The following is a 137,406-nucleotide window of genomic DNA, read 5'->3' as shown; positions in this document are numbered from 1 at the left end:
AAGACCTGTGGAAAACATGCCTTAAAACGAATATCATTCTGATTGCTAAATATCAAATCCAGCGCTTTTTCTTGCCCTATGTCATTCCCCCCAAAGGAATAATCAAAATATCAGGAGCGGGGAGAAATTGATTCAAACGACCCAACTCGTTGCATCATACATGCTAGGGGGAGTACAACTGGGGGGATCTGTAGTGGAGAAGGATCTGGGGGTCTTGGTAGATCATAAGCTCAATAATAACATGCAATGCCAAGCTGCGGTTTCCAAAGCGAGCAAAGTCCTTTCTTGTATTAAGAGAGGTATGGACTCCAGAGACAGAGATATAATTTTGCCCCTGTACAAATCATTAGTAAGACCTCATCTGGAATATGCAGTTCAGTTTTGGGCACCAGTTCTCAAAAAGGATATCGGAGAACTGGAGAAAGTGCAGAGAAGGGCAACCAAACTGATAAGAGGCATGGAGAAGCTCAGCTATGAGGAAAGATTAGAGGAACTGAATTTATTCACTCTTGAGAAGAGGAGAATTAGGGGGGATATGATCAACATGTACAAATATATAAGAGGTCCATACAGTGGACTTGGTGTTGAGTTATTCACTTTACGGTCAACACTGAGGACAAGGGGGCACTCTTTACGTCTAGAGTAAAAGAGATTTCCCCTCCAAATACGGAAAGGTTTTTTCACAGTCAGGCCCCATACACACGAGAGGATTTATCCGCAGATACGGTCCAGCGGACCGTATCCGCGGATAAATCCTCTCGAGGATTTCAGAAGATTTCTATGCGATGGCGTGTACACACCATCGTATTGAAATCCGCGCTGAAATCCTCTGCCGATGACGTGTCGCGCCGTCGCCGCTATTATGACGCGGCGACGGGCGCGACGCTGTCATATAAGGAATTCCACGCATGTGTCAAATCAATACGACGCGTGCGGGGAATCCCTTTGGGCGGATGGATCCGGTAAGTCTGTACAGACGAGCGGATCCATCCGTTGGAATGGATTCCAGCAGATGGATTTGTTGAGCATGTCAGCAAATATCCATCTGCTGGAAATCCATCCCAGGGGAGATTTATCTGCGGATAAATATCCGACAGAGTGTACACACCATAGGATCTATCCGCAGAAACCCATTTGATGGGATTTATCTGCGGATAGATTCTATGGTGTGTATGGGGCCTAAGAGCTGTGAAAATGTGGAACAGACTCCCTCCAGAGGTGGTTCTGGCCAGCTCAGTAGATTGCTTTAAGAAAGGCCTGGATACTTTCCTAAATGTACATAAAATAACTGAGTACTAAGATTTGTAGGTAAAGTTGATCCAGGGTAAATCCGATTGCCTCTCGGGGGATCAGGAAGGAATTTTTTCCCCTGCTGTAGCAAATTGGATCATGCTCTGCTGGGGTTTTTTGCCTTCCTCTGGATCAACTGTGGGTATGAAGTTGGGTGTATGGGATTGTACTGTGTTTTTTATTTTGTTTGTTTATTTTTTTGTGGTTGAACTGGATGGACTTGTGTCTTTTTTCAACCTGACTAACTATGTAACTATGTAACTATGTAACTCAAAAAATAAATCTGCCCACACAACACCTCTCCTTCCACTCCAAAAATTTTTAAATCTGGTTGGATCCAAACCTAAATTTTCAGAGTATACTCTGACGGCTGCCCTGCGCAATGCCCAAAAAACGAAGGAGTGGCCAAGGATCCAAATAACCTGGGTATTACCTGAAATGATTCAAAGGATAGAATTAGGTCTGGCATATAACTTATAACTGTTATGCCCTGTACACATGATTGGATTTCTGATGGAATCAAATCCGATGGATTTTTTCGTCGGATATCTGATGAAGCTGACTTTTATCAGTCTTGCATACACACTATCAGACTAAATTCCGACCGTGCCAAAACGCGGTGACATAAAACACTACGGCGAGCCGAAAAAAATGAAGTTCAATACTTCCGAGCATGCTTCGACTTGATTCTGAGCATGCATGGATTTTTCTCCGATGGAGTTCCACACAGACGATCGGAATTTCCTATCGTTTTTTTATCCATAGGAAAAATTTAAAACATGTTCTATTTTTTAAGACCGATGGAGCCCACACAAGATCGGTTTGTCTTATGAAAACCGTCCATCGGTCTTTAGACTTCCATCTCTCTACTGACTTTATGATAGCTGAGTCTAGCCCAATTCTAGATGCCCCGGTAGCTGCCTCAATCCAAAAGGAATGATATCATAGAAAGACATTTTTTCTTAAACGTTAATAAATTGAAACCTGGTAAGTGGCAAACCATCTATATGTATAAACAAAAAGGCCCTAAATGAGGCCTGATATGTAAATAGTTCACCAATAGGTTAACGGGACAGATGTAGGAGCCACTAACCCACTTCCTTTACCCAACTGATCTATTTTAGAATGTTTAGTAAAACTTTCACAACCTCAAATCACACTTACCTGTTTTACTATGCGGAACGAACTCCGAAACCCTAAGTGCCGCAAAAAGAATTATTAAAAAGACTGCCTTAACATTACCGCTTCAAAATCAGAAAAACACACTCGAGCTGTCGATTCACAAAGCATTTTCAAATACCTTTCTTATAACCCTTCAGGGCTTGCTTAACCAAGAAAAAACTTAAACAAGAAGGTAAGTTCTGTCATTTTTAAAAAAGAAGGAGATTCCGGACATAACTTTATTCACATAAGACCATGAATAATTCTGTAGAAATAAATGATTTAAAAATAAGAGTATCAATTTCTCAGAAAAAGCACTACGTTTCTCGCTTAAGGAGTCCAGAAAGGCCAACCATAGAAACCAGGCTGACCGATATCCCACCATGGTAGCCAGTGCCACTGGATTTGTAATTATATGCGCAATCAGACTTAGATCAAATCCCAAAGATGGAATGGGCACTCCACTCCCACTGCATCCGCTCTTGGCAGAAAAACGGTCCATCTGTAATCGAGATAATGAATCCGCCAAATCATTATTTTTCCCCGCCCTGCCATTTTTAGCCTTGATCCATATGTTCAAGATTAAACACTTACAGATTAATTAGTGAAGAAAAATAATGACAGACAGAGACTTGGATTACAAGCAATTGATAGCGTATACTACCCTGCTATTATCTGTACTGACCATAATTCTTCTGTTCCTAAACGCAGAGTTTTATGACTTTCAAACAAAACTTCCTTTTCTAATAAATAAATATAACAATATTTTAATTTTTTGTATTTTTGACTCTGGCAATATGAATGCCATTCTCGCTCTATATATTGTTATTTAAAAAGAATTGCTCAAATGTGCATCCTCACAAGGTGACACTGTGGATGCACCGGTATAAATGTGCCAACGTCCCGATACTTAAAAATGGACACCAATTACGCTAAGTAATTGGACTTTAAACGGCACATGGGTAGTTCATGCAAAAATCTAGGGGTTTTATTATAGAATTCTATAAAAATACAATGATACAATCAGAAATGTTTTGTGTAGTAATTATCAGTACACGGCCCAGAATAATGCTTAAATATCACTTCCAAAAACTATAGTAACATTAGTACACTCAAATGAGAGAAATACACAACCAACAAACAATAATGGTTGAACAATATAAATATGGAGTGAATAGCCTTAAACATGAGTCCGGTATGCAGAAGGATTTTCTTGCTCTGCTCTACATGTTTCGCGTATCATAACGCTTCTTCAGGAGCATGATAGTACACAGGTCGTATTGAGTAGTATAACACAAACCTGGATACCAGCACACTGGCAATATATCTAAACCAGATAGCCAGTTAGGGTTGTAGAAATCATAATAATAAACAGCAAAGTAATAAACGGAGCACAGTCTGCTGGTAAGCAGGAAAATAGGTTCTTTCCAGGTGTAGTTGACTAGAGACGCCAAGATAGGAGATCCTGTAGGGCAGTGGTCATCAACCCTGCCCTACAGGGCCCACTAACAGGCCAGGTTTTATGTATTACCATGGGGAGATGCAGTCTAGAAAACTGCAATCACTGAGCAGCAAATGATATCACCTGTGATGTATTTCAGTTATCTTGCAAACCTGGTCTGTTAGTGGGCCCTGTAGGACAGGGTTGATGACCACTGCTGTAGGGAACCTCTCCTGTCAGCAGCTCACAGGAGAGTTTCCCTTCGGGTTCGTCACCATGCCAACCAGCTAGGTGTTAAGAACCTGGTTACGTTACCATCACTGGGCATTACTGTGGACAGATTGTCCCTGCCCAAGTGTCCTTATTTTATAAGTCAGCAGCTGTAGTATTTGTAGCTACCGACTTTAAAAAAAACTAATTGGCGGACCTCTGCTTTAAGTTACTCCTTGTCTCACTAACTTTGTGTCTTTTATCCAAATCCTGAGCAAGCCTGGATACTAAACTAGTTAAGTTAGTTAACAATTGCACAGAGGTTAACTCACCAGCTCCTAGATTCACAGGTACGTTTTCAGCCTGTTGCTGTGGATGGGCACAGACCACAGGAATGCTGTGACCCCCTCACTGGTCCTCTTGTGCCGTGGGTGCCGCAGCAAGCAGGGGTCTGGATGTATCAGTGATCACTCTGCTGCTTATGCCGGCATCTTTAGGCATTGCTGGTTGCCTAGGAAACTCTTCTTCTGGTCTTCGGCCAGATGACCGCTGAGATGCAGCTCCGCCTCTGGCTCCTCCTCCCATGGCTTGGCGTCTTTGAGGCTGCGACTGCCCAGTTCTTCCCTCCGCTGACCTGTGAGGCGGGGACAAAGAGTGTCTTTTGCGCAGGACATGCCTCCTCTTTGCCCTTCAGCTACCCCAGAGATGATGCTGTCTTTCTCCCTGAGCTCCGAATCTGCTTGCCAAGGGTCTTTCTCTTCTTCCTCTTGACGCGCTGAGATGAGCCCTTCTCCCTCTCTGGTCCACGATCTTCCCTCGGCGGCAGTGACTTTTGGAGCTTCTTGACCCGAAGATCTTGGACCAGAGCTCACAGGCTAGACATATATACACTAAATTTTTTAAACATGGGAGGGTAATTAATATTATATACTGGCTGCCAAGTTGATAACCAAATAAGGGATGTGTGACGAACTCCAGGAAAATTCAAAGTGTTCTTTGAGCCGTTCAACCAATGATGCTGGTGTGGTGATGTTCAACGCTGTCGATTTGAACATATTTACTCAAAGGCTCTCCCAAAATCCTGTAAGAGTTTAAAAATATTCGGAGTAGAAATGAGGGGGGAAGTGATAAACATTAGCAGGTCACCTGCAAAGAAGACACATTTATGTGTACATTGGCCACATCTCACCCCATGAATGTCAGGGTGAATCCTAATTGCAATTACCAGGGTTTTGATTGCAATGGCAAAAATTATAGGGGAGAGAGGGCACCCTTGTCTAATTCCTTTTGAGACTGGAAAAGGGTCCGAGCAACAGCTTTGAACCCTGACCTGGGCTCTCGGATGATCATATAAAGCTCTTAAAATGTACACAAACCTTGGGCCAAACCCCCATCTATTGAGGACCTCAAAAAGATATGGCCAGTCAACTGTATCAAAAGCTTTCTTCTGCAAGTCCACTGATAGCAAGAACCCCTCCTGATGTGAACACCGTCCCACTTAGACTATAGAAGGAATAACATATCTATGGGTCTACGTATCTGGGCCTTGCCCCCCCTGGAATAAATCCCACCTGGTCTTTTTGAATGTAGCTTACTATAAATGTAGAAAGTCTATTGGCAAAAATTTTAGTTACTATTGGATCATTGTCCTTACCTGGTTTGGGGATGGCCGAGACAAAAGCCAGGTTCGCTTTGTTGTCCAGGCATGACCCCCCACGGAGGGAATTAAAATACCTTGTTAAGGATGGAGTAATAATAGGAGCAAAAACTTTGTAGTACCCAGCAGAGAACCCATCTGGTCCTGGGGCCGAGCCCTTCTTAAAGTTTCTAATTACTTCCAGAATTTCCGAATCCGCTATGGGTTGATCTAGGGCTACTCTGTCTATTTTCCAGCTTGGGGAGTGGAATCTCATCTAAAAAAATCAGTAAGATTTGAAAGACGGGGTCCTTCCTCCCCTTGTATAGATTAGCATAAAAGTCATGAAATGTGGCCATAATCCGTTGAGGATTTTGTGCAACAATAAGACCCCACATCTCTCCTACAGGCTTACAAGCATGAAATCGGTGAAAAAAAATCACCGATTACATGCCGACAGCCGCGATTGCGGCTTTGTTTACTTCCGGGTACCGGGCGTGACATCATAACGTCGCGCCCGGTCCTCCGACGGTCATAGAGATGACTGTGACCGTCTGGTCACCAGTCATCTCTACGGTACACCAACAAGCGCTGGCCGATTCGCTCTCCGGGCTCCCGATGGCACGGGAGAGCCCGGAGAAGCACCGGATGGCGGCGGGAGGGGGGGACGTCCCCTCCCGCTGCCTAGAAGAATGATCGAGCGGCGGAACCGCCGCTTTGATCGTTCTTCTGGTGCACAGAATCGCCGGCTGAAGACGGCGATATCTGAATGATGCCTGTAGCTGCAGGCATCATTCAGATATCACCGCACAAAGTCCAGGACGTCATTTGACGTCCTACGGGTCTCAAGTGGTTAATATTATGAAAGATATTATTCATACCCAACATTTCACGCTTCAAAATTGCGACCGCTCGTGGAATGCCGACAAACTTTTACCCTTTAAAATCTTCATAGGCGACGTTTAAAAAAATCTACAGGTTGCATGTTTTGAGTTACAGAGGAGGTCTAGGGCTAGAATTATTGCTCTCGCTCTACCAATCGCGGCGATACCGCACATGTGTGGTTTGAACACCATTTACATATGCGGGCGCTGCTCACGTATGTGTTCGCTTCTGCATGCAAGCTCGTCGGGACAGAGTGCGTTTTCTGACTCCTAACTTTTTTAGCTGGCTCCTAGATTCCAAGCAAATTTGTCAAACCCTGCCTTAATATGAGCAGAGAGGGAATCTATCATTGAGTGGAAAAAAATGGTCTTGTCCGCGGTTTGGAGCATATTATGAGACAAATGTGTATGTGGTTCCTTCCAGCGATCCTGCTAAGAGAGGCCACCCTAATGGGAGTTGGGTGAAGCCATGGATCAACAAGGAGTTGACATGCATCACTAAATAATAGAAGCCTACCTTCTTCCAGGAGAATTTGGTCGATAACTAAATATGAGAAGAGAGGATGTGTACCTGCTCTGGCAGCAAAATTGTATTGCCTCCATAGTGCCTGAAAGAAGATAAAGAAGGTAAGAAGAGACAGAAAATCAGGAATAGAAGATATGTAGCAAGAAAGAACCTGGGAAGGTCATGGGAAAAACCTCCCGCTGACCTTCGCGGTTTCAAATGAATGGGAATAGTTTTACCGGCCCCCACACTAAAAGGTAACAACACAAAAGTCTGCCTGGATGGCAGAACAGCATCTGTCTTCAGGTGAACCAACATTCGGTGCCTAAAGGCTGACACTCAGCTATAAAAGGAGAAATCCGCTGTAAAAAAAAAATCCATATGAATAAGCCTTTAAGGCCCCCCACTAGGGGAGAATCCCCCATCCGTGGACACCCGGGGGAGCCATGCACCCCCCTTCTCCATATCCACGAGCAGAGGACCCAGCAAGAACCACGGATCTGCACAAAAAATACAATTGTTACATTTAAGGAACTTAAATCCCAATTAATCGCTATATATGATAAAGTTGCATACAGCTGTCTGTAATTCAAGGACTACCAGGGGGGCAAAGTAGGGGCGAGACCCCTTTCCTAAGCACAAATCCCCAGTCCTCCTGGACATTAAGAGGGCCAGATTAACATGAGGCTAATGAGATAAAACCAAACATAATAATAAGTTGAACCAGACACAAACCAGTCAGTGTAAATAGTAACGTATTATCTAATTAACTAAAAAAAAAAAAAAAAAACAAGTGTGGGAACTGTTAGTTCAAAGGTGAACAAATAGTCTACCAAATGAGGGGTAAGAAACACTAAGTGGTGTAATCAAAAGCCAACGCCTGTAGGATAGGAGAAAGGAAGACATGATTCTGGAAGTTCAAAGCGGATGAGACTCCTTGGACCTTTTTGGTTGTTGTTTCCGCCACATCGAAGCGATTGGACTTGGAAGAGGGCATGTCCCGGGAGACGAGGCTGAAATGAACTAGTACAAAAACATAATTACCCACTAATTCAGGGTACTTTGTCACAGTAAGTGGGCTTAGCACTATATAACCATATTGTGTGACCAAACCCCAGTATTTTTTATGTTCAGGTATTTTTAACTAGCCTTGCAGGATAAATGTCATTCTTGAATGTGTGTGCTATCATCTGTTTTGTATTGAGATGAACTAGTAGACACTCGACATTATGGAATGTTGAGAATCCATGTGTCTTGCCTTTATATACCAAGGATCTGCGAAAGAAAAACGACCACGGATATTTGATGGACTTTTGGGTTAAAACTTCAAGAAGAGGTTTCAAAGATCTCCTCCATTGTATGGTGGGAGGGGATAGATCCGCAAAGACTTGGGTAGGGTGATCTTAGATAGCTGAGTCAAATTTATAACTTCCTCTTTCACTCCGTAATAGTGGGTTTAAACACTATTAGCCGGATTCAGGTAGACTTACAACGGTGTATCAGTAGATACGCCGTCTTAATTCCGAATGAGCGCCGTCGTATATTTAAGTGTATTCTGGAAACCAAATACGCTTAAATTTGGCCAAAATAGGACCGACGTAAGTCTCCTACGCCGTCGTATCTTGGCTGCATATTTACGCTGGCCGATAGGGGCGTGTACGTGGATTTACATGTCGAATATGTAAATGAGCAAGATACGCCTATTCACGAACGTACTTGCGCCCATCGCTGTAATCTACGTTGTTTACGTAAGGCGTTTTTCCAGCGTAAAGTTAAACCACCAAAAAGCTGGTCTAAGTCGTTTAGGATATGGACGTCGGATTTTACGTAAGTCTTACGTGAATGGGGCAGGGCGTAGGTGACGTTAACGTCGAAAGCACTGAGTATTTGCGACGTGATTCTGAGCATGCGCGCGCATGCCCCGTATGAACTGCCTTCATTTACATGGGGTCATGGTTAATTTAAATGAAGCCCGCCCACTACATGCCTACTTTGATTTAGGCGGGGTTACGCCGGGCCATTTGCGCTATGCCGACGTAACTTAGGGAGCAAGTGCTTTGTGAATACTGGCCTTGCCTCACTATGTTACGTCAGCGTAGTGCAAATGGGATGCGCTACGCCGAACTAAAGATACGCCCGTCTCTCTGAATCTGGCTATATGTCTCCAGATGAGCCATCTGAGTGAGGGGGATGGAGTGCTCTATGGGCTCTGTTCAATTCTAGGTGGTGCTCCAGGATATCAGGAATGATATCTTTTATAAAGATAAAAACTGCCTCTTGAACCTCTGTAATAGTTTTTTTACAGGAGCCCTCTTATACGGAAATTGTAACGCCTAGAACGGTTTTCAAGATCGTCAATTTTGGAGAGTGCTGTTTCTATTTGGTCCTGCAGTTCCTGAATGCGGGAAGTATCCTGGCAATTGTCTGATCCGTTTTATGTTCAATGACCTCAATCCTGGTTCCCAGGTTTTGGAGGTATGTTTGTATAGTGGATGTAATTTGAGATGCAGTTTGGGCAAGGCCCCTGGTGAGCCCCAGAGAAGAGAGAAGAGGTGGGGAAGTGTAGCTATCTGTTGCTGCGGGGCTGGGAAGGCCTGAATTGTGGCTAGGCCTAGTAGGCCGGAATGGTGGCGAGGCCAAGCAGGCCAGGGTCGGATGGGTCTTACCTGGCTTTTCTAGCCCCAGGGAGAGGACCGGGAGTCAGACCGCCCGCAGTCATAGGGTGGTATAGGCCGGAAAGTCAGAGAGGCCGTGAGACTGTGTAGGCCAGTCCGGGATGGGACTCTCCCGATCTCTCTCAGTCGCTCTCGGGTGGATGAGGACTTTCATTGGCAGGTTTGCTGCTAGGGGGGGGATGGTTCGGGGATACAGCTGCTAGCTGAATTGGTGATGGAAAGACCGCAGTGGGACGGAGCTCTGAGTTCAGGTGTCTATCTCGGATACTCTGTGCATGTGCAGTCTTGATTACATTTTTAAATAAAATTATTTTGTTTACATTTTAAAAAGACAACCCCTAGAACATATGGGTCAGGCATAAGGCCCACAGGCGAAATCCAAACCACCAGGCCAGTTCAGCGGTGGCACCCCCCCCCCCCCCCCCAAGTTCTATGCCAGTTGGAAAGGAGGGTTGCCCACCTCTGGGATCATCCACATAAACTTTATTGCAAACTGTTCAGACAGAACGCCATGACACATGTAAGCAGTCTCCAATAAAGTTTCTTGTGGATGATACCAGCGGTGTGCATTGCAACCTCCTTTTCAGACTATACAATATTGTACACATTCGGCTAGTATTAGTAAATAGAGATGGCGTGGCGGTTCGCCCGCCGGTCGGTTCGCGGCGAAGTTTGCTCGTTCGCGGTTCGCCAAACAGGCGGTCATCTGCCGATATTCGCGCCCATCCGCAATTTTACATTGAGAAGAACTTTGACCCATGACACATCCATCAGGTGGTACAGGACAGCCAATTGAGACATTTCAGCACATGGACATACCCCCTACCTTATAAATAGACCTGATCTGGTGGCCATTTTACATCAGTGTAGGGAGATGTTGCTGTGTGGAGCAGCGACAGGCTGTATTGAAACAAATTGCTAGCTAAAGGGTTCACAAAAGTCCTTTTAAGGACTGGTAAATGTGTACTATTGTTTGGTGTGCAGTATATAGGGGTGTAATACACTTATAATATACTTTCTAACATAGAAAGCATATTATAGTGGATTTTTATTGTGCACTGTGCAGCATTGTGACTGGTGTATTTGGGTACTGCAGATTTATTTTTTTCTGTTTTGCTGCTTTACCTCTTGCTACACACAGTGACAAACAATACTGGAAAAAAAGTTTTATAACTGGTGTGATACATTCTGCTTTTTGTCAGTGTAGGAAGAGGTTGCTGTGTGGAGCAGGGAAAGACTGTAGTGACACAAATCGTTAGCTAACAGGTCCACAAAAGTCCTTTTAAGGACTGGTATAGGTGAACTATTGTTTGGTGTGCAGTATATAGGGGTGTAATACACTTATAATATACTTTCTAATATAGAAAGCATATTATAGTGGATTTGTATTGTGCAGCATTGTGACTGGTGGTGTATTTGGGTATTGCAGAATTTTTTTTTCTGTTTTGCTGCGTTACCTCTGCTACACACAGTGACAATATTTACTCAAAAAAAGTTTTATAACTAGTGCGATAAACCAGTGGCCCCCCAAAACGACAGATTGAAGCGGGGTCTTATATACCTTCTTCCACATATACTGCGCTTCTCTAGAGACTTTTGTCACAGGGTCATTTAAAAAATGACAGGCAGAGGAAGAGGCAGACCCTTCCGCAGGGGTGGTAGGGGTAAGGCAGGAGCACCAGGCCGGAGCCAAAGTGGGAAGTGGCACAAGGTGCGTTCGATTACGACAAACGACCCACCAGACTTGATTGAGTGGCTCACCACCAACACCACCACCATATACCCTCCGCTTGAGTCACAGGAATTATTTTCCAATCCATCAGAAGGCATTTCCGATGCGCAGCCATTCTTGGCATTGGATCAGGAAGAGGAGGTAGTAACAGCCGCCACTCAGCAGTCTGATGACAGTACCCAGATCAGCCCAAGGAGGTTGGTCCCCGCTGTTGCTGCCGACTCCGAGATCTCTAATGTTAGTGGTGGGGAAGGTGACGTCGATGATGATGTGTCTACAGATGTCACGTGGGTGCCCACAAGAGAGGAAGAGGAGGGGAGTTCAGAGGGAGAGATGGACCAGCAGATAGGGAGGAGAAGCAAGCCAAACTTACATTGCACAGGAGGGACAAACCAGACTCCAAATGTATCAGGAGCGAGCCATCAACCATGTACGGTCACATCTGGCGCTCCCAGGACGCCGGCCCATGGCTTTGCAGTGTGGGATTTTTTTAAACATGTCCGCTGCTGACAATAGTGTTGCCATCTGCAGCCTTTGCAGTCAACGCATAAGTCGCGGTAAGCCCAACACTCACCGTCCAGCCTCATCCCCTTCTCCTCTATACTCACAATTGTCCTCCACTCCAACTTCCATCATGCCGTCCTCACGTTTTTCTGCAAAAAGGCAGGCTTCCGTGACCCAAATGTTTGATCGTAAAAAAACGATGACACCGTATAACCCTCTTGCCCAACGGTTGACCGATGTCTTGTCGGAACCGATAGCCCGCCAACTACTGCCATATAAACTGGTGGACTATGAGGCCTTTCGAAAATTTGTGCCCATTGGAGCACCACAATGTAAGGTCCCAGGAAGGAAATATTTCTCACAGAAGGGCATCCCAGAGCTATATGGCCATGTTCAGCGGCAAGTAAATGTATCTCTGGCACACAGTGTCAGTGCCAAGATACATCTGACCACAGACACGTGGTCTAGCAAACACGGGCAGGGAAGGTATATAACTTTAACTGCCCACTGGGTGAACCTTCTGACGGCCGTCAAGCATGTAACCTGTGGCACCCCATGTAGATTTGGTTTTACCGCCACGGATTGCATGCAGGCCTGCCCCTTCTTCTTCTCCTCCTCTTCCTACTCCATCCTCCCTCTCCTCCTCGGCTGACTCCTCCTTTTCCGATGCGCCTCCCAAGATCGCTAGAACCTATTCAACATGCCAAGCAAGACGTTGCCATGCTGTGCTGCGTCTGTTGTGCCTGGAAGACAAGAGCCAGACTGGTCCTGCACTCCTTTCAGCTTTGCGTTCACAGGCAGATCAGTGGCTAACACCGCTCAATTTGACAGTTGGTAAAGTGGTGTGCGACAACAGTGCCTATCTGCTGAGCACGCTGAAACAGGGCAAAATTACACACGTGCCATGCATGGCACACGTCCTGAACTTGGTCGTGCAGCGATTCGTTGACCAATACCCTGGGGTCCAGGACGTCTTGCGGCAGGCCAGGAAAATCTCGGCCCATTTCAGAAGATCTTACATGGCCATGGCTCGCCTTGCTAACATTCATCGGTGACACAACCTGCCCGTCAGACGTCTTATTTGTGACTGCCCGACGCGATGGAACTCAACCTTGTATATGCTTGATAGGCTCCAGCAGAAACGTGCAGTTAACGACTACCTGTACGAACTCTGTGGCAGGACAGGTTCTGGGAGCTTGTTTTTTTTTCACCGCGCCAGTGGCTGCTCATGCGCGACTCATGCGGACTTCTGCGGCCATTTGATGAGAGCACCAAACTTGTCAGTGTCAGCCAGGGCGCCATCAGTGACATTGTACCTTACGCCTTCTTTCTGGAGCATGCATTGCGTTGTGTCATTTATCAAGCCGTTGAGGTGCAGGAAGATGAGGAAGTCGCAATGCTGGATGAATTCCCAGGGGGGGCTACTCCACCTGAGACAAGTCAACGGGAGTCTGAAGAGGAGTCAGAGGAGGATGGTGCCGGGGCGGATGAGGAGGAGCAAGAAGAGCATGCTTTAAACCTTTCTGGGATCCCTAGTGTTGTCCGTGGATGGGGGGGGGAGGAGAACGAAGACGACATTATCCCGGATGATGAGCAGGAGCCAGGCCACTACACCGCTTCCAGTTTAGTGCAAATGGGGGCCTTCATGCTCCAGTTTTTTAAGAGGGACCCCCATATAAAAAGCATAAAGAGCAAGGACCAGTACTGGGTGGCAATGTACTTAGACCCCGGGTACAAACAAAACATGGCGGAAATGTTACCACCATCACAGAGGGCTATCAGAATGCAGCACTTCCAGGCCTTGCTTCGAGAAATGCTGCATTCTGCTTTTGCGTGCGCTGGCAGAGGAATTTCCACTCACAGAGAAACAGTTGTGGGTACCAATCCAACAGCGCCTGCAAAAAGAGGGCGGTTTGAAGATGCGTTGGTCACTTATGATATGAGATCATTCTTTCAGCCGACCCATTGACAGCTGTCCTCCGGATCCAGCATCAGGGAATGCCTAGACTGACAGGTGTCCGACTACATCGGGTTAACGGCTGATGTTGACGCACTGAGAAGTGATGAACCCCTGGACTACTGGGTGGGCAGGCTTGAACTCTGGCCAGAGCTTGCACAATTTGCAATGGAACTGTTGGTTTGCCCCTCGTCCAGTGTCCTGTCCGAAAGGACGTTCAGCGCAGCAGGGGGGGTCATGACCGATAAGAGCACTCACCTAGCTCACAACAGTGTTGACTACCTCACATTTCTAAAAATGAAGGAGGCATGGATCTCGGAGGAATTCAACACATGTGACCAGTAGACCATGTTTGATTCAAATTCCTCATGACAGGCCACAAATATCCGCCACCACCCATAACAATTCATGGTCCCTGTCATAGGTAAATACAGCGGCATAAAAGACCTTTTATGTCCGTTGAATGCCTAATTTTTGGGGCCTGCACTTATTTATCCTGTGAATGCCTAATGTACCTCCAGCCACAGAATACAAAGTTGTTTGCTGTCGGGTGAATGCCTGTGGGCTAATTTTTGGGGCCTGTAATGGCCGACACTTACTTCTGTATCCGGTGAATGCCCAATGTACCACCAGCCACAGAATACATAGTTGTTTGCTGTTAGGTGAACGCCAGTGGGCTAATTTTTGGGGCCTGTAATGGGTGGCACTTACGTCTGTATCCGGTGAATGCCTAATGTACCACCAGCCACAAAATACAAAGTTGTTTGCCGTCAGGTGAACGCCTGTGGGCTAATTTTTGGGGCCTGTACTGGCCGACACTTATTTCTGTATCCGGTGAATAGCTTAATGTACCTCCAGCCACAGAATACAAAGTTGTTTGCTGTCAGGTGAACGCCTGTAGGCTAATTTTTGGGGCCTGTAATGGCCGACGCTTACTTCTGTATCCGGTTTTTCGCTTAAAGAGGATGTAAACCCACTCTCAACAATTCTAAACTACTGCCATGGTGCTGATCTATAAGGATGTACATGCCTCCTGCATGTATCCTTACCTGTCAAATGTCCCCCATTTTGCTGTTTAAACCCCCGCAAAGTCCAGATTTGGTGGGCAGGTCTGTTGTTCGGCGCTCGGTGGGCGGAGTCATGATGTCAGCAGACTCCCGCCCACCTCTACACTCCCCTTGGCCAGAGCGCGCATAAGACAGGAAGAGCGCATTCTGGGTAATAGTAGAGCGCGCTCACAGCCCCGTGTCAGCACAGGTTGATGTCCCTTGACAGTCGGGGATGATGCTGCGATGGGACAGCTGTGAGCACCGACCCCCTGCATGGCTTTTTATCATCTGCTTCTCCTCCTCCCTCCCGCGGCTTTCATCTAATAAGTCATGCAGGTCATGCAGGGGGATCGGTGCTCACAGCTGTCCCATCGCAGCGATCATCCCCGAGTGTCTTCTGTTCTCCACCCCCGATGTTGTCCCCCTCCATGTGTGCACACACCCACCCCCCTCGTCCTGCTCCATTTGTCCGCCCCCCGCACCGTGTCTTCCCCCTCCGCCCCCCCCCCCCTCGTCCTGCTCCATCCCCCGCAGCCATCGCCGGCTTCTCTCTCCTCTCCTGCGGGCTGCGAGGGGGGGGCTCTGTCAGGATGGAGAGCGGAAATGGGACACAGAGCGTTCGTTACCGAGCGCTGTGTGTCCTGTGAAAACTGTGCAGAGTAACCTGTGTGTTACTCTGCTCAGTTTATGAATGGAAGGGAGACGCTGTCTTCTGTCCATTAATTTTCAATGCAGAGAAAAGGACTGGGGAATGAATGTCCTCTGTCCCTTTCTCTGTCTCAAATGGGAGATGTCAGGGGTCTCTGTTTAGACCCCTGACATGTCACCAACACCCCCACAGGGCTGATAAAAAAAATCAGACACCACAACCACCCCCCCCCCCCATACCAAGATGGCCCAGAACCCCCTGTCCACTACCCCACTGTCCACTACCTCACCGACACCGTCCACTACCCCACCGTCCACTACCCCACTGTCCACTACCCCACTGTCCACTACTCCACTGACACCATCCACTACCCCACTGTCCACTACCCCACTGACACCGTCCACTACCCCACTGACACCGTCCACTACCCCACTGTCCACTACCCCACTGTCCACTACCCCACTGACACCGTCCACTACCCCACTGACACCGTCCACTACCCCACTGTCCACTACCCCACTGACACCATCCACTACCCCACTGTCCACTACCCCACTGTCCACTACCCCACTGTCCACTACCCCACCGTCCACTACCCCACCGTCCACTACCCCACTGACACCGTCCACTACCCCACCGTCCACTACCCCACCGTCCACTACCCCACCGTCCACTACCCCACTTCCCACTACCTCACTGACACCATCCACTACCCCACTGTCCACTACCCCACTGTCCACTACCCCACTGTCCACTACCCCACCGTCCACTACCCCACCGTCCACTACCCCACTGACACCGTCCACTACCCCACTGTCCACTACCCCACCGTCCACTACCCCACCGTCCACTACCCCACCGTCCACTACCCCACCGTCCACTACCCCACCGTCCACTACCCCACCGTCCACTACCCCACTGTCACCATCCACTACCCCACCGTCCACTACCCCACTGACACCGTCCACTACCTCACCGTCCACTACCCCACTGTCCACTACCCCCTGTCCACTACCCCACTGTCCACTATCCCACCATCCACTACCCCACCGTCCACTACCCCACCGTCCACTACCCCACTGACACCGTCCACTACCCCACTGACACCGTCCACTATCCCACCGTCCACTATCCCACCGTCCACTACCCCACCGTCCACTACCCCACCGTCCACTACCCCACCGTCCACTACCCCCCTGTTCACTACCCCCCTGTCCACTACCCCACTGACACTGTCCACTACCCCACCGTCCACTACCCCACCGTCCACTACCCCACCGTCCACTACCCCCACTGACACCGTCCACTACCCCACTGTCCACTACCCCACCGTCCACTACCCCACCGTCCACTACCCCCACTACCCCACTGTCACCGTCCACTACCCCACCGTCCACTACCCCACCGTCCACTACCCCACTGTCCACTACCCCACCGTCCACTACCCCACTGACACCGTCCACTACCCCACTGTCCACTACCCCACCGTCCACTACCCCCCTGTCCACTACCCCACCGTCCACTACCCCACCGACACCGTCCACTACCCCACCGTCCACTACCCCACCGTCAACTACCCCACTGACACCGTCCACTACCCCACCGTCCACTACCCCACTGACACCGTCCACTACCCCACTGTCCACTACCCCACTAACACCGTCCACTACCCCACTGTCCACTACCCCACCGTCCACTACCCCACTAACACCATCCACTACCCCACTGACACCGCTCACTACCCCACTGACACCAACCACTGCCCCATCCCCCCAACCCCTTCCAAAAAAGCATTGTGAAAAAATATATTTAAAAAATAAAACCCCACCCTCCCATCAAGTACAAAAATAAATTGTAAAAAGAAAAAAAAATGTTATTGTAAAAATGTATAAAAATAAAAAAATCCATTGGTCCCAAAAAACCTTTTGGGAACAAAAAATATTAAATTGTAAAATAAAAAAAAAATTATCTGATACTGTTCACTATCCTGACACCATCCTGTATGTACTACCCACCTCTGTACCCTACGCATTCCTGTGATTCGCACCGCACTGCTGTTCAGATCACATGTGATGTCTGTGCGATGCGATTTCAGCCATACAAACTGTATAGCTGAAATCAAACACGCATCACACCTATGCGATACGATTCATGTCCTGTCAGTTCGCAGTGCGATATGCGAGCTGAAATGGGGGAGTCATTACCATTGTATTACACTCCCCAGCATATGGCAGTGTGAACTGTCGTGCAAGTTGGGTGCGATGTGGGAACCCGCAGTGGATTTGCAGGGTTCCCGAATCGCACCAGTGTGAACCAAGCCTCAAAGCATGCAGCCTACAAATGTCACCTGACTGCTCCCACCAAGGCTCGGTTCACACTGGTGCGATTTCGGGAACCCTGCAAATCCACTGCGGGTTCCCACATCGCACCCGACTCGCACGACAGTTCACACTGCCATATGCTGGGGAGTGTAATACAATGGTAATGACACCCCCATTTCAGCTCGCATATCGCACTGCGAACTGACAGGCCATGAATCGGATCGCATAGGTGTGAAAACCTATGCGATTCTGGTGTGGACCAAAAAAAGGGCCCTGTGCGTGTTTGTTCCAAATGAGATGCAATTTCAGCCATACAGTTTGTATGGCTAAAATCGCATCGCACAGACATCGCACGTGATCTGAACAGCAGTGCGGTGCGAATCACTTGCGATCTTGTACAGCTCATTAATGTGAACCAGCCCTAAATTCATTCAGCCTGGGTGTAAGTATAAAAAGTGAGAAATCCACCCTCCCCCACACAACACATCCAGGTAATATAGGAATTTTGCATATGTGATCAGGTGACCTCAGACACACACACACACTGCAATATAACAATAATTAGAAGATCACTCACGCTCGGACTATCTCCCCTAATCACTTGTCTATGTATATTCTGATGGCTGTTCACTGCAGCATTTCATCATGACATTGAACTTTGTCTCACCTCATGTTTTGTAAACATTTAATCAAAACACAGGACAAGCAGACAATTCTGGCATATTAGGAGAGGAGAGGGGAGGGGGGGGGGGGGGGTGATTTGTACACTGTTTACAGAAACTGTGCATGATCTGCAGGCTAGTTCACGAGATATGTAAATATCCTGTCACTCAAAGCATGGAGGCGGAACGGACTTTGCTTTTTAGAGGAAAGTCCGTTTTATCCCACTGAACAATAAAAAGAGGATTGCTCAGCTCTGGATTAACTCTGTGTGGCAAGACTGGGCACAGATGATAGGAAATATTATTCTCTACATTGTGACATCAAAAAAAAAAAAAAAAAATTTGGGGGTTTACATCCACTTTAATACTTCTGGTAGGTCAGTGCCCATGTTGTGGTACTATTTGTGCACAGCTAGTAAGTATTTTGTGGCTGCAAATATGACCTGCAGGTTTTTAATGTTCGCCTGCCATTAAACTCAATGGGGCCCGCCACGAAATTGCGGTTCGCGAACATTTGAGAAAGTTTGCGGTTAGCGTTTGCGAACCCACCCGTCAGATGTTCGTCCATCATTATTAGTAAATAAAGAAGTATACATTTTTTTACATTTCTGCAGTTACTTCTGGTTTCCAGGCCTAGGCAAATGATGTCATACATCCCAGAAGTCTTCAGGGGAGAGGAGGGGTTTTCTCAGCTAGGCACACCCTCCTGCAGACATGCCGGAGCAGATGGCAGATGGATTCCTGGAAGCAAATGATACATGAATCACCTGCCCTTACTCAAGATGGCCACAGCCTAAAATCCTAGGGGGTAATTTTAAAAGTAATTTCTCAGCTAAATAAAGCATGGAGATGTGGATGGATGCATGAGTTTGCTTTGAATAATAAAAAAGGGAATTAAATAGGGTTTTTGGTGCTCAGATGCAGTGTAGTTCTGGTTTAAGTCATTAACCACTTGATCACTGGGCACGTAAACCCCCTTAATAACCAGACCAATTTTCAGCTTTCGGTGCTCTCACAATTTGAATGACAATTACTCAATCATACAACATTGTACCCAAATGAAATTTTCGTCCTTTTTTTCACACAAATAGAGCTTTCTTTTGTTGGTATTTAATCACCGTTGGGTTTTTTATTTTTTGCACTATAAGAGAAAAAAAGACTGAAAATTCTGTAAAAAAAAAATGAATTTTTCTTTGTTTCTGTTATAAAATTTTGCAAATTTAGTATTTTTTTCTTCATTCTTTTGCATAAATGTGAAAGATTAAGTTACGCCGAGTAAATAGATACCCAACATGTCACCCTTTAAAATTGCACACGCTCGTGGAATGGCGCCAAACTTTGCTACTTAAAAATCCCCATAGGCGACGTTGCAGGGTATTGTGGGGTATTGAAGAGTATTGCACAGTATGGGGCAGGGATGGCTGAGCAGGGATGGATGGCTGTCTGGATCTGTGACTGCATGTGTCACAGATCCAGCCCACAGCACTCCCCCCCCTCCCTCTCCTCTCACACTGTACCATTCGGTACAGAGAGGGGAGGGAGGAACCGGCGTCATCACATGACGCCGGTTTGCTTACAAGTGATCGCTCCATCATTGGACGGAGCGATCACGTGGTAAACCGCCGATATCAGTGGCGATTTACCGTGATCCGCCGGGTCCGGAGGGTCATGGACATTCCCGTGTGCGCGCCCCAGAGGGCGCACGTGAGCGCGATTCTGGGAGGACGTCCTCCCAGAGTTAAGCAACCGCCTTGTAGACGTATATCGTCTATAGCAGGGGTCTCAAACTCAAATTACCTGAGGGCCACAAGACAAGTTTTCATATGCCATGGGGGGCCGCATGCAAACTTTCAAACTTCAAAAACAACAGTACTGGTGTCAGCGAACACATTATTACCACCAGCACTGGTGTCAGCGAGCGCATTATTACCACCTGCACTGGTGTAAGTCAGGGTTTGACAAATTTGCTTGTAATCTAGGAGCCAGCTAAAAAAGTTAGGAGCCAGAAAACGCACCCCGTCCCGACGAGCTTGCGTGCAGAAGCGAACGCATATGCGAGCAGCGCCCGCATATGTAAACGGTGTTCAAACCACACATGTGAGGTATCGCCGCGATTGGTAGAGCGAGAGCAATAATTCTAGCACTAGACCTCCTCTGTAACTTAAAACATGCAACCTGTAGATTTTTTTAAATGTCGCTATGAAGATTTTAAAGGGTAAAAAAGTTTGTCGGCATTCCACAAGCGGGCGCAATTTTGAAGCGTGACATGTTGGGTATGAATTTACTCGGCGTAACATTATCTTTCATAATATTTAGAAAAATGGGGATAACTTTACTGTTGTCTTATTTTTTAATTAAAAAAAGTGTAATTTTTTCCAAAAAAAGTACGCTTGTAAGACCGCTGCGCAAATACGGCGTAACAGAAAGTATTGCAACGATCGCCATTTTATTCTCTAAGGTGTTAGGATAAAAAATATATTTCCTGACAGACTCCATGGCAGCCTACGTGTGGGTTAACCCCGCCTCTCATACCTCATAGGACCCTACTCCCATAAAGCTTTGCTTCCTGGCCATAGACAGTGTTCCTTTTTTGTCCTCCTCCTAGGACCTATAACGTTTTTACACTTTAAATCCAAGTCCTGGCGGGTTTTGTTTTGGGAGAAATTAAATGGTTGGAGTCCAACAAGTCCCAGCTATTAGCCGGGCGGATTGCACACTATAGAAAGAAATCCTGGTAGAAGCTTACTATTTAGCCATTGGCTAATATGCTATTTATGGTCAATCGTCCTGGCTATTAGCAGGAGACCTTCTTCCCACTGATGGTGCCCAGGTGATTTATTATGCTCCCACTCCCAGGCTGGACCGGATCGTATTGGTAATGTATCGATTACAGTATCTTTATGGCAGCTGTTTGTGTATGTTGTTTGTCAGCGCCGTTTCTTTCCTTACCTTCCGAGGCTATGGCTGCTGGAACGCATTGTGCGTTCCACTCTCCCCTCCTTCAGTCTCCTCTGTGTGCGCGCGCAAGTCGCCGGTTCGCGTGTGCGCAGTAGAGTCCATTGCCGATTCGCGCAGGCGCGCTCGGCAGTCAGGGCCACGCCAATCACAGCGCAGGTGCGCGGCGTACGTGGCGGGCGCGGTGACGTCATCGAGGGCGGCAGTTTTAAAAAAGCTGTCTGCTACAGCTGATTCTGGGGATTTCTCCTAGGATCACTGTTGCTTCCAGGCTCAATCCTCATTGGAGAAGGTAGGGTGCTTGGCTGCACTATGTTCATATACTGCATCAATTGTCTCCTACACCTTATTGCCTGTGCTCTGCTATCATGCTAATATTTTTAATTTTTGCTTATAATTGTTTTCAGTGGATATATCTTACCACTATGGATGTGTCACCGCCCCCCAGTGGCCAACCCTTACGCCGCAGGTAGGATGGAAAATTTTCTTTTCCTCTGCCTGCTGTTTGGGTTTCTGTATTTGTTTTTTTCTTATCGTTTCTTTTTCCTTCTTCAGCCCTTCTAGGTCTGATCATCAGCCCTCAGTTCAGGAAAACATTGACGTCGCTAATGCACATCGTCATCATTCCAGGTCAAGCTCTAAACGTCCAAAAAGCAGGTCACCCTCCAGACATCATGGGGAAAAATATAGATCCACCTCTGATCGCCATTCCCACCGTCATTCGGGCTATTCTGGAAGAAGATCTTGCTGGGGGTGCAAGGCCCAGGTCCCGGAAGGGAAATCTCTCTGTGATCCCTGCTATTCTCGTGCGGCAAGAGAGAGAGTGGATGGAGACCAACAAGTTGAAGCTCTGGTCAGGAAGGTGGTTCAGGAATCCCTGAACAAACCTGTTTCCTCTGGTGACATTTTTTCTCCTGTAATTCCAGCACCTGTCCTTATACAGGATGACTCTGAGGTTCCGGGTCCATCTCAGCGCAATCGTTCCTCAAGTATGTCCTCCCTTAGTGAGGTGGAGAGTGTTGTCAATTCCACAGGATTTGATTTTTCTCTAGTCCCAAATCTGGTAAGGGCAGTCAAAGTCGCTTTAAAATGGGAAGACCCGGTGGAATCTCCTAACAAACAGAGAAAATATTTTAAACACCTCAAGAAGGAGCGTCCCAGCTTTCCCCTCTTGGGTGAACTTGGTGAAATGATCACTGATGAGTGGACCTCCACTGAAAGGAAAAATTCATTGATTTCTAAAGTATCAAAGATGTATCCATTTAAACGCGAAGACGTGAAACATCTAGAATCAGCTCCTTTGGTGGACGCCGCTTTAATGAGATTGGTCAAACATGTTACCCTTCCTTTAGAAGACACAGTTTCCTTTAAAGATGCTTTGGACAGAAAGATTGATACAGATCTAAAGCGCATATATGTCACAGCAGGTATGACATGTAAGCCGGCTCTGGCCCTCGCGGCCCTCTCCAAGGCAATGGAAGTTTGGACGGATGAAGTGGATTCTACTCTATCCAATATGTCTGGTCTTCTGGTCAGAGACTTACCGGTTCATGAGTTAAGAATGGCTGCTGCCTTCTTGGGTGAGGCTTCCCTTGACATTATCCGCCTGGTGGCACGGGTCATGCTTTCGTCTGTTACAGCCAAACGTGCCCTATGGCTCCGTCCTTGGGTAGCCGACCCAGCCTCTAAACAGGCATGGTGCCGTATTCCCTTTCAAGGGTCCTCCCTGTTCGGGAACAAACTTGACAGCGCTATCTCCCGTGCCACAGGGGGTAAGTCGGGGTTCCTTCCCCAGGACCGTCGTCCCTTCAACCAAAGAAAATTTTTTCCCAGGCAAGACCAAGATCGTGCTAGAGAGGCCCGTCGATACAGGCCGGGTAGAGAGTTCAGGAAAAATTGGAGAAGAAACCAACCTTCGGGTCAAAAACCCACAAAAGGGGCAACTCCGGGTAACCGAGATACCCCTAAATCTTTTTGATATTGGGATCGCTCAGACGGAGCAGGTTGGAGCTCGGCTTCTGCAATTCCGGCACGTGTGGGCAGCCTCAATAAAAGACTTTTGGACGATCAAGACAATATCCTTAGGTCACTCCTGGACCTTTGTCAACCCTCCTACACTTCAGTTTGTCCCCACAACTCTGCCTCGTTCAGAAGAAAAGAGAAATATCCTTCTAACATACACAGACACTCTTTTGTCCCAGGGCGCCGCTATACAAGTGCCAGCGGCAGAAAGATTTCAGGGAATGTACTCACCTCTGTTCATGATTTTGAAGAAGTCCGGCTCTTGGAGGCCAGTGATAGACCTGACGCATCTAAACACCTTTATAAAAAAGGAAAAATTCAAGATGGAGTCACTTCTCACAATTCGTCAGACCATTCTACCGGGCGACTGGCTTGTGTCAATCGACTTGAAAGATGCCTACTTCCACGTGCCCATAGCGGCAGAATTTCAGAAATACCTTCGGTTCGCAGTAGGCAGTGTTCACCTTCAGTTCACGTGTCTCCCATTCGGGCTTACAACATCGCCGCGAGTGTTTTCAAAGCTCTTACTGGCTGTCGTGGCCTTAATCAGAATGAAAGGCATCCGTCTACACCATTATCTAGACGACCTGCTGTTACTTTCACAGAGCAGGGAACAGCTATTGATACATCGGGCTCAAGTTATTCTCACTTTGACCGAGTTCGGCTGGCTTTTGAACAGGGAAAAGAGTCATCTAGAACCCACACAGTCTCTAGTCTTCCTCGGTGCCCAGTTCGATACGATTCAGAGTACAATTTCTCTACCCTTAGAAAAAATCCCAGTCATCCGGGAAAGAATTCGTCTTGCATTGGAGTCCCCTTTTCTCAAAGCTTCACTCTGCCTCAAAATTATAGGCACCATGGTGTCCACGACTCCCATGGTCAGATGGGCACAATGGCGAATGCGTCCTTTCCAGAGGGGTTTTCTCCAACAATGGGATCCGAAGCCCCAGGACCAATTAATCCGGATAACTCAGTCAATGAGGGACAGCCTCCTCTGGTGGCTTCTGCGGAGAAATCTCCTCAATTGTCTCTCAATAGCCCCTGTCTCCTGGATCACAGTTACATCCGACGCCAGCAACAGCGGCTGGGGTGCTCTTTGCCTGAAGGAAGTAGCCCAAGGGAAGTGGGATTTTCCATCTCGAAAGGTAGTATCCAATATCCTGGAACTCCGTGCAGCCTTCTGTGCCCTTCAAGCCTTCACCCATCTGGTAAAGGGGTCGTCAGTCCTTCTGAGGATGGACAATACGACAGCCGTGTCTTACATAAAAAGACAAGGAGGCACACGCAGTCTGTCCCTTCTGAGGGAGGTGGAGCCGATTATGTCATGGGCTCAGACACATCTGACAGATCTAACAGCAGTTTATCTCCCCGGAACTCAGAATATTCAAGCAGATTTCCTATCGAGGACGACACTCGACAACAACGAGTGGTCTCTCCACAGCGAGGTTTTCGTCTGGATCCTGTCACTAGGATTCACACCGGAAGTGGACCTATTTGCATCCCCGTGCAACTACAAACTGGAGAAATTTTACACAAGAAATCGCTGTCCCCAAGCGTTCGGGGTGGATGCTCTAACAGATCAATGGATGTTCCACAAAGCCTATGCTTTTCCCCCAACTCCAGTTATTCTCCAGTTCCTGTCGAGACTCAGATGGGAGGAAGTCGAAGTGGTCGCAATAATTCCTTACTGGCCCAACAGACCATGGTTTCCACTGTTGTTTCAGTTGAGCTTCCGGGATCCAGTTCAGCTCCCATCCAGACCAGATCTCTTGCTCCAGGGGTCGACCCCTCACCCTTGTCCATCACATCTGCACCTGATGGCCTGGTTTTTGAGAGGGAAAGATTGGAAGCGCTAGGTTGCCCAAGCCAAGCAATCTCTACATTACTAAATGCCAGGAAAGTGAGCACTAACAAAATCTATCAGAGGATATGGTCTAAGTTCTCGGATTACACCTCCTCCATGAACAGTTCAGCCAAAGTCCCCAGAGTGCAAGACATTTTGGGCTTCCTCCAAACTGGGCTTGACCTACCCTTATCAGTCAGCTCCTTGAGGGTCCAAGTATCAGCAATCTCTGCCTTCACAGGTATTTCGTGGGCCAGACATTCCCTTGTCCGTCAATTCTTCAAAGGAGCCATGAGGTTAAGACCTCTAAGAAAACCAAGATTTTCCAAGTGGGATCTCCCATTAGTCTTGGACTTTTTTTCAGGAGATCAAGATTCAACTAATCAATCTATCAAAGATCTTTCCCTCAAGATTGTTTTCCTTGTGGCTATAACATCTGCCAAAAGGGTCTCCGAAATTGGCTCTCTAGGCTCCAAAGAACCGTTCCTCACCTTTTTTCCGGACCGGGTAGTGTTGATTCCAATGCTGGGTTCCAAGCCTAAAGTCACGTCAATCTTTCATGAAAACCAGGAAATTGTACTTCCCACGTTTCATTCTTCTGAAGGTTCTATGGTTCATCCTCTGGATGTCGGCAAAATCCTTAAACAATATCTGGAAGCCACAGCGTCCTTCCGTAAATCGGATCATTTGTTTGTGTCATTCCATGGGAAAAACAAAGGCATGCGTGCTTCCTCCAGAACCATCGCCGCATGGATCGTCCAAGCTATCCAAAGGGCTTACAAGGCTAAAGGGTTGGCTCCTCCTGAAGCGGTAACCGCTCATTCCACGCGGAGCGTCTCTACATCATGGGCGGCTGCCCGACATGTTTCCCCTGAAGTTATTTGCAAAGCGGCCTCTTGGTCGTCTTTAAATACATTTATGACGCACTATTGCGTAGAACCGGCCTCCTTGTCGTCGGTTAATTTTGGTTTGAATATATTATCTGTTGACAATGTCAATTAAAATTTTGTTTCCTTAACCAGCAATTGCCCACCCGGGTGTGTTTGGCTAGTCATTTCCCACACGTAGGCTGCCATGGAGTCTGTCAGGAAAAAGGAAAATTTATATGAAATACTTACCGTAATTTTCCTTTCCTGATGGACTCCATGGCAGCCGGAGTTCCCTCCCTTTTGCTGGAGTAGGCTATATTACGGAACACTGTCTATGGCCAGGAAGCAAAGCTTTATGGGAGTAGGGTCCTATGAGGTATGAGAGGCGGGGTTAACCCACACGTAGGCTGCCATGGAGTCCATCAGGAAAGGAAAATTACGGTAAGTATTTCATATAAATTTTCCTTTATAATGTTTGGGGGTTCTAATTAGAGGGAAGAAGATGGCAGTGAAAATACTGTAAAATGACATTAGAATTGCTGTTTAACTTGTAATGCTTAACTTGCAATACCAACGGCCACCACTAGATGGCGCCAGCTCACATCTGGTGGTAATAACTTGTAATACCAACGGCTCACCACCAAATAGCGCCAGCTCACAAAAAAAAAAAAAAAAAAAAAATTTTTTTTTTTTTTTTTTTTTTTGCTCCCCCCACTTCTGCCCTGCCTGGGGGCCATTTATAACTGGTCCGCGGGCCGCAAATGGCCCACGGGCCGGTACTTTGAGACCACTGGTCTATAGGGCGGTTGGTAACTGGTTAAACCAGTAATAAGCAAATGCAGAGGCAGTTAAAGTGGTAGTAAACTCTGTACTACCACTTTTACCTACAGGTAAGCCCTTTAATAAGGCTTACCTGTAGGTATAAAGAATATCTCCTAAACCTGTACGGTTTGGGAGACATTCCCCTCGCAATGCGACCTTGCTGAAACAAAGTCTCCCGCGCATGTGATGACATCGCCGCTCCAGCCAATCACAGCGCTGTAGCGGCGATACCCGGAAGACACGCCGAGGCAAGATGACATCTCCCTCGGCGTGGACCAGGTAAGTTCCTCACACCTTGTTCCAAGGTAAGTATTTCATAATGAGCTAGTATGCGGTGCATACTAGCTCATTATGGCTTTTGCTTTTCAGGTGTGAAAAAAAAAAAAAAAACGGCAGCGGGTTTACTACCGCTTTAATAAGTATGATGAACAGTAGCTACAGTTATACAGTCTTACAGGGGTAACAGGGCAACCAGTGGCGGCTGGTAAAGTTTTAGAATGGGGGGAGCGCCAGACCCGCCCATCCTTTTGACCCCTCCCACTTATAAGCCCCACCCCTTATAGCATCCACCCACTTTGTCCCCTGTATTCCACCCATAGTGTCAGGAGTATACAGCCCAGACTCACAGCAGAGTATACAGCCCAGACTCACAGCAGAGTATACAGCCCAGACTCACAGTAGAGTATACAGCCCAGAATCACAGCAGAGTATAGCATTTCTCACAAAGCCTGGAATATAGCATTGCTCACAAAGCCTGGCATATAGCATTGCTCACAAGCCTGGTATATAACATTTCTCACAAAGCCTGGCATATAGCATTGCTCACAAAGTCTGGCATATAACATTGCTCACAAAGTCTGGCATATAGCATTGCTCAAAGGCCTGGTATATAACATTGCTCACAAAGCCTGGTATATAACATTTCTCACAAGCCTGGTATATAACATTGCTCACAAAGCCTGGTATATAACATTTCTCACAAGCCTGGTATATAGCATGTCTCACAAAGCCTGGTATATAGCATGTCTCACAAAGCCTGGTATATAGCATGTCTCAAAAAAAATGGTATAAAGCATGATTCACAAAGCCTGGTATATAGCATTTATCACAAAGCCTGGTATATAGCATTTCTCACAAATCCTGGCATATAGCATTTCTCACAAATCCTGGCATATAGCATTTCTCACAAAGCCTGGCATATAGCATTGCTCACAAAGCCTGGCATATAACATTGCTCACTAGCCTGGTATATAACATTGCTCCTTGTGGCATGTAAAGACACATATTATACACATCACACTGAAATAAGAAAAATCACTGCAAACTTAAAGTGGAGGTTCACCCTCAAAAAAAATTCTGACATCACATGGAGTCGAGCCATCCTACCGACAGAATGCCGGTGTTTTTTTTTTTTCTCAGCACATACCTCGTTATCACGATTTTCACCTCACGGCAATCCCGCGGGACTGGGCGTTCCCAAGCACTGCCTGTGATTGACAGGCTTCCGAGCGGCGCATACTGCGCGTTACAAAAACGAACGTCGGTGCGGCTCTATACGGCACCTGCGCACCGACGTTCGGGTTCTGTCGGCAACCTGTGATGCGCAGTATGCGCCGTTCGGAAGCCTTTCAATCACAGGCAGTGCTTGGGAACGCCCAGTCCCGGGGATGAAAATCGTGATAACGAGGTATGTGCTGAGAAAAAAAAAAATAAAAAAAACACACCGGCATTCTGTCGGTAGGATGGCTCGACTCCATGTGATGTCAGAATTTTTTTGGAGGGTGAACCTCCACTTTAACCTAAGGTGACCAGATTTTTAAAATGAAATCCAGGGACATATTTTTTTTTTTACTAGTAATGGCGGCAATCAGCGACTCTATGCCCGTTGCCGCCCGCCTCACAGCCTGTCAAGTCTCACTCTCCGGGCACGGGTTACTACTGGATGGGGTGCGGAGGAAGATCCCTCCACCAGGGAAGACAAAGAGATAGGCAGGCAGCTGGCCAGGACTTGAGCCAAGGCATAAGAACAGAAGTGGAGCGGAATTGGCATGCACCCAAAACGGAAGAAATATTCCCTCCGCTCCGACCAGCATATGATCATCAGAAAGAGGCACAGATAATGGAAAAAAAATACACCCCCCCCCCCAAGCTAGTAGAAGCGGCAGGGTGGAGGTATGTAATTCAGAATTTATTTTTTATTCTGCACTGAATGACTTTGAAATTGCCCCAGCCCCTGTTCAAATCCAATCTGGGGACAAAACCAGGGACAGTGTCCTCAATCCGGGGACACGGGGGCTGTCCCCTGAAACCGGGGATTTCTGGTCACCCTAACTTAACTGGCCCCTTCCTCTTCTCCACTCTCCATCCAGAAAGCATTCCCCCGCAGCAGCCGGGAAGGAGAGGGGAGGGGGCAACCCGGCAGCACTGTGGGGAATGAGGGGGGCCAAAGAATACACAGGAGCTTGGGGCAGCAAATAGTGGATAGCAGGGGGGCTGCATATAGAGGAACCGTTCCCTTTAACCCCTTAACGCCCGCCGCACGATTATTTACGTCCGCACAATAGCACGGACAGGCAGAAGGACGTATATATACGTCCTTGCCTTTTAGCGGGTGGGGGATCCGTCGCGATCGCTCCCCGGAGCTGAAGAACGGGGAGAGCCGTATGTAAACACGGCTTCCCCGTGCTTCACTGTGGCGGCGCATCGATCGAGTGATCCTTTTTATAAAGGAGACACGATCGATGACGTCAGTCCTACAGCCACACCCCCCTACAGTGGTAAACACACACTAGGTGAAGCCTAAAACATTCAGCGCCCCCTGTGGTTAACTCCCAAACTGCAACTGTCATTTTCACAATAAAGAATGCAATTTAAATGCATTTTTTGCTGTGAAAATGACAATGGTCCCAAAAATGTGTCAAAATTGTCCGAAGTGTCCGCCATAATGTCGCAGTCACGAAAAAAATCGCTGATCACCGCCATTAATAGAAAAACATTTTTTTTCTAAAAATGCAATAAAAATATCCCCTATTTTGTAAACGCTATAAATTTTGCGCAAACCAATCGATAAACGCTTATTGCGATTTTTTTTACCAAAAATAGGTAGAAGAATACGTATCGGCCTAAACTGAGAAAAAAAAAAAATTTATATATGTTTTTGGGGGATATTTATTATAGCAAAACGTAAAAAATATTGCATTTTTTTCAAAATTGTAACTCTATTTTTGTTTATAGCGCAAAAAAATAAAAACCGCAGAGGTGATTAAATACCACCAAAAGAAAGCTCTATTTGTGGGGAAAAAAGGACGTCAATTTTGTTAAAGCAACGCAGTGCCGAATTGTAAAAACGCCTTTGGGCATTTAGCAGCATATTGGTCCGGGGCTTAAGTGGTTAATTTTCCTCCTGCAGCAGCTGAAAGGCTGCAGGAGGAAAATGAAAGGGATTGGTTTCTCTATATAGGAAAACATGGGGAATGGGGGTGATGGCGGTGCCTACCCTTACAATCAAAAAAGGGTGTTTTAATGACTAGAAATAACCCCGTCTGTGTTACTAGATACCGTCTACCCAAAAGTGCATATAAAAAGCTGTGTAATAAGCACATCCATAAGAAATGTGAGCAATATTGATGTGCTTGTGCCCTGACTCAGTTATGCTAGTAATGTCAGCTGTTACCAAACTGTGTGATACAGGTAGAAATTGTGAACCATAAGAGCAATAATCCTATATTGGATATAAGTTATGACCTCATGAAATTTCCCGGCGTGCATTGCTCCCACTGACGTCGCTAGGACGTCAGTGGTTGCGACGCTTACGTAAACGACGTCCGTCCGTATACGAGAACGACTTACGCAAACGACGTTAAAAAATTCAAATTCGACGCGGGAACGCCGGCTATACTTAACATTGGCTGCGCCTGATAAAAGAAAGGGTAAGTATACGACGGGTACGCCGCTACGGAAACGTCGTAAGAAGACTGCGTCGGGTCCGTGTACGTTCGTGAATTTGCGTATCTCGCTGATTTACATATTATTTCTTGTAAATCAGCGGGAACGCCCCCGGCGCCATTTTTAAATTTAAAAATAGATCCGACAGTGTAACACAGTGTAACACTGTCGGATCTAGCCCTATCTATGCGTATCTGATTCTATGAATCAGGCGCATAGATAGGACCAGTTTACGTCAGAGATACGATGGTGTATCTGTAGATACACTGTCGTATCTCTTTGTGAATCTGGCCCATAGGGCCAGATTCACAAAGGAGATACGACGGAGTATCTCAAATACTCCGTCGTATCTCTCAGAGTATCTATGCGACTGATTCATAGAACCAGTTACGCATAGATAGCCCTAAGTTCCGACAGGTGTAACTGTTTTACACTGTCGGATCTTAGGATGCAGTACCGCGGCCGCCGCTGGGGGGAGTTTGCGTCGTAAACCAGCGTTGGATATGCAAATTAGGAGTTACGGCGATCCACGACGGTTTTTCGCGTTCGCTACGTCGCTGCTAGTCTAGTTTCCCGTCGCAAAGTTAGTCGTCGTTTTGGGTGCCCTAACTTTACACAGCACACGTATGTGCTGTATAAAGTATGGCCGTCGTTCCCGCGTCGAAATTTTAAAATTCACGTCGTTTGCGTAAGACGTCCGGGAATACGAAAATACGCTACGCACGTCGCCGTTCGAAAAAATGACGTCACGTCGTGCAAAGCACGCCGGGTAATTCAAAAGGGAGCATGCGCAGTAGGTCCGGCGCGGGAGCACGCCTAATTTAAATGGCACATGCCCCTTTGAATTACGCGGGCTTACGCCGGAGGCCGCCGGCGTAGTTTTCATCGCAAGTGCTTTGTGAATCAGGCACTTGCGATGAAAACTTGCGGCGGTGTAACGTATCTACGATACGTTACGCCGCCGCACTTCTACCTGAATCTGGCCCATAGTCACTATGTGGGCGTATACACAGTGGTAAATGCCAGCTCACTTCCTCCTCCTCCTCAATGCCCACTAACCATCTATGGGGTGGGATATTACATGAAGATTGTTGAAAACTTTGCCCCCCTCTTATTCTAAGACACAAGCTGGAGGGGAATGACACAGCCTGTGACTGACAAAAATCCGCCCACACTGTGGTATTGCCACAACATAATAAAGATTTAAATTTCAAATATATATTTATATGACAATTTTAAACAGTGTATTGATATTAGTTATTCTTACTCTGTATTTCAAAGGCTGATTTTTTATTTATTTTTTGGACTAGAAGCTCCTCCTGCTTATTATACCTGCAGACAGGCTGGGAAAGATCTGGGTCATGTGACAGCTGTATCTTGATTAGGAAAAAGATACTCAGATTTTTTGATTTTTTTACTGCTTGCTAACTGTATATATATACACATATATATATATATATATATATATATATATATATATATATATATATATACACACACACACAGCGATATGGTGGCGATCCTGCCCTTCCGAGTCTAGGACACGCACATGCGCCTCCGGCGACCCACTCCCATTGTGATTGGACACTGCAGGAGCCAATCAGCGGGTCCGGCGGACATCGCTTCCAATCGTTTGGGACAGAAGCATGTAAACAAGGCAGACTGCCGTTCTGTCAGTAGGGAAGGTAGTGATCCTGTGTTTCTGCAAAACTGGAACATGGATCTCTTTCTTCCCATAGTACAAGCACATCCCACACAGTAACCATGCACATTTTAGGCACACATTTAATCCTTTGATCACCTCCTGATGTAAACCCCTTCCCAGCCAGTGTCATTAGTACAGTGACAGTGCATATTTTTAGCACTGATCCCTGTATTAGTGTCACTGGTTCCCAAAAAAAAGTGTCAGAGGTGTCCAATTAGTCTGCCGCAATATCGCAGTCGCACTATAAGTCGCTGATCGCCACCATTACTAGTAAAAAAAATCCATAAATACATCCCATAGCAAAGCAATCAATATACACGTATTGGAATTTTTTTTTAACCAAAAATATGTAGCAAAATACATATTGACCTAAATTTATGAAAAAATTCGATTTTTTTTACTGGATATGTTCCATAGCAGAAAGTAAAAAATGTTTTTTTTATTTTTTCAAAATTAACGTTTTTTTGTTTACAGGCCAAAAAGCGAAGAGGTGATCAAATACCAGCTCTATTTGTGGGGAAAAAATTACATAAATTTTATTTGGGTACAGCGTTGCACGACCGCGCAATTGTCAGTTAAAGTAACGAATTGGCTTTAAAAAATGGCCTGATCACGAAGGGGGGTAAACCTTACGGAGCTGAAGTGTTTCAAATAATTACAGCGCTATCATCCAAATACTGAAATAGAAGGGACAATGTAAATTAACCACTTGTTGACCGCCTTCCGTATATATACTGTGCGGCAATCGGTGGTGCGGCACGAGTCCAACGGACTCGATATCCGCTGGCCATCGGCGATCGCGGTACACAGTGGCGGAATGTGGATCTGCTTATGTAAACAAGGCGGATCCCCGTTCTGACAGGGGACAATACTGAGATCTGCTGTTCCTAGTGATCAGGAACAGTGATCTCTGTGTTGTCCCAGTAAGCCCATCCCCCACACAGTTAGAATACATCCATGAAACACAGTTAACCCCTTGATTGTCCCCTAGTGTTAACTCCTTTCATGCCAGTGTCATTTATACATTAATCAGTGCATTTTTTTTAGCACTGATCACTGTAGTGGTGTCACTGGTCCCCAAAAAGTGTCACTCAGGGTCAGATTTGTCTGCCACAATGTCGCAGTCCAGCTAAAAATCGCAGATTGCTTCCATTACCAGTAAAAACAATAATAAATAAAAACTCCAGAAATCTTTCCCCTATTTTGTAGGAGCAATAAATTGCTCTATTTGTGTGAGAAAAAAAATATCAAAAGTGAATTTGGGTACAGTGTTGCATGACCACGCAATTGTCATTCAAAATGTTACAGCGCTGAAAATATGCCTGGGCAGGAAGGGGGTGAAAGTGCCTGGTATGGAAGTAGTTAAAGCGACGCAGTGCTGTATCGCAAAAAATGCCCTGGTCCTTAAAGTGGAGGTTCACCCTAAAAACATGTATATACCATTACATTCAGCATACTTCCGACATGTACAGTATGCTGTTTTTTTTTTTTTCGCTGCACATACCGTATTATTATTGTTCTTTTCCACCGGCTTCCGGGTTCTCACTCCCGCGGGAGTAGGTGTTCCTATGCAGCGGCGCAATGTCACCTGGGACTTAGCCCACATGATTGACGTGGCGGATAAGGCGCGTCACGAGTTCCCAAAATAGCCGAACTGGGAGTCGGCTCTATACGGCGCCTGTGCAGTCAGCTCTACACGGCTCCTAGTCTGTGCGCAGGCGCTGTATAGAGCCGACTCCCAGTTCGGCTATTTTCGGAAACTCGTGACGCGCCTTATGCGCCACGTCAATCATGTGGGCTAATTGTCCCAGGTGACATTGCGCCGCTGCATAGGAACGCCTACTCCCACGGGAGTGAGAACCCGGAAGCCGGGTGGAAAAGAAAAATAATACGGTATGTACAGCGGGAAAAAAAACAGCATACTGTACATGTCGGAAGTATGCTGAATGTAATGGTATATACATGTTTTTAGGGTGAACCTCCACTTTAAGGACCAGGGCATTTTTTGTGATACAGCACTGCGTCGCTTTAACTACTTCAATACCAGGCACTTTCACCCCCTTCCTGCCCAGGCATATTTTCAGCGCTGTAACATTTTGAATGACAATTGCGTGGTCATGCAACACTGTACCCAAATTCACTTTTGATATTTTTTTTCTCACACAAATAGAGCAATTTAGGGTGAACCTCCGCTTTAAGGGGGTAAATCTTTCCAGGGCTGAAGTGGTTAAACAGTGTGTGTGTGCGTTTTGTATCACTTTAATAGCACAATTTGTTGCAGGGACACAGAGGACTTGGTGTCATAGATCAGGTTATGGGGACACACTTAGTGCTAAGTGCAGGCATGTCATGTTCTTGGGTTATGACTCTGAAAGTCCCTCCCCCCCATCAGAGAAGGAAATCATTAGATATTAGTGTGGACTTTGTGCTGTGTCCTGGACTCTGCTCGGGACTCCCAGCTACAGACATGGGGAACCTGGTGTCCCTAAAGCTGCACCCTGCAACAGGTCCGCACCTGGTGGGCTGCACAGATGTCATGGTGGGACCTGGAAAAGAGGTGACTACAGGAGAGGGCGGGGCTATGAGCAGCCATCTCGGTGTTGTCACTCGGTAGTGAACCGTGTGTTTGTGTGTTTGTGTACAGGGCAGCTTCTTCCGGCTCTTCTACCCCTGCAGACCTGCTCCTAATCAGAGGCAGCCTCCTCCATGGATTCCCCGGCCACAGTACCTCGCTGGTTTGATCGGTGCACGCGGCTGGAACAGCAAAACTGCCCAGTATGCAGCGTCAGTAATATCCGGTAACTAAGAATCCAGGTGTCATGACTCTAACGGCAAGGGCACGTTCTTCTCTGGTTTGTTTATGTGTGCTAGAGTTCGGAGGAGCGAAATCCAAACATGCCGCCAGGTGGCGCTGCAGGCCATGTTAGAAAACTGCATTGTTACATTACAAGGTGTGGAACATCAGCCTGTTTATGTATTCAGATTAGGCGACCCGTCAGAATGTGTCACGGAAGTGACGCCATCTTGCTACACCCCGCACTTTTCCGTAGTAAGGATACAATGAGAAGGGGGAAAGCGGACATCTTGTTACACCCACCAGAGTTTTGCATGTTACACTTATTTGTAACAGTAAAGTGAGTTTATATAGTACTTACAACTCCCTATGAATGTTTAGATGTTGAATTTTAAAAGCAGCAAACTTCTGTCAGATTAGCAAACCTATGAGACGAGCAGCCTTACCGTTGCTTTTAAAATTCAACATCTAAACATTCATACGGAGTTGTAAGTACTACATTTCACTATATAAACACACTTTACTGTTAAAAATAAGTGTAAAATACAAATCTCCTGTAGGTGTAGCAAGATGTCAGCTTTCCCCCTTCTCAGTGTATATTTCATATGGAGGAGTGTGGGGTGTAGCAAGATGGCGGCGACAGAACGTCACTTCCGTTACACATTCTGACGGGTTGCCTAATCTGACAAAACATCTCCACTAGGGCTGTTACTGATTTAAATTTTCGTGTTCGATTAATTGATTTGTTTTTTAATCGATTAATCGACTCATTTTGATTAATTATAACGCACATACATTTTTCGGATCACCACTATATATAGTCCCCACTGTAATATCCACGGACATCTCCCCACTGTAATATCCACAGACATCCCCCCACTGTAATATCCACAGACATCTCCCCCATTGTAATATGGTCCACATCTCTCCCACTGTATAGGAATATTTGTGCTTGCTTAGTCTTACCAAAGAAGCCGGCCAAACATGAGCAGTTGAGGCCGGGTGATGACGTCAGCGCGCCGCTCTAGGCTCACCTAGGCCGCCACTGGGTGGACCAAGATGGCTGCCGCTCCGGGAGCTAGGCCGAAGCTGCTGCCTTTCCTATGGCCGAGGCAGCAGTGGAGCTCCGCGGATCACGTGTGTGCCGATCTGCATATGGTGACCCGTTCGGTTTACGGATCATTTACCATCCGTTGCAACACTAGTACCGATCAAAATAATTTTGATTGATCAAAAAAATTAACGATTAATCGAGGAATTAATCTTTAATTTCCACAGCCCTAATCTCCACTGATTAGTATCACAGCACAGGTAGACCCCTTTCACACTGGGGCGGTTTGCAGGCGCTATTGCTAGGGTTGCCAACTCATCCCTTTAAAACAGAACACATATGAATTACACAGGTTCTGTGGCTGATTAAGGAGGTAATTAAACTCACTTGGTGCCTTATTTGCATTAAATTAGCCTCAGAACCTGTGTTATTCATATGTGTTCTGTTTTAAAGGGATGAGTTGGCAACCCTAGCTATTGCGCTAAAAATAGCGCCTTCAAACTGACCTGAAACAGCGACTGCTGATTCTCCAGTGTGAGCAGGACTGCTCCAAAAGTCCTGCTAGCCACGTCTTTGGAGCGGTGAAGGAGCGGTGTGTTTACCGCTCCTCCGCCTCTCCTTCCCATTGAAAGCAATGGTAAACCGCGGCTATACGGCGCATTGACGGCAGTATTAACCCTTTTTCAGCCACTAGCGGGGGGTAAAACCGCATCGCTAGAGGCCGAATACCGCCGCAATTCTGATGGTTAAGTGCCGCTAAAAATAGTGGGCGAATACCGCCACCGCACCTCCCGCCCCAGTGTGAAAGGGGCCGAAGTGCAGTGTAGGTTTTGGGAGCCAATATTTTTTTAGAATAGATAGGACTTGTTGATGGCTGTGATTTGGTTTGCTTTACTATTGTTATTTTCTGTACTGAAAAATATATATTTTATACACTTTTTAGGTTGCGCAATTGATCTTTCTTTTCCAATACATTTGAACTTTATTCAGGCTAATCAATTTGCAGCACCTACACATTCCAAGTTTGAAGATTTAACCCTTCACCATATTTTCACAAATCATATTTTCACAAACCACAGTGTATTCACGTCACATTTAGATAATATCATTTTTGTTTAATTAGTAGGGGGCAGCATGGATTTTTTACCTTTACACAATGTTGGAATACTGCACTGCGGCCCTGTCCAAATTGGGCCCATTAGCCATTTTCCCTCCCCGCTGTCATGTCACTTGGATGTTGACGGAAGCGGATGAAAATAGATGGTCATCCATTTTTTCCATTGGAATTAGGGTTGCCACCTCATCCCTTTAAACCCGAACACATATGAATTACACAGGTTCTGAGGCTAATTTAATGCAGATAAGGCACCACGTTTAATTACCACCTTAATCAACCACAGAACCTGTGTAATTCATATGTTTGGTTTTAAAGGGATAAGGAGGCAACCCTAATTGGAATGCATTGATGTCCGTTTTTTATCCGTCAATGGATGGATGAAAAATGGCCAAAGGTCCGTGTGTGAAAGGGGCCTAATACAATACGAATCAGAGGGCCCTGTTGGTTAGTAGAGATGGGCTCGGGCGTGTTCGAAATCCCACAAGCCCAATCTCATCAGGAAGCTGACACTGCACACGGCTAATCTTGGATAGGGAGATGCTCTGCGCCACGAGCCCATCCTATTTTGAAGCCTGTGGTTCTTACCAGGTGCTTAAAAAAAAAAGACCCCCATGGCTGTAATGGGTCTCACACCACTTCTGATTGCCCGACTTGAGGATCAGTGTTTCAACAGCAAATATTCATTCACTGTTGAAACACTTGGGTGGGCTCATGGCGAAATGCTCTGTGCCACGAGCCCACCCTATTTTGAAGCCTGTGGTTCTTACCAGGTGCTTAAAAAAAAGATCCCCGCCGCCATAATGGGTCTTACACCACTTCTGATTGGCTGTGTTGAAGAACAGTGTTTCAACAGCAAATATTCATTCACTGTTGAAACACTTGGGTGGGCTCATGGCGAAATGCTCTGTGCCACAAGCCCACCCTATTAGACCCTATTGCTCTAATCGGGTGCTTCAAAAAAACACCCCCACCGCTGTAATTCAAGAGCATGAATCTACCTATTAATCATAGAGGGGGCGGTACCCCTAACAGACAGGTCGTTACTGGAAACAACACACTAACTCTGCTGTCTCCCCCTATCATTCTGTTCCTTGCAAGCACATGAGCACTTTAGCACAACTGATTGGCTTTGCTTGCTGCTTCTCTCTCACCTAGTCTGACCTCTGCTGCATAGGGACTTCAAGAGGCAGATACCAAATCAAATTCAAGTGCCTAAACTGCTGGCATTAAAAATTCATATAACGATGCATTACACAATAATGAATATAGAGCTGCATTAATTTGTGTCTTTTTATGGAGTTCAACTTTAACGGTAGTGGTATGATTACTAAATTGCTGCTTGGGTGCAAGGGGAGGATGAATATTTTCTGAGTTACTATTCATAGCGGTCAAAAACAGCTGGTTCGGCTTTTTGTTCCTTTTTTAAACTTTTGAAAACTATATTAAGAAAGAACTTCAGGCACACAATGGGGCTGATTTACCAAGCCTTTGAGCCATGATTCATGGCGCAAAGGCTGGAGCAACAGCTGTTTTGGCATTTACTAAAGGAATGCGCTGCCAAAGCAGCACAATTCCTTATTTACTATAATGCCGAGTGCGCCCAGGAGGGGGTGAGTTTATTAGGGGGGGGGGGGGGATGTGGGATGATGTGGGAAAGTGTAGTGACATGTGTTTGTATAACATTTACGGGCCCGAATTGAAAGTGAAAGTGACTTTTGTAAAACGTGCCGCTGCGCCTGCTAGTACATTTAAACCTGCGGGAGTTTTTTTTTGTGTACTGCGCATGCGTGAGCGGCAATTTCTGACATTCACGCACGCCGGTTCACTACGCCGGCAAAATATTGGAAAATATCAAGCAGGGTAGCTGCCTTTGCGTGGCTTGAAGCGGCGCACGTGAATGACCAAATCGTTTTTAGCTTACGCTGACCATGAAGGGGAACTCCGCGCCAAATAAAAAAAAATGGCATGGGGGGTCCCCCCAAGATCCATACCAAACCCTTATCCGAGCATGCTGCCTGGCTGGACAGGAATGGGGGTGGGGACGAGCGAGCGCCCCCACCTCCTCCTGAGCCGTACCAGACCGCATGCCCTCAACATGGGGGGTGAGTGCTTTGGGGCAGGGGGGGGCACTGCGCCACCCACCCCAAAGCACTCTTGTCCCCATGTCGATGGGGACAAGGGCCTCTTCCCAACAACCCTGGCCGTCTTCTCTTCTAGCGATGTTGACACAACAAGCTCTCCCGCTGTAATGCCCTGTGAGCGTTGCGCAATGACTTATATAGTCATGGTCACCGGGTGACGCCACCCGGTGACCCCACCCTTTGTTACATCACATTCCCATCATGCCCATCAGGAATGTGTCTGTTGGTTGTCGGGGGGGGGGCAGTGCCCCAAAGCACCCACCCCCCCATGTTGAGGGCATGCGGTCTGGTACGGCTCAGGAGGGGGGGGCGCTTGTTCGTCCCCACCCCCATTCCTGTCCAGCCAGGCAGCGTGCTAGCTGGGGGGGGTCACTGTACTGAGAGGAGGGGGGTCACTGTACTGAGAGAAGGGGGGTCACTGTACTGAGAGAAGGGGGTCACTGTACTGAGAAGGGGGGTCACTGTACTGAGGAGGGGGGTCACTGTACTGAGAGAAGGGGGGTCACTGTACTGAGAGAAGGGGGGTCACTGTACTGAGAAAGGGGGTCACTGTACTGAGAGGAGGGGGGGGGGTCACTGTACTGAGAGGAGGGGGGGTCACTGTACTGAGAGGAGGGGGGGTCACTGTACTGAGAGGAGAGGGGGGGTTACTGTACTTAGAGGAGGGGGGTCTCTGTACTAAGAGGAGGGGGGGTGTCTGCACCGAGGGGGTACTATAGTTGGTGGGGGGGGGGAGATGTGGATATTACAGTGGGGGAGATTTTTTTTTTTTTTTTTTCCGATCCGAAAAATGATACGATCCGTGACTCCTGATCCGAGGAACGATCAGAACCGTGAGTTTTTTGATCCATTGCACCCCTAGAAAATAGATACCTAACTTGTCACGCTTTAATATTGCACACACTCATGGAATGGTACCAAACTTCGGGACTTAAAAATCTCCTTGGCGAAGCTTGAATTTTATTTACAGATTACCAGTTTAGAGTTACAGAGGAGGTCTAGTGCTAAAATTATTGCTCTCGCTCTAACGCACGCGTCAATACCTCACATGTGTGGTTTGAATGGCGTTTACATATGTGGGCGGGACTTACATGCGCATTCGCTTCTGAGTACGAGCTACTAGGGACAGGGGCGTTTACATTTTTTTTTTTTTTGCACTTTTTTTTCCTTTTTTTTTTTTTTTTTTGATCACTTTTATTCCTATTACAAGGAACCTAAACATCCCTTGTAATAGGAATAGTGTGTGACAGGTACTCTTTATGGTGAGAGGCGGGGTCAATAAGACCCCCACATCTGTCCTCCAGGCTGGAAAGCTTGAGATCGGGAAAAAAAAACACTGATCTCATGCTTTCAGCCGCAATTGCAGCTTTGTTTATGTTTTTAAATCTCTATGCTCCTCATTCAGCGGTGAACGATTCGTTCTCTGGGGCTCCGATGGCACGGGAGAGCCCGGAGAAGCACCGGATGGCAGTGGGAGGGGGGATGTCTCCTCCCGCCGCCTGTAAGAACGATCAAGTGGTGGAACTGCCGCTATGATCGTTCTTATGGGGCGAACAATCGCCGCCTGTAAAAAAGGATATCTGAATGATGCCTGTAGCTGCACCCATCATTCAGATATCCCCACTACAGTCCAGGACGTCATATGACATCCTACGGTACAGAAGTGGTAAAATTTGCCTTGGAGTCAGGGACGGTGCTACCACTAGGCAGCCGCCTAGGGCGCACTGGAGAGAGGCAGTGGCACTACCACCCAGGGCGCCCGGCCACCGGTGATCCTACTCCCTCTCAGCAACTAACTCAACAGGCAGCCGCTCCACTGTAGAGTCTATCCGTACAGTGTTAGAGGCGCTGGCACAGCGGCGGTGAAGGAATGGAGGATGGAAAGAAAACACCCCCTGCGCGCCCCTGATCATCACAGTGCCTCTGGCAGTGAGTGTGACCTGTCTGTGTACCTGCGGTCACATTGTTACTGTCCACCACCAGTCTGCCTCTGATGTACCGCTCCGCCTCCGCTACTGCCAGCCAGCTCTGCCTCTGAGCCTCTGCCTTTCTGCCCAGTACTGCCTGTACTAGGCCCCCCCCCCCTCCATCACGGAGGCCGCTCTCTCTCTCTCCTGTGTTTTTCCTATTGCGGCAGCCAGCGCGAGATGTACAGTACCCTGTCGCCGAGAACCAGAGCGATGAGATCACGCTGAAAGTACAATAACGGCGGCAGGTACTGTATGTCCCTTAGGTGGGACCTGGGCCCCATACCCATTTTAAGGCTAATTACTAGAAGATAAGCCAGCCAAGTGGGATCTGGCAAAATTAACAAGTCAATTCCCATAGACTGCAATGGTATTTATGGTATAACTTTTGCCCATGTTAGGCTCTTTGTTTGCCCACCCGGACCAGGGGGTGTTTGTCCCATCTCTAATTTTGTAGCATGCTGGATGATGTGATTCATTTTGGACAGGGCTTTGCCTTATTTTCTGGTGATCTGAGCATGCCCAGGGACTTGGATTTTTTGATGTTGCTTTTTGTGTGTGAACAGCACTTGGATGTTGCTGGGCATGCTCATAGAGCGTGTTTTTTGGGTTAGTAATTTAAGGGCATCCTTAACAGGTGTACCCACTTTAAAGTTCAGTCTCTACATTGGGTGAACTTGCGTTTTGTGTGTTTCATGGGCTGTGCATGTGTTTTCAATTTCCTCATTAGCAAACAAGCCTATGTTATATAAAGCTTGCAGAGAGCATTTGTTACCTTGCCCTGAAAAGAGCCAAGAGTGTGTGTGGGACCGGCTGGCCTGATTAATATTTGTGTGTCATTATTGAATGCCTATTTTATTTATGTCTTTGCAAAACAGATATGTTTTTGATCAAGGTTTTTTTCACTGGTTTATTTATTTATTTTGGGTGGGGGCTATCTTCGCCTGAAATATTTGTGAGGTTGTCAATGTATGTTGTTTTTAGGGTGTTCACTTTGATGTAATTGTCTGTGCTGCATTATTTTGCTAAATCTTTCTCAAGATGTTGTGACTAATGTTTCAATCCTTAATAGATGTCTGGGCCTTTTTAATCTTCTGTTAATTTCCATTGCATAAACTATATTCTGTTTACTGTCTCAAATGAACCTATGTTTATTTTTATTTTTTATATTATTTATTTTTGTTTGATTTTTGTTTGTTTTTGTTTCCTTGCTCTTTTTTCAAAGTCCTGTTTTGTTGACCAATAAAATTACTTTCAAATTTTGAAGTTAGTTTTTTGTTACTTTTTCATGCTACAGATTTTGACAGCTGCAACTAAAATAGGCTGATTGGCCAAACAAAACAAAACAGGTGTGATTTTGTCTCGAATCTCCTTTCCTGGTGCCTTCATGATGGCATATGCATGGATTTTGTGCTGCCATGTATAGTCACCAGGAAAGGAAAAATACAGAGTGGTAAGTATTTAATGTTTTCCTTTTTACTGCAGTGGTTCTCGGCCTCAGCCCTCAAGTACCCCCAAAAGGACATGTTTTGTGGATTTATCTTATCAAGAATTGCTGTCCAGACTGTCTTTTAAAGCACATGTGTAAGATGAAGGAAAACCTGCAAACATGGCCTGTTGGGGGGGGGGGGGGGGTATTGGCGGACAGGCTTGAAGTGCTGATTTACAGCACTGTGCTTAAATCTAGCGCAAGGCAATCCTATTCTAATTGTGGGTGTTTGAGGGAAACCAAGTGAGTGTTAGAACCCCTGCTTGTGTTTTTTGGTTTGGGCTTTGTGTCCCTTTTCTTAAAATTGGCTTCACTTTCTGTCACACAGCTGAACAGGAAGTGAGGTTAAAACCCTACCAATGTCTTTTCTTGGGGACACACAGGTCGATCTAACTAGTGTCCTCATTAAGCAAATTACACTCCAGCACTTTGTTGTGTACACCCCAAATGATTAGTTAGTTTTGGGTTTAGTAAATGCAAAGCCACTCTGAAATACAAGCATAGTCGCTGTAAATCTGAGGGGAAGCACTGATGATTTTAACATCCAATCATGTAGAAGGAAAGCTTTTTTTTTTTTCTTCCTTGCTTGTCCACTTGTAGTGCAAAGTGGATTTGCCTTTAGTAAATGGACCCCAAAGTCCAAGATCCCTAATAATTTGAGGTGTACACAGCAAAATGCTAGAGTGCACTTTACATAATGGGAAACCTATTTAGATTGATCTGTGTGTCCCCAAGAAAAGACATTAGTAAGGTTTTACCCTCGCTTCCTATTTGGCTATGTGACAGGAAGTGAATGAATTTGAAGTAGAAAGTGACAACATTTGGGAGGTGACTTCGCCCTATCAGTGGTGCAAACATCCCCAAAAAATGAGCAGACTTTTAATCCCTCTGCACTCTAGCCCCAAGTAAAAAGAAGAAAGAATTTAATTTAGTTTAAATTTGCAGGGAGGGTTATAGCCCCTGTCAGTTTATTTTGTACCATCCCTGTCCAATTGCGTAGATTTTTTATCCGACAGGGCGCTTTAACATAATTTCAAGTGCAGTTGCCACACTTGGATTAAAACATGGCTGATCCCTGCTGAACTGGCCAAATTTTGATCAATCTATGGCCACCTTAAACCATGGTGTATCAAATCAAATAATGTTCTTTTCCATTCAATCTTTTATAGCACCCCAAAAAAATTATAAATCGGAAAACCTATATAATTATGATCATGTTCAGAATCTCTCTCAGGTTATTTATGCCAATGTGACCGCTATGTGTGTTCTCTTCACTACCTGTGTGAAAAGGTCTCTGTTTTTCCACTGTACCTAAAACTATAGGCACAAAAATATTTTGTGTCAATAGAAACCAGTCAGACTCCAGGTTTCATTTTTATGCCACAGGTTAGAAGATTAAACCACTTGCCGACCGCCGCCTGTACATATACGTCAGCAGAATGGCACGGCTGCAGAAAGCAACATACCAAAGCAACGTGCCCACGGGTCCCGCAGACTCTCTTTCCACCAGGTGCCCGTGATTGTCTCACGGAGAGGCAGAACTGGGAGATGCCTATGTAACAAGGCATTTCCCTGTTCTGCCAAGCACAGGACAGTGATCTACTGCTCCAACCCCCCCCCCCTCTGTTATTTCAGATTTGTAGTTAGTCAATGTGGACTAACTACATCTTGTATATTTTGGTGGATGGGACTCAGAGAGGGTTAAAGTTCCATGGGTAAGGGAGCGCTATACTTGCTATGACCTGGATGTGGGCAAACCACGCTGGCCACTGGTCTATTGTTTAATTTATTTATTTATTTATTTATTTTGTTTGATAAGGTTCTACAAAGTAGACTCACAACTGGCAAAGAAGCTGCTGAGTTGGCAGGATTTTACATTATTGTTTGTTATGTTTACTTCACTTTTTACAGGTAACCCTCAGATACCTGTCATATGGAATGGAGACTTTATGATGGCCAAGGACAGGATACCGCTTATTATATATTCTCATGGGCTTGGCAGTTTTAGGTAAGCCAACTGTTATGGATAAATTATGTAAATCTTTGGTTATTAGACAGCAAAGGCTGTCTGCTTAGGTGAGCTCAAATTAGCCTGGGGGAGAGAACCAAGACCCGAACTGGACCATGGATCAGAGATCCCTGAACGTATGAGAGGAGCCTGGGGGATGTATAAACCCCGAACAGGACTTTTCCCGGCTCTCTGCTACAATGTATTACTATATTGCAATCAGACTATATATTAAGTAATACATATGCACCTTTTTAGTTATTTTTTTTTCTTGCTTTTTGCTGCAGCAGGTGTTAACATTTTCTGTGCTGGAAGTACATTGGAGAGTAGAGATGGGTTAAGGCGTGTTTGGGATCCTAGTCCCAACCCACCTGCCCAATCCCACCAGGAAGCCAACACTGCACACTGCTAATCACAGGCATTGAGACATTTACCTAACTGTGCAGCTGCAGACTGGGAATGTCTAAATGCCTGTGATTAGCAGTGTGCAGTGTCGGCTTCCTGGCGGAATTGAGCAGGTGGGTTGGGACTAGTATACCAAACACGAATGAGCCCATCACAATTGGAGAGTCAAACCATTGTTTTCACACACACTGCAGCAGCCTGAGCCTCCACTGGTCCACACGGCTCCAGCAATAAAAGCTTAATATGGGTTCTAATGCCCTATACACACGATCAGACCTTTATCCGACCAAAATCACATCGGAATTCCATCGGAGGAAAAGAGAACATGCTCTCTATCTAAACTCCAACGGAATTCCTCGGAATTTCCGATGGGAATAATCCGATGGGGCATACACCCGGTCGGAATTTCCAATGGAAAAAGTCCATCTGACCCTTCCCTACTCTACCTAAAAGTGAAAAAAGAGTTGAATATACATACATTTTAAGATAAACACTGTAATAATACCCCAAAATAGGCAAAAATACACAAAACTTAAAATATCATTTATTTTTTTGTTTCAGTATTGCTAATTCGTTCAACAGTATAACAGCCCCATATTATTGTGCTTATTTTAGGAAAGGGTTTAGGGTATCTAAAAAAGAAGACCTTTTCAAAGGCTCAGTTTTACATGAGAGGCTTATACGCTTTACAATATAGGCCAGGCAACCTCCACATGAGAAATGACAAGTGGCTTATTTATCTCTGCTCTATTGACAAAGATCACAACATGCATTATATGGTGGTATTGTCATATCTGGGTGTGCCCGCAGATGAGGAAGTTAGTCTATTCTTAATACGTGACACTCCTTTCCTTCCTCTTGGTGTACATAAACTTTCAAGGTTAGCCGAGCACTCTGCAGACAATTTACCCTAAGGTCTGTTAAATCATGAAAAACTGTCCTCTTACAAGTACAGGCGGTCCCTGGATGTACAGAAAAATTGGTTTGCCAATAGGACTCTGAGGCTCGATTCACAACTATGTTTGTTGCTTTTGAGCGTTTCGGCAGTGGTTTTTGCGGTGCTTGCCCCATTTTTCGACACACGTTTTAACCACGATTTTGCTGCGATTTGCAGGGTTTTTTTTCACTGTGTATAGCTGGTTGCTAAGGAGGGGGCAGGGAGCCGGCTGCTGCGTCCTTAACAACCGATGAGTCATCAGTTGTCAGCAGGCTTCCTGCTGAATGTAAAAAAATAATAATTGGCGGCTAAAAAAAAATGGGGTGGGGATCCACCCAAAATCCATACCAGACCCTTATCCGAGCATGCAGCCCGGCAGGTCAGAAAAGGGAGGGGGACGAGCGAGCACCCCCCCCCCCTGAACCATACCAGGTTGTATGCCCTCAACATGGGGGGGATGGGTGCTTTGGGGCAGGGGTGCTCTACGCCCCCCCCCACCCCAAAGCACCTTGCCCCCATGTTGATGGGGACAAGGGCCTGTTCCTGGCAACCCTTGCCCGGTGGTTGTCGGGGCCTGCAGGCGGGGGGGCTTATCGGAAACTGGAAGCCCCCTTTAATAATGGGGGCCCCCAGATCCCGGCCCCCCCTATGTGAATAAGTATGGGGTACCCCTACCCATTCACAAAAAAAAAGTAGTGCAGCGTTAAAAAATACAGTAAACCGTTTTTGACGGTCTTTTCCTTCTCCCCCTGCTTCTTCTTCCACTCTTCTTGTGTCTTCTTTGTCCGGTGTTCTTCTTCCTCTGCCGCCGCTCCTCCTCCAATGTTGCGTCCCGCTGATCTGTCGGCGCCGATGTCCTGCATTACTTAAATAACGGCAGGGGCGTGGCAATCGGATTATGTCATTCGGAGGCCACTCCCCCTTGTGACATCACCGCCAGGGGCATGATGGGTCAGTGATGTCACAATGGGCGTGGCCACCAGATGACGTAATCTGATTGCCATGCCCCCACCGTTCTTTAAGAAATGCAGGACATCGGCGCCTACAGATCAGAGGCACGCAGAATCAGAGGAGGAGCGACGGCTGGAGCGGCAGCAGAGGAAGAAGAACACCGGACAAAGAAGACAGAAGAAGAGCGGAAGAAGAAGCAGGGGGAGAAGGAGAAGACTGGAGGATGAAGATGCGGAAGAAGTGAGGAAGAAGAAGATTTTTAATTAAAACAGTTAACTGTATTATTTAACACTACACTACTTTTTTTTACTGAATGGGTAGGGGTACAATTTACCCCATACTCATTCACATGGGGGGGGCGGGATCTGGGGGCCCTCTTGTTAAAGGGGGCTTCCAGATTCCGATAAGCCCCCTGCCCGCAGACCCCGACAACCACCGGGAAAGGGTTTTCTAGAAGAGGCCCTTGTCCCCATCAACATGGGGGCAAGGTGCTTTGGGGTGGGGGGCGCAGAGCCATACTAGATCCATACTAGACCCAAGGACCTGGTATGGACCTGGGGGGTGACTTCACGCTTTTTTTTTCTCAATTTTTTTTTTTTGCGGCAATTATTTTTTTTTTTTTACATTCAGCGGGAAGCCCACTGACAACTGATGACCCATCGGTTGTTAAGAACGCAGCGGCCAGCTTCCCAGCCCCCTCCTTAGCAACCAGCTATATACAGTGTAGAAAATAAAAATATAAAAAAGCAAGATGCAAAATCGCGGTAAAAACTTGGTACTTGCGTTTTGGATGCGGGTCCATTGAATTCTATTACATGCAAAACGCTGCATTTTGCGGGAAAAAAAGTCCCCGACCCTTTCCAAAAACGCAGAGGCACAAAAATGCATTGATGTGAACATGTTCCATAGAAACCCATGTTAAAAAAATTCCCTGCATTCCTACAAAATGCATCAAAAAACGCATTAGTGTGAATCAAGCCTGAGAGGGTACTAAACATCATTAAATACACATTCAACAAAGTTAGTTAAAAATGTAATTAGCAATTTATTGATACAAAAATTGTTTTGAAAACTAATTTAATTAAAAGGAGATTTGTTTAAAATACGTATAGCCGATTGGATACAGTTCAATATAGTCTATTTAATTAATGACATTACATAAATGGTTATTTTAATCCCATATCATTTCCACACAGTTTTTTCAGGAGTGTTCTCACATAAGTCCAGTAAGTGGAATAGCTCATTATATTATACTAGAAAAATAGTTTGCCACAGCTACTGGCTGTACTGTTTGCGGACCACGTCCCTAGTACATATAGTAAAAAACAAGTTCCTCAAGTTGGGATTTTAAATGGACCACAAACAGTAATTGTAAAAAAGTACAAATTTATTAGTGTATATATAACAATAAACAACATTCAAATAGCAATAAAATCAAACAGATGTGTTGGGGGCAGAAATGGAAACACAGTGCAGATCTTCATCAGGGACTAAAGGGCTTGAAACTTCCAAAACTGTGGCTTAAATCTATAATGATAGAATACATGTCATCAAAAATATGCAAGAATGCAGAGATATAAGTGTTTGAATCCTTCATTTTATACATGAAAATCATACATACATATTATTGAAAGAGGGGTTTTGCGCAAAAACTCCACGCTATCAGAAATATATAACAGTGATAAGTGATGGAGTGTACAAAAAATAAGTGCAAAAAAAATAATAATATACACAAACTTCTAAATGAAATAGAGGTGAAAATAAATGATAAGTGTCCCATATATAAAGATGACAAGCTGCCAAATAAAAATAAATGACGTGCTGCCAAATGGGTATAGGGATGATGCTGAATGTCCACTAGGCCTGGTAAAAATAAATGGTTGACAGATGAAGGATCATATCCGTAAAAGGGCTCCCAAAACTCTCACCTCAATAACAGAAGTATAGGGCATCAAAGATATCCTTAGTGTCAACCAACTCTTTACAGCCGCAGCGTCCTCCCACCTGTCACACTTCTGTGGAGCTTCTCCTCGATGTATCCCTAATACACACTCCGGTAGGGAGGGGGGAGAGAGAAAGAACAAAAGAGCCTCCAATGGTGTAGTATGTGAACACAGGGGGGTAATTTAATAGAATAACCTGCGCTTACAACAAACTTAAAAATTTGTGCAGTATCATAAAACAACCAGCGGCGTCCTCGGCGCCTGCTTACGTCACTCCAGGTGTACGTCCATCCAATCCCTACGCGTTTACGACGCGGTCACGTGTCTTCATCTGGGTCATCCCATGAAATCTGAGCTCTACCAGAAAATCCTAAAGGAGAATGTCCGGCTATCAGTTTGTGACCTCAAGTACACTTGGGTTATGTAGCAGGACAATGATCCAAAACACAACAGCAAGTCCACCTCCAAATGGTTCCAACAAAGCAAAATTTCAGTTTTGGAGTGGTCTAGTCAAAGCCCGGACTTAAATCCAATTGAGATGCTGTATCATGACCTTACACAGACTGTTCATGCTGGAAAACTCTCCAATGTGGCTGAATTAAAACAATTCTGCAAAGAACTGGGCCAAAATTGTTCCACAGGGAGGTGAAAGACTCGTTGCCATCTATCGCAAACAATTGATTGCAGTTGTTGCCACCAAGGGTGGCACAACCAGTTATTAGGTTTAGGGGGCAATTACTTTTTCACATAAAGCCAGGCAGGTTTGGACAGCTTTTTTGCCTTAATAAATGAAACCGTAATTTAAAAACTGCATTTTGTATTTACTCAGGTTATCTTTGTGTATTAATAAAAATTTGTTTGAGGAGTCATTTAAGTGTGACAAATATGCAAAAAAATTTAAATCAGAAAGTGGGAAATACTTTTTTCACACAACTGTATGTGTTATGATTTCCTAATGGGGGGACAGCAGCTTCCTGCTGTGGATGTTTTGTTAGTTGGTACCTTTTTATCACCCTGTTTTTGCATATTTTCTTTTCATTCCAGATCAATATATTCTTCATTCTTCTCAGAACTGGCATCCTATGGCTTTCTGGTGGCTGCGGTGGAACACAGGTGTGTAGGCATAAAATATTCACTAGTGTTTACTCAAAGTAACCTCAAACATAACATTTCCACCACCATGCTTCACAATCGGTACAAGTTTTTTCTCCTTTTCAGTTTATGTCAAACATGTTTACTGTTACTATGGACAAATGACTACATCTTTGATTCAACAGTCTACAGCACAGTTTTCTGGAAGGTCTGGTCTTTGTCTGTTTGCTCAATGCAAAACCGTGGTCTTTCTTTAATCTTTTTGGATAGCAAAGGCTTTTTCCTGGAACATCTCTAATGCAATTTAAATTGGTGCAATCTCTATGTTATTGTAGATGCATGCACTTGACACCAACTATTGCAAAATTACCTTTACAACCAGCATAACATTTTAATGATTCTATGTTTAGCATTAAACGGTAAGCTTGTGGGCTAATTTTAGGCTTGTCATTCCTGGACAAATTAACAGTCATTTGAAGTCTACACCACCTGTAGATTATTTTCTAAAAAATTGAATTATTTTAACTGGTTCTATTGTATTTCAACAGATTTTATGAGTTAAAATCCCATGGATATTTGATGGTGTATAATGATTAAAGGGTCAATAAAGGCAAACTTTTTATTTTTTTTTAAATAACAAACATGTTATACTTACCTCCACTGTGCAGCTCGTTTTGCACAGAGTGTCCCCGAACCCTGTCTTCTGGGGTCCCTCGGCGGCTGTCTCGGCTCCTCCACGCAAAAGCTTTCCACCTTGGTGCGAGCGAACTCGCATGGTGGAAAGCTTTTGCGAGCACGCTCCTGTGATACACTTGGCCCCGCCCCCCGGCACGCCGAGTCATCCGCTGTGATTGACAGCAGTGCCAGCCAATGGCTGCGCTGCTATCAATCCGTCCAGCCTAGCCAATCAACGGCCAGGCTGGGAACCGAAGAGGATCACGTGGACGCGCGCGGGACTTTCGAGGGGTCAGGTAAGTAAAACGGGGGTTCGGGGGGGGGGGGGCGGTACCGTCAGATGATTTTTCACCTTAATGCATAGGATGCATTAAGGTGAATTTTTTTTTACCTTTACAACCCCTTTAAGCCCCATACACATGGGCAGAATGTTGGGAGACATTGGCCGGTTCAATAAAAACTGTCTAACATTCGGCCTGTGCATATGTCGGTCTTTCCCACAGAAGCCAGGCGTTTGTCCGGCTTCTGTCAGGCGAGCATCCTAGAAAACCAGCAGCTGACCAATTCCCAATCAGCGCTCAGCTAATGGCAGACAGCACTGATCGAAGTGTTTTGGCGGGGGGGCCGCCCCCCTGTTAGAACACAACAGATCAGCGGGGGAGATTCGCTGTACTAACTTTGACTGGTGTGTAGCAGGCTTTACTGTGAAGTTTTATCTTGTAAAAACTTGGGGGCCATTGTCTGAAAAATTTGACATGTCTAAGAATACAGTTTATTATATTTATCAGTAGGAGGTTTGTCATCATATCACAGGGACGGTTCAGCTTGTGCTACATTCCACTTCTCGGAAGTATCTTCAGGGGATGCAAGTTCAACACTACAGGAGTTTTGGGTCCCATTCAAAAAATTGCAGCCTGGAATGAAAGAATTTTATCTCAGAAACTATCAGGTACTGTTTTTCTGTGTTATATTTTTTTTGTTTTATTTTTTAAATAGTGCACTATTTTTAATCTTTAGCAAAATATTTGCCACCAGACACTATAGGATAACACAAAACATCTAATATTTACAAAATTAGTATAATAAATCAGTTACCTGCTCCTTTCATTCAAAGTGTTCTTCCATAAATAAGAAATGCTATACATTAATGACATGCATACTGTATAACAACAATGATAAATAATTTATAAGTACATTAAAATGATACAGTGCCTTGAAAAAGTATTCATACACCTTCACATTTTGTCATGCTACAACCAAAAACTTAAATTTTATTGGGATTTTATGTGATGGGCCAACACAAAGTGGCACATAATTGTGAAGTGGAAGGAAAATAAATTGTTTCCCAACATTTTTGCAAATATGCAAAAAATGTGGCGTGCATTTTCATTCAGCCCCCCTGAATCAATGCTTTGTAGAACCACCTTTCACTGCAATTACAGCTGTAAGTCTTTTTGGGGATGTCTCTACCAGCTTTGCATATCTAGAGAGAGACATTTTTGCCCATTATTCTTTGCAAAATAGCTCAAGCTCTGTCAGATTGGATGGAGAGTGTCTGTGAACAGCAATTTTCAAGTCTTGCTACAGATTCTCACTTAGATTTAGGTCTGGATTTTGACTGGGCCATTAGAAACCATTCCATTGTAGCTCTGGCTGTATGTTTAGGGTAGTTGTCCTGCTGGAAGGTGAACCTCCACCCCAGTTTCAAGTCCTTTGAGGACTCTTATGCCCTGTACACATGATCGGTTCGTCTGATGAAAACGGACCGATTTCATCGGACGAACCGATCGTGTGTGGGCCCCATCAGTTTTTTTCCCCATCGGTGAAAAAAAATAGAACCTGTTTTAAATTTTTCTTATGGTTAAAAAACGGATAGAAAAAAACGATCGTCTGTGGGGAAATTCATCGGTCAAAAATCCACGCATGCTCAGAATCAAGTCGACGCATGCTCGGAAGCATTGAACTTAATTTTTCTCAGCACGTCGTAGTGTTTTACGTCACTGTGTTGGACACGATTGGATCTTTAACCAATGGTGTGTAGGCAAGACTGATGAAATGATCGAATATCTGATGAAAAAATCCATCGGTTCGTTTTCATCAGATGAACCGATCGTGAGTACAGGGCATTACAGGTTTTCCTCTAAGATTGCTCTGTATTTGGCTCCATCCGTCTTTCCATCAACTCTGACCAACTTCCCTGTCCCTGCTGAAGAAAAGCATCCCCACAACATGATGCGGCCACCACCATGTTTCACGATGGGGATGGTGTGTTCAGGGTGATGTGCAGTGTTAGTTTTTGGCCACACATAGCATTTTGCTTTTAGGCCAAAAAGTAAAATTTTGCTCTTATCTGACCAGAGCACCACATGTTTGCTGTGTTGCCCACATGGCTTCTCACAAGCTGCAAACAGAAATTCTTATGGCTTTCTTTCAACAATGGCTTTCTTCTTGCCACTCTTCCATAAAAGCCAGATCTGTGGAGTGCACAAGTTTTCCTGTGGACAGATTTTCCCACCTGCGCTGTGGATCTCTGCAGCTCCTCCAAAGTCCCCATGGGCCTCTTGGCTGCTTCTCTGATTAATGCTCTCCTTGCCCGGCCTGTCAGTTTTGGTGGACGGCCATGTCTTGGTAGGTTTGCAGTTGTGCCATACTCTTTCCTTTTATGGATGATGGATTGAACAGTGTTCCATGAGATGTTCAAAGATTGGGGTATTTTTTATAACCTAAGCCTGCTTTAAACTTCTCCACAACTTTATCCCTGACCTGTCTGGTGTGTTCATTGGCCTTCATGATGCGGTTTGTTTACTAAGGTTCTCTAACAAACCTCTAAAGGCTTCACAGAACAGCTGTATTTATACTGAGATTAAATTTCACACAGGTGAACTCTTTCCTAATTAGGTGACTTCTGAAGGCAATTGGTTCTGCTAGATTTTTGTTAGGGGTATCAGAGTAAAGGGGACTGAATACAAATGCAAGCCACGCTTTTCAGCTATTTATTTGTAAAAAAAAAATTGAACACCATTTATCATTTTCCTTCCACCACAATTATGTGCCACTTTGTGTTGGTCTATCACATAAAATACCAATAAAATACATTTACGTTCTTGGTTGTAAAATGCCAAATGTGGAAAATTTCAAGGGGTATGAATACTTTTTCAAGGCACCGTAAATACCTTCTATTAATGAGCTTCTGATAACATTTGCAGATAAATCTGCAAAGATTGCTAATTTTTGTAGGCAGTTGTTGAGACAAATGGAACATCACTTCAGTGTTGTTAAAGTGTCAGTACTGACAAAAAGTCTGCTGTGGTTGGAAAGATACTTTCTTTGCTTAGGAGAACACTGTGTTCTATACACTCACCGGCAACTTTATTAGGTAAACCTGATCGATTGGCTGATTAGCAATTTGTGTTACCAAACAATCACATGGCAGCAACTCAATGCATTTGGGCATCTAGATGTGGTGAAGAGGAATTGCTGAAGTTCCAACTGAGCATCAGAATGGGGAAGAAAGGGAATGTAAGTGCCTTTGAACGTGGCATGATTGTTGGTGCCAGATGGGCTGGTCTGAGTATTTCAAAATCTGCTAAAATACTGGGATTTTCACACACAACCATCTCTAGGGTTTACAGAGAATGGTCTGAAAAAGAGAAAATATCCAGTGAGCGGCCGTTGTGTGTACAAAAATGCCTTATTGATGTCAGAGGAGTATGGGAAGACTGGCTCGAGAGCATAGGCAATAGTAACACAAATAACCAAGGTTTTTTAAAATACCATCTCTGAATGCACAATACATCAAACCTTAAAGCAGATGGGCTACAGCATCAGAAGACCACACCAGGTGCCACTCCTGTCAGCTAAGAACAGGAAACTGAGGCTACAATTCGCACAGACTCACCAAAATTTGACAACAGAGGACTGGAAAAACGTTGCCTGGTCTGATGAGTCTCGATTTAAGCTGCAACATTCAGATGGTAGGGTCAGAATTTGGCGCAAACAACTTGAAACCATAGATCCCTCCTGCTTTGTATCAACAGTTGAGGCTACTGGTGGGGGTGTAATGGTGTGGGGGATATTTTTTGGCCCCTTAGTACCAATTGGGCATAGTTTAAATGCCACGGCCTCACTGAATATTGTTGCTGACCATGTCCATCCCTTTATTTTGATTTGGTTTGATATGGGATTTGTACTGCGCCGAATGCGCTCCCATGACACTATGACTACAGTGTACCCATCTTCTGATGGCTACTTCCAGCAGGATAATGCACCGTGCCACAAAGCTAAAATCATCTCACCACTGGTTTCTTGAACATGACAAGGAGTTCACTGTACTCCCAATGGCCTCCACAGTCACAAGATCTTAATCCAATAGAGCACCTTTTGGGATGTGGTGGAACAGGAGATTTGCATTATGGATGTGCAGCCGACAAATCTGCAGCAACTGCGTGATGCTATGATGTCAATATGGACCTAAATCTCTGCGGAATGTTTCCAACACCTTGTTGAATCTATGCCACAAATAATTAAGACTGTTCTGAAGGCAAGAAGAGAGTCCAGCCTGGTACTGGCAAGGTGTAATCTAATAAAGTGGCCAGGGAGTGTATATGGAGGTGTTGTACATTTTGTGAAATCTTTATTTGTTTGTAAATGTCATCAGACCATTACTATACTTTGTTATTCACGATTGGCCTTTTGCAGCTAGTCTAAACTGATCATTCTTAACCGCTTGCCGACCGCGCCATGTACGTTTACATCGGCAGAATGACACGGCTGCGCAAAGTAACATATATTTACGTTACTTTGAATGTAGCGCCGTGCCACGAGCTCCGAGACTGTGGGACTCGATGTCCGCCGGTGTCCCGCGATCGGGTCACGGAGCGGCAGAACAGGGAGAGGCCAGTGTAAACACGTCATCTCCCTGTTCTGCCTAGTGACAGGACACTGATCCCTGCTCCCTCTTATCGGGAGCAGGGATCAGTGTCGTGTCACAGTAAGCCCAGCCCCCACACAGTTAGAATCTCTCCCTAGGACACACTTAACCCCTTTCTAGCCCCCTAGTGGTTAACCCCTTCACTGCCAGTCAGATTTATACAGTAATCAGTGCATTTTTATAGCCCAAGCTTTGCTTATCCTTACCACTAACTAGGGCAGGTCCTAGAACGTCATCTCCCAAGAGCCCTTCCCTACACACAGTGTATGAGTTGGCAGGAGTCAAGACAACACTGTTTTGCTTGTAAAAAAAAGCAATGTATTCATATGGAGTTGTACAGTGAGAAGTGGAGGAATAGACAGATTTGTGTAGTTGGGCAGGCAGGGCTAGCAACACTAATTGAGATTATAGTCCATTAAAGGTATGGTGTTGTCAGTCTAAACAGGAAGATAGGAACATGTTGAATTTCTGCCAGCTCAATTGGTATTTTTCTTTAATTTCAGCATTGTAAGTGATAAAATGTGGGAAAATGTGACTGTATTGGAGAGATGTACAAAATGTGCTTTCTTATTATTTTGCCCTGATGTACACTTTTAATTAGTGACTCAAGAATTAACATGCCAAAGAACGTTTCATGAACAATGCATACATTTGTGAGAACATCTAAATGGTAGAAACATCCATAATTAAAGGGGTATTAAACCCAGACCCAAAAATGGTTTTACATTACAGCTTACCAATCATGAGTTTTCTTTTCTTTGGCTTTTTCCCTCTGTTTTAACCTGATGATCTGCCCAGTAAAACACCTCCTGTATTATGATTAATGTACAGGATATGGGATTTTAAGGCTGCTAAATACAGAAATTCACTCAAAAAATAATATTTAAACAAAGATTAGAAAAGTATTTTATTGATAACAACATTCTAAAAGTAATGGATACAGTTCATTCAAAGTCATAGGTATACACCTACTCCCTAACAAATGACGATGAACTACTATATTCATGTACAGATTGATGTGGCGTCTATCTTTTCAACAGTTTCGCCTATAAGGCTTCTTCAGGACTGGATGCAAACGGCACTTTTGTTATATTTATAGAAACAAAGATTATCCAGCTTTTTGTGTGAATAAGACAGAAAACAAACATTAATTATATATAATACACATATTGAACAAAACAATATAATGGTACATAAATAAAACCTGTGCATGCATGATATCAGGTCGCAAACATGTGGAAAAAAGAAAAGAAAATGATAAAAAAAAAATTCCATACCTCAAAATGAAGCATGGAGATATAAATACTGAAATGGTTCCTCCCAGAGTACTGCGCGACCCATCCAAGGAATTGCCAAATCTCCCATAGGAAGGATATATTACAGGCACTTTATGAAACTCTTACCTAAGTGATATACAATACATCCCTCCCTATGGGAGATTGACTTTGAATGAACTGTATCCATTACTTTTAGAATGTTATCAATAAATACTTTTCTAATCGTTTTTTAAATATTATTTTTATTTGTGAATTTTTGTATTTAGCACCCTTAAAATCCCATATCCTGTACTATAATCATTTTCCAATTCAGGGATGTTGGTGCCATATCATTTATGATCAATATCATGCTGGTTTCTGCTCACTTCCATTGACTACCTCCTGTATTAAAGTGCCCCCACTCTGGAAATAAGTAGAACAGGGGGCACAGCAGATGGCACCATTGTTAGTCTGGGGGTAGGGGTGATGTTAAAATGTATTAGCAGATTTAGATACACTAACAAACTGGAGCCAAACTCCAGCTCACATAATCAGTTACATAAAACAGTCCTTTTGGGATAAAGGTTTTGCGTGAATAAATAAAAGCTGATCATTTTAATTTCCCCTGCACGTGTTCAGTGGTTTGTCTCATTCATGTAAACTGAGGCATTCTGCTGGAGTGCTGAAACACTTGTGCTTTCGAAAAGCAACAGACTTGCTGGCTGGTTCACCAGATGAAATTAGAAGAAAGAAAACTTAAACAAAGGAAACTACTACAGCCATCACATCTAAGAATTAGTAAGCTGCATTACAATAAATGTTTGTTTTTGGGTTAAATACTGCTTAACCACTTCCCGACCGCCGCATGTAGATATACGTTGGCAGAATGGCACGTACAGGCACATTGGCGTACCTGTACGTCCCTGCCTAGACGTGGGTCGGGGGTCCGATCAGGACCCCCCCGCTACATGCGGCGGTCGGATTCCCGCGGGGAGCGATCCGGGATGACGGTGCGGCTATTCGTTTATAGCCGCTCCGTCGCGATCGCTCCCCGGAGCTGAAGAACGGGGAGAGCCGTATGTAAACACGGCTTCCCTGTGCTTCACTGTGGCGGCTGCATCGATCGAGTGATCCCTTTTATAGGGAGACTCGATCGATGACGTCAGTCCTACAGCCACACCCCCCTACAGTTGTAAACACACACTAGGTGAACCCTAACTCCTACAGCGCCCCCTGTGGTTAACTCCCAAACTGCAACTGTCATTTTCACAATAAACAATGCAATTTAAATGCATTTTTTGCTGTGAAAATGACAATGGTCCCAAAAATGTGTCAAAATTGTCCGAAGTGTCCGCCATAATGTCGCAATCACGAAAAAAATCACTGATCGCCGCTATTAGTAGTAAAAAAAAAAATAATAATAAAACTATCCCCTATTTTGTAAACGCTATAAATTTTGCGCAAACCAATCTATAAACGCTTATTGCGATTTTTTTTTTTTTTCACCAAAAATAGGTAAAAGAATACGTATCGTCCTAAATTGAGGGAAATTTTTTTTTTTATATATATATATATGTTTTTGGGGGATATTTATTATAGCAAAAAGTAAAAAATATTGCATTTTTTTCAAAATTGTCGCTCTATTTTTGTTTATAGCGCAAAAAATAAAAACCGCAGAGGTGATCAAATACCACCAAAAGAAAGCTCTATTTGTGGGGAAAAAAGGACGCCAATTTTGTTTGGGAGCCACGTCGCACGACCGCGCAATTGTCTGTTAAAGCGACGCAGTGCCGAATTGTAAAAACCCCTTGGGTCATTTAGCAGCATATTGGTCCGGTCCTTAAGTGGTTAAATTCCCTTTAATGTATTTCAATAACCAGAGGGATGAGAAGGAAGGAGACAATGATTGTTTGCTAGTAGAGAATGTAAGTAACATTCTATAATTGTTATGAGCTCAGTTCATTAACAAAGTATAATACTTTACATAACATTTTTTTTTTACTAGGTTCATCAAAGAGCAAGTGAGTGCGTCAAAGCTGTGAGGGTTCTACAAGACATAGACACAGGGAGGGTAGCAACCAATATCCTGGATCCAGATTTCAATCTGGAATTTCTAAAGGTATTTTAATAATTGCTGTCAAACATTTCTGTGTTTCAGGTTGATTTTACAGTTGATTAGATATACAGTAAAAAGGGTGAAGTATGTCACTATTGGTAAACAGCGCCATTAGAGGAACTCTGTTTAAGGCGCAAATACTTTGTTTTAAAATATGGACTTGTTAGAAGGAATGTATATGAAAAAAATCTATTTCTGAGTGTTAAAGTTCCTATTAATGTACTGTAATATCAAATTTCCTCTTCCATTCATTGTATCTCTGTCTTGTGGTCTTCTTTCACTCTTCCATGCTCCATTCTTTTTATTCAGCAGATACATACACTATCTTTTCATCCTTCATTGTTTCCAGGATCACTGCCTTCCTTACTTTTCCAAATTCTCATTGACCTCCATATCTATGTGTATGCTTGCTCCACTCCCTTATTGGGCAATGCCTGCTTCCTTTCTTTATTTTTGTAGTAGCCACTGTCCACCCTATGTTTACAGAAATCATTTTGAGGTTAAGAAAATAGGTTTCCACACAAAATTATTTGGTAAAAAGGTCCTTACCATTTTTTTTCAGTACTGCAATATTGTATGCAATGTAGCCCTGCCAAGTGTATTATGGCATCCTTATCCTCTGTTACTCATAATATCTATGAATGTAACCTCATTCCCCCACAGATTAATCCTTTAAAATCAGATTATAGCAGGAAAAAAATAATCCTGTGTTACTTCTATTATTTGGAAAACAATAAGTTGCGCTAAATAAAACAAAGTGAATAAATAATCATATTGAATGAATATTATAGCAATACGTGATATAAATGAGTGTACTCCAAAGGGCAAGTACCTCTATAGGCATAAACAAACACTGAGTGTGAAGATATGGAAGTGACTCAAATATGTTCAAGTGAGTGACAAAAATTATATATATATATATATATATATATATATATATATATATATATATATATATATATAAAATTTAAGACTCGAATCTCGTAGCCTGGTCACGTGCTTGCCGTAATGTGACATTACGGCAAGCACGTGACCAGGCTACGAGATTCGAGTTGGTATGGAAGCAGCAAGGGATGAAAAGATGACATCACCCCGTGTTTGGTCCCAGAGGAGGAGATCCTGAGAGGGCTGTTATCCGGGGGTCCCAGTTCATCTATAACCTCTGCAGAGGTTTGTATCTGCAAAAGCGCATCAGGCCTTATACCTGAGGTCCAACGAATCTGGTAAGGGTCCCCCTTTAACATTCTGCTTTGCACTGGAGAGGATAAAACGTGGTGGTGGTGGTGAATAGTGGCTTCATGGAATCTGGATGCCATTTTTCTCTTTATATTAGACTGTTTTTTTTTTGCCTCAGTATTGGAACTGTTTGCTACTTTTGTTCACTCTGTCTGCGTATTCAGTTCCACTGGACTTTTAAGGTTGTCCTGATTAGGACATCTTATATATATATATATTTATATATATAATTTTTGTCACTCGCTTGAACATATTTGAGTCACTTCCATATCTTCACACTCAGTGTTTGTTTATGCCTATAGAGGTACTTGCCCTTTGGAGTACACTCATTTATATCACGTATTGCTATAATATTCATTCAATATGATTATTTATTCACTTTGTTTTATTTAGCGCAACTTATTGTTTTCCTATTATTTTCCGCATGATTGTCACATGTTTATGTTGCAGCTTTAACTCCTCACTTTTTTGTTCATCAATATATTACCCTAGTCATATTAGCGCAGAATATACTCCCCCTTTTTTTCTACTTCTATTATTTGACTGTTAACGTCAGGGGTGTCCGAACTTTTGACCTTCCTGGGCCACATTGGAGGAAGAGAAATTGTCTTGAGCAACACATAAAATCCATTAACAATCAGGATAGCTGATAGCAATTCCTCTTGTGGCTCTCAGTACTCCTCCAGATGGGCCTGGGTCAGTTCTGTGTCTTGGACTATAACGACAAGGCCCAGCTCTAGGGTGGCACTTTTGGGGGGGGGGGAGGCCACACAAAGAACAATGCTCCCTTCTCCCAAGTTCCGCCACCCACACAAATATTGTCCCCAGTGGCCGGCAGCTTGCTGTAGCGCCAGTGTTATTATGGGGCGGACTGAGCAGGGACTGGCGCCAGTTGTGGGGCATACTTGGCCTGGGGGGCAGGGATTGGCGCTCCCATTTAATGCGACTGGGTGAGGCGGAGCTTAAAGCTCCGCCTACTCTCCTCTGCAGCAGTAAACCAGAAGCAATGACATGATATCACTTTCAGTTTCAGGGCCGCCATGGGAAATTATGAGTCCCCTTACACAACTTCAGGCATAGGCCCCCTGGAGCAGAGAACCGGGGTGGGGGGGGTGCTGCTGCCTCAAATTGAGAAAAATAAGAAGCGGGGCGTGGATTGAGAAGCGGGGGGGGGTGCCACGAATTGGGAGGTTGCCCTGGGGACCTTTGGGCCCCTTGCAAAAATAAAATAAATAAAATACAAATTATTAAAAAAAGGGGGGTAGCCATCCGGGGCCCTGGGGACCTTTAATAAAAAGAAAAAAATATATAATAAAAATGTTAAAAATAATTTTAGAAATAAAAATAGGGGAGGTTGCCATCCGGGGCCCTGGGGACCTATGGGACCTTTAATAAAAATAAAAAAAATATATTAAAATAAATACATTTTTTTTTATATAAAAAAAAGGGGGGAGTTGCCATCCGGGCCCTGGGGACCTCTGGGCCCTTTAATAAAAAGTAAAAATAAATAAATAGAGAAAAATATATAAAAAAAATTAAAACATTTTTATAATAAACAAAGTGGGGTTGCCATCCGGGGCCCTGGGGACCTCCGGGCCCCTGGGCCCTTTAATAAAAATAAAAAATAAATTGTATAGAAAAAAAGGGGGTTGCCATCCGGGCCCCTTACAGGTGTACTGCCTGTAGTACCCTGATGGCGGCCCTGTTCAGTTTACTCTGACAGAAGCAGTAGAAGACAGATGAGGTTATTTGTCTGCTCATTTTGATCCCTCTTCCTATAAGCATTTTCCTTGTTAGCACAACTAATTGGCTCCTTGTGTGGCCTCTCCTTTTTCTTAGTCTGAGTACTGCAGTATCAGGTATTGCAAGAGGCTTATACTGATTTCAATTCCGTTTATTGCATGTAAAAATACATTTAATGAATACCTAACGGCATTAGTTCCTGTCTTTTTAATCTGTCTGGAGACCTGTTTTGAGTACATGGGGATAAGACAGGGGGGGGGGGGGGGGGCGGTAGACGTGTACAGATGCCGGCATGCAGGCTCAGGTTTCTACCAGAGCATCCCAGAATCCGCAAAACCTAGGGCACTTTATTATGCAAATCTTAACCACACATTAAAATGTTGTGCTCTGGCTGAGGACCTTGCTGTTTAACCGTCTAATGTCTGGTTGATTGAGCCACGCATTGTGTTGGGGTTCCCAGGATGCAATGGAAGAAACTCAGGCATCCATATTCATTATTTCATCAAAGTGTCAGTGTACCCACCTCTAACATATTTATTTCAAGTTTTTGCCTATTTTTAGAAAGTCTCAAAATGGTTTACTTATTCTTGTAAGCCAACAATATAAACAAGAATGGTCTAGTGGTGGAGGGTGGGAGGGCACCCTAAAACTTGCAGTGAAGTTAGCTGTGGGTGATTTACCCTCTGCTTTTTCTGGCATTCCAGTGATACAGAGATTATTTCGTAGATGATTTTCCATGTCCTCAATGCAATTTGTTTGCATATCATGTCTAATTAACTGTATATACATGTAGCACTACCCCCAAAGGAGCTGCTGGATGATTTGGGTGGCATGTTACCTCTATTTTCTCCGCCATCTAGGGTACTGGATAAGAGCTGTAAGAAAGTCAATGTCCACACTGTAGGTGTCTTTTTCTGTGCTTTATTACCCAACGGGGTAAAAGTAGTAGTAGGTAAGATGATAGAAGAAGTGGTAGATAATGGATTCAGATGTATGACTGGGTTTCGGAAGCAGTCCTGCTTCCAGGACAAATTGTGTTGCCACTCTAGCCAGATTGGGTATAGTGCATCTGGATAGGCCACTCTCACCGGACTAGCAGCCAGAGTGCCACTTGGAACTTTAGCAAAGTCTCTGCCACAGACCTTCCCAAAGGTGGAGATATTCTCGGTCCAAAATCCTTCTCAACACTGGATTAAGCACCGCATCTCCCTTGAACAACGTTTAGTAATCTCGGTACTGACAGGCGACCATCGTCCTGCCTCTCAGAAACAAAGTGTCCTTCGATGAAGCAGTAGGCCTCTCTTGAGATACCAGCTTCGCGTTTGGTTTTTCCCAGACAGGTTCTCCATCGGTCGGCTTCCTCCCACGGGATGGTCAGCACAGGACAACTCTGCAGCCACAGACTCAGTCTACACACTGAGCCTGCCAGGTAGATTCTTTGCTCCGGACCAACGTGGTCCAGGAGCCAGGAACACTGAAGCACACACCCCGGCCATAAGGGCCACACACGGGGTGGTGGGACGACTGCCCAGGCGGATGGAGTCCGCCCCCTAAAATACCCCTCCCCAGCATGCACAGCGAGGCAATCAACCCTCCTGATTGGCTGCCGAGGAGAAATATCCACACAACCCTGACTCTACTGCTGCCAACTGTCGGCCTGGGGTGGGACCAACTCCCCAGACAACGACAGTGTACACACACAGTACAGCCAAAGCTGGAACAAAATAAACACGGTCAGAGGTAACTAATTCTCTGACCACCCTCTAAATTTACAACAGCACCAGCCACGAAAGTAGCCAGGTGCTACATACATCTTAGTGCCTCTTAATTCAGTCTGCAGGAGTACTGAGGGATGACCCATTCCGGCTGGTCCTCCGGCAGCACGGGAGGGCAATGCTGGGACCAGGCCAATCGTTAGAGTTAGAGCATATTGTTTCAGCTTTGCATCGACTTGCTTTTTGTCTGTCCCTCTGTAGCTGTGGAGGGAAGGAGTTGCCCCAGGCTCAGGGTGTGCAGCATGTCTTTGTTCTTTTAACCACCATCTCCAGGCTAGAATGGTGTCTTGTTGCAGCTTCAATGTCAGGGAAATGATAGAAAATCTGTCAGAAAAAATTCAATACAATATATTTAACAGGAGATCAGTGGAGCTCTAAACAGAAGCCTGCACCTTAATGGACAGCAAAGCCACGCTCCTACCAGTGTACCCACCTTAATAAACCTGCAGGCTTACTTTTACATTTATTCAGCTGATCTTCATAGTATTAGTCAAGATGTTCCTCGACAAACAAAATCATACTACCATAAAAACAGCATCCTATGTGTTTGCTTTGAATTATTGCATTACAAATTAAATACATTGCAGAACATTGGGCCAAATCCACAAAAGAGATACGCAGGCGGAACTGCTGTTCAGCCTGCGTATCTCTGTGCCTAACTTTGGAAACGATCCTCAAAAGGATTTTTCCAAAGTTAGGCAGAAGATCTGACATCTGTAAGACACTTATGCCGCGTACACACCATCGTTTTCTGCGATGGAAAAATGCGACGCTTTATGTGCTTTAAAAAAACGTCATTTTTCAAACTTCAATTTGAACAACGACGTAGCATACACACCATCGCTTTTTCACAACGCTCTAGCACAGCGCAGTTCCGTCAATCACGCACGACGTCACTATAAAGGGTCGTTTCCAAGCGGAAGACGGCCTCTTTTGCTGATATCGTGTTGCTGCGTGTTAGTAAAAGTTTGGTGAGATACGATTCGTGATTTTCAGTGACTGTGCTTTAAATTTCGTTTTCTTGTCTATAAGCTGAAAAACACCTTAACGAATGTGCTGATTCCATTCTGAACAGTCGTTTTACATGAATGAGCGCTGCCGTCTCCTAACTTGCTTCTGAGCATGCGCGGGCTTAAATCGACGTTTTTACGTACACACGGTCAATGTTTAGAACACAGAAAACGACGTCGGCCAAAAACGACACATAAAATTGAAGCATGCTTCAATTTTTTTCTGTCGTTTTTTAGAAGACATAAAACGACGTTTTTGCCCACACACGGTCAATTAAATTGACGTTTTTGAAAATGACGTTTTTTTCCATCGCAGAAAACGATGGTGTGTACGCGGCATTACACTGTCAGATCTTAAGATGCAGTACCGCATCCGCCGCTGGGGGCATTTCGAGTCGAAATGCTGCCTAGCGTATGCAAATGAGTACTTAAGCAGATCCACAAAGCTTTTAAGCTTTGTGTTTTCTGCGTAAGTTACGATTTGCTTGCGCAAAATTAGGGCTGGTTTTACAATGTGTAAAGTTAGTACACCATGTAAAACCAGACCTTTTTTTCGATCGCCACGTTTTTTTTTAAATTTTGATTTTTTTTTCCCGGCGCGTAACTTTTTTTTAACCCGTCGCAACTTTATTGTCCCGTCGCAATCCACAAAGCCCGGCGTAAATTACGTTCGCGCGCTGCCCGTCGGGAAAAATGACGTCACACGCATGCGCAGTACGTCCGGCGCGGGAGCGCGCCTAATTTAAATGGGAATCGCCCATTTTAATTAGGAACGCCTTAGGATGCACGGAGTTAAGTTGCACTGCCGCAATTTTCCGGGTAAGTGCTTTGAGGATCGCTACCTAAATTCAGAGAATTGCGGCCGTGTAACTTAACTCTGAAAAGTTAAGTTAGGCAGCTTTTCTGTGGATTTGGCCCATACTTTTCAGTGACACAACTTGGTTGACAGTTCTAGCACACTGCATATATTATCTAGAGAAAATGTAGTATTTTTTTTTTTTCATTGCTTCCATGTTAATAAAGATCTAGGGCAAACATTTGGATTCACAGTTAAATGTATGATTTTTATGTTTTGCTTTAAATTAGTTATTTATTTTTAGGGAGGTTAGTTCAGACCAGATCTGAACATTGTCCTATGCACTAACAAAGCACGTTACATGTGTCATTGTTCTGCAGTCCTATTCATTTTTAATGATACGCTATGGCTCTAAGGCATGGGTCTTTAAACTACGGCCCTCCAGTTGTTCAGGAACTACAATTCCCATCATGCCCAGTCATGTCTGTGAATGTCAGTGTGTTACAATGCCTCATGGGACGTGTTTGTTCTACAACAGCTGGAGGGCCATAGTTTGAGGATCCCTGCACTAAGGCAATGCACCTCCTATGCATATGCGTTGCAGCACATCACAAAACACAGTAATGCACTACCATCCTTTGTGGTGCACTGCATCAGAAAAAAATGGAGCATGTTTATTTTGTGGTGCATGCAGTTAAGTTGGAACTGCCTTAATGTAAAGTTTGTTAACACAGCAGGACACAAAGCTGTGAAAGAGCCCTTACAAGACTTTTTCCTATTACTGTAAGATTACAGTTGGGTTGATGACCAAGGCCCCATGTACAGAGGCAGTTGGATGCTATTTTCAACTGCCCCTAAACTCATTCAATGTTATCCTATGAAACTCATGTTAAGCAGCATTTTGTTTATAGGCATTATTCCTTTTTGGCCATTAAACAAAGTTCTCTTTTTTATTTAATGCTTCTAAACGCAAACGCGGCAAAACGCCGCTAAACGCTGCATGTAAACACGGCAAAATGGACGTTTTAAACTGTCAAGTTTAATCATTTAGGAGCAGTGGTAAAAACATCCCGTGTACATGGAGTCTTAGGCCTCGTACACACGATCGGTTAACCAGAGGACACCGGTCTGAAGGACCGTTGTCATAGGTTAACCGATGAAGCTGACTGATGGTACGTTGTGCCTACACACTATCCGTTAAACAACCGATCATGTCAGAACGCGGTGACGTAAAACACAACGACGTGCTGAAAAAAACGAAGTTCAATGCTTCCAAGCATGCGTCGATTTGATTCTGAGCATGCATGGATTTTTAACCGATGGTTGTGCCTACTAACGATCGGTTTTGACCTATCAGTTACCAATCCATCGATAAATTTTAAAGCAAGTTGGCTTTTTTTTTAACCTATGGTTAAATAACCTATGGGGCCCACACACGATTGGTTTTGACCAATGAAAACGGTCCATCAGACCGTTGTCCTCTGGTTAACCGATCGTGTGTACGAGGCCTTAAGCCTCGTACAACATGTACACTTACATCAACAATTGACAGAGACTGGTGAACTACACATGATTAGCAAACAATAAGCTCCAAATACCACTCAGGAATCATAGAGTGGAGGCTGTAGCTTGTGGATGAATAGCCATTCAATACTGCATTCCCATCTACAGTCCCCCATTTTGAAATCAGAACCTGCTCAAGTTGCTCACATATACCTTTTAGCTTTCCCTTCTGTCCAACAGGACTGTAAACACGTCTTACTTCACTGGCTCCGCCCCTTATGTGTTACGCCAATTGGTATGGCTTCCTCAGAGGAATTGGAGTGTCGGTCACGTGAAGGCTGGATTTAAGGACCCAAACGTTTACTGGTTACTATAGTAACCCTCCCTGCTAAGCGGAGATGTAATTGGCTCATAAGATGACCTATCAAATGGATCACATTTAGTACAAAAGGCTGGCAGCGGCACGTTTATTTATTCCTTTTTCTTATTTATTTTTTTCACAGTTAAATTTTTACTTACACTACAGTAATCAATGATAACTGATTACTGTAGTGTACACAGGGGTACTGTTATGTTTTCTAGCTTTCATATATACATACAGTACATTGCTGTAAAAAAAAAAAGAAAGTGGCATTCCTTGCTTTTACTGCTGTCTGTAGCTATCTTAGCTTTAAATTATTTTGGTGTAAAAGTAAACATACAACAAAGTTAGCATTTGGCTGTATATCTTTGGTAACAACTATTTAAAAAGTATATATGGGTTTGTTGGTTGGACAGTTTCCAGAAACAGACCAATGTCTCCAGTCCCGGGTGATTATTAAAAGGAGGAATACAAGAGAGATAATGCTCTCCAAAGCGTGATGGGACTGTTAAATGGACATGGTGTGTCTGTTATAAAGGTGAACACTCAGACAAGAAAACTTAAGAAAATATACATTTATTAATGATATAAGATAAAAATGACACAGATGGTTGATTATGCAGGAAGCCAACATGTTTCACAAAGTGCTTCTTCATGGCACTGCATACACCCATACTTTCATCTAGCTTATACAAGACATAAAACATGTCATTAGTATAATAACAAACCTATATTTAATGAATTTGATACTGGTATACATTTTTTGTCAAGTAAAATATGATATGGTCACAGCGAAAAACTGCACATGCTCACTTGGTCTAAAAAATTGAATGACTCACATACATCATTGCCCAGGCATCAACATCACAGAGGCATCCCCTGTGGTTATGTGTCCGGTGGGAGCCAGACCCACCAGAGTGGCCCGTGAGGCTACTGGATAGTTTAGCAACCAATATAGTGTGTTCAATAGAAATATAGAGAGTTTAATAGAAAAACCATGATAGCTAGACGAAGTAGAGTCAAGTATAATAAAATGAAATGGCTAATGAGGGTATGTTATAAAGGCTAATTTTGGTTAAATATATGTGTAGATAACATGGTACCAAGCCAAACTACTATAAATAAATACCCTAATAACTTTTAGATAATGGTAAACGTAAAGAGCATATACCACCGTAAGTCGCACACTGTGTAGTGTGGACGGGAGATGAGAAGGGAAAGAAAACTCCCTCCTCTCCGCCAGGAACACACAAATAACCTCACTAATGCTGCAAACCACAGGAGATGACCTCAGCTAGCGATATCCGGAGCAATGATGCTGTAGTCATCAAGAAGAAAGACAGAGTAATTTAAAATAATTAAATCACTAGCGAACTCTGTAAATAGAAACGTCTTAACAATATTGATATTAGATAGTTAGGAGAAAGGATATGTGTGTAATACATTGAAAACATATATCAATATCCTGTACTTTGTCAGTTGAGGGTATAAAAGACATTATCACCTGACATCTAGCAAGTATAATAACCACTAGATGGCAACAATGAGTCACATAATAGACAACACAAAAATAGAACACATACATTAGTGAAGAGAAGTTATATCAGTAACTTAGGCACACCACAAAAATAAAATAAAACTTAAAGATTAAATAGTAGTGGCCATTATTGGTTATTGATGGAATAAAGAGTTTTTTGAATAGAGAACAGAGATTTACACAGTGGTGACAATCATGAGTATACCTCTATGTGCAGAAATATAATCTTCATTACATGGGGGGGTCTGTAGATGTGTTGTCTAACAAGAGACAATAGTCTAAAGCCGCGTACACACGATCAGTTCATCCAATGAGAACGGTCTGAAGGAGCGGACACGTAAACCACGTACGACGGCACTATAAAGGGGAAGTTCAAATCCAATGGCGCCACCCTTGGGGCTGCTTTAGCTGATTTTGTGTTAGTAAAAGACGATTTGCGCTATTCTGTCTGTTACAGCGTGATGAATGTGCTTTCTCCAAAACAAACGCTAGTTTTACAAGAACGAGCGCTCCCGTCCCCTCATTTAGTCTGAGCATGCATGGATTTTGAACCGATGGTCGTGCATACTAACGATCGGTTTTGACCTATCGGTTAGGCGTCCATCGGTTAAATTTTAAAGCAAGTTCTCTTTTTTTTGACTGAAGGTTAACTGCCTGATGGGGCCCACACACGATCGGTTTGGACGGATGAAACGGTCCTTCAGTCTGTTTTTTCATCGGTTTTGACCGATCGTGTGTACGCGGCCTAAGATATTCTGTCGGCCTACTGTACACCAAGATAGACCAGTTAATAATATTGATAATAACGGTGTATATCTCTATATTTGTCAGGTCATCACGATGAGTATTATAGACGGACCAGCACTCATCATATATGTAACTAGCCAAGATATAGATATCAATTAGATGGTAATTACAAAAAGGGTTTGAATGATAATGCCATATTTAGTCCTGGTGGGTAGGTGGCTCTCTGATTGAATATCCACCTAGCCTCTTGCTGCAGAATTTTCTCATCAAAATCTCCTCCCCTTTCTAATTCAGAAATAACTTCTAAAGCAAAGAAAGAGATGTACAATTGGTCATAACTGTGGTGTAGTCCCACATGTTTGCATATTGGGGTGTATAACAGTCCTGCATCCAAATAATACAGGTGATCTTCTATACACTTGGCAAAATGACTTTTGTATACGCTTGGTCTTGCCAATATAAAATGCGCCACATAGGCATGTAGCTAGATAGACAATACCAATGGTGCAGCAATCTCCGTACATTTTAGATTTGTCGAAACCATCTCTAGGTAGAGGACATCCCACCCCTTCTTTTATCCATGGACATTGATCACAGCTACCACATTTAAAGGTCCCCTTTCCGCCCGTTGCTCCTAAAGTGGGAGCAGCGGGGGGAAAGTGACTATGAATGAGGCTGTCCCTGATGGACCTGGCTCTCCTGTAGACAATTTCAGGTCTGTCTGCCACATATTTAGAGATAATGGGATCCTCAGAGAGGAAATGCCAGTTGTTTGCAATCAGTTTGCTGAAAACATTCTGATGTGCACTAAAAGTGGTGATGAATTTAGTGGTTGGATTTGTTTCATGAGTCTTCAATTTGAAGCTCAGTGACTCCCGCGTGTTGGATTTTGCCCTTTTGTAGGCTTTTTTAAGGATTTTTTGCTGTATCCCGAGCATGTAAGCGTGAATAGAGGGCCTTGGCCTCCAATTCAAAGTCCTCCTCCCTGGCACAATTGCGGCGCAATCTTAGATACTGGCTAAATGGGATGCTCCGAACCAGGGAGCAAGGATGGGTGCTTGAATTGTGCAGGATAGTGTTCCCATCTGTCTCCTTCCTATATAGGCTATTATATGTTGTTACATCTTCATTGAGAAAAAGCCGTAGATCTAAGAAGGGAATACTTTGAGTGTCAGATTGAATAGTAAATTTAAGGTTGAAGTTATTATGAGATATGAGAATGTCATAAAATCAGAACATTCTCTGGCTGAACCCATCCAGATGACCAGGACATTGTCGATATACCTCCGCCAAAGCAATATGTGGCAGAGGTATATCGAGGCACCGTCATTGTAGAACAGGGCTCTCTCCCACCCCCCGGGTACAGGTTGGCATGCGATGGGGCACAAGATGTCCACATTGCATCCCCCTGTGCCTGGAGGTAAGTGGAGCCGTTAAACAAGAAAATATTAGTGGTTAAGATATGTTCCAACAACGTAGTAACAAATTGGCATAGTTTCCAGTTGTTTCTGTCTTGTTCCCTAAGGAAACCAGAAACAATCTCTATACCCTTTTGATGGGAAATGCTGGAATATAGCACCTCAATATCAATGGCTGCCAAGATAGCCCCTGATGGTACGGTTAGACCCTCAATCACCTTTAGTAAGTCCAAGGTGTCCTTGAGGTAAGAGGGTAGACCCATAACATGGGGGAGTAGCTGACTGTCCACATATTTAACGGCAGTCTCTGTATGACATCCTATCCCTGATACTATGGGGCGTCCCCGAGGGTTTACTATGTTCTTATGGACTTTCGGTATAGAATAGAAAGTTGGTGTAATTGGCCATTTGACCTCAAGGTATTCAAGCCGATCCTTATAAATAAGGGTCCGCTGGTATGCCTGAGTAATAATAGAGGTGTACTGGGATCTAGCCTCCGCAAGTTTCTCATATGGAAGCAACTAATACCACTCCTGGTTGTTTAAAATCTTGTTACACATAGTAGTATACTGAGTTTTATCCATCACAACCACATTTCCACCTTTATCAGATGGTTTGACTATAATTTGATTGTTCTGAATTATATTTTGCAATGCTTTTTGTAGTGCCTGTGATAGATTATCCTCAATGTGCCATGAGAACTAGAAGTTTTTTATTTGTTTTTTAGTTTGCTTAAGGAACGTCCAGACAGCCGGGCATGTCTGCAGATTTGGACATTTTTGGGACTTAACCTTAAATTTACAAGGTTCTGGGGACACCTCAATATCTGGTTCTTCCTCATCCAATAGGGAGTCAGTCGGATCTACTGAGCTCTCATTTTCATCCAATAATTGGACTAATATTTTAAGGGCCCTAAAATCTATAATAGGCTCTTTAAAATATGGGTACTTGTTTGCTTATTGTAAACCTTTCTGATCGCAAGTTTAACACTGCTGCTTGCCGTATTTATTTTTTCCTTTTCTTACTCATACCAGCCAACGAGCTAATGTTTTGGGGCATATTATGGGAAAATGTTGCCACATTCATAGCAGTATGTACAGTAAACTTAATATTATTGGGCTCACATGCATTTGAAGGGGGGCACTGATTGTAATCAGCTGCTTAGGCAGCTATGTTGGCTTATCATGTGTATGTGTCTCAGGCCACGCCTCTGAAGAAATCCTGTCGGATGAAACATGTAAGGCTGACCTGACGCTTGTACGCTATACTCCATGGAACCTTCTATGTTTTTGATGCCTGTTTACCCGTTTTGTTTGTAAGTACATTACAATAAATTGCGTGTTGCTTTCACATACGGGCTTCACTACTGTGTTTCCGCTCTGCATTTTTGGGTTTCCTTTTGCTGATGGACGCAATATATATCTTTGGAGCCGTTTGAGTTTTGGATGTTTCCTTACCCCTGGTGTGGTTTGTGGATAATTATTTTCCCAGTGGAGGTGCGACTGCCATTGATCCCTGCATTATTTAAATCTACATGCCTATAATGATGTACTTCTAGTAAGCAGTTTGACTGCACAGGGTGTGGTGTGTTTCATTATCTGCACACTGAAATCTCGGTGAAGGTTCTTCATATTCAACACTTTGAACACTTTGAAGATTGTTTACACTCATTTGGACACTGTTTAATTTCACTATTAATTTTTATAGCGCTGCACTTTTGAACTTTATTTTTTGCTTGTTTGATCCACATACTGTGCTAGCAGCTTCCTTATTTCTTCCATTTTAGTTAGCGCAGATATTTTTCAAGTTTTTTTTTTACTTTAATATTATTGGCATATTACATGCAGGTTTTTTTTGCCTACTGCTATTCTGCTAGTCTGTTAAATGACTTAATTTTCATTACTTTTATCTTCTCTTGCTATTGTCCCACCTATTAATACTAAACTACCATCTATTTAATTACCAGCTGTATCGCTGTTGAAGGTCCCCATACTCCCTAGTCCTAACCTAACTTTGATACAGCCGACAGAGTCAGCAACGGTGCAACAAATATTATTATTATTATTATTATTATACAGGATTTATAAAGCGCCAACAGTTTGCGCAGCGCTTTACATCAGGGAAGACAGTACAGTCACAATACAAATCAATACAGGAGGGATCAGAGGGCCCTGCTCGTTAGAGCTTACAATCTAGAAGGGAGGGTCAAGTGGAACAAAGGGTAGTTAGCTGTGGGGGATGATCAGACGGACTCAAATGAAAATACAGTTATGTGTGGGAAGGGTAGGCTTCTCTGAAGAGGAGGGTTTTCAGGGATCCTCTAAAAGCTGATAGAGAAGGAGATAGATGGATAGATTGGGGTAAGGAGTTCCATAGGCTTGGAGAGGCTCTAGAAAAGTCCTGGAGACAAGCATGGGAGCAGGTGATGAGAGAGCTAGAGAGTAGGAGGTCTTGAGAAGAACGAAGAGAACATACAGGTTGGTATTTAGAAACTAGGTCAGTGATGTTGCTGGGGGCAGAGTTGTGGATGGCTTTGTAGGTAATTGTTAGTAAATATAACCACATGAGCAGGTATATGCTCTTTACGTTTACCATTATCTAAAAGTTAGTGTATTTATAGTAGTTTGGCTTGGTACCATGTTATCTACACGTATATTTAACCAAAATTAGCCTTTATAACATACCCTCATTAGCCATTTCATTTTCTTATACTTGACTCCACTTCATCTAGCTATCATGGTTTTTCTATTAAACTCTCTAGATTTCTATTCAACGCACTATATTGGTTTGCTAAATGATCCAGTAGCCTCACGGGCCACTCTGGTGGGTCTGGCTCCCACCGGACACATAACCACAGGGGATGCCTCGGCGATGTTGATGCCTAGGCAATCATGTATGTGAGTCATTCCATTTTTTAGACCAGGTGAGCATGTGCAGTTTTTTCGCTGCGACCATATTATTTTTTGCATGACAAAAAATGTATACCAGTATCAAATTCATTAAATGTATGTTTGTTATTATATTAATGACATGTTTTATGTCTTGTATAAACTAGAAGAAAGTATAGATGTATGTGGTGCCCTGAAGAAGCACTTTGTGAAACATGTTGGCTTCCTGCATAATCAACCATCTATTTTCATGCATCCAGCATCCACTCATGGTCTAAATGTTATTATGACTCTGATTTTTATCTTATATCATTAATACATTTGTATTTTCTTACGTTTTCTTGTCTGAGTGTTCACCTTTATAACAGACACATTATCTCCATTTAACAGTCCCATCAGGCTTTGAGAGAGCATTGTCTCTCTTGTGTTTCTGGTTTTAGCTATTTAAAAAGAAAATACTGGTCAAACTGGAAATAAGTACTGTTCCCTGCAGCAGCTTTGCACGTTTCATCCATCTCCGCTCAGCAGAGGGAAGTCGTACCTTGGCTTCTTGGGTGCCAAAGGACCTTGTTAAAGTACTGTCTTTGGGTACCTAACCTCCTGCAAGATACTAACACACATTACCCCCAAAAAAAGATCCTCAAAAACAAAAAAGAAAACATTACAAACTTAACACTTGCATGTGAATACAGTCACTTTGAGGCTCAGTTCACATATATGCAAATTGGATTTCCATTGAAGCTGTTCACATATATGCAGTGCATCCGCAGTGCGAATTTAAAAATAGTCCTGTGCATTTTCAGTGCGTTCGGGTGCAAATTTCAGGCTCATTGAGTTCTATGGGAGCGCTTCTGAATCGCACATGTGTTCAATTGTGTTCAGGATTCAGTTCAGTATTTCAGCACGGATTGTTCTCCTACTACAGAAGTAAAAAATGTCAAAAAGGGCAGCGCTACACACTGAGAGGAGCAGCTAGCAAGTAGAGGTAGTATACTATCCCTTAAACTTAAAAAAAAAAAAAAATCCTATATATTGCAGCACTCTAAATACCATAAAATACATGTGAATAAAATCAAATAATATGTGAAATTTATTAATTTGAATAATCAAAACAGTTATCACATTATGCACGCATCTGCTTGGTGTCAAATTCTTCAGACGAGCCAGATAAAAAAATAAATAATAGTCCAAAAGAAAGTTCATCAGGATAGAATCCAAGTGAGATCTGTGTTCTAGTTTGGCTGTATTGCACACTCATCAGGAAGACAGGCTGCTCACTTAAAGCGGAGGTCCGCCCACCACTGCAAAAATTAAAAGCCAGCAGCTACATATACTGAAGCTGTTGACTATTAATAATCTGACACTTACCTGTCCTGGAGTCCAGTGATGTTGGCACTACAGCTGAAGTTTCCATTAGCTGTCGGGTACTGCGGCCTCCATTGTGAGTAAGGGAACCTGGCAGTGTAGCCTTAGGCCTAGTACACACGAGAGGATCGATCCGCGGAAACGGTCCTCCGGACCGTTTCCGTGGATAAATCCTCTGGCGGATTTTATAAGTAATATAAGGACTTCCACGCATGCGTCGAATCATTACGACGCATGCGAGGGATGGAATCGGACGGATTGATCCGCTGAGTCTGTACAGACCAGCGGATCAATCCGCTGGACTGGATTCCAGCGGATAGATTTCTTAGCATGCTAAGAAATTTTGATCCGCTGGAAATCCATCGGCCCGAAAAAAATCCGCGGATAAATATCCGCTGGGTTGTACACACCAGGGGATCTATCCGCTGAAACCGGTCCGCGGATAAATTTCAGCGGATCGATCCTCTCGTGTGTACGGGGCCTTACTGTTTCACGCCGGGAACCCTACTGCGCATTCGTGAGGTGCCGCTCCTCTCTCCTACTGGCCCGGTGGCCGGGGAAGGAGATGGGAGGCTCACGGTGGCCTCAATATTCACAGGTGAGGCTCCCTAAAGTGGGAACAGCATACCTGTGAAAGATGGGTATCCTGCCCCCGACGAGCAACCCGAAGATCAGCTGGGGTGCTGAAATTTTGGGCTCTCTGGACAGGTTAATGTCCATATAGTAAAAGTCAGCGGCTACAGTATTTTGAAATTTGACATTTGAAATGTTTACCCCATGCTGGAACTCAGCATAAACGCGTACAAGCTGTTAATTTTGAAGGCAACTTTTGACGATTCAAACCAGTCACATGAATTCTTTAGGAGCTGGAACTCAGGAGAAGAAAATACGGTATATCATACTGCTAGAGAACATTCACTCCACACCAGCCACTTGAATAAAGTGCCACTCTGTGCAAAAAAAGTGTTTAAAATACACCAGCCTCCACCCACATGCAGTACACACGAACTGCCTTGTTAGCTGCCAAATCAATGTGCAGAATAAATAGCTTGTAGGTTGGTAATAAACATAGACATTAAAGTGGATGTAAAGCCACTCTCATCCTTTCTAAACTCCTGCCATAGTGCTGATCTATAAGGATATAGATGCCTCCTGCATGTATCCTTACCTGTCAAATGTCTCTCCTTTGTCTGTTATAAGAACTGAAAATTTGCAGATTCTGTGGGTTAATCTGTTGTCTTGAGCTCAGTGGGTGGAGTCGTGATGTCAGTAGACTCCCTGCCCACCTCTACACTTCCCTTGTCAACATGCATTTTTTTCTGTGTATTCCTTACACTAAATTCTGCTATGATCACTAACTTCCAGTCAAAATCCAGAATAGTAACCACATGACTTAAGAAAAGGAGTGGGGGTGGGAATTAAAAAATAATGCCTGTCTCAGGCTAGTGCATGAGATATGTAAATAACCTGTCATTCACAGCAAGGGGACGGGGGGGACGGACAAAAGTTTTCTCCTGTTTGTCTGTTTATTTCACTGAAAAAAGAAAAGAAGATTGCTCAGAGCTGGATTAACTCTTTGTAGCAAGACTATGCACAGATGATAGGAAATAATTTACTCTACATTGTGACAGCAAGAAAAAAAAAGTTGGGGTTTACAGTCACTTTAATCTGAGGAAATCTCCAGACTTTTAACTACATCCTCCAGGGGGCAGCACTCCACTTGTAGTTCAGTAAAAACCATAGGCAATAAATCGAAAAACGCCATATACATTAGTGTAGTACTTAGTTTAATGAGGAACAAATGCATTAGTTAATACATGTCCGTATACACAGTGCAGCAGACATACAGCTCAGTACATCGTCCATACAGGTCAGTAAGTGCCTGAGAATTTGTGAATGTAAACATGTGAGGCGCAATGCCTCATAGATAGCCCTGGGCAGGAGAAGGAAGTGATTTAAAGTGATTCTTCCCTCTGGCCGCACACATATATGATCAGGAGCTTTCTGATTAGGTGACAGCCAATCACAGCGGTCACATGACCCGAATGCCCGTCTCCTCGCATTTTAGACCCCATAAAAGGCCTGGAGAAAGGGGTTTAAGGATAAGTTCACCTTTTGGTAGCATGTTCCAACTGTATTTAGGGTGTAACATGTAATACGTTACCAGAGAGCACCTGCCTGCAATCCCTCTGATACCCACTGTGACAATTAACGGGGGATCCTCTCCCTGCACGCGCTATCACAATTTGAAAAGAGTACGCCCATGTGTATTTTCTTTTCTATTACTTGCTAGCATAACTGCTTAATAATATACAGTATAACTTATATAACCTAAAATACAGCTTGTCTGCAAATATCTTACATGTATATATTTGTTGCTTATAATATGGTTCTGTTATATAAATGCCAGACCAAGTTTGTTTGCATAAAACTCCCATCCTGATTATGCACATTTCTGAGATACTGAACTACCGAGTACATCAAATAACTTTTGCTCTGCCAGCTGTGGCAGACCGTTGGTGTTAACAGTGCTGTCAGGAAACAGCCCCGTCTGTATTTAAAAGCTTCATCAGATATTTTCCTGTACTTGTTACAATGCAGCTCTCTAACAAGATCATATCAGAAAACTTTGTGACATCTACGGGTCTTATTTTAGAACAAGTTGCTAGAAAAAAATACCCTTTTGGAATGTATTGAGTGTTCTCTATTTATAAGCATTTTATTCTCACTCAGATGGGAATTCTGAATAACCTGTTTACTAATATAAAGTAGCTTATTGCCATTTTAACACTTCAGCCCTGGAAGAATTTACCCTCTTCCTGACCAGAGCCTTTTTTGCAATTCGGGACCGCGCCCCTTTAACTGACAATTGTGTGGTCGTGCGACGTGTTACCCAAACAAAATTGACATTCTTTTTTCCCCACAAATAGAGCTTACTTTTGGTGGTATTTGATCACCTCTGCAGTTTTAATTTTTTGTGCTATAAACAAAAAAAAAGCGACAATTTTGAAAAATGCTTTATTTTTTTACTTTTTGCTATAATAAATATCCCCCAAAAATATATAAAAAAAAGTAATTTCCTCAGTTTAGGCCGATACGTATTCTTCTACATATTTTTGGTAAAAAAAATCGCAATAAGCATATATTGATTGGTTTGTGCAAAAGTTATAGCGTCTATAATATAGGGGATAGTTTTATGGCATTTTTATTATTAATTTATATTTTACTAATAATGGCGGCGATCTGCAATTTCTTTTTGTGACTGCAACATTATGGCGGACACTTTTGACGCTATTTTGGTACCATTGTCATTTATACAGCACTGATTACAGTACTGTGTAAATGAGACTTGCAGGGAAGGGGTTAACCACTAGGGGACGAGGAAGGGGTTAAGTGTGTCCTAGGGAGAGAATCTAACTGTGGGGGGCTGGGCTACAAGTGACACGACAGTGATCACTGCTCCCGATCACAAGAAGCAGTAGATCTCTGTCCTGTCACTAGGCAGAACAGGGAAATGCCTTGTTTGCATAGGCATCTCCTCCGTTCTGCAGCTCTGTGACACGGGATACCGGCAACATTGAGTCCTCGTGTCCCGCAGGTTTTTTAAAGCAATGTACAGGTACGTTGCTTTGCCCACACGATCCATTCTGCTGACGTATATGTTCGTTAGGCGGTCGGCAAGTGGTTAAGCATAGCCAAAGCGTTTTTGGCTGTACTTTTCCTATTGATTACAGGAGTGCAGTTCCTTCTGCACTCCTGTGAACTGGTGCCCAAAGCTGAACTGCATATTCCAGATGAGGTCTTAGACCCCTTTCACATTGAAGGCTGGTATCAGGCGTTTTAGCGCTAGAAATAATGCCTGAAAACTGCTTCCCATGCCTCCCGAGTGTGAAAGCAGGGGTGGCGCTCCCACACCACCCCTGCCCATTGGAATGCATGGGCAGCGCTTTCCAAATCGCCTTTTCAGGCGCTTCAAAAGCCCCGCAAAAGGGGAGTTTTTAACGCCTTCTTCGGCGACTGGTGGGTGTTAAAACGCCCCACTAGTAGCCAAAAAGCGGCACTTAAACAGCACTAAAACGCCGCTAAAATGAGCTGCGCTTTAGCACTAACGTGGCCCCAATGTGAAAGTAGCCTTACTAATGATTTGTACATGGGAAAAATTATTATCTCTATCTCTTTCTGGAGTCTATACCTTTCTTAACCACTTCAGCCCCGGAAGGATTTACCTCCTTAATGACCAGGCCATTTTTTTGCGATACGGCACTGCGTTGCTTTAACTGACAATTGCGCGGTCATGCAATGTTTTACCCAAACCAAATTGTCTTTTTTTAATCACCTCTGCGGTTTTTATTTTTCGCGTATATCTTGTACTTTTTGCTATAATAAATATCCCCCCAAAAAAAGTAAAAAAAATAATTTCTTCATCAGTTTAGGCCGATATGTATTCTGCGTATTTTGATTGGTTTGCGCGAAAGTTATTGTGTCTACAAAATGGGGATAGATTTATGGCACTTTTCTTATTATTCTTTTTTTTTTTTACTAGTAATGTCGGTGATCAGCGATTTTTACTGCGACAATGCGGCAGACAGATCGGACACTTTGACACTTTTTTGGGACCAGTGACATTTATACAGTGATTAGTGCTATAATAATGCACTGATTACTGTGTAAATGACACTGGCAGGGAAGGGGTTAACACTAGGGGGCAATCAAGGGGTTAAGTGTGTCCTCTGGAGGTGTTTATAACTGTGGGGGGGGGGAGTGGACTGACTGGGAGTACAGAGAGATCACTGTTACTAATCACTAGGGACAGACGATCACACCGTACTCCCTTGACAGAATGGGGATCTGCTTTGTTTACAAAGACAGATCCCCACTCTGCCTCTCTGTGGAGAGTTGGCTCTATCTCATTAAATTAAGCGCCGTACCAGTACCACTGCGGCGGCTGGACGACAAGTGGTTAATACAAGAAAATACTTTGCTAGCTTTGGAAACCGGAGCTTGGTATTGCATGCTATTATTAAGCTTATAGACAACCAGAACACCCAGATCCTTCTCCACCATTGATTCCCCCAGTTGTACTCCCCCTAGTATGTAAGGTGCATGCATATTCTTAGCCCCCAAGTGTATTACTGTACAATTATCAACATTAAACTTAATTTGCCATAAAATGGCAAATTAAACCGTTCATTGAGGTCAGCTTGTAAGTTTGAGGCATCCTGTAAGGACATGTTTTTTCTGTTGAATGTGCTTCTTTATTGTTGGAAATCGTTGCCATTCAGTGATAATAATGTGCCACTAAATGCTGTCACTCGAATCACTTCACAGTGACCCCTTCCCACCCTCCAGGATCTATGGCTCACAGTGAAATATATGTCCCTCTGAGAGACCCTCCTTTTGTTCCAAAGTATTTTTATTGAAAAAAAGTGTTTTGACAATGAAAATATATAACAAGCAATAAAGTCAGTACCATTAACAGTAACAGTGGACTTGACTAGGCCATCCACTTAACAACCAAGTAGGCCTTACACAATAAACTGAAAATAATTCAGAGAATAAAGTCCCCAAAAAAATTCTGTGCTCTGCAGAGGGGGGTAGATCTGGGTAACACCAAAATCCAGTACATGTTTTTAAGAACCCAGGAAATTGTAGGATGATATCGGGAACAACGCCCTGGGTCAAACTGGTTTCAGTACACAGACCTGAGAGGTAAAGTCAAGGCTTGATAGAGCCTCCGGGAAGGCCAACATGGGTGGTAAGCCAAAAAATGCTCACTCAGGAGCTGTGTTCATAGATCACCTCATTTTCTTCCCTTCCACACCCCTTGGAAGGAAAGAAAATCACTTGATTCCCCCATCAACACTGACTAGTGTCAGTGGAATGCCTCCCACAGCGCTATTGTGTTCTGTCGTCAGGTGGGCACAGGGGGCCTTCCTAGCTGGCAGAACACAATGATTACTGCTGGCAGATATAGCTGCAGTAATCACATGTAAAAAATGTGACAGGCTGGTTATACCCAAATCAATCCAGTCAGCCTGCCCAAAGATGGATTGCATCTTGGCCGGTCCCTGCTGAACCTGCCGGATTTACCTTAGTATATTGGAAATGATAAAAAATCAGTCATGTTAGGAAATTGACTTATTTTTTTCTCTATAATGTACATAAAGAATCTTCTATCCAAATCTATTCATATATCTCAGTTATCTTTATTTCATTGATATTCAGTTTACCGATAAATCACATCCAGGGCATTACTCTTTAATCTACTTTTTTTAAGAACCGTATATACTCGAGTATAAGCCAAGTTTTTCAGCACATTTTTTTTGTGCTGAAAATGCCCCACTCGGCTTATACTCGAGTCACCTTTTGCGCCTGATCTCCTGGACTTTGGGGACTCAGTACCGGCCGGCCGTAGGTCCCCTGAACCCCAAACTTGGCACACATGTAGCCCCACAAGTGTGCAAGTTTGTTGTCTGGGGGATCTACGGCTGGAGTGCACCGATTTTTCAAAGCCGGGCACCCCTTCCATAGACTCCCATGTTAAACGTCAGTTTAGTCATGGGCACAGTGAGGCATGGACACAGTGAGGAATGGACATGGACACAATGAGGCAAAGTAAGGCACGGTGAGGCATGCAGATGGACACCTTAGGCTTATACTCGAGTCAATACGCTTTCCCAGTTTTTTGTGGTAAAATTAGGTGCCTCGGCTTATATTCGGGTCGGCTTATACTCGAGTATATATGGTTCTAGTACCTCCTACGCCCATAAATGGTTGCCTAGAGAAGTGATTGGACTTTTTCAGTACTGATGACAACACACAATAGCAAAATAAAGTAAAATAATCATTTGAAGTGATGTCCGTCAGTTATATCTACTGTTTGTATTGTGGGGCTTGGCTCAAGTGTTCTTTTTAGCATTTGTATAGATTTATGTATAATAAATTATTTTACTTTATTTTGCTATTTTGTGTTGTCATCAGTACCGAGATGGTAGGTCACCTGTGGCCAGATGACAAGTGCACCCCGTTGGGGTCAGGGATGCACCACAGGGTAGTGAACCCTATAACCGGCTGCTGCTATCAGAGAGGAAGCGCAAACCCAAGATCGTCCAGGGCGTGGAGTCTAAGACCCAGCTTTGTGTTCACCAGAGCCTCTAGTGGTGAGGATGGCCCTCGCCGCAGCTGGATCCAGGTCGCGACCCCTGGGATCCCCTAGGTCACACTCTGCAGGGAGAGAGGGGAAGCAGCAAGCAGGACAAGGGATAGTGATGGGTAAAACAAGGTCAGTGTAACAGGCAGACAAGGGTAACCGAGAGCCAGGCAAAAGTTCAGGGTCACAGGCAAACAGGAGAAGTCAGGGACAAGCCAAAAACGGTACACAGGAAGGTAATCGTAGCACACTGCAGACAGGAAGTTAAGCTAACAACACGGTTGAGCAGCACTGCAGACCTGTAGTGCAACAGTTAATATAGACTTCCTGAGATGGCCTGGGTGGGGCCATACAGGGAGGAAGGTGATAAAAGACAGCCAGAAAGAGGGTCAGGCCTCTAATGAACACATGAGACAGGTAAGCTGACAGACTTTATTGCATATCCATGACACGAGAAAGTCCAATCACTTCTCTAGGCAGCCATTTATGGGCGTATGAGGTACTAGCAGCCACCTCCCCCTGCTTGTCTACGCCATTTTTTCTAGAATCTTTATGGATGATGGTACTATTTTATCTAAATACTAAATAACATTAACTGAGTCTTTACTCAAACTTTGGTACGAGTATATACGGTAATTTACTTTTGCAATTTTTTTTTATAGGGTTTAGCCGTGTAAGATGACAAAAACGAATTCCAAATTTTAGAGGACATGTCTGATTTAATGTAAATGGTTTTATAAAGAGACCAGGTCAATATTCCCTGTGTTGGTGCCCCGGCTTACTTTCAATATAATATAATAGTTTTACAAGCTGTGAATAAAAGACTGCTTTACATACATTCAGTGTAAAGAGAGGCAAAAATTTATGTTCTCAAAAATGTATGGTCTCAGGCCTTTTTCTAAATGTTCTACATTCAAATGAGTGGTTTGGGAAAATAAAGCATTATAGCCACTAGTGGTAACAAGCAGGTGAATAAGTATTTATTTCCTATGATCACCAGCTCCATCCAGTTATCATAATGCAGTTTTTCCCAAACCGCTCTTTCATTATGAATGAAGAACATTCGAACTGGAGAGAAAATACCCTGAGAACATTAGTTTTTCCCCAATTCCCACATAATAAATGTACATACAGTTTCAAAGGATGAATACACCCCTTAGTGTGCTTTTCACCTTGCGTTGTTTAATGAATAATTGAATAACCCATATGTCTCTGCTATGTGTTCATTCTTCTTTGGCTTATGCTCTTCCACAATATTCATATTGCTTAATGTTTTTTGTTAGGGCAGGATAGACTTTAACAGAGTGGCTATTATGGGTCATTCCTTCGGAGGAGCAACAGCATTGCTGAGCCTGATGAAGGATGATATTTTCAGGCAAGTAATTAAGTTATATAAATAAAATATATATATATATAATATGTAATCTGTAAATACGCTATTAATAATATGTCTGATACTTTTAGGTGTGCAGTAGTATTAGATGCCTGGATGTTTCCCCTTGAAGACACTTGTTACCAGCACATTCAAAAGCCAATTTTATCTATCAACACTGAAACCTTCCAGACAAACCAAAGTATCAAGAAAATTATGAGGCTAAATTCAGCAGGAGCAGAGCTGAAGTATTTGACAGTGAAGTATGTTTCACGGGTAGTGGTTAAACTTTCCTTAGCCTCACATCTGTCCACTTGCTAGAACATTTGAAATATGATTGGTTGCTTTTCTGATTTAGGTCAACTGACTTTTGTTAGGCCTGCATTGGCGGCTTTTGTGTTTGTGTTACTTGCATCTATTGGAGACGGTTCTGAAATTATTCTGTTTTCATTGACCGGTGGATATGACCTGCAATTGACCTGCTTCAAGTTGGTTTTTCATTTCTTTAGGCTTCATTTCCACTGGCGTTTTTACAGCCACTGTTGTTAGCCTTTTTTACAGCTTAAATACGCCTGTCTATGTTTATTTTGCAAAAAAAAAAAAGCGTTTTTGAGCGTTTACGCGCGTTTTTGAGCGTTTTTTAACGTCTGGCGTTTTTACAGCTCTACTCTGGAGCTTCAGAACGCCCTGGTCCTGCGTTTTTTTTACAGCTCAAAAACGCCTATGCCATTTGCAGCTCAAAAACGCCTATGTGGGCATGATGCCATAGAATAACATGGACAGGCGTTTTTAAGCTGTAAAAAACGCTCAGAAAAGTGGCTGTAAAAACGCCAGTGGAAATGAAGACTTAGACTTGTAAGGGAATGGAAAACTCACTTAAAGTAAACAAAAGCTTGTTGACACAGGTACTTAGACTGTTGGCTTCAAATTTTCATGTGAAAGACAGTCTTTTCACTGATCCCTAACACAGAAGTCTGAGATATTTTGCCAATCTCAGAAATATTCGAATCCAATAGATAAAAAGGAATAGGTGCAGAGCTGTGAACAATGAATAACACACAAGGAAAATAAAATATAAAAGTTCATAAAACAAAGTAAACAAGTTCTCATAGGGTGTCCACATGTTATATTGCATTCATACAGGTGAAAAACATACAGAGCCTCTACCATAGATATCGCTAGCAGCTCACCTCATAATTTAGACCCCTAACCGATGGGTCAAATGCGCTTTCCCTTAACCACTACACTACTGGCCGCTGTCAATTGACGGCGGCACGATAGTCCTATTGTTCTGACAGGACGTCACATGACGTCCTTGTCTTTCACAGCCGCTAGCGTGCACCCGTCGTGTTACTGGGAACACGATGCGCATGCCCGATGGCCCCTGGGCACCCGCGATTGCCCAGTAACTGAGCAGGGACGTGGAGCTCTGTGTATAAACACAGAGCTCCACGTCCTATAAGGGAGAGGAGACCGATGCTGTGTCCCTTGTACATAGGGACACAGATCGGTCACCTCCCCCAGTCAGTCCCCTCCCCCCACAGTAAGAATCACTCCCAGGTTACACATTTAGCCCCTTCCTCGCCCCTAATGTTAACCCCTTCACTGCCAGTCACATTTATACAGTAATTAGTGCATATTTATAGCACTGATCGCTGTATAAGTGTGAATGGTCCCAAAAATTTGTCAAAAGTGTCCGGTGCGTCCGCCATAATGTCGCAGTCCCAATAAAAATCACAGATCAACGCCATTAATAGTAAATAAAATATAATAAAAAAAAATTATAATTATGTCCCCTATTTTGTAGGCGCTATAACTTTTGCGCAAACCAGTCACTATACGCTTATTGCGATTTTTTTTTTTTTAACCAAAAATAGGAAGAAGAATACGTATCGTCCTAAACTGAGAATTTTTTTTTTTTAAATGGGATATTTATTATAGCAAAAAGTAAAAACGTGTTTTTTTTTTTCAAAAGTGTCGCTCTTTTTTTGTTTATAGCACAAAAAATAAAAACCGCAGAGGTGATCAAATACCACCAAAAGAAAGCTCTATTTGTGGAAAAAAAAGGACGTAAATTTTGTTTGGGAGCCACGTCGCACGACCGCGCAATTGTGCGTTAAAGCGACGCAGTGCCAGAAGCTGAAATTTCGCCTGGGCAGGAAGGGGGTATACGTGCCCAGTAAGCAAGTGGTTAAAGAGTGAAACACTTGGAATCCTCATCAATATAGTCAATCCATCTCAGAGCGAACAACCAAGAAAAGCAGCATGAATATATAGATATGTCTCTAATGGTCCGATTCTCCTCAATAAACCGGAACTCCAAATGGCATGTTACATAAAATAAAAAGAGATATATAGTGCTCTCCGCATGAAACTATTTATTTGAAAGATCAGAAGTAAAAACGTACAATCGTACATCGTGATGGCCGCGGGTGACGTCCCGTGATTCCTTCCATTCCGTACACGTTACGTCCCAAGGGGCGGGACTTTGTCAGCGAATACGGAATCACGTATAACACCTGCCTATTTATGTTCTCGGCCAGTGCGCTTTGGATGTAAGAGGTTTCCACAGGCAATAAATTACTATGGAAAATCCTTTATTTACATGTTACCTTAGAAACCCCTCACTCGCCCAGCACAGCCAGGAAGTCTGCTTACGTTTAAGACAAATGACTGTGCTGGGAGAGTGAGGGGTTTCTAAGGTAACACGTAAATAAAGGAAGTGACCTCCTGGCTGTGCAAGATGTGTGCATCGTTTCCATAGTAATTGATTGCGTGTGGAAACCTCTGACATCCAAAGCGCACTGGTCGAGAACATAAATAGGTGGGTGTTATACGTGATTCCTTGGGACGTAATGCATTGTGGAACAGAAGGAATCATGTGACATCACCCGTGGCCATTTCTGTGTTGTCTAGAATGAACCTGGCACTGGGTTATAGTGCTATTATTGTAAGTTTCAAATAAATAGTTCCATGCAGAGAGCACTATATACAGGGGGCCAGATTCTCGTAGAATCCGTGGCGGCGTAGCGTAAGCCATTTACACCACGCCGCCGCAATTTACTGGAGCAAGTGCCGTATTCTCAAAGCACTTGCTCCGTAATTTGCGGCGCCGTAGTGTAAATGGCCCGGCGTAAGGCCGCGTTATTCAAAGGGGGCGGCTTGTATTTAAATTAAGCACACCCCCGCGCCGATCGAACTGCGCATTCGCCGGCCGTAAAAATAGCCCAGTGCGCATACTCCAGCTCACGATGGAAAACGTCAATGAAGCCGACGTGAGCGTCATTTACGTAAAGCCCTATTCGCGAACGACTTAGTAAAACGACGGAAAAAGACGACGCTGTCCCGACGCCATACTTAACATGGCATACGACGGACCTTCGTAAAATTACCCCTCATATAGCAGGGGTAAGTTTACGCTTACGGAAACGACGTAAACGACGACAAGGCGGCGCAAAAATGTTCGGGAATCGGCGTTTCAGGCTCATTTGCATAGACAAATGAGAAATCGTCGTAAACGCCATCTAGCGGCCAGCGTGGAATTACATCTAAGATCCGACGGTGTAAGTGACTTACGCCAGTCGGATCTACGCCGTATCTATGCGTAAATGATTATAAGAATCACTTGATTAGATACCCGGGCTCAGAAACAGAGATACAACGGTGTATCTGGAGATACACCGTCGTATCTCTTTTGAGAATCTGGCCCAGTATCTAACAAGAGTGAGTAAACACCTCACATTTTTAAAAATATTTTATTATACCTTTTTATGTGACAACGCTGAAGAAATTACACTTTGCTACAATGTAAAGTGGTGAGTGTACAGCTTGTATAACAGTGTAAATTTGCTGTCCCCTCAAATAACTCAACACACAGGCATTAATGTCTAAACCACTGGCAACAAAAGTGAGTACACCCCTTAGTGAAAATGTCCAAATTGGGCCAATTAACCATTTTGCCTCCCCAGTGTCATGTGACTCATTAGTGTTACAAGGTCTCAGGTGTGAATGGGGAGCAGGTATGTTAAATTTGGTGTTATCGCTCTCATTCTCTTATACCGGTCACTGGAATTTCAACATGGCAAAGAACGCTCTGAGGATCTGAAAAAAATGAATTGTTGCTCTACATAAATATTTTTTTATTTTGACCTAGGCTATACAGGACAGGTTCCTGTTTAACAGGACAAGTTCTACTCAGAACAGGCCTCGCCATGGTCGACCAAAGAAGTTGAGTGCAAATGCTCATCATCATAGCCAGAGGTTGTCTTTGGGAAATAGCCATATGAGTGCTGGCAGATCACGTGTCTCAGAGCTAAAAAAAACGGTCGCAAGTCACGTGGCCGGCCTGAACACAGCTCTAAATAACTATTTACACTGCTCGTTTTTACAAAGGATTTACAGTGTTGTATGCCAGCCTCTAATAGAGAATTCTGGTAGTGACAATTTTAGGTTTTTAATTTTCAATAATAGTGGCGGGGCGGAAACAAACAGAGAGGGCACTGAAAGGCAGGAAAGATGGGGTGAGGGGGGCGAAAGGAGAGCGAGGGCAGCGTATGACGCACTTTGACCACAGTGATCAGGGTGGAGCAGCCCTGGTTATCATGGTCTGTTTAGAGAGGGGATGCAGTAAGTGGCAGATTTCGTTTTTTACAATTTAGAGGGGGGCAGATTACACAGCACAAGCACTGTGCTGTTTAATCGGCTTTAAACACTTAAGGACCAAGACTCTTTCTGAGATTTGGTGTTTACAAGTTAAAAACATTTTTTTTGCTAGAAAATTACTTAGAACCCCCAAACATTATATATATTTTTTTTCTAACACCCTAGAGAATAAAATGGCGGTTGTTGTAATACTTTTTGTCACAACGTATGTGCGCAGCGGTCCTACAAGTGCGCTTTTTTTTAGAAAAGACTATTAAAAACTATTTTTTTAATTAGAAAATGAGACAACAGTAAAGTTAGACAGAGAGGGACCTCAGGTAAGTGTTAGGGGCCTGAGGGGGGCTGCTGTACACAGAAGGCTTTTTATCTTAATGCATAGACTTTACAATCACTTTAATCAGAGTCCTCACAGGGAGTTATAGCTCTCCCATTATTTGTATGCTAAATATTTAGAGTATGTATGATTCATATAGTGACTCATACAGCAATAAATATTATAACCCATGCATATGGCAAAGCACCACAGATCAATAAGATAAATTGTGCGCTGTATATTCAATACGTGACAGTGTTATCTATCGGTTCAAGTATGGTCCATGATCATTGTGTGAAAAATCACTGTAACAGGGAATCAGCCAAGATAGATTACAGGCTGCATATCAAGTGTGGGGCAGTGTTTTCTACTTATTCAAATTTTGTCCTAAACAACTGTGTATAATACCATTCAGATCTTCACCAAAAATGTCAGCAATATCTGTATCACTATAATCCAGGCTAAAATATTCTAGGCATGGTTTCACAAGTTTTTTCAAACTCTCCTTATCTGCTTTGTTGGAGGCTGTCGTGTACAGAGCTCAGTAGCTCAAGCGGAAATTTCAACATGCAACTGAATGTATTAGAGCAGTGTCTTATCTTCCTCGCTCTCTCCTTCTCTATGGCTTTGATATTTCAGTTAGAGAAAGAGTGTTTTAAAGAAAACCATTAGTGCTGTGCTCTTTTATTGCAGTGCAATGGGCATCCTATATAATGGATATTTGTAAAACACACACATATAAACTTTATGAAAAATCTTTTTTTTTTTTTAAAGTTTATCATGAACTCCAGGCAGATATAAAAGGCAAATATTATTGCATCGCTTTATTCATCCTTTAATATATTTAAAAAAAACTCAGTCTTGTAGCGGGAGACGCAGCACAAGTAGCCAGTCGTGCTGCAATGCCCATAGCGTAATGGTAGGAGGAGAAAGCAGAGTGTCAGAGAGATAAACTCATCAGTCTGTTGCTTCTCCTTTTACTGTCACAGGCTGGGGAGGGACAAGACATGTCAGTTTTACCTGTTCTCCACTGCCAGAAAACACTGTAATGCCTTGTGTAAATCTTAGGACTGGATGGAGAGAAATACAAATATTGATGTTATGTTTTTTTTTCCCTAGAGGCTGTGTCCATAGCAGCCAGACTGATTTGGCTTTCCTGAGTGGTTTTCTGGCAAATAAAATTCTGGACTCACAAGGGACAATGGATCCAAAAACTTGCCTGAAGATTTCTGTTATTTTATCACTGCACTTTCTCAGCAAGCACCTAGGTAAGAGGCTGACGAGATTGACAAGATCAGTGACTTGTAGTATTGGGGTGTCTGCTTTCCACAATTTTTTGGAAGGGGGGGTGTATTCATACTATTCTGGCATTTAGGGCTTAAAGAAATTAGGCTGTCAGTAGATCAGGAGTAACCAATTAAAAAAAAAAATAATAATAATAATTTCACACAGACTAAATATTATATACTGATTTTGGTTATTTTTGTCAAAGATATGTAGCAAAATAAATTTTGGCCTAAATTTATGAAGAAAGATTTTTTATTTACAACATTTAATAGCAGAAACTATTTTTTTTTTTGCGTTTTTATATAGCAAAAAATAAACTGTGACGAATAAAATGACAACCAAAAAAAGAAAAAAAAAGCCGTCTCAAAAAATTGAGGTAAGCATTATTCTATGCTTAAAAGTTTGCCTTTCTTGATAAAAAGTTAAAGGGCCAGATCCACGTATCGCGGCGCTTCTTTACGTCCGGCGTAGTGTATCTCAGATACACTACGCCGCCGTAACTTACAGCGTATTTAGCTAATTTGCATACTCGACGCGGAAATCGACGGAAGCGCCACCTAGCGGCCAGCGTAAATATGCACCTTAGATCCGACGGCGTACTAAGATATCTTGTTTTGTGGATACAAAACAAAGATATGCCGGAGCAACCTAGAAGTTACGCAGCGTATCAATAGATACGTCAGCGTAACTGCTTCGTGGATCTGGCCCAAAATGTCAATTTTGGGAAAAGAAGTGCATTTTACACATCATTAAAGTGGATGTAAACCCTTTTTTCTTTTTTGATCTCACAATGTAGAGTCTCTGCCACACAGAGTTAATCCAGCTCTGAGCAATCCTCTTTTATTGTTCAGTGAAATAAAACGGACTTAGAAAGAAAAACCCTAGTCCGTTCCGCCCCCTTGCTGTGAGTGACAGGTTATTTACATATCTCATGCCTGAGACAGAGGCACATCCTGTGTAAAAAGTTCACAATTCACATCCCTCTCTCCTCCCCTCCTCTCCCTTCCTCATCATGGGGTGTGATCCACAGTTCAGTGTGACGAGGAAATGCATGTATATTGCAGTGAAAACACAGAACAGAAAGCAGAATATACACAGACAAGTGATCTGATTCAGGTTAGATGTATCTAGTGAGAGCTGGGCAGAATTGCAGTGTGTGTGTCTGAGGTCACCTGATCACAGTTGCAACATCAGGTTATTTACATATCTCATGCACTAGCCAGGAGACAAGCATTCTTTTTTAATTCCCACCCCCACTCTTTTTCTGAAGTCCTGTGGTTACTTTTCTGGATTTTGACTGGATGTTAGTGATCATAGCAGAATTTAGTGTAAGGAATACACAAGAGAAAATGCATGTTGACAAGGGGAGTGTAGAGGAGGACGGGGAGTCTACTGACATCATGACTCCACCTACCGAACTCCAGACAACAGACCCACCCACAGAATCTGAAGTTTTTCGGGTCTTATAACAGATAGAGGGGAGACATTTCACAAGTAAGGATACATGCAGGAGGCATCTATATCCTTATAGATCAGCACTGGCAGTAGTTTAGAAAGGATGAGAGTGGGTTTACATCCACTTTAAGGTACCACTATGAGACATACTTGGTGAGTGAGAATTATTACATTAACACAGACCTTGAATCGAAACATAAGGCCTGCTTTTTTGGGGCGCCCATTCACCAAATAAAAAACAGTGGAAGATGAAAGCTTTTGAAGGAAAAACAAAAACTGTACCTTACTGCTGCCTCCCAGGAAAGCTTGGCACTCAAAACCCTGCAAGAATTCCTCCTGCATCGTGGAGTGCATTCTTAGGAGGATCCTTGGAATACAAAATGTATATATTTTTTAACTATATTAATAATAGGATTTGTTAAAGTGGTTGTTAACCCGCTTTCACTACTTCATATAATCCTCCTTGTTCCCTAATGACAAGTGCCCCTGTCTCTGTGTTTTAGAAAAAAATGTCTCCTTTACCGTATTTTAGAGCGGCTCCCGGGAATCACATGACCAGCCAGCTCTCTCCTCTGCTTGGCTGACAGATGCAATGGGCACGGCCGAGATTCCCCCACTGACGTCACTTGGGAGGAGAAAGAGAGTCGGCTGGTCACGTGATAATGGAGAACCTCTCTGAAATACATTAAAGGGGACATTTTTATTTATAACACACAGAGACAGGAGCTCCTGTTATTAGTTACATATAGTTACATAGTAGGTGAGATTGAAAAAAGACACAAGTCCATCAAGTCCAACCTATGTGTGTGATTTATATGTTGTATATATGGATATGGTTATTATTTATCCCTGTATCTTGTGGTCGTTCAGGTGCTTATCTAATAGTTTCTTGAAACTATTTATGCTCCTCGCTGAGACTACCGCCTGTGGAAGGGAATTCCACATCCTTGCCGCTCTTACAGTAAAGAACCCTCTACGTAGTTTAAGGTTAAATCTCTTTTTTTCTAATTTTAAAGAGTGGCCATGTGTCTTGTTAAACTCCCTTCTGCAAAAAAGTTTTATACTTATTGTGGGGTCACCGGTATTTGTAAATTGAAATCATATCCCCTGTCAAGCATCTCTTCTCCAGAGAGAATAAGTTCAGTGCTCGCAACCTTTCCTCATAACTAATATCCTCCCAGACCCTTTATTAGCTTTGTTGCCCTTCTTTGTACTCGCTCCATTTCCAGTACAACCTTCCTGAGGACTGGTGCCTAGAACTGGACAGCGTACTCTAGGTGCGGCCAGGCCAGAGTCTTGTAGAGTGGGAGAATTATCATGTTTTATCTCTGGAGTTATTCCCCTTTTTAATGCATGGCAATATTCTATTTGCTCTGTTAGCAGCAGCTTGCCATTGCATGCCATTGCTGAGCCTATCTACTAGGACCCCAGGTCCTTTTCCATCCTAGATTCCCCCAGAGGTTCTTCCCCCAGTGTATACATTGTATTCATATTTGTGCCACCCAAATGCATTATTTAAAATCTTTCTACATTAAACCTCATTTGCCATGTAGTTGCCCACCCCATTAATTTGTTCTGATCTTTTTGCAAGGTTTCCACATCCTGCGGAGAAGTTATTGCCCTGCTTGGCTTAGTATTAAGAGATTGCACTGCTTACCCCATCCTCCAGGTTGTTTATGAACAAATTAAATTGGTCCCAGCGCAGAACCCTGGGGGACCCCACTATCCACCCCTAACCATTCCGAGTAATCCCCATTTATCACCACCCTCTGAACTCACCCTTGTAGTCACCCTTTTAATCCATATACTCACCCTATGGTCCATGCCAACAGACCTTATTTTGTACAGTAAACATTTATGGGAAACTGTGTCAAATGCTTTTGCAAAATCCAGATACACCACTTCTACGAGAATTATATAAGACCAGAAAAGTTATTTGAGCAGCAGGAGGGGAGGGCTCTGACATGAACAGACAGGCAGGCAGGGGAGGGGGAGAGAGCACATAGGACAGAGCAAGGCTGCGGATGACGGAGACACGGAAACTAACCACAGTGTCAGGGGCTCAGCAGCAATGATAAACTGTGGTCAATTTACAGGGGGGGGGGTATAGCCAGGCAAGATCAGACAGGTTTTTTAGGTGATACAGGGGGCCAAATTACAAAGCACAAGCACTGTGCTGCATAACATGCTTTAAGGGAACAGGATCTTTTTCTTTTTTTGGGGGGTTAAAAAATGCTTTAATGCCACGTACACACGATCGTTTTTCATGTCATTGAAAATAACAACGTTTTTCACCATGTGATTCCTCTCAAGCCTGCTTTGCATACAGACGATCATGAAAAAAAATACTCGAGCAAAGCGTGGTGACGTACTAAACGTACAATGGCACCATGAAGGGGAAGTTCCATTTGAATGGCGCCATCCTTTGGGCTGATCATGAGTACGCGATGACACAAAATAATAATTAACCCCTTAAACTCGGTTAATAAAAATTAAAAACTTATATGTGATACAATAAAGTGCTGAATCCAGTGCAGTGATGTACGTGATAGATCACAGTAGATAACTAAATGAATAAATAAATGGCAATATCCAGCTCTCATGAGCGTGTACAATTGCGTAGTGCTATGTGCAACTACTGTGCCAACAGACAAAATTTAAATAAATAAATGAATAACAATATCCAGATCTCTCGAGCATGTAGATGAATAAATATCAATATTCAGCTCTCTTGAGCGTGTAGAATGTGCGTGGTGCTATGTGCTACTATTATGCCAACAAACAGATATAGATATAAATATAACTATGAATATAAATATAAAGTGCAAAGTCGTATAACGTATGTGCAAAAAATATGTATCAAAGTTCATGTGCGTTCATAACACATCCCAAATGGCGTGAGAAAACACAACTTCACAGTTGGAGTCCAATAAGGGGGTAATTGTGGTGATTGATCCTGGTGTTATGTCTCATGCGTATAGGGTGCAGCTACCTCTTCCACCCGACAGAAATAAGTGCTCTGGAGCCTACACACGATCGTTTTTAACCACTTGCCGACCAGCCGCTGTCGTTTTACAGCAGCAGGTTGGCTCCCCTGCGCGAGAGCACGTAATATAATGTCGACGCTCGCCCCCGTGCGCGTGCCCGGCAGGCGCGATCGCCGCCGGGCACCCGCGATTGCTCGTTACAGAGCGAGGACCGGGGGCTGTGTGTGTAAACACACAGCTCCCGGTCCTGTCAGGGAGAGAAATGCTGATCTTCTGTTCATACAATATATGAACAGAAGATCAGTCATTTCCCCTAGTGAGGCCACCCCCCTACAGTTAGAACACACAGGGAACATACTTAACCCCTTCCCCGCCCCCTAGTGTTAACCCCTTCACTGCCAGTGGAATTTTTATTGTAATCCAATGCATTTTTATAGCACTGATCGCTATAAAAATGCCAATGGTCCCAAAAATGTGTCCGAAGTGTCCGCCATAATGTCGCAGTACAGAAAAAAAAATCGCTGATCGCCGCCATTACTAGTAAAAAATATATATTAATAACAATGCCATAAAAATACCCCCTATTTTGTAAACGCTATAACTTTTGCGCAAACCAATCAATAAACGCTTATTGCGATTTTTTTTTTACGAAAAATATGTAGAAGAATACGTATCGGCCTAAACCTAAATATTTATTATAGCAAAAAGTAAAAAATATTCATTTTTCCAAAATTGTCGCTCTATTTTTGTTTATAGCGCAAAAAATAAAAAATAAAAACCGCAGAGGTGATCAAATACCACCAAAAGAAAGCTCTATTTGTGGGGAAAAATGCCAATTTTGTTTGGGAGCCACGTTGCACGACCACGCAATTGTCAGTTAAAGCGACGCATTGCCGAATCGCAAAAAGTGCTCTGGTCTTTGACCAGCCATATGGTCCGGGGGTTAGGTGGTTAACAACCAATTTAAAAAATGCAATTTTTTTTATGCTGTGCATACTAGCTCATTATGCCTTTCTCTTGCAGGTTATTAAAAAAAAAAAATATCCGAGGGTTTACTTCCTCTTTAACTAGCAATGAGTAATGTAGTGTCGACCTGTACTGTAGTGTTATACATGCTTTAAGGTAACAGGATCTTTTTTTATTATTTGGGTTGACAAGCGCTTTAATGCTGACATGTACCTGTCCGATTTCTGTAAAATGTAAATATCAATGATTAGTTCCCTTAGGATAAGCAGTTTACTAATAAGGCTGATAGATGTGCTAGTTTTTTTTATATTGTTTGCATTTCTCTTTTTTTAGCATGCAATGATTTAAATACGTTGTTTTTCTTTGTCAGATCTGCCTATAAACGCATCTAAATTGGAAAATCTAAGTGAAGAGATCCAAGCTGATGTCATTTTAGATTTCCCAGTGGTAAACACCAGCAAGCTGTGAGACTATGCCATTCTCTGGACCTTGCGTCTGGGGAAAACAATAGCAGAATGGCGCTTTGTTGTTTCACTATAAGAGTCTCTTGTATTCAAATAAATAAATGCTGCACTGTTGATAAAGATATGGCAGGGATTTTGTGTTAGTACAATGTCCCTTGGTCTATGCCCCAGAGAAGCTGCCGCGTGCACTCCCTGCATTCATTGCTCTGACAGCTACATCCTAAGCAGAGGACACGCTGCTCGTGATGAGTGAGTGCCAAACATGGAACATCATCAATTGTGCAACAGTATTATATAAGCCTTGGTGAAGGGAGGGGAGGTAACGTGTAAGAGGGGGGGAAAAAATGCAATGTGTGGGAATTGTGTGTACAACAATCAGAATATCAGACTTCAGAAAATCCCTGCTGATTCAGTCTGAGCTTACTGATGCCACCAAGCATCATTTGCTGTGTGATTATGTAGCCAAATTTATAAATGTTTAATGATACCAGATATAGTGAAACAGAAATCATTTAGCACTCTTCATGCCATAAACCGCATTTAAAAATGTTTTTCACATCCCAGAATGTCATTTATATATTTTACATTCCTTGTGTTCATTTCCATAATCATATTTAATTTGTTTACTGATTACCTAATCACACATAATCACCGTGATTTGTGAATATAAGTTGCCATATCCTAAAATGCAGTTAATATGAATAACTATTTTCTTGGCACAAGGAAAAGGTTTTCAAAACTGTTATAGTTTTAAATTTGAGATGATCTCTGAAAGATGTACAGTAGAGGCGTCATTCCAGAATTTCTTGTCACAGATATAATATCTGGGGGTGGAAGTAGAATGTTCTTTGGCAAAGCTTATTAATGATCATAATTTGCCAGGTGCATTGCACTCCTAAACAGGGCTTTTTTTTCAGTGGGAATGTGGAGGGAACGCAGTTCTGGTACCTTCAGCACTGAATGTATGTGATGGCAAGGGGTACTGGGATATGCTGGGGAATCTATTTTTGCATTGAGGTCTATTGTTGCTGAGATGGTCTATTGTGATGGGCAGGGGGAAAGTTGTTGCTGGCTGCTGGGAAATCTGTTGATGTGAGATCTGAGAGATGTAGCAGTATAAGGGTCTATTGTTGCAGGGGTGGTGTTTTGTAATGGGCAGTCCATTGTTGCTGAGGGGGTGCAAAATTATACTTGGTTCTGTGCTCTCTAAAAAGGGGCTGGTACTGGGAGGCAGGTAGGGGGTGTAACCAAGAGATGGTACTCAGAGGTGGGTAGGGGGCGGAGACAAGTAGTGATTCAGTAGGGGGGAGTTCCAGCACCTATTCTCTGAGAAAAAAAGCCCTGCTCCTAAACCACCTAAAGTACTGGGGCCATTTATCTTTTTTCACACAGGTGATCAAATTAAATTACCTTCTTTGTTGCTATATTGTCAATCAATTGTACTTATTGTCAATCAATTTCACACGTGGCAGGGGAGGTGTGGTGGCGGTATAGCGGCACGATTTTTAAAACCGCTATACCATCGTATTTACCGCAATATTCGGCCTCTAGCGGTGCGGTTTTAACCCCTGCTAGCGGACGAAAAAAGGCTTAATACCGCCCGCAATGCGCCTCTGCAGAGGCATATTGCGGGTGGTATTACAGCGGTTTCCTATTGATTTCAATGGGAAGGAGCGGTATAGGAGCAGTAAACACCCCGCTCCTCTACCGCTCCAAAGATGCAGCTAGCAGGACTTTTCTGCTAGTCACACTGAAGACTGCAGGGCACGATTTTTTCAGACGGTATAGCAGTGCTATTTTTAGCGCTAAACCGCCTGAAAAACGTGTCAGTGTGAAAGGGGCCTTAGAGAAAATGTGCCAATTTTAGCAATTAAAACGAAGGGTCCTTTCACATGGGTGGTCCGATCAGGTCCGCCTGTCAGTTTTTCAGGTGGACCTAATCAGACAAGCCATTCACTCCTATAGAGCGGCGGATGTCAGCAGTGACATGTCCACTGACACCCAACGCTATCTGATCCAATACTATGCACCAAATCCAGACAGATGGTGACCTCATTTTCCATCCATCTGTAGGATCGGATAAGATTGGGTTACATTGGACGGGCAGTCTGTTTTTACCTGATTTTCCCCATAGGAGAGACTTTGTCCGTCTCCACTCTGCCCAGTGGGCGGAGATTGGACCTGTCATCTGCTCACTCAGTGGGGATCAGCGGAGCGATCCCCGCTAAGCAAAGCAGATGCAAGCTCTTTGAATTTCCTGCTACTACCCTTTTTTTGCCAGAAAAGCCTCCTAATGTTGGTTTCATTTTGTTCAACTTCCCTCTTTTTTTGGTTTAGGCCCATCCCTACTGCCACCCCCTGTCCAAGGAGAACACTCTAGTGGCAAGCCTCAGATAACAAAACTGCAAGCAGCCAGGCTCTTCATTGCAGAAGAGGCAAGAGATGTGCATGCACCTGCTATGCATGCACAGAAATGAGACAAGCCAAATTTGTAGTAATGAAGAGAAACCAAAATTATATGCATATATAGAGAAGGGTTTTCTGGATATTTAACAACAGTCATTTGTGTTTCTTGATGTTAGGTAGGGCTTTTGGTTTTAAACACTGAAACTGTAGATGTAAAATGTCACTTAACACTCACTTTTAATCTTGTTAGGAATGCAGACCCAAATATTCTAGTTCAAGTTAACCTCTTACCCCCGCCCATCCCTCGCAGTCTTTACCTATTTCATGTTCAATGGAATACTGTCAGTGCAACCTCCTGAAGTGCCATTTGATAAAATCTTCTGCGATAGTCCTGTGTATGCCTTCTGCAATCCCTATTAACACCTATTGAGGGAGCATACCTGGAAAAAAGTCTGGCAAAACTGCAGGTCATGCTTAAAGGGTCACTAAAGGAATTTTTTTTTTTAGCTGAAATGACTGTTTACAGGGCATAGAGACATAATAGTTAACTGATTCCTTTTAAAAATGATTAAAAATTGATAAAAAAACAATCATATAATGTGCCTGCAGTGTAGTTTCGTTTTTGCTGTTGTTTGCTGGTTCTCTGATGTACAGAGAGCCACTAGAGGGCAGTCAGCCAATAGAGAGCAGTGATACTTTGTCTAAAACTCCTCAGCACCAATCCAGTTTCGTTTTACACACAGTAATCACACCTCCTTGATTAGTGACCACCGTGAGAAATCTCCCAGTACTGTGGTTATCAGGAAACAGGCAACCAGGAAGTGTCCAAAACAGAGAGGATTTACAGCAACATCAAAGCAAAAACGAACAATGAGGACATGAAACCAAGACTGCAGCAAGGTAAAGGAAGCTATTTAGCTAAAAAAAAAAATTCCTTTAGTGACCCTTTAATGCAATGCAATATTACTGTGACTACCAGAAAACCTAGGTACGTTGACCACCTACATTTCTTCTTTTTAAAAGTTTATGTAGTTCCCCAATTTCAGTGGACCTACATGTGGAAAGCGTCCTTACATTTTTTCTCACCAGACTTAACCTCCTCACTACCTTGTATGCTACACTTGGGTATTACACTGTGTGCCTTTTCAATGTCTGACAGCATCACTCTAGACCAGTGATCTGTAAGCTGCAGCCCGGGGGCCAGATTCAGCCCTTTGCTTGCTTTATATGGCCCTTGGGACACTATTTCATCCACCAATGACAATACTCCCCACTCTGAGACCAGTGACCCCAACATTGGGGCACAATTCCTCCCAATGATGGTCAGGTAGCTCATACATGAACAGGGAACACAACTTACATACTTGATACTTTAAAGTGAAGGTACGCTTTACCCATATGCAGAAAAGCAACAGTTCACTTTAATTCTAACCACATTAATTACAAATACTTAATTTCCTTACTCGCCCCCATTTGGCCGCCAGGAGTGAGGGGGAGTAAGCCCAGTGTAAGTTGTATGCTGTGAAGATTTTCCATTGGCTAAAAATAGACTGTTCGATATGAATGTACTGTATACAAAAAGTGTTTTTTAATCGTAGCTAAACTCCAGTTGTTTTTAAAAAAGAGCAAGAGGTCCCCACTGTTTTCTACACAAAAACAAATACCTTTTAAGTCTATTTTTTAATATGATGTTAGTTTGGAATGTTTAGGTGTTTTGACACTTCAGGGCCTTCATTAGCTTTGGGCTTGTACTATCAATGGGGTAGATTCACAAAGGGCATCCTAACTTTGCGGCGGCGTAGCGTATCGTGTTTACACTACGCCGCCGTAAGTTAGCGAGGCAAGTACATGATTCTCAAAGTACTTGCCTGCTAAGTTACGGCGGCGTAGCCTAAAGCGGGCGGGCGTAAGGGCGCCTAATTCAAAATAGGCTGAGGGGGCGTGTTTAATGTTAATTTGGTTTGACCTGATGTGATTGACGTTTTTTGGAACGGCGCATGTGCCGTCCGCCTACATATCCCAGTGTGCATTGCGGCAACGTACGCCGCACGGGCCTATTGGTTTCGACGTGGACGTAAATGATGTAAATCCCTATTCACGGACGACTTACGCAAACAAAGTAAAACTTTCGAATTTCGGCGCGGGAACGGCGGCCACACTTTAACATTACTATTCCAGCTATTTGATGGAATATCTTTAGGCCTGATAATGCGTTACGTAAACGGCGTATCTGTACTGCGTCGGCCGGGCGTACGTTCGTGAATAGGCGTATCTAGTGATTTACATATTCTACACCGACCACAATGGAAGCGCCACCTAGCGCCCAGCCTAAATATTGCACCCTAAGATAGGACGGCGCAAGCCGTTGTATCTTAGATAGGTTTAAGTGTATCTCTGTTTGAGAATACACTTAAACTTAGGTCGGCGCAGATTCCGAGTTAGGTCGGCATATCTACTGATACGCCGGCCTAACTCTTACTGAATCTAGCTAAATGAATATTAAATGCATGCAGGGCTATTTTGCTCTCAGCAGAAGTGCCTTATTGCAACGTAGAGTGCGTTTTTACACAAGTTCAAAGAAGAAATATCTTTCACATACAACAGATATTTTTTTTTTGCAATATGTTTGTATAGTGATGCCTAGTAAAAAAGAGAGTAAATAATTAAAAAAAAAATGCATGTATTAGGTGTCTGCTGTGGGAAACGGAAAGCATCAAGCTGACTGAAGGGTGATTTTTGCAATGCAAAGCTTTACCATTTATGCTAAGAGCCTGAAGCTGTAAATACACTTTAAAACTTAAATGTGCCGATTTTTAGGGAACCATAAAATAAACACAACAAGTTTTGTACAGGAACACTATGCTCAAGATATAAATAACAAGCTGACAAGTTAACCTATATGGTCCACATAAAGCTTCATATAATCTGTTTGTTCGCCAGTTTTACTACCTCTGGGGTATCATATGTACAATATAAATAAGCCACCAATATTTAGCACTGTCACTAGTTGTGAAAACCACATGATTTGAGCAGGGCTGATTTTGGAGGGTTGACTCCCAAGGGATGATCCATTTCCCTGGAAGTGTGGGACCAGAAGAAAAGCTTTACATCGCTAGTCTAATTGAAAAAAGACACAAGTCCATGTAGTCCAACCAATAAGAAAGAAAACACATGACTTATGGCTGGCTTTGTCGTGGGGAGCTGATAAAGTACCAACTGAAGTGCTAATTAAAGCAATACAGTAATATAACTATAATGTATTAGGTGTTTGTGGTCTTCAGTAACTGTGTTATTCAGTATCTTTGTTTCTACACATAAACTTTTTAAAACACAGCTATTGCTGCGTTATAATTAGAAAGAACCCACACAGTAAATTTGTTGATAAATGTTTCTATTACTTTATATATATTAATAATCAATTACATTTTAGAGAAGGAGCATTCCACATTACGTATTCCTTTGGTTAAGTTTCCGCCCAGGTTCACACTGGGCTGCGGGAGTGAAGCTGTGCGAGTTCAGCTGAACTCGCACGATTTCACTCCCGCTGGCAGTCCCGATTTTGGCCGCGATTTCAGAGACATCTGTGCAGGTTTCTGCACAGATGTCAATGTAAATCGTGGCCCGAAATCGCAAAAAGTAGTACAGGAACTACTTTTTGAAATCGGTGCCGCGCCGCAGATGCGGCATCGCACCGATTAGGACGGTGCCGTTGCCGACAATTGCTGGCAAATGCCTCCGATTTGAGATGCGATTTGACATCTCAAATCGCATCTCAAATCGTACCAGTGTGAACCAGGCCTTAATGACAGCTAAATTCCTGATCTTACATGGAATAAGATGCTTCAAGTTATGATCTGGGCCCCAGACATTAACAAGCATTCAGCCCTCTCCAGTAACCCCATATTGACAGCTCAAGATTATATAATACTCTTCTTAAAGCAAAATTACACTGTATGTGAGCACCACAAACCAAAAGCGCTTATATTAATTTTTCATTTTTAAACTCACCCATTCATCAATGATGCTTTATTTCTCTGAGAAATCATTTAGAAAAACACCACCTAGCATTTCTGGCTGGGGCCATCTTGAGTAAGGGCAGATTGATTCAAATCATTTACTTCCTGGAATCCATCTGCACTTAGCTCAAACATACTTAGCTAAGAAAACCCCTCCTTCGCTCCTGAAGACTCCTGGGATGTATGACATAATTTGCCTAAGCGTTTAAACCAGGAAGTAACTAAAGAAATGTGACAACATTTTAAAACATATATGATATACTTTCCTATCTATTTACTAATGCTAGCAGCTTAAAGGGTCACTAAAGGATTTTTTTTTTTAGCTAAATAGCTTCCTTTACCTTACTGCAGTCCTGGTTTCATGTCCTCATTGTTCGTTTTTGCTTTAAAGTAGCTGTAATCCTTCTCTGATCTCCACACTTCCTGCTTGTCTGGCTCCTTATGAAAAAACTCATGCGAGCTTCTCACTGTGGTCCATGATCAAGAAGGTGTGATTACTGTGTGTCTAAAACTCCTCAGAACCAATCAGATTCATTTTAAAAACAAACACTGCCCTGTGTTTGTTTGTTTTTGTTCTGTGTGTCTCTGTACTTCACAGAAACATTAAAACGGAAAATTGTATACTCACCTTTCCGTAATTTTCCTTTCCTGACACATCTTCATGGCAGCACACACTGGGTTGTGACTCCGCCCCCACAACCTGACAGGATTGGTTAGCTATAAATTTGAAGAGGAGACACCCCACACCATTCTCTGTACATATCATCATTAAACAGTAGGATGGGCATCTGTGTGCTGCCATGAAGATGCGTCAGGAAAGGAAAATTACGGAAAGGTGAGTATACAATTTTCAGTTTTTCTGACGCATTCATGGCAGCACACACTGGGAAATAACTTGCCAGTCGGGAGGGTGCCAGAAAATAATATTTATTCCCTATAGTGCTTAAGAATTGGCTCTAATGATAGATCTACTGAAGTCGGCTGTAGCCAAGTGAGCAGAGTCCACTCTGTAGTGGGAAATGAAGGTATGCCTGGAGGACCAGGTTGCTACTCTGCAGATGGTTTCTGATGAAATACCACAATATGCTGCCCATGAGGTCGCCACTGCCCTGGTCGAGTGGGCTCTGATGCCCTCCGGGTTCGTTAGATGTTGAGTGGAATATGCTTTCTCAATAGATTTGACCAGCCAAGAGGCGATGGTACGGGAAGTCGCTGCTTGGCCTCGTCTGCTCCCGTGTGGTATAACCAAGAGGGTATCCGTCTTCCGAAGGTGAGTAGTAGCTGAAAGGTAGCTGGAGATAGTGGATTTAATGTCCAAGGCATGAGGCTCTCCATTCTCGTTAGTAAAGGATGGAAGGACGATGTCCTGGTTGTAGTGAAAGGACGAGGCTACCTTCGGTATGAAACGAAGGTCTCAGTACCACTCTGTCAGGTATAATACCTAATCGGACTCTCTAGACATAAGTGCCTGTATTTCTGACACCCTTCTTGCTGATGTAATAGCGATGAGGAAGGTCAGCTTTAAAGTCAGGTCCCAGAGCGAAATCGAATCGAATGGAAAAAAAGGTGGATTGGAAAGGGCTTTGAGAACCACTGAGAGATCCCATGCAGGGAAAGTTGGCTTTCTAGGAGGTCTGATCTTCATGCAAGCTCTCATGAACTGGGTAACCAAGGGGTGAAGAGCCCATCTAGTACCTGTTTTGGCAGAAAGGGCGGATATCTGTACTTTCAAGGTACTCGAGTTTAGACCTTTATCAACGCCCGACTGGAGGAACTCCAGAATTTGGGATGGATCTGGAGAGATGGGGTCCCAACCTTTTTGTTGTGCCATCAAGACGAATCTTTCCCAGACCCTTGTGTAGGTGGTGTTCGTGGTGTTCTTCCTGGCTTGCATTAGAGTTGATATAACCTCTTGGGAGCAACCTTGTTCTCTTAGCCTAACCCTCTCAACCTCCATGCTGTCAGGTGCAGCCTGTCTGGAGACAGATAGAAAACTGACCTTGATATAGGAGGTCCGCTGATACCGGTAGGTGGATTGGAGGTTGGGTATTTAGTTGTAGGAGGGTCGTGAACCATGATCTTCTCGGCCAGAACGGTATCACCGCGATTACTGTGGCCGAGGATCTCCGGAGCCGGGAAAGGAACCTCGCGATCAGGGGAGTTGGAAGGAAGATGTACCCCAGTTCGAAGTCCCATGGGTGAACTAAGCAGTCTGTTCCCTCGGCTGATGGAAAGGGTGCTCTGGACAGGAATCTCTGGAATTTGGTGTTCGCTGGCGTTGCCGCTTAGTCGATCTCTGGGACTCCCCACGCCTTCGTAAGAAGGGAGAAAGCCTGGTGGTTCAGTGACCACTTGTTGTGTGAGTGTGTCTCTCGGCTCAGATAGTCGGCCAGCATGCTCTGCGCTGCCAGAACATATACTGCTCTCAGATCCAACAGGTGTACCTGGGCCCATTCCATTATGGGATGAACCTCCTCCAAGAGCGTGCAACTTCTGGTACCGCCCTGTCTCTGAATATAGGCTACCGCAACTTTGTTGTCCATGTGGATAAGGACACTTTTCCCCTGTAGCAGAGGTGCAAAGGCTATGAGGGCTTGGAAGGCTGCCCTGAGCTCCAATATGTTCGATACTATGCCTTGAGCTGGGAAGTGCCATTGTCCTTGAGCTGCCTGGTCCAGGTAATGCGCTCCCCAATCCCTCTGGCTGGCATCCGATGTTACTATCTCCGGGTTTGGAGGAGCTATTGGTCTGAACCTTCTGAGGTTGGAAGAGTGAGTCCACCACCATAACGATTGCTTTACCCAGTTGGGGATACTGATGGTCTGGAGCATTGATGCTCCATTCCACTGCCTGAGAAAGGCATTCTGCAGAATTCTCGTGTGCCACTGGGACCACTGCACCATGGGTATGGTCGATGACATGGACCCCAGCACGCTGAAACAGGTCCTGGCCGGCAGACGTCTGGAAGACAACACATTCCGTATTTTCAGTACCAAAGGGTTTACTTTCTCTTGAGGAAGCTGCACCCTGTTTAGTCTGGTATTTAATTCTGCCCCCAAGAACACCATGACTTGTGTAGGCTGAAGACTGCTCTTTTTCCGGTTGATTAGCCAGCCAAAGTCCTGAAGAGTCGGGATTAAGATCTCCCGCTGATGGAGCAGAGTTTCCCGATCTTCCGCTAAGAGCAGAATGTCATCCAGGTAATGGTGTACCCGTAATCCCTTCTCCCTGAGGAGTGCGATCAGAGGAAGGAGGACCTTGGTGAACGTCCTGGGTGCCGAAGAGATGCCGAATGGTAGGCACCTGAATTGAAAATGATGTTGGTTGATAGAGAAGCGGAGAAACTTCTGGAATGCGGGATGAATCGGAATGTGAAGATAGGCGTCCGATAAATCTACTGACAGCATCCAATCTCCCAGGTTCACAGCCAGCAGAATAGATTGGAGGCTTTCCATTTTGAAGGCCTCTATCTTGATCCTTCTGTTGAGCCTTTTCCGGTCCAGGACAGGACGTAGATCCCCCGACTTTTTCCGTACCAAGAATAAAGCGGAATAAAATCCCCTCCCTTTTTGGTGCTTTGGAACTTTTATGGCTGCCCCCTTTTGTATTATATCCGTTACATACTGGAGAAGTAACTCCCTCTTGTCTGGGGAAGATGGTATCTTGGTAGGCTGGAAGACATTCCCCGGTAATGTCCCCATAAAGTTCCATTTGTGGCCGTATTTGACAGTGGAGTGTGTCCATGGGTCCCTTATGTGGTTTGACCAAATTCGAGCAAAACTCCTGAGCTGGGTGGGCGGGCGAACTTTCAAAAGGACTTCTGCTGGTCCCCAGCGGTGATGGCCTTGGCCTTCTGTACCCTCATGAAGGAGGGACGAGTATTTTTCCAGTCCCTCCTGAATTCTCTGCCGGGACGATAGGACCTAGCTTCCCTGTATCTGTCAGGAAGATTGAGTTTGAAGGCAGGACGTCTTTGAGGCTTGGGTTTCCTATCGAAAGGGATAAGCCCCGACTTTCCTCCGGTGACCTTGGAAATTGCTGAATCCAGCTTTGCGCCGAACAATTTTGCGCCGTTGTACGGAATCTTACACCAATTTGATTTAGAAGCTGCGTCGGCTATCCAGGGCTTCAGCCATAAGGCTCTTCGTGCCATCACTGAGGCTAGCATGGATCGAGCAGAGGAACGAATAATGTCGACTGAGGCCCCTGCCATGAAGTCGCCTGCTAATCTAATTTCCTGTAAGGAAGAGATGACTTTTTCTTGGTCGGTTCCATCTAGAAGGGACCTCTCTATATTGGCCGCCCATGCAGAGATGGCTTTGGCTACTGCAGCTGTGGTGATAGCTGGTCTGCAGGCGGCTCCTGCTGTTGAATACGCCTTTTTTAGTTCCAGATCGATCTTACGATCGAGTACATCTCGGAAGGTTACTGCGTCCTCGATTGGCAGGGTAACGTGCCTAGCAAGCCGCATTAGGGACGAGTCGACAATGGGAGCATTAATTAGGGAATTGACCTTGGATTCCTTTAAGGGATACATTTTGGCAAGTTTATTGGAAAGACTAGGCCGCTTGTCTGACCTTTCCCATTCATCTTTAATGAGATCTTCCAGTTCCTCAATGAAGGGGAATAACTCGGGGTCCCTCTTTAGTTCTGGGAAGTATTTCCGGATCTTTTGAGGTTCTGTCTTGTCCTCTTCCCAGCCGATCGCGTCCTTGACTGAGCGGGCGAACGGTTCGACTAAGCTAAAGTCGAATCCTGATGCCGTCTCACGTCCCTCATTTTCAGAGTGAGTTTCTGAGACCTGAGATGTGCCCGGGGTAGGGTCATTAGTTAGAGGGGCTGTGGTTTCCAGGATTGACTCTCGTACCGACTCCCTTATGATCTCTGTAGCCACTCTGGTGTCTGCTTCCTTCTCCTTGGTCGCTTCATTGAAGCAAGAGCGGCAGGCTTGCTTCCCTGGCAATGCTGGAGCACCGCAAACCCAGCAAGCATTTGCTGCGGGACGGGTATGGTAGGCTCCGTTCACGGTGAGGTGAAGGTGACCGTCTGCGGTGGGACCTGCTATGACAGGAGCGGCTGTGGCGAGATCGGCTATGCCTTGATCGGTGGTAGCGGGAGGGTGATCTTGAGCGGCTTCTGCGGGATCTTCTGCTTGATGCATAGCTTGATCTCCCTCTATGCCGCGGGCTTGCATCTTTTGACCTGATAGGACTGCCAGAAATGCAGCGTTAGGCCCCGTACACACGACCAAACATGTATGCTGAAACTGGTCCGCGGGCCAGTTTCAGCATACATGTTTGGTCGTGTGTAGGCGCGAGCGGGCCGAATTCCAGCAAACATTTGCCCGCCGGGCCTTTTCCCAGCGGGCAAATATTCCTGGACGTGTTTTAAAACCGTCCGCTGGAATCCTGCCCGCTCGGACATGTACGGTCGTCAGTACAGACCTACCGTACATGTCCAGGCGCCCGCCGTCCCTCGCATGCGTCGAATGACTTCGACGCATGCATGGAAGCCTTTAAATGGCAGGCCCGCCCACGTCTCCGCGTCATCGTCGCGGCGACGACGCGGACACACCCCGCGTAATGTTTACGCACGGACTTCTGTACGATGGTGTGTACAACCAACGTACAGAAGCCCTCTGGCAGACATGTACGGTGAAAACGGTCCGACGGACCGCTTTCACCGTACATGTTTGTTCGTGAGTACCCGGCCTTAGTGGTCAGGCACTCTTTTTTGTCTCTTCTTTACTTACCACCTCTTACCTAGTTTGCTGATGGTGGTCTGCGAAGGCAGTGGCCTCCATGAGGACAGCAAGACAGCTTAGGACAGTCTTGAAAAAATGGAAAGGAAAGGAAGGGAAAACATTTAAATACATATATCCCCATATATATATATATATATATATATATATTATATTATATATATATATATATATATATATATATATATATATATATATATATATATATATATATATATATATACACACATACACATACACACACACACACATATCTATATCCACATAATCACATATTATTTTTTTTTTTAATTCTGAGAATAAATTAATTATATTCTTTAAATTATTTATATTTTCATATTAAGGACTAAGAGGGCCAGTGGAAGCATCCACGACACCTACCTGTGGTATCTCTGTGCTGATTTCAGCAGAGCAGCAGCACTAGCCCACAATCAAAGGGCTGTAATTTTATACTCGGCGCCGCCGTCGCGGCACCATTGACGTGTTCACGCATGCGTGGAAGCGTCCCGCTTGCCCTGGCGCCATCTTGGAAGAGGGCAAGGGGAACAGCGGTGTCATAATTGTGCTGCGCGCATGCGCAGAGCGGCGATTCGGGACGCAGCGGCGATGAAACAGTATGGGGTGCCATGGAGCTCAAGGGGAGCTCGAACTAGTTTAAAAACTAAACTCAACTGCAGGCACATTATATGATTGATTTTTATCTATTTTTAATCATTTTTAAAATAAATCAGTTAACTATTATGTCTCTATACCCTGTAAACAGTGATTTCAGGATTCAAAATAGTCAAAAATAATTATCTACTTCAATGTAAATGGATGAGATAATCTAAGGGCTATGTGCTGTTCTTGCCCAACCCAGGTGAAAGTAGCCTAAAGAAGAATATCCTACCACTTTTATTAGTTTCAGGCTGCTTAATAGGCCTTTTTATTCATATGTCATAGGTGATAAGGCTAAGTGCCTAGATAAATAAATATTTGATGCGATGACGAAAGATTACTAAAGCACTGTGTGTCAAAGCGGAGGTCCAACCTAAAAAAAAAAAATAGCCAAAAAGGCTAAAAAAAACATTTTTTATACCTGCCAGAAATGGCTGTTACTAGGCAGATCGTCCTAATCTGCCACTTCCTCGTCCGCGGTGGTCTTGTTTCTTCTCCTCCCTGCGATGCCTCCTGGGTAAATGGGGAGCGGTGTCTTCTGGGACCTTGTGTGTGTTCCAGGAGACATCCGCCCATTCACATAGCGCCGCGCGGCTCGCGCATGCGCAGTAGGGAATCGGGCAGTGAAGCCGCAACGCTTCACTTCCCGATTCCCTCAACGAGGATGGCTGGGGGGCAGCTGAGATGCGAGCGATTGCTCGGCTTCGTCTGCCGATATCGCGGGCACCCTGGACAGGTAAGTGTCCTTATTAAAAGTCAGCAGCTACAGTGTTTGTAGCTGCTGACTTTTAATTTGTATTTTATTTTAAGACGGACCTCTGCTTTAACTAAGGAGAGTAAACAGAAGAACTTTTGCTTTAATGCACAATGTATAAGTTCAACCACATACCATGATGGTAATTTGGAAATGTACTTGTTCACAAAGAGGGTATGCAGTTCACAGATCAAGCTCAGACATTTAAATTGATTTGGAAAATATGTGCATACCGAGTGCACTTATTGATGCTGTAAGGGACTCTCTCAAGCTGGAAGATGCAGCTGGGACTTCCACAGAGGGGGCTGTCTCTTTTGGGTCACACAAATCTAACCGCTCTGTGAAAGTTTTTCCTTATGTTACTTTCTTTGATAAGTTCATAGATAAGGAATGGGAACGGCCGCAGAAGTCCTTTGTGGTCCCTCAGCGCCTGACGGTCCCTTACCCTTTTGAGGACAGCCTTTTGAAAAAATGGGCTTCTCCTCCGGTGGTTGACCCCCCCGATTGCTCGGTTAAACAAGGTAACCACTCTCCCTATAGAAGGGACCCCTGCTTTCAAGGACCATACTGATAGGAGGTCCGAGGCGGTGACCCGCTCCATGTTTAGCATGCTAGGGTCTGCATTGCGGCCTATTTTGGCTGCAACCTTGGTGTCTCAGACACTAACTGAATGGGCAAAGGTTTTGCACCAGACTGTGGAGGAGCATCAGCTCCCTCCTGAATATGTTAGACTGGCCGACCAGTTGGTCCAGGGCCTTGTGTATGTCTGTGATGCTACCCTGGATGCAGCCCCCTTGATATCCAGAGCCTCTGTTTCTGTGGTTGTGTTGCGCTGCCTGATTTGGCTGAAATGCTGGTCTGCTGACCAAGCATCCAAAAAAGCCCTGGGAGATTTACCCTTCAAAGGTGGGAGACTTTTTGGTACCTCGCTGGACGACATTATTAAGGATGTCACTGGAGGTAAGAGCACTCTCCTCCCTCAGTCCACCAAGGGGAAGGAGCCGAGCCGTAAGCTGGGTCCTTCTTTTCCCACGCAGACGCAGTATTTTCGTTAGTCAGGGCCCATGGGTAGACCCTCCCAGGCTCACGAAGGCTCAGCTGGGGGACAGAAACGTCCCTGGGTGTGTAAGCCGAACAAACTGGCATCCAAACCCACCACTGCATTAAGTTTTGCCCCCGCCCGACTCATGGGAGGGGGGGCGGTTTTGCAGGTTCACAGCTCAGTGGACCTACCTACTCTCCAACCAGTGGGTCTACGAGGTGGTCTCTTTGGGGTACAAGATAGAGTTTCTTTCCTGTCCGCCGAACAGATTCTTTCCATCAAATCTCCCTCTGCTTCCGGCTCGTCGGTCTGCCCTATTGGGGGTAGTGCAAGACTTATTCAGTTGCAGGGTAATTTTATCTGTTCCGCAGGAGGAGAGGTTTCAGGGATTTATTTTTATCTGTTTGTGGTCCCAAAGAAGGACTGGGTCTGTCCAATCTTGGACCTCAAAGCCCTAAATGCCTTTGTGAGAGTATGTAAGTTCCGCATGGAATCCATTCGCTCGTTGGTGGCTGCACTCCATCCTGGGGACTTTCTGGCGTCCTTAGACATCAAGGACGCATACTTGCATGTCCCAATTTGCGCAGGACACCAGAGGTTTCTGCGCTTTGCAATAGGAGAAGACCACTATCAGTTTGTGGCTCTTCCCTTTGGCCTGGCGTCAGCAAGAGTTTTCACCAAGGTGACCGATTCTAGCCTTGCTGAGACAGCGAGGCATTGCCCTCGTGGGCTACTTAGACGATCTTCTTCTGAGAGCAGCTTCTGGCTCAGAATTAGAGGTGGATGTGACTATTGCCAACCAGACCCTCTGAGAATTCGGGTGGGTGTTAAACATCCAAAAGTCGGTTCTGGTACCGACTCAGCGCTTGGAATACCTGGGGTTGATTCTGGACTCCAGGGAGGTGAGAGTCTTTCTTCCCCTAGAAAAATTACAGACTCTTCCGTCTGCGGTGAAGCTGTTGGCATCCCGCAAATGGTCGTCTCTCTCCGTTTTTGCATGCGAGTCCTGGGTCTGATGGTAGCCACCTTCGAGGCAGTACCATATGCCCAGTTCCACACTTGAGTATTGCAGAAGGAGATCCTGTCCAAATGGAACAAATCTCCATTGTCTCTGGATCGCCAGATTCAGGTAAGCCACCTAGTCAGAGTCTCTCTGAATTGGTGGCTGAGATCCCCGACTCTTCGGTCTGGGAAGTCGTTCCTTACCTTCCAGTGGATGGTGATTACGACGGATTCCAGCCTCACAGGTTGGGGGGGTCTGGGGGGTCCAGTTGGCCCAGGGTCGCTAGACTTTACAGGAATCCCAACTGCCGATCAATGTCCTGGAACTTCGGGCGATCAGGCTATGCCTCTCCTCGTGGTCGAGGAGGTTGCAAGGTCGCCCAATCAGGATTCAGTCGGACAATGCCACGGCGGTTGCTTATGTCAACCATCAGGGGGGGAACACGGAGCTCGGCTGCAGCGTCTGAGGTCACTCACATCCTGCATTGGGCGGAAAGAAGCGTGCCGGCTCTATTGGCCGTCTACATTCCGGGCGTAGAAAACTGGCAGGTGGACTACATGAGTCGCCAGATGCTGGACATGGGGGAATGGTCATTGCATCTGGAGGTGTTTCAACTCCTTTCCAGGAGGTGGGGCACACCGGACGTGGATCTCCTGGCCTCTCACCTTAACCGCAAAGTGTCAAGGTTCGTGGCCAGGTCTAGAGATCCCTGGGACGCGTTAGTGTCAGTATCGGCTACTTTATGCCTTTCCCCTATTGAAGTTGCTTCCTCGGCCTAAGGGATCCCGATGATTCTAATCGCTCCAGATTGGCCCCGGCGTCCTTGGTACGCCGATCTCGTGCGCCTGGTGGCGGATGCACCCTGGCAGCTGCCAATGCGGGAGGACCTTCTGTCTGAGGGTCCCATACTTCATCCTGCTTTACAGTCGCTGGCTTTAACGGCATGGCTATTGAAAGCCAGGTACCAAGGGACCAAGGTCTTTCTGACTCGGTCATCTCAACCATGCTGAGGGAAAATAAGTTTTCTTCCAGGAATATCTACCATCGCACCTGGAAGGCCTACATCTTTTTGTGCGAAGAGATAGGGTGGCGTCCATGGACGTATTCGGTTTCTAGGGTCCTGCTGTTTTTACAGCGTGGAGTAGATCAGAAACTTGCCTTAAGCACCATTAAGGGACAGATTTCAGCTTTGGCTGTGTTCTTTCAGCGACCTTTGGTGGCCCATTCTCTGGTGGGTATGTTTGTGCAGGGGGTGCGTCATATACTTCCCCCTCTTAAACCACCTCTTCCTCCATGGGATCTGAATATGGTGCTTTCGGTTCTTCGGGAACCTCCCTTTGAAAATATCAGAGAGATTCCTCTCTTGACACTATTTCAGAAGGTGGCCTTTTTAGTGGCTGTAACAGGAGTGACTTTTGGGCACAGATTGAGCCAGGAGAGGGATGGGAGGGGTGGCAAGTGAATCATAATCCATGTTTGCAGGATGTCTGGAGATATCACAAGTTGTTGGCTATTCAATGTGGGGACACATTCTTTTGAAAGGTGTTAATTGCATCTACTCCAAGATATTCCATTGTCCCTTGTGTAAAGGTGTTAATCCAGGTCTGCTCCCAGACCTCTAATTATGTATGCTAAATACTGTTTATGTGTGGAATGTACTTGTCGGAGACAGAACGTCTGTCTAGAGATGTGGATTGGAAGGAGATCATTGTGTGATGGTGTTTTGTTTGAGTTCTGTTAATGAAAGAATGTGATTGAAGCTTCCCCACGGTGTGATGTGTGGGTGGGGACAGTTTGATTGTTCATGTGCCTTGAAAACCGATAAAATCTCAGAGTGAACCATTAAAGTGGTCTACTTGACCCTTCAAAACGTAGCCCCGTCTCGTTCTTGAAAGGGCATTCTATGGGACTATTATTCTGCTATTTTTACAGCTGCACCTGACTCTCTCTCTCTGGATCTCATCGATGGGGATATACCGGCTTCACTCGCATACAACAACTTGCCAGGGAAAAGGACATCTCCAACGGCTGATACCCCCTCACTACTAGGGGGTAGCTGTTACTTTGGTTGGCAGCAGCGGGATGGTCCTTTTATCCAGACAGCAAGTTCTGAATGGAGTCGCAGTACGCCAGGCTGAAAAGATCCACACTAAAAGATTTATTGGAGAGTCGTGGTAGGAGTGCCAGTAACAGACCACGGAGGGAGCTGATAGCTGACCTGCTGGAGCTGGACGAAATGGATGGATCCATGTAAGGAATGGAGCCCCTTGCACCGGTCAGCGAAGAAGATGTAATTACTGGGATTGTACAGCGGAGATTATCCTTGTATCCAGAAACGACCGTGGAACTAATCAACCAGCTCTTCCGGGAAGCAAGGGAGGAGATACAAACTAAGAGGGGACAAGAACTGGAACTGGTAAGAGCTAGACAGCCCATTACACATGCAGTTCATACTCCCCCCACCTGCTGCTACAGGAAATAATATACCGTTCACTGCATTTAAAACTTTTGTAGAAAGTGAGGAGGAAATCGATGGATATTTGGCGGACTTTGAGAGGCAGTGCTCACTACACCAGGTACCACCAGACCAATGGGTCACTATTTTGTCTGGGAAATTGTCGGGCAAAGCCAATGAAGCCTTTTGGGCTCTTGCTCCAGAAGATATTCTACAATATCAGCAAGTTAAAAAGGCGCTGCTAACCCGATATGCCGTAACTCCAGAAGCCTACCGCCGTCGCTTCCGGGAGTCCAAGAAGAAGGCTGTGGACTCCCACATGGAATGGGCCAACCAGTTACAAAGGATGGCATCCCATGTGGTCCAAGTGTGCAAGGCCAACACCGAGGAGGAAGTATTGCAGCTATTCTTAATGGAACATTTCTTCCAAGACCTGGCCGCAGACATACAAGACTGGGTACGAGATCGCCGTCCCGCTAACTTAAACGAGGCGGCTCGGCTAGCAGATGAGTACGCGGAAACAAGGAAAGTAAGCCAGGGTACTACACGGCTGGCTCATAAGGTAGAACTGCGTACTCCAACCACCACCCCACGCCCAGAGTTTCGGGCTCCAGTCCCACCAGGACCACCACGCCCTCAGGGGCCTAACAACTACCCCCAGGATTCGTCGAGGGTGACGTGCCACAACTGCAGCAACATGGGACATATTGCTCATTATTTCCCTTTGAGAGCTACCAATAACAACTGGAGACGCACAACACCCAACACAGAGGTCACTCCATCACGTCCCTCTGCGGCCCACTGCCTAGAGACCGAAGGGGGCCCTGAGGAATGTCTAGGAATTTTGTATGAGGCAGACCCAATACAAGCTGCCTCTCCAGATAACCGTCAGCATCACCGTCAGGAGGTACGGGTGAATGGACAAGTAGCACAAGGCCTAAGAGATACCGGGGCTACTATCACTTTGATTCAAAAACATCTGGTAAAGCCAGAGAACGTGTCTACTCGCACAGTTGCCATCGGGGTCGCAGGGGGTGCTGTATTTCGCTTACCCACCGCTCGGGTGCACTTAGACTGGGGAGTCGGGTCAGGAAAGACCACAGTTGGTATCATGGACAACCTACCTGCCGAGGTTGTGCTGGGCAACGACATTGGCCCTCTGACTTCGGCTTATTTACCTACACCTGCTGCTGCTTTTCCCGTGACCACCCGCTCACAGACCCGTATCACAGATGATCCTACAACAGGCCGAGAGACCCAGGTAAGCCAAGAACCGACATTTAACCCCACTACGGTAGAGAGACCCATAGCTTGGGACACCCCAGAGGAATTTGGGAGGGAAACTAGGGAGGACCCCACCCTCCAAAATTATCGAGAATTAGCCGACAGTGGAGGGGATGAGCGGGAACGTTTTATATGGGATGGTGACAGGTTATACAGATGGACCGAAGGCAGAAAGAGAGGCGGTGTCCCTTTGCAAAAGCGCCAACTAGTGGTACCCAGAAAGTACCGGTTGGAACTTCTCCGAATCGGCCACGACATTCCGTTGGCAGGTCACCTAGGGGGTAACCGAACCACCTACAGGATCACCCAGACCTTCTTTTGGCCGGGGATCTCAAAGGATGTGCGACGTTACTGCAGCACATGTGACGTATGCCAACGGGTAGGGAAAAGAGGGGATCACCCGAAAGCTTGACTGTCACCTATGCCCGTGATCGAGGAACCGTTTAGCAGGGTAGGGCTGGGGTTAGGTAGAGGTCCTACTAGGTCGACTGTGTGATGCAATTGCCTATATGCTTCAGTCTAATTCTCTCCCTGCTAACTTAATGCTGTGGGTTACAGGTAACAGGTGTTTCATGTGTGACTCATCTCTCTCTGTAAAGACTGTTCATATGTTAAATAAGGCTAGCTTTTGAAAGGCCTTTAATTGTGTGACAACGCTGTCTACAACCTAGTGATTCTCAGAGGTGTTAATAGGTGTCAAACTGGATGCAGGGACGAAACGTATGCTTAGGAAACTCAGTGTGTGAAGGTGGTTTGTTGTTTAAGGAATGTGCAGTGATTAGACATGATAATTGTCGGTCGGTGCCGACCTGTCTGGAATGTTTTAGTAATTAGCCTTAGTGTGTGATTAGGGGGGGTGGAGATTTCAATTTGTGACGGTATCACAATGATATCCCCGTCAACGTTCCCTTCTTCCCATAACGAAAATCACCCCAATATTCCACGAGGAGGGATATTCCTGGAGTCGCCCCAAAAAGCCACACATGAGACAAGCTTACTGCTGGAACAACACAGACTTTAATTGTTTTTCTTCTCAGCTTTTTATACAGTCCAAGACATTCAAGCAACAATGAAATCTCCACCCCCCCTAATCACACACTAAGGCTAATTACTAAAACATTCCAGACAGGTCGGCACCGACCGACAATTATCATGTCTAATCACTGCACATTCCTTAAACAACAAACCACCTTCACACACTGAGTTTCCTAAGCAGACGTTTCGTCCCTGCATCCAGTTTGACACCTATTAACACCTCTGAGAATCACTAGGTTGTAGACAGCGTTGTCACACAATTAAAGGCCTTTCAAAAGCTAGCCTTATTTAACATATGAACAGTCTTTACAGAGAGAGATGAGTCACACATGAAACACCTGTTACCTGTAACCCACAGCATTAAGTTAGCAGGGAGAGAATTAGACTGAAGCATATAGGCAATTGCATCACACAGTCGACCTAGTAGGACCTCTACCTAACCCCAGCCCCTCGGGTAAGAAATATATTCTTACCGTAGTGGACTATGCTACTCGCTACCCGGAGGCCGTCGCTCTGACGAATATCCAGGCGGACACTGTTGCCAGTGCTCTCGTCGGGATATTCACCAGAGTGGGGTTTCCTCAGGAAATCCTATCCGACCGAGGGACCCAGTTTACCGCAGACCTAACCCAGCAGTTATGGAAGGTCTGCGGTATTAAGACCCTGCTTAGTTCACCGAACCACCCTCAGACTAACGGTCCCTGTGAACGCTTTAATGGTACCCTCAAGCAATTGCTGCGGACCTTTACGGCGGAATACAGAGACTGGGAGCGATTTTTGCCACACCTCTTGTTTGCCTATCGAGAGGTACCACAGGAATCCACAGGGTTCTCTCCCTTCGAGCTGCTCTATGGACGGAGAGTGCGAGGCTCCCTTGACCTCATCCGAGAGCACTGGGAGGGCGAGACAGAACATGAAGGTGTCCCCATTGTGCCATATGTGCTGGAAATGCGGGACCGCATGGAACATTTAGCCCGGATGGCCCGGGACCATCTCCAGGCGGCCCAGGGACAGCAGAAACACTGGTACGATCAGGGCGCCCGCCAGAGAATGTTCCAAGTGGGCCAGAAGGTGCTGGTGCTTAGACCTGTCAAAGGGAATAAGCTCCAGACCTCATGGCAGGGCCCTTACAAAGTAGTAGCGCAAGTCTGCGATACTACATATGTAATTGCCAGCAGCCAAGATGAAAGGGTCCAGAAATCCTTTCATGTAAACTTATTGAAAGAGTATCAAGAAAGACCAGAGGATGTAGCAGCCATATGTATTCCAGCCACCGAAGACCCTGACAGCTTACCCATCCCAGATCTATTAGCCGACTCGGAACCTAAAACTCTGCTCAATACGATACAGCTAGGGGATCGGTTACCTCCCGCAGAAAAGGGACAGATGCGACAATTGCTAACTGAGAAAGGGCTGACATTTTCCCAGGAGCCCGGGTACACTCTCTTAGCGACTCACTACGTAGAGACCCCAGGACAAAACCCTCTCAGACAGACTCCCTACAGAATCCTGGAGGCAGTAAAAGAGGAGATGAGGAAGGAAATACAAGAAATGTTAAGACTGGGGATTATAGAACCATCTGACAGCCCCTGGGCCTCGCCCGTTGTCCTAGTACCCAAAAAGGATGGAACAACCCAATTCTGTGTCGATTACCGACGCCTCAATGGCAGAACCGTGACAGATGCCTACCCCATGCCCCGAGTAGACGAGCTATTAGATCGTATTGCCAGGGGACGTTATCTGACCACAATCGATTTATGCAAAGGGTATTGGCAGATTCCCCTGGCCAAGGAGGATATCCCTAAGTCGGCATTTGTCACCCCATTTTGGCTTATACCAGTTCAAGGTCATGCCCTTTGGGATGAAGAACGCCCCAGCCACATTTCAGCGCTTAGTGGACCGCCTCCTTGATGGCTTCCAGGATTTTGCTTACGCATACCTGGATGACATTGCGATCTATAGTGAGACTTGGGGGGAACACTTGAGGCATGTTGAGGCTGTACTGGATCAAATTAGGGCCGCGGGCCTAACCCTGAAACCAGAAAAATGTAATTTCGGGATGGCAGAAGTCCAGTACTTGGGACACAGAGTGGGGTGTGGGAAACAATGACCCGAACCCGCTAAGGTTGAGGCTGTAGCCAATTGGCCAACTCCCCACACTAAGACCCAGGTACTGGCATTTTTAGGGACAGCGGGGTATTACAGAAAATTTGTCCCTGACTACAGTACCGTTGCCAAACCCCTGACGGATTTGACCAAGAAGAATTTGCCTAGAGTAGTCCCGTGGTCTCCCGCCTGTGAAACAGCATTCCAAACCTTAAAACAAGCATTGGGGTAGGGATCTCGCGCCAAAAAATTAATTAAGTGAAAAATAAATGAATAAAGCTGCTCCCCACAAAAATTCAAACTTGAATCTAAAATATGAAAAATATGGATAAGGGGGCGCTAGTGAGCCAATAATACAATCAAAAAATATACAAATATGTACATAAAGTTCATGTGCAATAATAGTGCTGAATAGAACAATCAAAGTGCAGTAATCCTAAAAAACTCGTGATAGGATAAATAGAAGGAGTGTGCAAAGCCACACAACAAAGTCCATAAAATGAATAAATGGTCTAATAAATGTCCATAGAATTCTTGATTTCACTGTGCGTGTGATCAAATGGGTTAGTAGGATTCCACCTCCACCGGTCTAAATCACCCAAGAGTGTATAGAAAGATGGACCCTTACCGCATGGAGTTGACCTAGTTCGCTAGAAAGAGGTCAAATACAGCTTATTGTCACCAATGGACAAAGTTTAAACGCCTGGAGTTCCTGCTGGTCAGCTGGTATGGAGCGTCATAAGATATAAAAGAGAGATATCGCCATAGTATAATACTGTTTATTAAAAAGATTTAAAAACACACACAATGCCGAATGGAGGCTTACTTTAGCAGTGCCCGCATCCTGGCACTGAGGCTTTAGGCTTAGTGGATCAGAGGATCGTATGCCCGATCGCTGGAGAGGGTGATGTCCACGCTGATGGAGTCTACGGCGTGCGCTTCACCTCGCAGAGCCGAGAAACCAGCCGGACCGGAAGTTTACTATGCGTGGTCTGCGTGTCGCCTCGACGTACGTTTCAAGTTATGTCGTCATCAGGAAGCGCCTGATGACGGGCACTGCTAAAGTAAGCCTCCATTCGGCATTGTGTGTGTTTTTAAATCTTTTTAATAAACAGTATTATACTATGGCGATATCTCTCTTTTATATCTTATGACGCTCCATACCAGTTGACCAGCAGGAACTCCAGGCGTTTAAACTTTGTCCATTGGTGACAATAAGCTGTATTTGACCTCTTTCTAGCGAACTAGGTCAACTCCATGCAGTAAGGGTCCATCTTTCTATACACTCTTGGGTGATTTAGACCGGTGGAGGTGGAATCCTACTAACCCATTTGATCACATGCACAGTGAAATCAAGAATTCTATGGACATTTACAGTATTAGACCATTTATTCATTTTATGGACTTTGTTGTGTGGCTTTGCACACTCCTATTTATCCTATCACGAGTTTTTTAGGATTACTGCACTTTGATTGTTCTATTCAGCACTATTATTGCACATGCACTTTATGTACATATTTGTATATTTTTTGATTGTATTATTGGCTCACTAGCGCCCCCTTATCCATATTTTTCTTAAAACAAGCATTGATCAACGCACCTGTCCTATCTGCCCCCGTTCCTAAGAAAAGATTTGGCGTTCATACAGATGCGTCTATGTATGGACTGGGGGCAGTTCTAAGCCAGATCGGGGAGGATGGAGGGGAACACCCTGTCGCGTACCTGAGTAGAAAACTATTACCCAGGGAAGTGGGCTACGTGGCCGTGGAAAAGGAATGTTTAGCCCTGGTTTGGGCTTTAAAGAAGCTCACACCCTACCTGTATGGTCAGGAATTCACCCTGATCACGGACCATAACCCACTAGTATGGCTGAACCGGGTAGCCAGGGATAATGGGTGCTTGCTAAGATGGAGCTTGGCCCTACAACCCTACAATTTTTCCATCCATCCAATACCGCCCTGGCCGATTCAATGGGAATGCCGACGGACTGTCCAGGCAAACGGAACTTTTACCCTAACAGCAGACCGGACATCCCCAAGTTGACCCGAAAAGGATCAAGCCGGGTCTGCCGGAGTGTTCCACAAGGAGGGAGCCATGTAACTGGAGTGACTTTTGGGCACAGATTGAGCCAGGAGATGGGGTGGCAAGTGAATCATAATCCATGTTTGCAGGATGTCTTGAGATATCATAATCCATGTTTGCGGGATGTCTGGAGATATCACAAGTTGTTGGCTATTCAATGTGGGGACACATTCTTTTGAAAGGTGTTAATTGCATCTACTCTAAGATATTCCATTGTCCCTTGTGTAAAGGTGTTAATCCAGGTCTGCTCCCAGACCTCTAATTAATTATGCTAAATACTGTTTATGTGTGGAATGTACTTGTCGGAGACAGAACGTCTGTCTAGAGATGTGGATTGGAAGGAGATTATTGTGTGATGGTGTTTTGTTTGAGTTCTGTTAATGAAAGAATGTTATTGAAGCTTCCCCACGGTGTGATGTGTGGGTGGGGACAGTTTGATTGTTCATGTGCCTTGAAAACTGTATAAAATCTCAGAGTGAACCATTAAAGTGGTCTACTTGACCCTTCAAAACGTAGCCCGTCTCGTTCTTGAAAGGGCATTCTATGGGACTATTATTCTGCTATTTTTACAGCTGCACCTGACTCTCTCTCTCTCTGGATCTCGTGGATGGGGATATACCGGCTTCACTCGCATACAACAACTTGCCAGGGAAAAGGACGTCTCCAACAGCTGATGCCCCCTCACTACTAGGGGGTAGCCGTTACAGTGGCCATTACGTCTGTCAGATGTTTTTTTAAACTGGCGGCCTTGTCTTGCAAGTCGCCATACTTAGTTCTCCATAAGGAGGATAAGGCGGTGTTGCGCCCGCAACCTTCCTTTCTTCCAAAGATGTTTTCAGCCTTTCACCTTAACGAGGACATTGTACTTCCATCCTTGTGTCCTCGACCGGCGCATCCTAAGGAGTTTGCGCTGCATACTTTAGACGTGGTACGTGCTTTGCGGGTGTACCTGTCCGCTATGGCTCAGTTTCGGAGGTCTGATTCACTTTTTGTGTCGGTATCTGGTCTACAAAAGGGCCTGGGGGTCTCGTCGGCCACCATTTCTCGGTTGATCAGGCAGACCGTCATACAGGCCTATGCTCTTAAGGGGCGCCCCCCTTTCCAGTCGCGGCACATTCAACCAGGGCAATTGGTGCTTCCTGGGCTTTCTGACATCAAGCGTCTGTCTCACAGGCGTGTAAGGAGGCGACGTGGTCGTCCGTTCACACCTTTGCAGGTGGCTGTTTAAAGTTGCAACTCCTCAGTTGAGGAGCTCTGCTTGTTTTGGGGTTAAATTGTTTTTACTGATACTGTTCCCACCCCTCGTTTTTTGACACTGCTTGGGGACATCCCACTTGTCAAGACTTGTAAAGGCTGTGACCGGCCATGGACGATAAGAGAAAATGGGATTTTTTGTACTCACCGGAAAATCCTTTTCTCTGTCGTCCATGGACGGACACAGCACCCACCCCTCCTATTTAGGTTTGTACTGCTTGTTACGAACTGAGGCTGCATGCTCAGAGAAGGGTTATGTCCGGAGGGTCCGCCCCCTGGGCGGGGCTGTTCAACTCTGTTAAAGTAACATGTATTTAAATATCCAACATGTTCTGCCTAGTCCTCTCCTATGAACATAACCCACTTGTCAAGACTTGTGAAGGCTGTGTCTGTCCATGGACGACAGAGAAAAGGATTTCCCAGTGAGTACAAAAAAATCTATTTTTTTTTACCCTTTTTAAAATTTATCACATTCCATCTGTTCTCAGTTACATAAGAGCTGGGGGGAGGAGAAGCACACTGAACTTTCCAGTGAATGGCTTTGCAGGTAGTGGGGGGAGGAGGTGTCTGGACAAGTCTGATCATTGGAGGAGAGCAGGCTGTGTTCCCAGCACAGCTAGAGAACTGACCATGCTGTGCTTTCATGCTTAGTGGGGTCAGTTTTTAGTAGGAAAGCAAAGGGACTAGCAAGAAGACCAGGGATTTCTCACAAAGGAAGCAACACAAAGATAACAGGAGACCTTTTCATACATGTACATGGTACAGCAGGCACGTATCAGGAATATGAAATGTTGGGGTAACATACACTTTAAGGTGGCGCATTAGTTTTGAATCGACTGTCAAAACACAGTTTTTTCTACCGCAAAGCACCAAAATACACAGTAGTGTGCTACCTTGATTGTGGTGTGCTGCAATGCAAGTACATTGTGAAGGTAAACTAGAGTGCCATTAAAAATTAATGACAACAAAATGCAAAAGAAAGAAAGAAGGAGCGTCAGATCACAAAGATTATGAGATATTGGGGCTGATTTACCAAGCCTTTACTCCATGACTCATGGAGTAAAAGCAGGAGTAGCAGCCGTTTTGCCATTTACTAAAGAAATACGCTGCTAGTGCAGTGTATTTCCCTAGTTACTAATGTGCTCAGTGTGCCCAGGAGAGGGTGCATTGTGCACCACTATAACCTGGCGCATGGCACATTGAAATGTAAATTGCGGGGATTTGGGCGGGAGATTATTAGGGGGGAGGTGGGGTGATGCAGGGGAAGTGAAGTGACATGTGTTTTAAAGTGTTTGGCGGGCCGAATTGAAAGTGTTTTTTGAAAACAGATCCCGTACGCTTACACAGTGCGCCTGAATCTCGGGGAGGTTCATTTGCATACTGGGCATGCGTAGAGAGAAATGTCAGGGATTCCCGTGCGCCTTGTCAGTACGCCGAGAAAATCTTGGTAAATACCAAGCGGCGTACACGTGATTGCGCTGCGTGACGCGGCGCACGGGAATCTCAGACCTGTTTTCAGCCATGAAGGGGAACTCCGCGCCAAATTTCAAACTTGAAATTGGCGCGGGTCCCCCTCCAGGGGTACATTAGGCTCTTAGGCTTGGTCCGGAACGTGAGGGGTTAATCCCGCGCTGAAAATCAGCGCGGGGTTCCCCCCCAGATCCAAACCAAGCCCTCATCCCAGGCACGCAGTCTGGCCCGGACAGGAATGGGGGTGGGGATGAGCGAGCGCCCCCCCCCCCCTCCTGAGCCGTACCAGACCACATGCCCTCAACATGGGGGAGTGTGTGCTGTGGGGGAGGGGGGCACTGCCCCCCCACCCCACAGCACTCTTGTCCCCATGTCGATAGGGACAAGAGCCTCTTCCCGACAACCCTTGCCATTGGTTGTCGGGGTATGCGGGCGGGGGCTAATCGGAATCTGCGAGCCCCCTTTAATAAGGGGGCCCCCAGATGCCGGCCCCCCCACCCTATGTGAATGAGTATGGGGTACATCGTACCTCTACCCATTCACCTGGGGGAAAATGTAAAGTAAAAAAAACACACCACACAGAATAAAATAATTTATTAATCAGCTCCGGAGCCCCCCCTTTCTTCTTTAGCTCTTTCACAAGGGGGGTTTTCTTTCCCGATCTTCCGCCGGGACCCTGGGCTTTCTGCCGGGGGAGGGCGCCATCCCTCGGTCCTCTCCGGAGCCTTCCGCCGGGGGCCCCCACCCCATTTAAGCTCTTTTACATTAGGGGGGGCATCCGGACTTTGGCGACTTCTGCCGGGGGATGGCGCCTATCCCCCGGTCTTTCCGGTGCCTTCCGCCAGGGTTCCGGTCTTCCTGGTCTTCTGCCGGGGGTGCGCCAACTCCCCGGTCTTTTCTCTGTTCCCTCTTCTGCCTGGCTCCCCCCGCGGAGCCAGGGCTTTCTTCCCTCTTCTTTCTTCTCTGTTCCTTCTTCTGCCTGTCTCCTCCGGGAGCACAGGGCTTGTCTGCGCTGTCTTCTCCCTTCTCTTCCATTGGATGTTGACATGACGAGGTTCCGCGCTGACATGCCGTGTGAGCGGCGGGCATCGACTTATATAGGGCAATGCCACCATGTGACCTCAACCCATGTGACATCACATTCCCATCACATCACTCCAGCGCCGGACCTCGCCGTGTCAACATCTAAGGGAAGAGAAGGAAGAAGACAAGCCCTGTGCTCCGCGGAGGAGCCAGGCAGAAGCGGAAGGCACCGCAGAAGCCCGGAGGGTGGCGCCCTCCGGCGGAAGAAAGCCCTGTGCTCCGCTGAGGAGCCAGGCAGAAGCGGAAGGCACCGCAGAAGCCCGCGGGTGTCGCCCCCGGCGGAAAACATCGTAGAAGCCCGGGACCCTCCCCCATAGGCAGGAAGCCTCATGGTGAAGGGGGTCCCGGCGAAATACGGCGCAGAAGACGGGGGGAAGGTGCACCCCCCCGCAGAAACCGACGAAGCCCGGGACCCTCCCCCATAGGCAACAAGGAGCCTCATGGTGAAAGGGGTCCCGGCGAAATACGGCGCTGAAGACGGGGGGGCAGGTGCACCCCCCCCCCGCAGAAACCGACGAAGCCCGTGACCCTCCCCCATAGGCAACAAGGAGCCTCATGGTGAAGGGGGTCCCGGCGAAATACGGTGCTGAAGACGGGGGGGCAGGTGCACCCCCCTGCAGAAATCGACGAAGCCCGGGACCCTCCCCCATAGGCAACAAGGAGCCTCATGGTGAAAGGGGTCCCGGCGAAATACAGCGCTGAAGACGGGGGGGCAGGTGCACCCCCCCCGCAGAAACCGACGAAGCCCGTGACCCTCCCCCATAGGCAACAAGGAGCCTCATGGTGAAGGGGGTCCCGGCAAAATACGGCGCAGAAGATGGGGGGGAAGGTGCACCCCCCTGCAGAAATCGACGAAGTCCGGAGCCCTCCCCCATAGGCAGGAGCCTCATGGTGAAGGGGGTCACGGCAGAAGACGGCGAAGCCCGGGGCCTAATGGGGTGGTGGTGGGGGGCCCCGGCAGAAGACCCCCGGCTGACTAATAAATTAATTTATTAATGTGTGGTGTTTTATTTATTTACATTTTTTCCCCCCAGGTGAATGGGTAGGGGTACAATGTACCCCATACTTATTCACATAGGGTGGGGGGCCGGAATCTGGGGGCCACCTTATTAAAGGGGCCTCTCAGATTCTGATAAGCCCCCCGCCCGCATACCCCGACAACCAACAGCCAGGGTTGTCGGGAAGAGGCTCTTGTCCCTATCGACATGGGGACAAGAGTGCTTTGGGGTGAGGGGGCAGTGCCCCCCTCCCCCACAGCACACACTCCCCCATGTTGAGGGCATGTGGTCTGGTACGGCTCAGGAGGGGGGGGCGCTCGCTCGTCCCCACCCCCATTCCTGTCCGGCCAGACTGCGTGCCTGGGATAAGGGCTTGGTTTGGATCTTGGGGGGGACCCCACGCTGGTTTTCTTTGCGGGTTTAACCCCTTATGTTCCAGACCAAGCCTAAGAGCCTGGTATGCACCTGGAGGGGAACCCCCTTTTTTTTTGGTCTGGAGATTTTTTTTATTTAAAGACACGACATTAAAAGCCAAGCCCCAATTGGCTATAAAACAGAGTAACATAATTATGTCATTACAACATTAATACATCAACACCCCACAACTTACTTACACTGTACAAAAACAAAGTCTTTACAAAAAGAAACTCCAACTCATTAAAATCCAACATTAACAATTCCCCAACATTACCAAATACTCTAGAAACCTCCTGCTACACTCTTAATTACTTCATTTTTTTTTCTAAATATTATTTACTTTAAATATACCAAAATTTACTCAGCCTCCATGTTGGGGTCTCCATCTGAGGGACCCACAACTGCAGTGTCCAACACAAGAAATGTATTGTGTACGGACACTGGATTAGAAGGAGGGGGACCAGGACCAAGACCAACACAAGACACTGAGGTCTGTTTTTTCTTGCCCTTCCCCTTGACAGATTCCCATTCAACCTCTCGACTCTTCTCCCTCCTCCTCTTCTCCCCCCGAGATTCACTAGGAGCATCGGAGAGATCAGAGGAGTCGGAGGAATCGGAATCTATTGTTGTATTGTTGTACACATCCGAATCTGACTCAGAAAAAACATTGCAAGCTTTATCAAAGGAAAAAACCTCATCCTCACACTCTGAAGGTGCAGGAGATGGACCAGGGGATGAAGTAGAGGATGGGGCAGAGGATAGAACAGGAAATGGGGCAGGGGATGGGGTCCAGGTAGGAATGGACTGTGAACCACCATCCAAAGGATGGAGCACCACCACAGGCACACGTTTTACCATTTTAGGATGCTTGACAGGCTCACCAGAACTCAAGACTTGGGGTGTAGGTACCTTGAAAACCCCCTGAGGTACCTCTATAACAGGCTGCCCCTCCCCCGGCACCCCAGAACTGGGCGCCCCTGACCCCAAGGAAGATTTCTTAACTCTTACCCTCCTCACCTTGGGAGCGGGATTTTTGGGGTCCCCGGCCCTCGGGGCCGACCCACAACCTGCGGATGACCCCGGGTCCTCAGAACCAATTGTGAACCCCTGAGGCTGAGCACACTGACCTGCAGCTGGTTGAGGCGAAACTGTCAGCACCGGGCCTACAGGAGAGTCACTCTGACCAGCAGCTGGTTGAGATGGAACCAACAGCATTGGGCCTACAGGAGAGTCAGTCTTTCCCTCAGGTGACCTAAAAGCTGCAGGGCAACGACTGAAGGGGTGCCCCAAGACTCCGCACAAATTGCACCGAATCCGGGAAACACCCCTCCGCCCTATGCCCCACCTCATCACACTTAGAGCAACGTGTGGCAGCACACTCCGCACTAAAGTGCAAAGGGCTGCCACACTTGAAGCAAAGCCTCGGTTGCCCCAGGTAGAAAGCCACCAATCTATCACGCCCAATGTACCCAGTAGCTGGAATATGGGTGACAGTTGACCCGATTCTTCGGAGCTTGACAGGGACAAACCATGCCCCTGTCCAAATCCCCCTTTTTTGGGGGGCCCATAACCTGCCCAAACCTCCCCAACCATGTTGTAATGTCTTCCGCGGGCACGGATTTGTTGCGGACCATGATTGTAACTTTTTTTACATCATCCTGGCGGGACAAAGGGGTTGCCTTAAAAGGCTTCCAGGCAGGGCGATTTTTAACTACTTCCAATTTAGGAGGAAGCTCTCCATCAGAGTTGCTGTACAAAAACTGATATCATACTCCGGGGAGCCTGCGGGGTGAATAATGGCGAAAATATCTGCCACCCTGAAACCTAGGGCCAGCACCATATCCACCACCGCACTCCTCCCCGGAGCACGATCTGAAATACATAAACCGCCCTGCCAGCGCAGCTGCACCACATTGCGGCGCTTCCTCTCTACCGCCGCGGCACGGGCAGCAGCTGGCACAGTGCCCGTGAAAGCCATAGTGCCATGCTGGGCATAAAATCGCCCAAGCTGCACCCTATCCCCAGCAACATCCGCAAATGACATACCAGTTCTTAAAGCCGACACCACTTGGGCCTCTTGAGACCCACTAATCTGGGGGGGGGGTGGGGCAGGGGAAACGCAGGGAGCAGGGAGGGCAGCAGGAACGGGAGAGACAGCAGGGGGCACAACAGGGAGAACAACATAGGGGGCACCATTATCCACCAAAACATTATCAGCATCTAACATGACATTGACCATATTGCTCTGGTCGCCCACAGGAGCATCAGGAACACTGGGTGTACCAGTATTACCCCCAGCCACCAGAGGTGACCCAACACCAACCCCCTGAGATTGAACTTGTCCACTTTGCTGGTCACCCCCAGAAGGGACCACTAGAACATCTGATGACAAATTGTCCATGATGACACCATCCGCACCCTGAACCACTTTACACGGCTCACCCTCTATCTGCCTGATATAATTAATGGCGAGGCTTGAGCCTGGTGATTCACCCTGCTCACACTCACCCCACTCACCGGGCAGAGGGGTCATTGCCGCAGCCGAACACATCAAGGCTGGGGAGGGTGGGGACACAGAAGGCAACTCCCCTGGGGGGACAACAGGGGAGAAGGACACAGGGGGCAACTCTACTGGGGGGACAGTACCTGGCTGTGTCAGTTCCGTTTTTGGGGACACAGCTGCCGCTGCACCAGATAGTCCATGCGGGACCTCCGTCACTGTGACCTCATAGTTACATAGTTACATAGTTACATAGTTAGTCAGGTTGAAAAAAGACACAAGTCCATCCAGTTCAACCACAAAAAACAAAATAAAAAAACACAGTAAAATCCTATACACCCAACTTCATACCCACAGTTGATCCAGAGGAAGGCAAAAAACCCCAGCGGAGCATGATCCAATTTGCTACAGCAGGGGAAAAAATTCCTTCCTGATCCCCCGAGAGGCAATCGGATTTACCCTGGATCAACTTTACCTACAAATCTTAGTACTCAGTTATATTCTGTATATTTAGGAAAGAATCCAGACCTTTCTTAAAGCAATCTACTGATCTGGCCAGAACCACCTCTGGAGGGAGTCTGTTCCACATTTTCACAGCTCTTACTGTGAAAAAACCTTTCCGTATTTGGAGGTGAAATCTCTTTTCCTCTAGACGTAAAGAGTGCCCCCTTGTCCTCAGTGATGACCGTAAAGTGAATAACTCAACACCAAGTTCACTGTATGGACCTCTTATATATTTGTACATGTTGATCATATCCCCCCTAATTCTCCTCTTCTCAAGAGTGAATAGATTTAGTTCTTCTAATCTTTCCTCATAGCTGAGCTCCTCCATGCCTCTTATCAGTTTGGTTGCTCTTCTCTGCACTTTCTCCAGTTCTCCTATATCCTTTTTGAGAACTGGTGCCCAAAACTGAACTGCATATTCCAGATGAGGTCTTACTAATGATTTGTACAGGGGCAAAATTATATCTCTGTCTCTGGAGTCCATACCTCTCTTAATACAAGAAAGGACTTTGCTCGCTTTGGAAACCGCAGCTTGGCATTGCATGCCATTATTGAGCTTATGATCAACTAAAACCCCCAGATCTTTCTCCACTACAGACCCCCCCAGTTGTACTCCCCCTAGTATGTATGATGCATGCATATTCTTAGCCCCCAAGTGCATAACTTTACATTTATCTACATTAAACCTCATCTGCCACTTAGTCGCCCAATCAGACAGAGCATTGAGGTCGGCTTGTAAATTGGAGACATCCTGTAAGGACGTTATTCCACTGCATAGCTTGGTGTCATCTGCAAAGACAGAAATGTTACTTTTGATCTCAGACCCAATATCATTTATAAATATATTGAAAAGTAAGGGTCCCAGCACTGAACCTTGGGGTACACCACTGATAACATTGGACTATTCAGAGTAAGAATCATTAACCACGACTCTCTGAATTCTGGCTTTCAGACAGTTTTCTATCCATTTACAAACTGATATATCCAATCCTGTAGACCTTACCTTACACATGAGCTGTGTGTGCGGAACTGTATCGAACGCTTTTGCAAAATCCAAATATATCACGTCCACAGCCACGCCTCTGTCCAGGGTTTTACTTACCTCTTCATAAAAGGAAATCAGGTTTGTCTGACAACTTCTGTCTTTCATGAATCCATGTTGACTGCTGCTTAAATAGTTTTTTTCCAGCAAGAACTCATCCATGTGGTCTTTTATTAAACGTTCCAGTATCTTCCCAACTATAGAAGTTAAACTAACAGGTCTATAGTTACTTGGTAAAGACTTTGTTCCCTTTTTAAATATGGGCACCACATTGGCCCTGCGCCAATCCAGTGGTACTATTCCTGTCTTTAATGAGTCCCTAAATATTAGATACAGTGGCTTTGAAATGACAGAGCTCAACTCACCTAGGATCCGTGGGTGGATGCCATCAGGTCCAGGTGCTTTATCCACCTTTATTCTGTCTAAATATTTCTGGACCATATCACTTTTGAGCCATTGTGGATTTGGGGCTGTGTCACTCCCACCCCCATTTTGGACATGAGCTCCCCCATGCTCCATTGTATACACAGAGCTGAAGAAAACATTTAATAAATTTGCCTTCTCTTTGTCCCCAGTCACCCACTCTAGATTATTTTGTAAGGGGCCTACATGCTCAGACTTCACCTTTTTACTATTAATATATTTAAAGAATTTTTTGGGGTTTGTCCTACTATCTTTTGCAATCTGTCGTTCGTTTTGAATTTTTGCATCCTTGATTTCCTTTTTGCATATCCTGTTATATTCTTTGTAACATTTAAACAACACTAGTGTTCCTTCATTTTTATATTTTTTTAAAAGCTACTTTCTTATTGTTTATAGCTTTTTTAACTTTGACCGTGAGCCACATAGGTTTTATTTTTAGCCTTTTAAACTTATTGCCCATGGGAACATACTTTGCAGTGAGGTTCCACACAGTCTTTTTGAAGAATTCCCATTTCTGTTCTGTGTTCATATGTGCCAATAGTCCCTCCCAGTCCAAGTCCTGGAGAGCAGCCCTCATCCTTGGAAAATTTGCTCTCTTAAAATTTAGTGTTTTAATATTTCCTGTATGTATTTCTTGCTTATAGTTAACATTAAATGAAATCATGTTATGATCACTGCTACCCAGGTGTTCCTTTATCTGAACATTAGTAATAAGCTCTGCATGGTTTGAGATTATCAGGTCCAACAGAGCATCATTCCTAGTTGGGGCCTCAATAAACTGCACCATAAAATTGTCCTGCAATAGGTTTTTAAATTTTTGTCCTTTAACTGTCCCAGAAGTGCCATTAATCCAGTCAATTTCTGGGTAGTTAAAATCCCCCATTATTATCACCGTCCCAGACCTTGCAGCCCTTTCCATCTGTGCAAGGAGCTGAGTCTCCACCTCCTCATTAACATTGGGTGGTTTATAACAAACTCCAATGATTAATTTTGAACTACGCACATCTGTATGCAGTTCCACCCATAATGCTTCAGCCTCATCACACGCTCCATCAACCAGGTTCTCTTTCACGCTTGCTTTGAGGTCACTTCTCACATAGAGACAGACCCCTCCACCTTTCCTTTTTACCCTGTCTTTCCGAAAGAGAGCATAGCCAGGAATATTAATAGCCCAGTCATGTGAGGATTGAAGCCAAGTTTCAGCAATACCGATTACATCATAGCTCTCCTCATGCATCAGAGCTTCCAGCTCACCTGTTTTGCTTGGCAGACTTCTGGCATTGGTGAACAAACACTTAAATGTATTGTTACATTTTTCTCTGGTGTTTTTCATATAATTTATAGTAGTACAAATGGCACTATTATTTCCCATGTTGCAAACAGCCATTGGAAATAATAGTGCCATTTGTACTACTATAAATTATCATAAATTTATAGAGATCGAGTCTCTCACCTCCCGCCATGACCTCCATCTCGGCTCCCTCAGCTCTCTCATCCTCCATCGCGGCACCTCCGACCTCCATACACTCAGCAACAGCAGCAGCAGCACCTCCGTCCATCACAAACACTTCCTGGTTGGACTCACACACGGCACTCGTGGGACTCCCGCGAGCGGGAACAGCGCCACCTAGCGGCCGAGATGCAACAGAGGTCCCGGCCCGGGAACCCCGTCTAACGGCCTGGCTGCAGTTTCCATGGGCAACCACAATCCGCTGATTGAAGTCAAACATCTCGGGAGTTACAGTACCTGCAGACATGACAAGTCCATTTAGTAGGGCAGTGTATTCAACTGTAACATCCCTCAGGGTTTGGATGTTTAGCCAAAAGCCCTTTCTGCGGTTCTTATTAACAGAGTCTCTAGCACTCCTCAGCCGGGCCAGCTCAGCATATGCAGCCTCAAGATACACCACCACTTTCTCCATTAGGCAATACATGGCTTGAATTCTGAGATCTCTCTTACTGACATCTTCCCCCGGCTGTGCTGCAAGCCAACAGACTTTCTCCTGGGAATGTAGGTAAAGTACTTCAACCTTACTTGGCTTTAATCCATCCAAAAAACCTGAGATCTTATGTGAGCCTCCAGGCCCACTCTCCACCGGCAAAACCTGAGACATTGACTGGGGATTTGAGCCATCCCCTGGGCTTGAAGCCTCCATAGCCTCTGGGATCTCCAGGAGCTCTCAGCACCGGTTGTGTCTGGAGCTCTCCTTCATGCACAGCGATCTGTCATTTCCCCATGTCAGTCCCACCCCCCCTTCAGTTAGAACACACCCAGGGAACATATTTAACCCCTCCCTCGCACCTAGTGTTAACCCCTTCCCTGCCAGTGGCATTTTTAGAGTAAGCAATGCATTTTTATAGCACTGATCGCTAGAAAAATGCCAATGGTTCCAAAAAAGTGTCCGATGTGTCCGCCATAATGTCGCAGTACCGATAAAAATCGCTGATCGCCGCAATAACTAGTTTAAAAAAATAAATAACCAAAATGCCATATTTTGTAGACGCTATAACGTTTGCCAAAACCAATCAATAAACGCTATTTGCGATTTTTTGGAACCAAAAAGATGTAGAATATGTATGGGCCTAAACTGAGGGATTTTTTTATTTTTTTAGAATATATATTTTTGGGGATATTTATTATAGCAAAAAGTCAAAATTATTCTTTTTTTTTTTTTAAATTGTCGCTCTATTTTTGGTTATAGCTCTAAAAAAAAAAAAACACGCAGAGGTGATCAAATACCACCAAAATAAAGCTCTCTTTGTGGGGAAAAAAAAGGCTGCCAATTTTGTTTGGGAGCCACGTCGCACGACTGCGCAATTGTCAGTTAAAGCGATGCCGTGCAAATCACAAAAACTGGCCCGGTCATTGACCAGCAATATGGTCCGGGGCTCAAGTGGTTACAAATTAACAAAACACTAAAGTTAGCCCAATTTTTGGTGATAATGTGAAAGATGATGTTACACCGAGTAAATAGATACCTTACATGTCACGCTTTACTATTGCAAACACTCCTGGAATGGGGCCAAAATTCAGTACTTGAAAATCCCCATAGGCGACCTTTTTTTTTTTTAAGTTACCAGTTTATAGCTACAGAGAAAGTCTAGTGCTAAAAGTATTACTCTCGCTCTAACGCACGCATCAATACCTCACATGTGTGGTTTGAACGGTGTTTACATATGTGGGCGGGACTTACGCAAGTCCTGGCCACATATATAAACATCGTTCAAACCACACATGTGAGGTATTGACGCGTGCGTTAGAGCGAGAGCAATATTTTTACCTTCTTTGTAACTATAAACTGGTAACCTGAAAAAAAAAAAAAAAGGTCGCCTATGGGGATTTTCAAGTACTGAATTTTGGCCCCATTCTAGGCGTGTTTGCAATAGTAAAGTGTGACATGTAAGGTATCTATTTACTCGGTGTAACATCATCTTTCACATTATCACCAAAAATTGGGCTAACTTTAGTGTTTTGTTAATTTTTAACCACTTGAGCCCCGGACCATATTGCTGGTCAATGACCGGGCCAGTTTTTGTGATTCGGCACGGCGTCGCTTTAACTGACAATTGCGCAGTCGTGCGACGTGGCTCCCAAACAAAATTGGCAACCTTATTTTTACCACAAATAGATTATTAAATGTGCGTGTTCACTTCTGTCTGTAAGGACAGGGGCATTTTAATTATTATTCTTTAGTTTTGTTACGTAATAATTCACTAAGACCTCCCCTTCAGGCTGGAAAGCATGAATTCAGGGAAAAAAAAAAAAAAAAAGCTCTCATGCCATTGCAGCTTTGTTCCTACATGTGTGATGAACTGAGTCTGCTCAGACACTTAGAAAAAAATTATCCTTTCTTTTTAAAAGGTGAAAATCACTTGGATGGTCATAGAAGCTTGGTTGGGTTAATACCAGGTGGAAGCACTTAAAAAGCTCACCCAAACTAGAGACTGCAATTTGTTCATGTGATTTCAATTGCTTCATTACTAGCACTGTTATAAAAAGCGGAGATCGATCAGACCTCAGCTGCCCTCATAGGGGCAGGCAGGCAGAAATGCTGTTGCCAAACACAAATGTGGTTTGTTGCATGTTTTTGTTTTATTTTGCCAATGGTTTTTGTTTATTTTTAAATGATGTTCACTTTAATGTATTTGTCTCTGCGGCCTTATTTTATGAAAAATTTGTGAAGATGTTGCGACATTAAACCTATGTTTATTGTGATTATTGAAATGTATTTTTGTTTGTGTGTGTGTGTTTGTTTGTTTGTTTGTCTTTTTTTGCTTTCCTTGTTTTGTTGACCAATAAAAATTACTTTACATTTTTGAAGTTTGTTTTTTGTTACTTTTTCATGCTACATATTTTGACAGCTGCAGCTGAAATAGGTTTGGGCCTAACAAATTATGTGTGATTTTTGTCTAAGCTTCTTTCCTGGTGTGTAATCATGAAATGTTTGCCATGTTTATTCTCCATGACTTTAAAGACAAAGTGGTAAGTATTTTCTTTTTACTGCAGTGGTCCTCAGCCCTCAAGTACCCCCGACAGGACATGTTTTGTGGATTTCTCTTATCAAGAATTGCTGTCCAGACTGTCTTTTAAAGCACATGTGCAAGATGAAGGAAAACCTGCAAACATGGCCTGTTGGGGGGGGGGGGGTTTGCTATTGGTGGACAGGCTTGAAGTGCTGATTTACAGCACTGTGCTTAAATCTAGCGCAAGGCAATCCTATTCAAATTGTGGGTGTTTGAGGGAAGCCAAGTGAGTGTTAGAACCCCTGCTTGTGTTTTTTTTTGGGTTGAGCTTTGTGTCCCTTTTCTTAAAATTGGCTTCACTTCCTGTCACACAGCTGAACAGGAAGTGAGGTTTAAACCCTACCAGTGTCTTTTCTTGGGGACACAGGTCAATCTAACTAGTGTCCCCATTAAGAAAATTGCACTCCAGCCACTGCTGTGTACACCCCAAATCATGGGTCTTCAAACTACGGCCCTCCAGTTGTTCAGGAACTACAATTCCCATCATGCCTAGTCATGTCTGTGAATGTCAGTGCATTACAAGGCCTCATGGGATGTGTAGTTCTACAACAGCTGGAGGGCCGTAGTTTGAGGATCCCTGCCCCAAATGATTATTTAGTTTGGGGTTTAGTAAAGGCAAAGCCACTCTGCAAGTACAAGCATAGTTGCTGAAAATGACAGAGGAAGCACTGATGGTTTTAACATCCAATCCTGTAGAAGCAAAGTTGTTTTGTTTTCTTCCTTCCTTTGCACTTGTAGTGCAAAGTGGATTTGCCTTTAGTAAATGGACCCCAAAGTCCAAGATCCCTAATAATTTGGGGTGTACACAGCAAAATGCTAGAGTGCAATTTACATAATGGGAAACTATTTAGATTGATCTCTGTGTCCCCAAGAAAAGATATTAGTAAGGTTTTACCCTCACTTCCTGTTTGGCTATGTGACAGGAAGTGAATGAATTTGAATTAGAAAGGATGAAAACACCTCACAAATGTTGTCACTATCAGGGGTGCAGACATCCCCAAAAAATGAGCAGATAATACTTATTTGCAAATTAATAATTTTTTAGTTAACATTGGGTGGTGTTTGTGGGGTGCCTTAACACACACATTCATACATTTTAGCAACGCTGTATCCTGGCCTATTGGCATGGTTATATTTTCTTAGGCCTCTCAATAAAACTCTATGAAATTTGTGCTTAAACTAGAACTATAATCAACACTTTTTATTTTCTTTAATTTTGGATAGAGTGAGGGAGGGTTATAGGCCCTGTCAGTTTATTTTGTATTATCTGTGTCCAATTGGGGAGATTTGCCTTCACTTCCTGCCCCATAGCCAAACAGGAAGTGAGAGAAAAACTATGCAAATTAAGGGAGTCCAGTAACCCCCTCCCCCCCAGAACTAGTGTGTGTGTGTGCCCTGAAAAATCCTGGGCGGGTGATACAAAAACAGGGTGTGGCTTTGACAGGAAGGGGTGGGTCATTTTTCTATTAGGAGGTGCAGAAATGTAGTCAGGCCTAGGGCAGCACAAAACCTAAATATACTACTGCATATTAGGGCTTATTTAGACCGGATCCGATTTACAGCATGTTTTTATAGTGTGGGAGGAAACCCACGCAGGCACAGGGAGAACATGCAAACTCCATGCAGATGGTGTCACGGGCGGGATTCGAACCAGCGACCCTTTTGCTGCTAGGTCAAAGTGCTATACACTACACCACTGTGCTGAACGAACATAATTGCAGCTGAAAGCATGAGATATTTTTTTTATTTCCAATACCATGCTTTCCAGCCTTATTGACCCCGCCTCTCTCCATAAAGAGGACCTGTCACACACTAGTCCTATTACAAGGGATGTTTACATTCCTTG

General features: G+C 44.7%; 1 protein-coding gene across 1 annotated transcript; it reads left to right on the top strand.

The window, feature by feature from the left end:
• The first annotated feature begins 35,231 nt into the window (after positions 1 to 35,231).
• On the top strand, positions 35,232 to 97,307 carry LOC120927201 (platelet-activating factor acetylhydrolase 2, cytoplasmic-like). Its single transcript, XM_040337714.1, has 10 exons — positions 35,232 to 35,394; positions 35,482 to 35,635; positions 45,308 to 45,404; positions 50,685 to 50,753; positions 52,221 to 52,356; positions 59,599 to 59,712; positions 84,522 to 84,613; positions 84,703 to 84,873; positions 90,705 to 90,853; positions 96,651 to 97,307. Exons 1-10 carry the CDS (start codon positions 35,305 to 35,307, stop codon positions 96,746 to 96,748), a joined length of 1,170 nt encoding a protein of 389 aa, XP_040193648.1. The 5' UTR covers positions 35,232 to 35,304; the 3' UTR covers positions 96,749 to 97,307.
• The last annotated feature ends 40,099 nt before the right edge of the window (positions 97,308 to 137,406 follow it).

Source organism: Rana temporaria, chromosome 2 (genome assembly GCF_905171775.1).
Source record: "Rana temporaria chromosome 2, aRanTem1.1, whole genome shotgun sequence".
NCBI lineage: Eukaryota > Metazoa > Chordata > Amphibia > Anura > Ranidae > Rana > Rana temporaria.
Note: the sequence above shows the minus strand (reverse complement) of the source record. Positions and strands in the feature narration are given on the sequence as shown.

Bases quoted from the DNA above. Each gene is read 5' to 3' on its own strand.
- LOC120927201 (XM_040337714.1), top strand. From the start codon at position 35,305: ATGGGGAACCTGGTGTCCCTAAAGCTGCACCCTGCAACAGGTCCGCAC. The intron at 35,636-45,307 runs GTAACTAAGAAT...CACTTTTTACAG, and splicing joins TGCAGCGTCAGTAATATCCG to GTAACCCTCAGATACCTGTC. The intron at 84,874-90,704 runs GTATGTTTCACG...TTTTTTCCCTAG, and splicing joins CTGAAGTATTTGACAGTGAA to AGGCTGTGTCCATAGCAGCC.